Source organism: Dermacentor silvarum, chromosome 2 (genome assembly GCF_013339745.2).
Source record: "Dermacentor silvarum isolate Dsil-2018 chromosome 2, BIME_Dsil_1.4, whole genome shotgun sequence".
NCBI classification, from domain to species: domain Eukaryota; kingdom Metazoa; phylum Arthropoda; class Arachnida; order Ixodida; family Ixodidae; genus Dermacentor; species Dermacentor silvarum.
Window position 1 is genome coordinate 161,475,542 of NC_051155.1, and position 103,197 is coordinate 161,578,738.

The following is a 103,197-nucleotide window of genomic DNA, read 5'->3' on the forward strand; positions in this document are numbered from 1 at the left end:
TCTTTTGCTGTTGTCGTTCGCTCGGTTACTCCAACGCTCGCCGCAAGAACTGGCGCTCTAAAAAGGTGGCGGGACCGAGGATGGGGCTTGCGACGAACGACCCTTGCAGCAACCGCCAGTGTACAATTAGTAGACTGAAATATGTGACGTAAAGTAAGAAAAATGAGAATTTGTGTAAATATGTTAGTTATTCAATTATTATTAAGCATTCTGATTTCTCGTAGAAGTAATGGCTGCCTCATCGAGTAACTTAGATCAGGGGTTAGAATTGTGCTGTCTGCCATAGGCATTCTTACAGTGAACCTGGGGCTCACTCTTCGATGGTCGCGTCTGGATATAGAAAAAAAAGTCGCATTGGCCGTATGCTGTATGTGCGAGTGAAAGCGCGTGAGGGACGAGGGACGCGCGCTTTCACAGTGAGCGAACGCACGGCGGAGAGCAAACGCGACTTCCCAGTGGAAGGGGAGCGGTGGGCGAGGAGGGCATCGATGCACCCTATTGACCCTTTTCGCGGCGATCCCGTGGGCGCTACCATGTTTGATCACGTGGTGACGCGTCCATTGCTTGCCTCAACTGCCTCCGTTGCCTCCTTGTTTATAATGGAAGTGTATGACGCCGGCGCGGCTTAGAAAACCTCTATTTTCGGAGATATCGTAGACGGTGACTAGGTGGACGACACGAAGCTTTGATCACAGCTTCAGAGAACATGCAAAAGCGCTTTCGGGGCTGATTAAGCTATGTCCAAACGGCGCAAACAGCGTATATGGTGCTTGTTCTAAAAGCGGGGCTAAATATGTATTCCAAGCTATCCAAGCTTTCTGATTATGAATTCAGTCAGGATTAGTGTGTTTTGCTCTTTGTTCTTTATTCGGCAAATATTTTGAAGCAGTGGCTTGTCAGTTTCTGAATCAGTGAAGTTCCTCGGTGCGGCCACTATCTGATTATTTTCTGCCTAATCGCTCGCGGATGTGCTCTGTTCCGATAGATTTGTTCTTGCTGCGCACAAGGTTTGAAACGTAGCTGTTTTGTACATTGGGTACCTTGTAGAAAATATATATTACAGCTAGTAACTCGCTTACTCTTGTGGACCATCACGAAATATTTAGCTTCGACCATTCGTGCGCCATAGGTGTAGTCCGTCATTTATTGTGCGTATACAGTGCGCATATATTCAAGTGTGCGCCCATTCATGTATTCTTGATACGTTGGCGATAGAGTGGGCGTAAGTTTTCCTGCCATTTGGGACAGATGTGTATAGATAACGTGCGAGAAACTTACTATGACAGGAAGCGGCGCTACTCCCTTTGTCGTTGTTTAACGAGTGATACTCACTCTTGCCGACGCTCTGGGGATGAAGCCCTTTCTTTGAAGGTTAACGATACAAGGCTGGTGGATGAGCAAATTTCTGTATCCTCGAGGAAAGCCGTACATCACGAAGTGCCGGTAACACGTTCGGACAGTTGCAGCAGCGGTCCGCTAACTTGGCCACACAGATTCGCTCTATTCCTTAACATGCCAGTCACTATTTTTGCACCCAACTACTGCACACGTCTTCAATCCACATGATTCAATCTAGCATGATTGGAGCACATTGTGTTAGCGAAAACTCAGTTGCATTTCCGACAGCTGATCGCACAGAAGCAAGGTAGAAGCGGTAATGGTTTCGTATTCGTGCGCGGTCGCTAAGGAGAGGTATGGCGCGCCGCCGTGAGCGCCATCTCGTTTCTATAAAACAAACTGCTCCGCGAAAAGGGTCAATAGACTGTGCGTGTTCGTGCCCGCTCTCCCACTGCGGCGCATGCGCGCAGCCCTGCCGGCCTCTGCCGCTGAATCTCTCTGCGCTCTCGCCCGCCTCTCCCCGAACAGGGTCGACAACGGCGTTTAGTCGTTCCGTCACGTAGCCAGCGTTTTGACAGCGGTTGTGGGCGGTCACACAAACAACGCGCACAACTGTCGTCGACGGCGGTGGCGTTTTGCCCGCGTTCGCACCGAACGCGCGCGGCGTTGATGACGTGTTTATGAAGCACGTGTCAACCTTTGCCGTACACCCTATGGCGGTGTACCATAGCGACCGTAAGGCCATGGTCCCTGTGGTCACTAAATAAATGAAAACCGCCGGATCATATATCTTTCTGATTCTTTAATAGTTCAAATAACCAATTACATCATCACATCTTAATAGTCATAATTGGAAATACATAATTCCCATCATAGTACAGCTTCCCTGGTCTTCCATCTCCACCCCAGTGGAAGGGCTGACAGTTTTTTTTTTTTAATTTGGTGCAACAGAAGATAGAAAAAAACTATGTATCGCTACGCAGTATGGCTAAAAACATGTTCACACTTCGTCGTCGTCAACCACCCCTCTTTCCGTAAGTGTGACGTGTGACGTGGTCTTCCGGCTAACGTCGGCACCGGTATAGGAGAAGGCAAGGAAGAAATATCGCTTGCGGTCGCTAGTCGAGGCAGTGTGTGTCAACGTTTGCAGTGAAGCTCGCTTCCTGGTAGCATGACAATGCGACACTTCGATTTCTCCTATCGTCTCTTAAATAAACTAATTTGGAAAATTCTTGAGGTAGGACATACGCTCCCTTTACGGCTCCCTACAACTTCGAGTGTCTAACTAAAATTTGAAATTGTGTCAGGTGAGGGGACATGGCGCAGCTGGGAACGGTGCTTTGATCTTCATTGCAAACTGCTTAGAAGTCATTGCTCATGATTCTTTGTAGGACGGCTATACTACCGCACATCTGCGTCCGGCTAATAGTTAAGACTAACTGAATGTGAAATATGTGAATCGCACTTAAAAAAGTTCGCTAGTTTATGTTCTGATTTGGAGGTAATTTGGGAGAGCCTAGAGGGTATATGCGACCCGAACGCATTTTCTTTGATATTGCAGGCTTGGACAAGAGAAAACTGTCGGCGAAGATGCTCGTGTCGCTTTACCCCAGGGTAAGGAACTTGATTTTCAGCGGTGCTTTTAGCTTTTTCACACTTCACTCGTGCATCTCATGTCGTCATTCGATACAATGACAGGATGAGTCCACGCAGTGCATCCTACTGCATGCTACTACTGCAGTTTACACGCTTCGCTTATGATACGGCTAGTGGGGTCCTATTGTGTAATCTTGAAATTGTACTCGTTTCATGGTGTGCCCGCTGTGGTCGAAGGTGGTGGGCGCGAATCGGCATCCCTCTGTGTTGCTGCTCGAGTATCTTCACGCCATTTCTAGACCCTACTTGTCGAACGTTGGGGCTCTGTAGCGGAGCGACCGTCAAATTTATGCAACATATTTCACGCATGTAAGCCTTGTAACTCCCGAGTTTGATTATTTGTACCTGCTTCGGCCGAGATAGCTCTCTTAAACGCGACCACTCCCGCTCGGATCGACAAACGTACTGCCGAGATATGGCTCTCTGATCGAACGCCGAGTGAGGCTAGATTGCGCTCCGATTGCGTCATGCGTGGAGCGACATGGGCGCTATCTGTGCGCGAGTCTCGTGCATGATCGAGTAATGACCTCTTTCCTCTACTCAATGATACGAACGGAAGGCGCCTATAGGAAGTATGTTTGCATGCAAATACATAGCCTATGATAGCATAACGCGTTTTCGTAGCATGCGGTTTTAGTTACCGATCCACTAAGCTGACCGAACTGAAAGACGTTTCAAGTCAGAAAAGCAGTTTTCAACAGAGTGTCATGTGCGTCTCCTCGTTTTCAGATTCCAAAGACTGCCGCCGTGCTGCTGGACTTCTTCATCAAGCGCGAAAGCAAGGTGTCTCTGATGCGCGAGCCGCTGTCGCACTTCTGCCAGGAACAGGTGGTTCTCCACGCGCAAGAGTGCCTGCTCAAACTCAACAAGCAAGTCATCACGTACCAGGACATCCGCGATATGGTCGAGAATTTGGTCGGCCTCCACAACATGGTAACGATATGTACCGCATCTCCATCGATATATGCCGCGCCTAAATCTTTTACCTATAGCGATGAACGACAACCATAAAGTCGTGCTTTTTGTATCACCTGAGAAGTGCGTTCAAAGTTACCTCCAAAGTTTTCAAGCGAAGCTTGTAATAAGGCACAGATTTCGGTGGCGTCCGTGTACGCAAAAACTATCATCATCAGCATTGGGTCGAGCGTTGTCTTCTTCCGCAGCCGGCTCGTTGGCGCCCCTCGGGTAGCGCTCGTGCCACTGCATGCTCCCGCGTTCGTCGTCGTCGTCTTCCACAGCTGGCTGTGTTGCCGCTCATCATTCCAGCTTAGAATTTCACTTCTATTCTGTCGTCGTAATGGGGAGGCCACGTTTACGAGGGTATTGAGCCAATTTTCATTGTCTTACGCAACGGACATATTTAATTTTGAAACAATTTCGAAGAATCGCAAGCGGCAATGGCGGGCGAATACTGCTAATTAAGCCACCTAGCAAATTAGAGACATCGAACGCAAGCGACAACGTCGGACTGCGGGCATACCGTCAGTGACGTCGTTCTCTCCGTCGCAGCCGTCACATCTTGGTTAATTTAGGTGCACCCAGGGCTAGCTTCGCTTACCTCCAGTTTCCGGTAGGGGAAGGGTTGGTAAGGTTTTCCGAAGAAACCTGCCGCAGATAGGCAAAACAAGATTATGTAGGCTGTCTTGTTTGGCAAGGCGGGCGCAGTTGACGTATACATTTCATCAAGGTGTAAGTTGTGCAAATTTAATACAATTCAATGACCAATAGTTAATATGTTAATTGACGTTTTTGTTATGGTATTTTTATATGTATAATGAAGTTAAACGCGCTTTTGGGGCGTCGAAGATAATGTGAATGTAATGTGATTCCATTTAGCCAACTACGCTGCCTTCATTATGCAAGACGGGGTTCCATACTTTCTGAGGTGTTTTTTTATTATATACGTGAAGAAACAGGGCAAGGAACCTTTTGCTGACGAAAACTCTCAATTATCTTCAACACCGTTCCTTGCGCAGTGTATAAAGAAAAATACGGAAATTGCGAAAGAACTCGGGGCCACCGTACGCAAGCTGACTATCATCGTGGGCGAGGTTGCGACATCCTTGGAGAAGATCGCCGAAGTGCCCATCACGGATTGGATGGCCATCGGTGACGCTATTGTCAACAAGCTTGAACTGGTAGGCATCCTACATGTTTTACTGGAAACCATGAGCGCGTTGTTTGGCGTGGTCTGAAAAACGTTCTTGCATAGAAACATTCGCAAGTGCTCCTTAGAAAAATCGCTGAAAGTGTATAAGGAAGATTAGTTCTCGCCCTGTACCTGATTAAGCAATCGATCGTCTCATGCGCTGAGTACGCCGGTTTACGTCAGGTTACCGAAACTAACGGTGCTTGTTCGGTACCTAGAAAGGAAGACTTCAGGGAACTTCGAGTTCCGAGTGCAGCCTAGTGGCTGCAGGTTGGTTCAGGTGTTCCTCTTTAGCGAGAAAGCTGTGGCGTTTGCTAATATATATATATATATATATATATATATATATATATATATATATATAGAGAGAGAGAGAGAGAGAGAGAGAGAGAGAGAGTGAGAGAGAGAGAGAGATAGATATAGACAGGAGGGGTACTCTCCTCCCATAATGGCCACTATAATGTTTTTTGCCGAACGAACGGAAACAAAGTTTGTGCGGAATTTATTTTCATGTTGACATACCGTACAATACCGTGCATGCGTAGAGGTCAATTGGAGCCGATTGGAGGCCTATTGAAGCCATGCCCACACGATGGAATGGATGGCCGATTCAATCCACAGACTACCATGACTTGGCCGTGCTGCAAGAAATCGTGCAGCTAGCAGCTTGTCTGTGGTGGGATTAGGCCCCATCTGAGCTACGTAATTATTACCCGCCGGTTGAATGGGGAATCCGTTCCATAGTGTAAATCGCGCTGAAGCAGATGTAAATAAGTTTTTAATTATAATTTTAGTTTTCGATCGCAGAACATAGCAGCCGCGAGCTGGGAGCAGTCGGTAGAATGCCTTTTCTCACAAATATTTTAAGATTAATGGAATGAACAGCTCTGACATTAAGTCTAGTGGGTTAGATCACTGGCAGAAGTATAAGGCGACGCTGACCACATAAACGAAAGGAAAAAAAAATTAACACATTTTACCTCCAGGAGGCTTGTACATGATGAAGCGACGACACAAGCGCGAGGGGTTGAGCTTTCATGCATAACTAAGCCGTTGCACATTAAACGGAAATAAAGATTTTCTGTAGTCCCGTTCAACGTGGAAGCAGTTGTCTGGATTAGCAAACATTCTAGGTGAAGGCGCGGGGCGTTTGATTTCGTTCATTGTTTACAACACGGGCCCACAACTCCCAGTCGGTGCCATGGTCTGTCGATGCAGGGCACATTTACGATAAAAAAAGAAAAAAAAAAACTACCTTCTAGCGGTACCAACGGACATTCTGCATCGACAGTGCGTGACATCTACTTTAGTGGTGCACAACGCAAGGATTCCTTTCCTTCGACTGTATACATTTTAGTCACCCGTCGCAGGGAGGTGCGGCAGTGAGGCTTGCAGTTATGCTAGCCAATGATGGATATACAAATAATGGAAAATAAGAATTCTTTTTCAATACGGCCCCTAGCTGGGCCTGTATAATGTAAGGATTCCATAAATGTACCGTATTTGCACAAATACCGTACATAAACAAAACCGCACAGAAACAACAACCGCGTTCTATTCGTGTCACGTACGAACCCCCGAATATGACGTGCTTGTTGTTACTTTATTGTTTTTCTGGGGCTTCAAACTGCAGTGAGTGATACCACTAGGCGCCACCGCGATCGCTACCGCGTACGTAGCCGTGTTTTTAAACACACAATCGAACACCACCGTGCACTGTTCGACTGTGTCTCGGTCACATCTGGAGTGCAGCCTGTCCAATAACCTTGGTTTCATGGAGGACTACCCCGCCCACGCCGACAATCACAATGACGTCATCAGGGACAATGAGTGAATTGTCCGTGCGCTTGTCCTTTCACTGAATTAACGCGATAGCGTTTAGGGCCCCGTGCCGCAGAAAATCCGGCCTCGGCAATCGCCGTGTGATCGCGGGTGGCGGAGAAAATCATCCAACCACATCGACCGCGCAGGCCCTCCATGTGGTGCAAAGTTTTGGTGCACAAAAATTGAATTTCTCACAATGAAATCCGTCAGAAAAATGATAAAGTACGACTTTACCATTCGACGTTGGATTCGCCGTCGGATTGTAGTTTGAATGTACGATAAAACCTAATTCTGCTACGAGGAAACTCAAACACAAACCCCTTCTCCAGCATTTCTACCAGACCTGCGCGCGTCGGGGCGATAGCAAACAATTTATAAAATAATAAAAAAAGGTGCTAGGGCCGTCACATTTTAATATAAGACCGCTTATATTGCCCCTGGAAAAACGCCTTTCCAGCAATGCATTTCAGTTTAAAAGTGCAGCCGACTTTAAGGGGATTGGTGTAAGCTTGGTGTTTGTAAGCTCGCTTTCCCGTGTTCAGTGTTGCAGTGAATGAAGCCTACTTGCCGTATGCGAACGATGCGATGCGAACGGGTCCCGATAACGCTATCGCGTTCTGCTCTTAAAGGCGAAGCTTAAGCGTCCTCCAAATTTTTTTCGACGACAGTTCACAGTTTTCTTATTTCTCTTTTTACGTGCCAAGCTACGATTTGATTATGAGGCATGCCGTAGTGGGAGACTTCGGTTTAATATTGACCACCTGGGATACTTAACGTGTCCCGAATGCACGGAACACAGACACTTTTGCATTTTGCCCCCATCAAAAGGAAGTTCGCAGTAACGATGAATAAAGCACCTTGCGGACCTTTGCATTTTTCATTTCATTTATTTTAATTTCTTTCTTTTATTGAGCATTCTTTTTCACGTTATAATTCGCGTTATAATCGTAATACATACTAGCCTTTCTTTTTCTGAGAGACCGAAAGTCCCCCCTCGTGTTGTTGGGTTATTTACGTGCAAATACGGTAGTATTTGTCCATAATTTTACGGTGTGTGCCTTTGTAAACAGTAGAGTAATGTTAGTTTAAAATGTGATTTAAAGTATTCGTAATGATAACCTCGGCTCTTGTAGGAGTGCGAATATTCAAAGCTTTCGAATAACGAAGCGAATAGTGTCCGTCTTTGAATCAAATACTCACTATTCATAAATGCAAATATATTTCGAATACCTTTCGGATATTTCTAAACATCAACTGCGCCCAATTAAACAAAATTCGAGCAAAATTTGGCAAAATTTTCACCCAATCACTCCACCAATGATCCACGTGTTTCCATCACGCGGGTTGTGGAAATTGACAGCACACCTTCTGAGTGAGCTTCTGACTTGAGAATATCCAAAATGCTAAACATAGACTACTTGTTCTGATGCTGCTTATCTTTTGTACCTCATAACCTAATAAATTACGATTTAAAAAACAATGGCATAAACATGAACTATAAAGCAGAGACAATGGAGGAGCAGTTATTACACCGTCATTATCTTTTAACGCCTTGCTTCTGTTAATTGCAATCTACTAGAAGCACGTACGAACGTCACGAAGCCATGCAGAAGATTAAGGCTATCGCTCTGTCCCGTTTAGTATCATCTTAGCATCCTTGTCAGAATATTGACACGCGTACTTTTTTATCAGGTGGCCGCATTCCACCGGCTAACAAATACTGAAAGCTATCGTTCAGCGCAAGACGCGCCTTGCCGTATCGCAACTTTCTCGAATGTTATTGCTGGTTCTACCTGTTATCTACGTTTTCGCCGAACTCTCTGTAACCCTACGTAAATTTAAGAACGCGCTCTTAAACGTTCCCTCGACAGAACGCGTTCGTAAATTTGTTATTATTTTGGTTATTAAATGTACGTGCAAGCCGCCCCAGATTGCATGCGCGATGCGAGCAATGTTGTACTTTCTAGAAGGCATGCAGGTGCGGGGTAGTACTATTTCGTCACTACAACGGGGACCATATTCTGCCTGTTGTTTCCTTCGCAGCTGAATCCACCTAAACCACTTCCATTCGCTACGTTTATTCCGCGGATGCGCGACTTCAAGAACCTGAAGATGCTCGGAGCTGGCGGCTTTGGGTACGTTTGCACATGACACTGTTGCGTTTTTATTCTCGGCTTATACACTCCGTGCACAGCCCGTGTGTCAGAGATGTGACTTTGCCACCAAGACACGTGCACGCAAACCCCGACGCCGGTCTGCAGAATGTAAAAGTGTTCGTGTCCAAATAACATGTATAACGTTTGTGACAGCAGACTCTGTTGTCATAAACGAGAAGAATCGGAGGATGAGAAGAAGGGCTAGAACTATTTACTTGTTATCTGTAACTATATCAGACAATGAAGCCAAGAAAAATGCCATCATCATCATCAGCCTATTTCTTTTTTTTTATGCCCACTGCACGACGAAGGCCTCTCCCAGCGATCTCCAATAATCCCTGTCTTATACTAGCTGCCAACTTGCGCCTGCAAATTTCCTAATTTCATCACCCCACCCAATTTTATACCGTGTTCGACTGCGCTTCTCTTACATTGGCACCCATTCTGTAACTCTAATGACCCACAGGTTATCTGCCCTACGCATTACATGTCCTGCCCAGCTCCTATTTTTTTCTCTTAATGTGAACTAGAATATCAGCTATCCCCGTTTGCTATCTCATCCGCACCGCTCTCTTCCTGTTTGTTAATGTCACACCTAACATGTTTAGTTCTGTCGCTCTTTGCGCGATCCTTAACTTGTCCTCGAGCTTCATTGCTAACTTCCAAGCTTCTTACCCATATGTTAAAATTAAGGGGTTTTACGTGCCAAAACCACGATCTGATTATGAGGCACGCCGTTGTGGGGGACTCCGGAAATTTGGACCACCCGGGGTTCTTTAACGTGCACCTAAATCTAATTACACGGGTGTTTTCGCATTTCGCCCCCATCGAAATGCGGCCGCCGTGGCCGGGATTCGATCCCGCGACCTTGTGCTCAGCAGCCCAACCCCATAGCCATTGAGTAACCACGGCGGGTCCCCATATGTTAATGCCGGTAGAATGCAATTATAATGCTTTTCTTTTCAACGACAGTGGTAAGCTTCCAGTAAGGATTTGATAATGCCCGACGTATGCACTCCAACCCATTTTTCTTCTTCTGTAAGTTTCCTTCTCATCAGGGTCCCCTGTGAGTAATTGACCAAGATAAAGGTACTCCTTTACAGACTCTAGAGGCTGACTGGCGATCCTGAATTTTTGTTCCCTTGCCATGCTATTGAACATTATCTTTGTCTTCTGAATATTAATCTTCAACCCTACTCTTACACTTTCTCAGTTAAAGTCCTCAACCATTAGCTGTAATTCGTCCCCATTGTTGCTGAATAAGACACGGTCATCTGCAAACCGAAGGTTGTTGAGATATTCGCCGTTGATCCTCACTTCCAAGCCTACCCAATCTAAGAGCTTGAATACTTCTTCTAAGCATGCAGTGAATAGGATTGGAGAGATTGTCTCTAATTGCCTGACCACTTTTTTGATAGGTAACTTTCTACTTTTCTTGTGGAGAACCAAGGGAGCTGTGGAATCCTTGTAGATGTTCGCCAAGATATTCACGTATGCCTCCTTTGCTTCTTGATTACGCAATGCCTCCATGGCTGTTGGTATCTCTACTGAATGTTTTTGAACGTATCTCTACTAAGATTATGAAATGCCTATTCATAATCTATGAAAGCCTTATAAAGAGGTTGATTGTACTCCGCAGGTTTCTCAATTTCCTGATTGATGACGTGAGCGTGATCTATTGTAGAATATTCCTTCCTGAAGCCAACCTGCTTTCTTGGTTGATTGAAGTCAGGTGTTGCTCTGATTCTATTGAAATTTATCTTCACGAATATTTTATACAATACTGAAATCGAGCTAGTGGGTCTTTAGTTCAATTTTTTAACGTATCCCTTCTTATGGAAGAAAAATGTAGGCAACTTTATTAGAAATGTAACTTGACGTTCTTTTACCGATCAATTATTCACATTTTAGTGATTCAATTGCCATGTAGGTTTTATTTGTAAAATTTACCAGGTATTTTTAGAAACGAATGCAATTGTTTGCCCGAAGCTCCCTTTACATAGTTCTCTTTACATTGCCCGACTTGATTGATTTATTGGATTTAATGTTCCGAAGCAACAGTGCAGGTATGTGACACACCTTAGTGGTGAACTCCAGGTAAATTCTAATAAGCAGCCTGCAGTCGTATAACGTGCACGTAAATATTAGCAAACAAGAGCTTTTGCATTTCGCCCGAGTCAAAGTCTGACTACCATATCGAACCTATACAGCTCCATGCTCATTCCTGTCTTTCAATGGTTGCTGGTATTTGAAAGTACAAAATAAAATAGAGCAAAAACAAAATTGAAAAAAAAAAGAAGTTGAGAACTTCGCCTTTGCTCGCCTGTCCTCGACATTAAGCGTAAACCACACTGCTACGTCAGCGATTTTGTTCTGAGGATTAACAGCTGTCGTTGCACCTGCTGTAATATGGGCCAGCTCCAATAATCGATTAAAACATTCACGTTCTAGTTCTTGGTGCCCAATATGTGTACAATGTTAGTTGAATACACCATTAAGAGGTCTGCACTCTAGGAGCTCACCACTCACACAAACGAGGAGCGCCGTCATTTTTGTGACATCAGTCAAATATGTCGCATTATATGCCTTAGCTCAAACTTCATGTCACATGCAATTGTTCCCACGCAGTGGCACACTTTGAAGTTGTGCTCGCAATCACTCAAACTGGTCCTGCGCGTAGATAATTGGCTTTTATGTTATGCTCCTACCAGTCTTGTACACATTACAGGAAAAACCGATTACAATTACAATTACTTCTTTCGAAAATGTATTTGAATATGTTAACCAATTACTGCCCCACGCAAGTAACTGAGCAATTACTAGAGAGTAATCGATTACTTCACCGATACTTTCCACCCTATAATTTTATTAACATTGCACAAATGCCGTAACTAGAACGAGCTGTCTTGTTGTGTCAGTGCGTCCTTTGCAGATCTTCACACTTTCTCTTCATCAAGAACTGCTTTTCAAAAGTTCCTTCGGTAATCTTCCCTCGTTTTCTTATGAAGATATCTGCAACGACACTGTAAATTCGCTCTATGTGTGCGCTGGAGAGAACAGTTGAAGTTTATTTACCACATAAGTACACTGATGTACATAAGCGGTGGAGATGGCGGGCTATGTTGGCTGTGTTGTAATATACGAAAACCTTTTTCACACGACTGGCTACTCAAAATGCCGCAGTGCTCGGGTCTGTGTCCACTGTAAAGCGTAGCGCTTCATTATTGCTGGGGCTAGATGAAGGTACTCCCGATAGGGCCAGTGAAAACGCAAAACTTGTCCGTAGGTAATTCTCTGGTATCAACGGTCGAAGTGGCCATCGCGCTGTCAAGCCACAGGAACGCCGTTAAAATTTGGCGGCCAACATCTCGTGGATGTACACACTGTGCCCTAAACTGGTTATTTATTTAGACTTAATCGACTAATTGTAACAGGTGCCAGCAAACGTTTGCGTTCCCTGAAAAGGTGGCCAAATGTGTAATTGTAATGTAATTTAATCTAAAGCTGTATATTATTCAGGCCCTAAGTTACTGTTCGTGGGCTACAATCAAAAATAGGTGTACTATATGAGTCACGTAAATATCAAAGAAACAGAAACATATGCACTTTATTACCAACGACTTGTATCTATGTCAGATAAGTCATACACTGCACTAAGCGAAAAATTGAGCAGCAGCTCTTACCGCCGATAAAGGCCTCCTAAAGGCGCTTCCACGAGAGATATAAATTCATTATTGGAAAAACGCTCAGAGGTCGGACTTCCAAGAGAGGTCCGCAAACCTGAAAGCCTGCCATGTTGAGGTAACGAGGCGTGGCTGCAGGACGGTGATCGTGGGAAGGAGGTAACCCATGTACAAGTTTTCATCCATTTAGACACTGTAGTTTCCACCATATTGAAGTGCTTAAAGCTGCGTCGCCTGTTATCGATTGTTTTGTCAAAAATGTAAGTGGTCACAGGTAATTGGTTACTGAAAAAAAAGTAATTGAACTCCAGTGAGCGTTACCGAGCCGACAATGTAACCCTTAAATTACAAAATTACCAAAAATGTAATTGATTACAAGTAATTATTTACATGTAATTCGTTGCGTACAAGTCTCGCTCCTACGCATCCACCGCACAATCGATATTCGGATGTTCGAAAGCGGATGTCGACAGAAAAGCTGTCAGATCCCACGCCCTGTGGGAATCGATGTTATGCTAAGCAGTGCGTGGGGAGCCAACCAAGTTAACGAAACGACTATGAGAGCACCAAGATGTAGGCGGCTCTTTGATTACCTACATGACATGCATGTCATGACATTCATGTCATGAATCCTCAGGAGTCCCTTTAGCTACACCTAAAAGAGCTACACCTAAAAGATGATGATGATGATGATGAAAAGAGCTTAAGTTGAAAGCCTTAGTCATGCTCATGACTATGACTTCTACCATCATCCTTTAGTGTTTCCTTCATTTAGTACCCACGTCCGAACCAATTTCAGTGTTTTAGGGGCGAAGCTCCTTATGGCGGCACCCGTTCCGTCCCCGTCGTAGTAGTAGTAGTAGTAGTGTGTAACCAGTCTGAGAAAAATGAGAAAAAAATTCCGAAGTTGTGTCCGTAGCGCGGAATCGAACCAGGGACCCCTCGCTTCCGAGCGCGCGGCGTTAGCCCACTACGCCACGAAGCGGACATGGACAAACGCACCACGATGGCTATAAATACCCAACATTAACGAAAGGCCGCGTTTCTAGCGCGTTTCTAACGCGTTTGGGCTAGCGCGTTACGGCCCGTGTAAGAAGCTGGTGTAAGACGCTGTGGCCTCTCCACCTTACCTTCAACGCGTTTCGAACGCGCTGCCCAAAGCGGTGGCAAGTCAAGTTCAAGTCGAGGAGCGTTTATGAATACGGGGGGGGGGGGGGGGGGGGTATACTCTCTCAGCAGTCATGTGATGGCGTCGGCAAACGCGGTGCACGTTCCGGCATGTGTAAATGGCTGCGTAAGACGCTGTGGCCGCTCCCCCTTACTAGAGAGTACTGCACGTTTCTAACGCGTTTGTGCTAGCGTCCCCTTAAGCGGGAGATCCGATGATTCCCTCCGGAGCTTCGCCCACTCATCATCATTCACCTCGTGGATCTGCTGTCATTTTTTTAGTGTTAGTTTTTTCGTTGAGCCATTGTCATGTTTGCTCAGTCATGGTCATGCCTATGACTTCTAACATCATCATTTAGTGTTTCCTTCACTTTGCACATACGTCAGAACCCATTCCAGTGGCTTTTGAGTGTTAATCTTTTTTCACTGAGTCACTGACGTTTTTTTCTGATGACTATGATTTCTACCATCATCCTTTAGTGTTTCCGTCACTTAGTGCCCACGTCCGAACCAATGCCAGTGGTTTTTGAGTGTTAATCTTTTTTTCGCTGAGTCATTGTCATTTTTGCCGAGTCATGCTCATGACTATGCCTTCTACAAGTAGGCTGTAGTGTTTCCTTCACTTTGTACCCCCGTCCGAACCTATTTCAGTGGTTTTTAAGTGTTCATCTTTTTTGCTGAGTCATTGTCATTTTTGTTGAGTCATCCTCATGACCATGACTTCTACCATCATCCCTTAGTGTTTTCTTCCCTCAGTACCCACGTCAGAACCCATTTGAGTGGTTCTTGAGTGTGATACGTCTTTGTCGTTTTGGCTGAGTCATGCTCATAACTATGACTTCTACCATCATCCTTTAGTGTTTCCTTCACTTAGTGCCCACTTCCGAACCCATTTCAGTGGCTTTTGAGTGTTAATATTTTTTCCCTGAGTCATTGTCTTTTTGCTGAGTCATGCTCATAACTATGATTTCTACCATCATAATTGAGTGTTTCCTTCCTTTAGTGCCCACGTCCGAACTAATTCCAGTGGTTTTTGAGTGTTAATCTTTTTTCACTGAGTCGTAATTTTTGCTGAGTCATGCTCATGACTGATTTATTCCAGCATCCTTTAGTGTTTCCTTCACTTGGTACCCACGTCGGAACCCATTTCAGTGTTTTTTGAGTGTTAAGGTTTTTCGCTGGGTCATTGTCATGACCTACATGACACACATGTCATGACATTTGTCATGACAGATCACTTATGTTCGTCATACACTCCTGTCATACTATGCCACTTTTAGTACCTACCAAATTAAGGAGACGACCATGAGAGCACCAAGACATAGGCGGCTGTTTCATGACCTACATGACACGACATTTAGGTCATGACATTTAATTTATGTTCATCATACTCTGGTCAATTTATGTTCGTCATATACTCTGGGCATGCCAATTTTGGCACATACCAAGGTAACGAAACGACCATGAGAGCACAAAGTCGTAGGCGGCTAGATAGATAGATACTGTCAAAGTAGCAAATGTTCGCCAAGAAATGCTTCGCATTAAAAAAAAAAAAACATGTGGTTGATCCCTCTTATATAGGAATCGGTATAGAACACGAAAGTGAAACGTGTCTTCACAGAAGTAGTGTAATGTTTATTGCACATTGATATATAATGTCTATTGGTGTTTTGTGGCTAAAGCGCCCTTAGGCGTTGATGCACCCACGCTGACGCCTGGTGGCACGTCTCCTCCATCACGACTACCAACGTCGATGACCATGAGCAACCGTCGTGCATATGGAAGCTGCACTACGCTGCACACGCTAGCACAACGCGAAAGACGAAGCACGTAACTGACACACTAATACAACGCGCAAGACAAAGCACGTAACTGAATCGTCACCGAGTCAAATCAGCGCATACAGCGCGTCGTAATTGCAGCTTCCGCGATCAACTTCAGAAACATTTTCAGAGCTAATTGCGGAGGCCACGCTCCGCTGTGCTGAGTACGGTGAACGCCACCTAGGTGGCGTTGGTAGTGCTTCTTGATGCCAGCGTCCCTTCGAATGCTGGCATCGAGGCGTCGTAGTGCTGAGACCACCGAAGCGTTCACTGTCGGCGCGCGTTAGTGTCATAATGCAGTACTTCTCTTTTCTGCTCGTAGGCGGCGGCACCGCCCCGAGCAAGAGCGCGGGTACACGGAGGAGTGTTAGATATATAAGGCGCGTCTGTGTAGCTCTCTGCAAATGCGTTTGTGGCGCAATGGGTTAAACGCTCGGCGATCTATCGTCGCGGACCGAGAGGTCGTGGGTTCGATTTCCAAATTTTGCATGTTTGTGGAACTTTTTCTTCTGGTTTCTTTCTTTGTAATATGTTCTATGACGTATTTCCGTGACGGAAATACGTCAGTGAAGTCTTGGTGGACCCCGGCATAAAACACTTTCGTGTTAAAATTTAGCATTGATGGCAGCATACGTTTCCTCTACAGTGAGTTTTTTTGTATATTGCAAACTTACTAAGGATCTTTCAGAATGTAGAGCCAGCAATGTCTCCAAGCCGGATTCGCACTCCGCAGGGCCGTGTACCTGGTCACCTACCGTCCTGCCAACTTGGTAGTGACGGTGAAGCTTGTGAACACGGACCGGTTCAGCAGACACAAGCAGGCCGCCATGGACAAGGTTGTCGCGTCCGTCATCAGGAACCCGTTCCTTGTCAAGTACTACTGCTGTTTCTGCGTCAAGGTGAATCCAGACGACCGCATCACTCGTCGGTAGATCGCTGGGAACGCAATATAAGTCATAATAAAAAAACTCTGTCCTCCTCAAGCTACTTTGCGAACGATCAATGATGACATTTCTCTACACATGCGCCACATGATTCACAGGTAATAAAAAAACCACAGCCATTCCACTCTGTGAATGCGGGCTACCAGCGGAGCTGTTCTTCGGCAGTACGCACTACACGCGGCCTCCCCATACCAGCGCACGCAACATACTAACTGCCTATTCAGTCCTCTGCACAGGCGCAGAAATGTGGCACGTGGCTTGTTAGGAACCACCTGTCACACCAAATTATTGATGCGCACATGCGCGCTACGGCCATTAGCGCTCCCTCGGCACAGCCAAACCGAGCAGCTGGCTAAGTCAGGAGCTGGGGTAGCCGTCCAAACCGCATCACGTTCACGCTTCGCGACATCTCGAACGTTACCAGTCACCATCAACTATTTCTCGAACCCCACTCTCTGTCGCACACCGCACAAGTGAATCTGAAATGTCTGTCCAGAAAGTCCCTCTGGAATTTCGCGTACGCACCCTAGTGCTCGTGCATGCAATTTACTGACGTGGTACCTGCGTCGCTTCGCCGCATTCTCCACTTCGCAGCACCCGTATTCCTGTCGAGTCCGCCACTGCTACTCGCCGCCTGTTTCCTAGCTTTACCCTTGTTACGCCAGGTGTCAGTACGTGCCTTATTGGTTTGCTCTGCCTCCTCATAGAGGGCAGCGTTATGTAGTATTAGGTGGTTTCTTAGCATTCCTCTTCCTACGCCAGGTGTCAGCACACTTCTTACTGATTTACTTTGCCTCCTCATAGAGGGCGTGGGAGTTTTGAGGCACGGACATTGAAAAATCTATAGGAGGGTAGACATATACAGCTTCGCTGTAATAATGCTGTTGTATCGCTGGTCGTATACAAGCCCTTTAGCTAGGACTTGCACGTATCTAATACATGCACACGCCCGCTAAATCAAGACTGTGGCGCTCTCAGATCTTCAAATAATCCTCAACAGCTTGTCTCAACAGCTTGACTGGTGTACTATGTGCCGCATCGCGTGCATATACAGGTCTGTAGTCGACCCCAAACGCTCCTTCCATCGCGTATGCTTTTCAACGTACCTCTTCGGCTCACTGGTCATCCTTAGTTCCCACTCTTTCCACTCGTCCTATGTGATCCGCTTGTTCAATGCTGCTTCACGTTGTGTGGCCGTCGCACTAGTTGAGCATCTGGCAGCTTTTGTCTACTCCACATCACACGTTGTCGAAGACATATGCTGTAAAACCTCGTTAATACGTAGTCGACGGGGAGCGTGCATCAGGTGCGCTCCAAGCGATGTACTAATTAACCGACAATGGCAGATTGAGCGGCTATAGACTTACCAGCCAGAAAACAAAAACTACGTCTTAATTCTCACTCAAACATACATGCAGACAAGTTTTATTTGCTAGCAGGCGGCGAAAAAAAATCTGATTTTCACTTGCCGCCATGGCTGCCTTGCAGCAACGACGACATCCTCAAACTCAGCAAGGCCGTGAGCCAATTTCTCCATCAGGCCCCACTTCACCGCAATAACGATGGCGGTAACGCACACACGCGTGGCGTCGGCTACGGAAGGGTCATCATCCACTTAGTTTTAAACCGCAGCTTCGTAGCTTTAGTACCTTCCCGCAAAAATGGGCAAAAGTAGAACCAGAATTCTAAATATTTCTTAATTTAGGTCGCATTATTAGGAAAACTAATAAAGGTACATGAATGAAATTTTGCGTCCTAAATGGAAATGCCTTGAACTAAGCTTTCTCCAAAATTTAGCTTCCTTGACCATGTAGTTGTCGGGCTGTATACAACAGAAGATTGCGATATTTGGCAATTTTCAAAAGCAAATTATCCAAAAAATAAAAACTCAACATTATTTTGCTGCGTCTAAGAAATAGATAAATATGTCCTAAAGCTACAGAGCAAGCCGCAATGCAGTACATGCGGTAGTTGCTTCTAAATATGGTCACAACTGAGACACAGTTCGCAAAAACCATGTATCTCATGCTTGTTCTTGAACATTTATTTCCAAACCACATTAATCAATTTATTTATATTATATATAGTTGGAATCTACAAGAATTAAGCTTTTTTATGGTATATACGACAATTTTATATCCTAAGTAGAAGCGCCGCCACGATTGCTCAAAAAGTACTGAAAACGGGGGGCTCGTGCCGCCGGAGTGGGACCGCCACCTTAAGCACGGACACTTAAGCACTTATGAGTAGTGAATGCGAAAGCATTAATGTCTAATTGGATGCCGTTGTGCGGTCCTTCGAGTTATGATCTCCTCGCGGACAAGCGAGCGCGTTGAGATGCTTGGCCAACGCCTCCTAGATAGCACAGGGCCGGTGAATTTCGATCCGTGACGTCATGCCACCTTGCCCGACTGCCATATTGAATGTAATGGGGACGCTCTCGAGTAAGCCGCGACGATTTTGACGTCACCGCTTTCGTCACGCAAGGCTTGGCAATGGGAATTTCGGTCCAAGTAATATGATGTCATCAAGCATACTGCACAGGCCTATCTAGAAGGCGCTGTTTAGCCCAGTGGGTAAGACACTCGGCCTCTAGGCGTGGGGTCGTAGGTTCGAAATTTCGCTACCGCCAACGTTCTTCCTTTTGAAGTTATTGTTTTTTTTATATTTTAATTTATGTGTAGCGATTACCGAGGCGAAGTTCGAACGCAAGTGAGAGCTTGCGCGGACAAAGAACGCGCGGATAACACAGGCTTGCGAGGGTGACGTAGCGTGGCGGCGATTCCCTCTCTCCTCGCGTAACACCTGGCTCGCCAGCGCGTGCGCCCTTTCGCCCGCTATACGCCGTCGAGGCGCGCATGTGACGTGTCGTCGCAGCCAATCGGAATTTAGGTGCCGTTTCACTGCAAAGACGCCGGATTTTTCGCTTCATGTTCCGTTTGATGCTTTCGCATCAATAATATTGCGCAAATATTTCTTTATTTAACAATTTTGATATACATTGTACTGTATTACACCTTGTCCGAACTTCGTTCGCAGACGTACGCATGACATATATTACATATTTGCGCACAGATAACATTACATCAGAGTGCAATGGCGCACATTCAGCATGCTCTTTTTGTCTACAATGAGGTATATCAATCTGCATCTGAGGTAGGTTACATTTTAATTTTTTTCTGTAGATGTTGCTCCCCAAACCCGTTCGACTTTCCACCTAGCTCTAGAAAACAATGTTAATTATTTTCTTGCCTAAACATATTTTCTTTTTTGCTCGAAAGTAGATTGTGGACTGGTTTTGAAGGCACCCATCAAAAAAACAGCAGTGACCTGACGGTTATTCTGGCTAAAGCTCGAGCTTGCATCACGGCAGGAGGCGTACGTGACCATCATGGAGTACATCGCTGGCTTGGACCTGATGCGCGTTGTGACCAAGGAGGATTTCTTGGAGATCGAGGCGGTGCGCATCATCATGGCGCAACTGATCCTCGCGCTTGAGCACATGCACTTGCGCGGTTTCCTCCACCGGGATGTCAAGGTGTCCAAGTGAGTGGCTGCTCGTGCTTTCGGGCCAGTGTGTCCAACCGCCGACGGTGGGGCGAACTTATGAGTTGCCTAGCACAGCATGAGATCGTCTCTACCTGGCCGTAGAGATTTTGTAATATCTGCACGGATGTGCCGCGCTTTCAACGGGGCACTTGCTTGGAAAAGCCTACCAATAAACCAATATGGCGGTCGTGAACCCACGCTGCAGTGGAAATTTGATTCAGTGCTTGGAAACATTCCTACTGTTGGGATGGCGCAGCAATTTTCAGGCTGCTTAGCTCGCAATTTCTTAGGCTGTGAGTGAAAGTGCTGCCTTAAAATGAGGCATACTGAAAACGTGATCATGCAGGTTAATGTTAAAATGTTCTCTTGGCCGTTGTGGTTCTCGAAACACACTTTATTTCTCGCGACTGCATATAGGGACTTGGTGAACGCATGCGTTAAACTGTCTTTTCCAGCATGCTCATTTTGCCGGGCGGGCGAGTGAAAGTCATCGACTTCGACACAACTAAAGTGTGCAATGGTCACTGTGAGTGTCGCCTCTTTTCCTTTTACTTACCTAAATGCTTTAATAAATGTTGGTGGTTTCGCATTACCTGGTATTTTATGTCACAACAACAAAAGAAAACTGCCCATGTTTGCTTTCAGGTCACCAAATATTTACGTCAATCTCTTAGTAGGCCATGTATTATGCCGTTCTCTTAGTAGGTCATGCATTATGCCGTTCTCTTAGTAGGTCATGTATTATGCCGTTCTCTTAGTAGGCCATGTATTATGCCGTTCTCTGAGTAGGTCATGTATTATGCCGTTCTCTTAGTAGACCATGTATTATGCCGGAACGAGTATCCCTGACCATTATATATTGCAAATCTCACATGCCCTGATGCTATACTTAGTGAGTGTAATGTTATAGTGTCATGGGGTCCTGCCGTTCGATAATTATCCATTGATATCTTTGTGAACTTTCTCTCTCTTTGTCATGATTGTACTATAACGACATCATGGTCCGATACCGCTATCAACCCCTTACGCCATTGATCGACTGACGCCGAGTTTTTGTTTTTATTTAACGAACAAAAGGTGACACTGGCGCTAGACGCTATGAAATGTGCCACTTTCTCTGTTATGTATTAGTAGCTATCTCTAAATCATAGGAGGAATTTCTAGTATTCTTACATGTCCTAATGCAGCGAATGGAGTGGTGTGTGATTTCCACCTTTGATATGTTTCTGAACTTGAACAGTGGTCTCATGACAAGTTCTGCGGATTTACGTTTACGTGGTCTGTTTTTATGAATTATGGTATTCACTTTACTTGCACAATCCCAAGGTGTGCATGACTGATTCATCTGCAATGATCAATGCATGCACAATCGCGCAGTCACCAAGCGTTTCCTGAGGGGCTACTTTCGGAGAACTCCTTTCGAATTCCACGACGGCGAGTCGGCCGGCACCATACCGTACATGGCTCCGGAAATTCTCAAAAGGAGACCGTATGGTACGTCCTACGTTCTGCAGCGAATAGCGAATTGAATTGTTTTGAAATAAATAGTTATTGTGCTTGCCACTTGTCTACCGCAAAACACGTTACTCTGCATTGTTTCGTTCTCATTTCTTTCGCGAGGTTAGCGATACATGATATTCGCCCTCCGACTGCATACGAGCCAAAGGCACACACAAGCCTTACGCGTTCGGTGGGGAGGTGTTCTTTTCTGGGTTCTATTTGCACAAAATGTGCAGTCAGTGGTCCTTCACTGTGCGCAGGTCGCGCTGCCGACTGGTGGTCAGCGGGCGTCGTCATGTACAAGTTGATGACCGGCCGGGTGCCATTCCGCGGAAAGTCCAAGCAGCTTCTTCGCGAACGCATCATCACGTCGCCGCTAAAGTGGCCTCGCGCCGATGAGCATCCACACTCGGCGACGACGCCGGCCAAAGACATGACGTACCGAATGCTCAAGAAGAACCCCGTGGAACGTCTCGGCTCGCGCAACTACAGCGACTTGAAGACGCACCCGTTCTTCGACAAGTTCGACTGGCAGGTGCTTTACAACAAGACGGACTTGTGCCACATACCGAGCATCGCCGAAATTATGAACACCGACGCCGAAAAAGACCGCAAGAGTGCGGACCCCGAGGACAAGCGCAAGCACCAGCAGATCGAGGAAATGACCGACGTCAACGCCGAAAGCCAGAAACCGTTGCTTTGCTACGCTTCGCCTAGCTTCAAGAAACTCATGCTCAAGGTACGTAGATACCCATTGTCAATCGCGAGTAAGCCATGTTGAAGCTAATTTTGCCTTGAGCATAATGTCACCGTTGTATATATGCTCAGCTATAAATTTCGAAAACTTGCCTTCGTGTATGCGCAAATACTCATGCAAGCGTTGCTCACGCGAAGCTGGCTGTTCTTAGTTTGGAAGCTATAGCGCCTTGGGACACTCGGGCACAACTCGAAGAATATCTTTTTTTTTGTAAGTTTTATAAAATGCAGGAGGTTGTAGAAGGAAGTTGTAGTCGCTCTCAGGGGTTGGGCATCTCCGGTGGTCTTTCGCGCTCTAGTAATCGGCAACAATAACCAGAGCGGGAAAGCACCAACAAAATTAAGCACTGTCCTGCGAGCCGAGAAGTGACATGGAATTCGTGTTTTCACCCAGGTAAAGTCGAGCAAGAGCGCTATCAAGGTGTCCGAATCCTTCATGGAGACCAGCGGCCAGAGCTCCGAAGCCATCGACTATCAGGCGAACTCTCCCACGTCCATGAGCAGAACTGTAGCTCTGAGCAGTAAGTGCGCTCACGAAACGCCCTTTCGTGTAGTCGCACTGGTACTGTTAATTTTTCGCTCATACAGGAGCACACCTTCCGATCGACAATTTTACGATTGACAGCTTAGAATATGTTCCGGGATTGCCTCAGACTTCAACGAATGAACCATATACCGTAAAAACCGGACTATAGGTCGAACCTGAATATAGGTCGACCCCCCCACTAACCAATTCTAAAAATGAAAAAAATCGTTTTCAATGGCAAAAGTACCGAAAGACGCCCTTACCTTTAAACAAATGCGACTCAGCCGGTTGCAAAATGGTGACAGTATTTATTTAAATGCTGCTTCGTGCCGTGATGACAAGGTGCTGACAAATACGCAGGTTGGAAGTTGCACGATACGAAGCCCACGGCAACCTGGCGGGTTGCCGTGGGCTTCCGCGTACTCAATCGCCTTTTTCTTGAAGGCGACGGTGAATAGCCGTCGGCTTCCGCTCATTTCCAAACAAAATGTGAAAAAGCAGCCTGAATGCGATGGCGAAGGCGGCTGTTTACTTCATCTGCCCATTTGCAAGACTTCCCTAGTTTTTCCGCCAATGTCCGGTATATAAGACGAGGGTCGACTATTCGCAATGGCTTTTTGAAAAAAAGTTCGACCTATATTCCGGTTTTTACGGAACCACTTTTATTGATGCGCATCACCAAAATGATGCGCATCACTTTTGGTGATGCGCACCGTATTTTATGTAGATCGTTGGTTTGGTACGGTTAGATAAGTACTTCTGGACATGACTACGTGGCCGACCATTTCTGCAGGACTAATATGCCATGCGACAGATCACTGGACATCACGACGATCTTGAACGAGCGCTCGTTTGTTGCAGGCGTGGAAGGCAAAGACGGCGGGTCCACCGAGAAGGTGGATCTCATGCTTTACCGGAAGAAGAAGTACATGAAGTTCTGGGGCTTCGGTTTCTCGCTGCGGCGGGTCCAAGGAGAGGAAGCGAGCTTCACCTACGTGGACGTGAGTCGCAGTGTGCCTATTAGTCTGCCTTTCAATCTGGCGCGGTAGTTGGTATAGACGGCCACGAGAGCACGGCACAGGCGTCTTGCACCTGAACGCGTGCCCTGACGGTTCTTAAACGACGACGAGTATGTCATGTGCTGTATATATCAAAAATAAAAGGAAGCTAATCACGTGATGGCAAAGTTGCAAGACCATTCTGTTGTGTCGTCGTTGTTCCAAAGCTCTAGTCAGTAGAGAGACCTGTCCTGTATTTTGTACCTGTGCGCTCCGACATGTTGATCGATCATGCAGAGTGACTTCCCTGCCCCGGGTGCTAAAGCATAAAACATCGCTTTATTTTTTGTGTGTATACGTGTTTGTGTTTCCTCTTTAGGAAAGTGTAGCGAAGAGAGACGCTAGTGGGTCCAGCTCTAGTCTGCCCAGACGCTAGTGGGTCCAGCGCTTTGGCTCGCAACGGCGCTCGTGCTTGAAAGCCGTGTCTCGTTTGGCTGTCGACGCTGCGCTGCTCCGATCTCTAATAAACATGAAATGTAAGACTATCTTAGCCAGAACGTAAGAGTCAATTTACAGTTGTTTTGGAATGAATAACTGTAAACAATCATCAGCCATTACAGTCTGTAAAGGTGGATGACCAGCGAAGCTGTTTAGCACACGACGCAGAGGTGACACAGAATTTTGATCAAATGTATGAAAACACTTTGTCTTGAGCGCCTGGCGACGGTCATCGCGACGAAAGGCGCACACACACATTTAGTAGTTAGTGATCGGTGGTCATTATTTGTCTTGGTCGGCGGCTCATATCTTCACCGGTGATTGCCACCGGCTGCCGCCGGTTGCATTCTCGCATCTGTTCTCGCCGTCGCTATTTGTAGGCGTGCTGCTCCTCGTAAGTGCGCGCTATACGTGGCCTCCCCATTACCACGAGACAAGAGAAATGAAATTCAAAATGGAGAACGGCAGCTCGTCTTGCCGACAACGCACGATGGTGCCGCCGCCTCGGGAGAGCGGAAGGAAACTAGACACGCACGAGCTAGGAACGACGAAAAGAGAGGGTGCATGGTGTGAACGTAGACATGGCCGACGCGGACCGCACAGCCGTATATCTTCGAGAAATATTTCTTGTTTACCAGAAAAGTCTACTGATCTTGAAAATAGTGACCAATTGATAGCTAATTTGCTCAGAATATATATCCAAGTGATGAGACGTATAAGGTTTTGCTTAGAATGAAGCGATTTTACACCAAATGTTGCACCCAAGTTTTTGCTAACGGAGTTACACAGCTTTGCTGTAAAAAGTCCTTGCTCTTTGATGGCTGTTATCGTCAACCCTTTAGTTTGTGCTGTGGCCGCTTTTCCGGCGATACAGAAACAATTCTCGTCGCATTTATGCAGGCAGTTTTGTCACAAGAATAAAGTTTTTTTTTTCGCCCTCTCAGTTAGAGATGTGTATTTTTCGTATGTCATGATATAAGCAGGACACCTCGTGAGTCTAGCTCATTCGTTAGACAGCGTATTTCGGGGAATGTACTAAAGAATATCAAAGAATAAGGAACATATGAGATGATTTAATTCAACAATGTCCTCGAGATTGCTTTTATCACTGCGATATACATTGCAATAGGATTCGAAGTATTTATTAGACAAGATATACTAAAAATTACTAACAAACCGGAATTTATTCCCCCAGAGAACATAAAAACGTCAGCTTTTTCATCATTTAGGGTTACGAGCTTTTCAAATGACGGGACATTAATTTCTCGCATTAGGATCGGTGGTCTTGCTCTTTCGGTTAAACTTCTATTAGTCTACTTTTTATAATTACTTTTTATAATTACATATAGTACTGCAGTAAACCATTTTAATGCGACTGCTGCTTCATTAAATTAATCTTAGAAAATCGCTTATGTATATCACCGTTCTCTCTCTCTCACACACACACACACACACACACACACACACACACACACACACACACACACACACACACACACACACACACACACACACACACACACACACACACACACACACACACACACACACACACACACACACACACACACACACACACACACACACACACACACACACACACACACACACACACACACACACACACACACGCACACACGCACGCACGCACGCACGCGCACACACACACACACACACACACACACACACACACACACACACACACACACACACACACACACACACACACACACACACACACGCACACGCACGCACGCACGCACGCACGCACGCACGCACACGCACGCACGCACGCACGCACGCACGCACGCACGCACGCACGCACATATTAGCTGCAAGCGTTGAAGAGAATCGCCTCCAAGAAAGGTGAAGGGAAATCAAAATCCTCTTACGCTAGCATTGTTCGTAAGATAAAAAAGTCTCGCCAATCCTGATGCTGGACATACCGAAGAAGGCGAGCGACCACAGGCAGAGAGCTCTCACGAAAGGAAATCATAGTGAATACGGGCGCAGTACCCGTATTCACAAAAGGTCTTAGCGTAGAATTGTTCGTTATAACAACTTTTTAGCGAAAACCGCGGGCCAATACCGAACAGCTCTTGCGAATGAAAACCTTTGTGAATTCGGCACCAGGTGTAGATGTTCTGGGCGTTATATACTAACAGAAAAAACTGAGCACGCACCGAGGGCCTGTGCAAGATCTTCCGTGTGTACTGTTGCACTTTCGTGCGTGTAATTCTTGATTACGCGCTATGCCCATGCCTTGTCTGATTTTGCAACGTCTTGAAAAAAAAAAAGATCATTCCGATGCATTATTCCGGAGAAAAATACTGAACTGCGCAGATTTTTGTCAATAGGTAATCATCACAGCTGGGAAACTTTTGCCAGGCCCGTACGCACGCGCTGCAGGTTTAGCACATGAACGCTCTAACTGCAGGGGAAATAAGTGTGCCTTAAATGGCGGGCTCACCTGTCTCGAGGCAATTCAGAGTTGTGTGATTTTCATTGGTGAGGCGTTGAGTCCCCTGAGATGTGCAATACAAGCGACAGCAAGGAGTATACTAACGAGAATGGCTGAAAGTAATATTGAAAGAACTTCTTCCTGTACCACTGAATACAGACCGGCACTCGGCCAAAATTAAAAGAAAAAGCGGCCTTCAGTCGTGCTACAATATTTTTGCAGGTGCCGATAAGTGCACGTGCAGGTGTAAAACGCTGCAGATTTGCGCGAAAGTGCTCTAAGTATTTTACTTACGTACGAACGCACGTACGAGCGTTCACACGGAAAGCTTGTGCTTTTGAAATCCGTAGCGGTGACGACATGTCTTTTGTGAGCCGACTCAAATTTCTGAAAACAAAGGAAAGCACTCGATATGATACGGGATTCTTTAACGCTATTCCGCTGTTTATACTTAGCCGCTGCGCCTATATCTTCGGAATGTGGGCACCGATTTTACCATAGCAGCTTTCTCGGCTATGCGGATGTAGTTTCCCATTCGAACTACCGACGCGCTAATTGGATCCTGTAGAAAAGGCCTTCTGGCTGGCATATCGCTGCTCCACGCTTTTGGTCGCGCGAAAGCTGACGTGTGCCACTCTTTCTGTGCCGGTGGCTAGACGGTGACCAAGGGCTCGCCTGCCGACATGTCCAAGGTGCTGCCGCTGGACTTTATACTGCACGTGAACGGTGTCCCGGTTACGGATGCACCGCTAGCCCGGATCAAGAAGATCATCAGCGATGCCGGCGACCAGATGGTGCTGTCGGTGTTGTCTTCGAGTCCCTACCGGCTGCTCACCAGCCGTCGAGACATGCTGGGCTTCATGCGCAGTATACCCCGGGAATCCGCCGTCGTTAAGGCCGCCAGGCTCGGCTGCTTCGGTGGGAAGCCATACGGCATCGATATCCTCGACGTCGACGTCGCAGACGACAAGCTGAAGCAGTTGGCCAAGTGCTTCATGCTACTGGTGAGGTTCGAAGGATGCGTCCCGCATAGAATAGTTTTGAAGCATTGGATGGCGGCGTTGAAGCAATGTTGCGTTGAAGTATATGTTGCAGTTGCAAGTGTGTGATTACAGCTTTACTTCGTCGGTATTTACGGCATGTTTTTGTAGCATGGCTGAGTCACTCTGACGTCAACGACCATTTTGTTAAAATCACGTGACCTGTTACGTCACAATTCTTTCCTATATGTACTTCGTTCCAACCGCAATAAACGTTGTTCGTCACCCGACTGCCGGCCCGCTTACAGTTTTTCATTAAGTATATGGAACGCAGTCTGATCTTGTTAGCGAAAACCCGGAGAAGAAATAATTTAACGGTCTGTTACGCTTGACGCCAGACTTGCCATGTTGAGTTCACTGCATGGCTGACGTCATGCAGCTGAGCACAAGATTGTAGGTTCGATTCCCATCTGCGACCACAGCTTTTTGATGGCAGCAGAATGTAATAACGATTGTGCGCGAAGGAATGCGTGTAGGTTGAAGAAATCCCAGTAGACAAATTATCTGGAGCATTCCATTGCGGTGCCACTTACGGCCCTTGCGTTTGATTTGGGACTTTCATTATACCTCACTACTTAATCAACCCTTAGGTTTTAGGCGTGGCTTAAGATAACCGCCCAAATAGGCTATTTTATATATAGTGGCGTTTTGCAGGTGTCTCTTTAGCGCTTTTACACTTTTTTTACACACATATATGCGCGTCATTCGTCTTCTAGTACGCAGACGTGGTCAGTTCCAACAACAAGGCGGTCTTCCCGGGTGACGTGCTGTTCGAAATCGACGGCGCATCGGTGGATGGCATGTCGCGGCCACAGGTTGATCACCTCCTGAGCGCCGGCAAACCCGAAGTCACGCTCTCGGTGGTTCCTCTGTCGCCAATGCGCAAGAAGCGGTGCCTGATTATCTCCAAGATAAACGAGACAGGCATGTCCGACACCAACGTTGCGTCCAGGTCTACGGCTGCCGATATAGACTGATTGCTCCACTTCTGCCCCATGCGATCCGGCTATTGCGTTCCCGTATCGCTATGAGGCCTACAACATTGTGCTTGGCAGAAATCGCATATATAGGTTCTGAAAACTCGTGTTAATTACGCCGTTGAAAGAGATAGGACACGAGCTTCCATCGATAACGCGTTTGTTATTTTGTCAACGTCTAGCCATCGCACTTTTGTGTTATGTTAAGGTATGTTTAGAATAGCTTCCCTGATTATGTTGCATTTAAGCGGAACGTCACTTTCAATGGACTTTACTAGGATGGTTGGCGACATCGCGAATTTAGCGTGTATTTAAATATTGGGCTTCAATGCTGCCGCCCGGAACCTCGTTTGTGTTTAACGTTATTGAGAACAACTATGTATGTGTGCGAAGTCTGAACTGGCTGTCACGCAGGAGTGCAACACTATGTGCTCAAATGCTTGATGGAGTTGACTGTGGTAAGGACGCTCTTCAGTGATTATTGCGAAGGTGCATCATTGGCAGAATTTCATAGCCTGGCAGTAACACTGGGAATCCTGCAGAACGGATTTCTGTCTTTGCCAATTGTTGATATGTTGTCGAGTGAAATTACAGCAAATTCTCCCATTACCGCACACGCCAGACACGTTGGCGTCATGTTTAAGGGGAGGTTGTACCAAATGCGTTTCTATATACGGTTTTCTCACTGATACAAGCGTTCTTGTTTAGAGGATGAATGAATCTTGTATACGCATCTACCAATAGTGCACACTGCTATATTGGCCTATTGCTTCCTTATTGCCTTGCAGACCCATTTTCTTAGTTTCAAACGAAGTTTCCGCGTGAGGCAGCTTGTCGAGTCAATGGCGGCATAGTCAGTCTTACAATGAACGTTGTTGGGAAGTCCGAAGGTCCGAGCGGCCACGAAGGTTCCATGGACGGTGACGTGCCAAGTACCGGGAGAAAGAGAGGTCCAGTGCGGTCAGAAAACGGTTTTGTATACAAATTTACATGTGTTATTTTACAAGAAGGGCTCCGTGATATTGGAGTCATCTACATGCCAACATCTTTGCATGTTCTAGTGTTTACATCTCCGAGCGTCAACAGCACTCAAGTCCTGCTTTTTATCCGTTTCGTTTCCCTCTTTCACTCGACGAGGGAATGCACTTTTAGTTCTTCTTAGCCAATGACCATCTTCGACCAGTTCGCCATATCCCGCCCATGATGTGTCCCCGTTCCACCGGGCTCCGCCTCCAATGGTGCCTGATCGCCCCCGCACACCAGGCAACGGGTGACACGTTGACGTGGTTCCCACGGTAATACTCGACACCATGGCCCCTTGCAAGAATTAGTCGCCTCTCCGTGAGGAAGCCACCGTTTAGGGAGGGCGGTCTTGTCTCGGAAGGGGGCTCCTGGTTGGCGCGTCACAGTCGGCGCCGGGCCTCGTTGTAGTTCGGGCGGGCGCTGGTGCTTCCTGGAAACACACTAAGGGCGACGTTGATATTTTAGCGACGCACGAGGCCGATGACCCATTTCAGCCTGGGGACTAATTGCTTATCCATAAGTCCCAGGTGACGGTGACGCTCCCCGGCCGAGAGAAACAATCGTGAAGAGCACTCCACAGCTTCTCGTCTGTCGGTGAGGCCTCCTTTGTCCCGAAGGACCGCCAGACACAACAACGTGTACGCTTGCGCGTATGTGTGTGTCCAAGGGGGGGGGGGGGTACGTCTGTGTGTTTGTTCCACGAGATAGAAAGCGTAAACGTGCCTTCGTGATGCAGCACTAGCAAGCGCCTACAGGCACATTTCGTACTTCGTTTTTATGTGAACAATGATGGTTGCTGCCATTAGTTTGGGACATTGTTCTGTGCAGAGAAGCGCACTTGCCACACAGAAAAAAGAAAGTGACGAGGTTCCACGCACAAAAACAATTTCTTGACAATAAATTTTAGAACCACATACGTATGGCTTGTCCTTATGTGTTTCCACGAGGTGTAAGCACATAGGTTTAAGCTGGTCTGTGATGATCATGTCCGTAGAAGAAAAACTGAAATCTAAGAAACTTCGTGTAATTTCGTGACTGTGGTACGGGTGGTGCAATTCCACTCTTCTATGTGAAAATTTTTGTCCCACTGTGACAGGTATACGCCCGTCCCTGGAAAAGCAGACGGTACAGTGACAAGGATACAAGAAATAAAGCATTTAGGAAAGCCAATCCTTACGCTGAATGAAAAGCAAAGGAGGGGGGGGGGGCAGCGTTGTAATATAATGGCCGAGAGATTACTTCGTGCGACATAGGGGAAAATGTATTCATAGATGTGGGTTGGGGCCTTGCAACTCCCGTCACCTGGGCCTTACCCTGAAGTCCAACACCTGCAGACCCCGTAAACTGTCGAAAGCGTGCTTATTCAGCATCTACAGTCGACATTCACCACCTGTCGTGGTCTTGCTTAGAAACGAAGGCTAGTCGAGAGAGTGGATTATAAGAGCTGCCTAACTATAGGAACGGAAGAGAGACTTATATGGGGAAGTCCGATAAGCCACTATTGTGGGCCTCCGCGCTCTTATTTAAATACACGTGCATGCAGCACGCAAGGTGCTCTAAAAAACTGTCAGCACTTCCAATATAGGGTGGAGATGAAAGACCAGCGAAGCTGTACTATGGTGGGAATTATGTATTTCCAATTATGACTATTATGATGTGATAGTGTAATTGGTTATTGGAACTATTAAAGAATGAGAAATATATATGATCCAGTGGTTTTCATTTATTTAGTGACCACAGGCACCATGGCCTTATGGTCGCTACGGTATACCGCCATAGGGTGTATGGCAAAGGTTGGCACGTTCTTCATAAACACGTCACCAACGCCGCGCGCGTTCGGTGCAAACGCGGGCAAAACGCCGCCGCCGTCGACAACAGTTGTGCGCGTTGGTTGTGTGACCGTACACAACCGCTGTCAAAACGCTGGCTACGTGACGGAACGGCTGAACGCTGTTGTTGACCCTGTTAGGGCAGAGGCGGGCGAGAGCCCAGAGAGAGTCCGCGGCACAGGCGGCAGAGGCCGGCAGGGCGGCCGCATGCGCCGCAGTGGGAGAGCGGGATGATAATAAGTGGTTCTTGAGGGAAAGGGAAAGGTTGGCGCTATCTTCTGCAGCCCTTGAGGGAGCACGGCTCAGCGCCGCAGTGGGAGAGCGGGCGCGCACACGCACAGTCTAGGGTGCCTCCATGCCCTCCTCACCCACCGCTCCCCTTCCACTGGGAAGTCGCGTTTGCTCTCCGCCGCGCGTCTGCTCCCCGTGAAAGCGCGCGTCCCTCGCCCTCGCGCGCTTTTACTCGCACATCAGCATACGGTCAATGAGAGTTTCATTGCGATAGCAATTATATGGACACTCCAAAGCAGATTTCTGCCGTCGCCGTCGCCGTCGCCGTGAGGTTCCGTATGACGTCAATGGAGATGAAATCGTCGCCGCGCGCCGCCGAACGCTGTATGTGCGAGTGAAAGGGCGCGAGGGACGCGCGCTTTCACAGGGAGTGAACGCACGGCGGAGAACAAACGCGCGTTCTGTGCCGTGCTCCTTAAGGGCTGCAGAAGTAGGCGTCTCTTTCCTCCTTTACAATCACCATATATGTAGAGCAAACGCGCCTTCTTCTGACGCACGAAAGGCCGTGGGGGGGGGGAGGGGGAGGGAAGGGAGGGGACGTTTAGCTGCGGCACTATTTATATCAGAGGCTCCGGCAACAGTCACCAACGCTGCACGCATTTTGTGCGAACGTGGGCAAAACGCCGACGGCGTCGACAACAGTTCTGCGTGTTGCCGGTGCTGCTGCATGTCCAAGTTTATACAGCTGATAAACCTACTATCATTACTCCGTATAGCTCTCTACAAATTTGCTATCGCAATTGATGCTTCGCCTTTCAGGTGAAACTGCGACAACTTTTTTTAGATGCGAAGCATCTTATGGTCGGGGCTATGTCACTCCCTCCCTGCCTCCCTCCGTCCATCCATCCGCCGTGCGGCGTCCACACCCCTACTGCACATGCGGATCCTCCTCCCCCTCCTCTCCTCTCCTTGTCTCATCTCCTCTCCTCTCGGCATTCCTCCTCTCCTCTCCGACGCTCATCTCCTCTCCGGATTGCGCAACGAATGGCAACACCTGCGGCTCCGCGCGCGATAATGCGAAGCAGCTTAGGTTAGAGGCGCGACGGTAGGCGCTGCATACTCCGCTGGGGGGCGCCACTGTAGCTCGCGGTATAATGACGCGCGCGCGCCCTCCGCTCCTCTCATTCTCCTCCCGCAACGCATGGCTAATATAACGGTAGCTACGTACCTCAACCTAACGGAAACGACGAACTGAAAACTAATGAGAACTTGAGTCGGACACCATGGCTGCTTCGCATACTACTCAGGGTTCCCCTACGGGCAGATGGTGTAAATTTTTTTTTCTATTGCCGGACGCAACCATCGAAGAGTGAGCCCTTAACAGCTTCGCTGTAAATAAGTTACAAGAGCAACCCTAGCTCCGGGCGGCCGGAGCTATTCAAGCTGCTTTTCAACTTTTTCAACCAGCCTCCCTCATCTTCATGATGAAAAAGTAAAATAACTATTTTACACGGTACACGCTGATTCAAGAGGTGGTCTTCAGCGTGACATATAATTATCGCAACTATTGATGTGTGTGCCTGCATAAATACGATTAAGCTATTTTAAGAACGACGGCAGGATTACATTTTTTTACATTAAAGAAGCATTGAACCCCCATCTAGCGCGTTTTATCCCGTGACCACCAATTTGGGAATTCGGGAGAACGGTGCGCATTAAGCCACCATCCTCCTCGGCTCACTCTCGCATGCTTTCCTTCGCACCCACAGCAAACGGTGCTCGAGGCGCGACCTCGTCGCACATGGACGTTATACGGAACCTCACGGTGGACGCCGACGACAAAAACTCGCTCCGAATGTCCATATAATCGCTATTGCAATAAAAAATACGTATTACGTTCACAACTCTGTCATCTTACAAACAGACTTCACACAAACATGTTGCATGGGCTATCTGGTAACGATTCCAAGAACCCCAAGCTATGCTGGTAGCCACACCTGCACAATAGTACATTTTTATCGTTCGTTTTAGGAAGTATACTGGAGTAAAATGGGGAGGTATTAATGCGAAAGCATTACATGCCCCATTACGCGACAATCCATCGGTGGCGACGTGACCGAGCGATAGTACCAAAAATGGCCGACAACACAGAGTAAAAACACGTCAGGAATGGTTTTGAAAAGAAAATTTGGCACATTTCTGTCTGGGTGGGAATGGAACCCGGGCCTCCGGGGTGCGAGACGAGCGCCATGGCACCATGGCGGCTTCATAGCTTTGGCTGAATAAAGGTGTCCCTAGTGCGTGCGTCTATGCACACGTCACACTGCAGCCATCTGGCTGACTAAAGGTTTCACCAAAGCGACTATTGCTTTCGCATTCCCACACGTAAGAAGTATTAAGTGTCTCTGCCGAAGTTTTTTTACTGGTGGTGGTGGTGTTGCAGCAGGCGGGGTTAGCCTGGCATACATAGCCGGCAAAGTTCTAACAGCGGAGCTGTTTAAGGCCGAGGTTGAACCGTGCCGAGCGTTGATCAATATTGCGAGGTGCGCGCCAGCCCAACATGTTGGCCAGCCACAGGTGGTCGGGGAGTAGCGAGGATGAGAGAGGGAGAGCGCGCTCCGAGCGACAGATGGGCGGAGCCAAGGAGAGCGACGGCGGCGTAGTGGCGGCGCTACGCTTTCCGGGGAGAGATAGCGGGGGGGGGGGGGGGGGGGGGAGGTCTACCGAGTAGTATTGACCCTTTTCGCGGAGCAGTTTGTTTTAGAGAAACGAGATGGCGCTTACGGCGGCGCGCCATACGTCTCCTCAGCGACCGCGCACGAATACGAAACCATTGCCACTCATACCTTGCTTCTGTGCGATCAGCTGTCGGAAATGCAACTGAGTTTTTGCTATCGCACTGTGCTCCAATCATGCTAGATTGAATCACCTGGATTGAAGACGTGTGCAGTAGTTGGCTACAAAAATAGTAACTGACATGTTAAGGAATGGAATGAATTTGTGTGGCCAAGTTCGCGAACCGCTGATGCAACTGTCCGAACGGCTTTCCTCGAGGATGTACGGCTTTCCTCGAGGATACAGACATTTTCTCACCCGCCAGCCTTGTATCGCTAACCTTCCAAGAAAGGGCTCCATCCCCAGAACGTCGGCAAGAGTGAGTACCACTCGTTAAACAATGACAAAGGGAGTAGCGCCGCTTCATGTTCGAGCACATTTGTCTAAAATGGCAGGAAAACTTACGTCCACTCTATCGCCGACGTATCAAGAATAAGTGAATGGGCGCACACTTGAATATATGCGCACTATATACGCACAATAAGTGACGGTACTACATCGATAGCGCACGAATGGTCGAAGCTAAATCTTTCGTGACGGTCCACAAGAGTAAGCGAGTTACTCGCGATAATACGCATTTGCTACAAGGTATTAAAATGTGCAGAACAGCTACGTTTCAAGCCTTGTGCGCAGCAAGAACAAATCGGAACTGAGCACACCCGCGAGCGATTAGGCAGACAATAATCAGATAGTGGCCGCACCGAGGCACCGAGCCAGAAACTGACAAGCCACTGCTTCAAAATATTTGCCAAATAAAGTACAAAGAGCAAAACACACTAATCCTGATTAAATTCATGAGCGGAATGTTTGGATAGCTTGGAATACATATTTAGCCCCGCTTTTAGAACAAGCACAATATACGCTGCTTGCACCATTTGGACATAGGTTGATCAACTCTGAAAGCGCTTTTGCATGTCCTCTAAAGCTGTGATCAAAGCTTCGTGTCGTTCACCCAGTCACCGTCTACGATATCTCCCAAAACAGATGTTTTCTAAGCCGCGCCGGCGTCATACACTTCCATTGTAAACAAGGAGGCAACGGAAGCAGTTGAGGCAAGCAATGGACGCGTCACCATGTGATCAAACATGGCAGCGCCCACGGGATCGCCGCGAAAAGGGTCAATAATGTCGTGCACTGTCGGCGCAGGGGATTCCGACGTTCGGCGACGAGCATGGCGAGGAAAAATAAGCAACTGTCTCCGGAAGTAGAAGCAGCGCGGCAGGAGAAATGCTAGGCGAGACGAAAAGGGAAGCAACAGCTATGCAATGTGTGGCGAGGGTGAGTGGATCGTACCAACACCACCTCCGAAACTTCGCCGAGCTGGGGGAGAGAGAGCTGAGATAGAGTGAAAGCAGTGTAAAAATAGCATCGCGCAGCATAGCGGATGCGAGGTGGAGAGGAGGAGTGAGGCACATGGTAGTGGGATGCAGCTCCTGCGGGGAGCCGGAGACGATCGAACATCTCCTGCTGGCCTGCCCGGCGTACCTCCAGCAGCGGGGCCCACTCCTGCAGGAGTTCCGCCGCCTGGGCCTCCCCTGTGACAAGGAGGAAGATCTCCTCTTCCCCGGCCGACACCACCTTTCTGCACTTCGAGGCGTCGTGGAGTTCCTTGACTCATCAGGGCTCTCCGCACGCCTCTAAGGACATTTCTACAAGCGGGAAGGCCTCACGGCCTCCCACTCCACCCCGGGCCTGACCGGCCTGGCACAACACCCCTGCAGACTCTGCAGCACACCAAGGCCTTCCATCTCGGCCTGATACGTGCCGCCTATGCCTGCCGGTTTTGCTTCGCCCAGCCATGGCGTCTCCACTCTATCCCTTCTTTCGCTCCCACTTACCCCTCCCCGTTGGCGCTGAGCCGTGCTCCCTCAAGGGCTGCAGAAGATAGCGCCAACCTTTCCCTTTCCCTCAAGAACCACTTACCGCGTAGAGCTGCTTCCGACGCCGACCGCGTTTCCCTGCGTTCGCGCCGAACGCGCCCGGTGTCCTCTTTCTTTCTGGAGTTTTACGTGCCAAAACCAGTTCTGATTATGAGGCACGCCGTAGTGGAGGGCTCCGGATTAATTTTGACCACCTGGGGTACTTTAACGTGCACTACAACGCAAGCACACGGGCGTTTTTGCATTTCGCCTCCATCGAAATGCGGCCGCCGGGGCCGGGATTCGATCCCGCGATCTCGTGCTCAAGCCTGGCGTCCTTAACTGCAGCCGATGCCTCTGGCAGCGGCTCAGCAGGTTTCGACCACAGAACACTCGTCGCTTCCGAAAGACTGAAGCGAGAGCTAGGGAAGCTGAAACCAAGAGTCGCAGAAGAGAGCATTTTAGCATTCTCAATCAGTCTAGGTGGTGTTAATCGTCCGCAACTTCGCCGAGCTGGGGGAGAGAGAGCAGAGAGAGAGAGTGAAAACAGAGTGCATCGCGCAGCATAGTGGATGCGAGGTGGAGAGGAGGAGTGAGGCAGGTGGTAGTGGGACGCGCAGAGCTGCTGCCAACTCCGACCGCGTTTCCCCGCGTTCGCACCGAACGCGCCTGGTGTCTAACTGCAGCCGATGCCTCTGGCGGCGACTCGGCAGGTTTCGACTAAAATCCCATAAAGTCCCTAGATTTTCTGAGCAAAAATATATCTAGGGATACTCAGATCAGAGTGTCCCTAGATATATCAGAATATATCAGAGAACTGGACACTCGTCGCTTCCGAAAGACTGAAGCGAGAGCTAGGGAAGATGAAACCAAGTGTCGCAGAAGAGAATATCTTAGCATTATCAATCTGCACTGGCATGTAAAAAAATTATGTATGACCCTGCTATCGCAAACACGAGAGACCAGCGGAGACGGGTGGAGCACAACAAAAGTTAGATAGTGTGTGGTTTGCCACTACTTTACTAGGCTTTCCCCAGCTCCGCTGGTCTTTGGTGTTTGCGATAGCAGAGCCACGCATAATTTTTCAAGTAAGGTTTTTACTGACTCATTACTGCTCGTTGGCATTTTCCTGCTCATGTACTGATCCAATATAAGCGTTCTCAACAATAAATAAATAAATAAATAAATAAATAAATAAATAAATAAATAAATAAATAAATAAATAGGATTGGTATGACTTTGTAAAACTAATTTTTGAACTTAAATTTATTTTGTTTTCTTTTGTGCAAGGCTGACTACACAGTAATACGCACTACGTTATTTGATTTATTTAGCACAAACACACTGGGCGCTAACCCTACGCTTATTACAAACAGACACGTACCCAAACCCCGCCGAACTCCACGTTCTCTACCCTGACGCATACCCCAGTGACATGTGCCCCTCGTGCGGATACACGGCGACACTCACACACATGCTCTGGGAGTGTAGAAACGCTCATCCCGACTCTACCTCGGACAAGTGGGAGAAGTCCCTCAGAAGCTCGCTTCTCGCCGACCAGCAATGGGCCGTCCAGCAGGCCCACGAAGCGGCCGCCAGGTTTTCCCTGTCGGTCCCTACGTGGGAGACGCCCGCTGCGCCCTAAGCGCGTCCTGCAGGACCTAAATAACGTTTGTCGTCGCCGTCGTCGTCGCCGTCGCCGTGAGGTTCTGTATGACGTCAATGGAGATGAAATCGTCGCCGCGCGCCGCCGAACGCTGTATGTGCGAGTGAAAGGGCGCGAGGGACGCGCGCTTTCACGGGGAGTGAACCCACGGCGGAGAACAAACGCGCGTTTTTCGCCGTGCTCCCTTAAGGGCTGCAGAAGTAGGCGTCTCTTTCCTCCTTTACAATCACCATATATGTAGAGCAAATGCGCCTTCTTCCGACGCACGAAAGGCCGTGGGGGGGAGGGGGAGGGAAGATAAGCGACGTTTAGCTGCGGCATTAAGTGCCTATTTATATCAGAGACTCCGGCAACAGTCACCAACGCCGCACGCATTTTGTGCGAACGCGGGCAAAACGCCGACGGCGTCGACAACCGTTCTGCGTGTTGCCGGTGCTCTTCTTCTTCTTCTTTTTGGGGTTTTACGTGCCAAAACCAGTTCTGATTATGAGGCACGCCGTAGTGGAGGGCGTTTTTCCAGTCCAGTCCACTATGTGATCCTACACAGTGTGTTTGTGCCATTTTCGAAGAAAATCATCATCAAGGACAGGGTGCCTCCACGTGTCGGCTTGCCGGTTCCCTCTAAGAAGCAGAAGAAGATCGGGGTTGTCTCGTGCCATCCAGCGTGGCAGCACCTCGTCGTACTTTCTAAACGACGGCGACTTCCCTGCAATCTGGCCGGAGGGCGTGCCTCGCCCTGAATCGTGGACGCCAGCCTCGCACACGCTGCCACCACTTATTCAAGAGCCGAGCGCACCCAGAACAAACGACATGGCCACTGGTGCTGGTTCGCCGACCGAGAAGCCCGGTACGTTCAATGACATGATGAGGGATGCAGGCCACAGGTATACAGCGGTACTGACTCCATGCTAAATGGCAAACGTCATGTTTTGTCAAATGCAAAGTAATCTTTTAATAGACGAAATAAAGGCGATATTGAGGAGCGCCGTGTACTCTTTAGGGCCCCTCGCCATATTTGGGCATTGCAAACAGGCAAACGTGACGCGTATAGATCACGTGGTGCCAATCGTATCTACAATGTATCAAGCGGCTGCACTGCGCGAACGGCTGAAATTGCTTAAAGAAGCCCACGCGCCCTTGCTCTTGAGGAAACCCCGCTTCCAGCCAGACAGTGTAAGGTTACAATAGGGTTATAAATCATCCCAAATTTTGCGGGACAGTACCGGCTTTTGGGTAAATGTCCTGAGTCCCGACTTGACCCTTACGGAACGGCCCAATGCCCTAACCTCTTTTCTACTCGATAACAATGAATAGGCGAGATTTCCTTTTTATACTGTCTGACAGATCGTTTAAACGTTCTTCTCATTTGTCTTCTGTTGTATTTCCATAAACATAAAGGCGGGTTCGTTTTGGCCGTGGTTCTCGTTCCGTTGTAGGCTCCTAGCTGTTCACAGTACCGCAATCTGTATTGGAAGTCGTCTTTTCCAGGCAACTAAACTGCTAATTTCTTGTTGTAATCGTGACACGGTGACAGTAAAAAAAAATGCTCAAATTTATCACGCTTGCAAAATGGCGGCTCCTGGCACTGACAGGGTCGGTCGTGGCCAGCCGCACCCGCTCCCCCTCCATCGACTCGAGAGCTGACAGCCCTAGGTTGCAGGCACAAATGCCTCTAGCTACGTGAGACGCACTACCTGCAACGTAAGTGGTTCCGGTTAAGGCACGTAAGCTCTGTAAATCGCCGGTAAATCGATATAAAGTCGAAAGCCTTATATGTGTCGTTTTGAGGTGACCTTGAAAAAGTGGAGCCAAAATTCGGACTAAAGAAAGGGTAAAACTAAGTACAAAACATCGATAACTCATTAAGATCATTACGACATTACGAACCCCATAACATTATATATCAATCAATTACGTGGGGAATATAACTAACAATAAATGATCATGATAATCATTAAAGAATGATGAGCTTGACAAAGCGGACAAATGGATCAGAGAGCCCCCATAGTAGAAAAGAATCGAGAAATAATTATGGTAATGGGTGGAAGTATAGTTATGGATATTGTTACGCGAAGAACGGTCATCTGCTCGTCGACGTCCAGGCAAATCGCGAGCACTTCCTGTATGTAGGAGACATGCGATTCGGTTGATGACTGGACACGGGTGGGGAGCTCTTTTCCCGCAGCCTGTTGGGGACCTGACGGGTTGCTAAATAGGTCGCGAAGCCTCTCTTTCAGAATGTCCTAGCTGGAGAGCTCGGCCTCATAGGTGTGAAACCAGACACGAGGTCTCCCGTCCAGATAAAAGATCACATTGGCAAGCATGATGGTAGGGTCCCAGCAGTGGCGCTGACTAACACGCTCATACAAGCTGACCCAGTCGTCGACGTCAATGCCATTTTGGGCGGAGAATGTTCCAGGGTCGCGGAGACTGGGAACCGTTACGTACGTTGTGGTTGGCGCCGCAGGTGTAGGTGGGATGGGGTGTTTCCATCGGAAGCCATGGCTGAGAAGACGACGGTGCGGCCGCTTCGGAGCTCCGTGGCGAGGACGAGAATGTTCCACCTCCACCACAATGTTACGCGAAGGACGAGTCAATTGCGGACGCGCGTAAGCTCGCGTCTACGCGCCTTGCGCCTACCGCGCCTAGCGAGGAATCGCGGTTTGTATCCACAAATACGCGCGACAGCGCGCGCTCACTGGCCTCACTCGTTGACGCCTTGGCAGAAACCACTTCGTATTTCGTTGTTGACAGTGCTTCAAAATGCTTCGACATCTATAAACGTAAGTGTTATATTTTTGGATCTGTTAGATCAGCACAAAACGTGAAGAAGCACTTTCTTGCATGCTACAAATCTGCTTTACTGAGAGTTGAATGTACCGCGCCGTCGCTGCGTAACCAGGCGCGCCGACGCGAGGCAGCCCAGGCGCGCGATAACTGAGAGGAGCTGATCACCGAGAGAGAGAGAGAGAACTTTATTTTCATGTTGGGTGGTGTGGTGAAAAGGCCCTCAGTCCAGAGCCTCGCTTGCGGCATTCTTCAGTGGAGCACCGATAAACGCCGCAAGGTACCGTTGGTCGTCGGTGCTGGTGGCTTCTGTCAGCCACCCGGCATGGGGTTTAACGGAAAGATGTGTAGGGGCAGGCAAGGGAGGTGGGGGTGGTCCACAGGACCAGAGGATATGGAATGTGTTTGGGTGTTCGACACAATGTCGGCACGGTGGGGGATCCTCAGGTAATAGCCCGCGGAGGAGGTGCATTCGCGCTGGCGTAGGGAGTGTTTCACTCTGGGCCTGATCGCGCCGTGTTTCGACGCGTACGAGCCGTGCCGCACCGTCTGCGCATGCGTGGGAGCGCGGACGCGAGCTTGCGCGCGTTTGCAAGCGTATGTGTGGTCTGGGTGCCTAAATGTAGCTAAATGGACTTCTGAGTGTTTTTGTACTGCCACTGGAAGTGTACCGCTCAAAAACAAAAATAGAAAAAAGAAGGTGGGCGTTGCAACTTAAAGGTAACACGGTCCATCGGCTACCTTCGGCCAAGGTGTGGGAGCAGGCAAGGCAGAAATATCGCTTTCGAGCGCTAGTCGAGTAAGAAAGAGTTGGCAGCGAAGTTCGTCTCCTGGAAGCAGTGGCAGCGCGACGTTTCAATTTTATCCCGTCTCGTCAAATAATGAACCAATTAAAAAAAGGAAGTTCAGGTAACATGCTCCCTAGATGGTTTCCTACAACTTCCACTGTATAAACAAAATTTGAAGTGCCTGGTGAGGGGTACATGGCGCAAAGAACATTTTCATCTTCATAGCAAAGCTGCACAGAAATCATTGCTCCTGATTTTGTCGCGATAGCAATTATATGGACACTCCAAGCGGATTTATGTCGTCGGCATTCGCCGTCGCCGTGAGGTTCCGTGTAAAGTCCAAGGGCGATAAAATAGTCGCCGCGCGCCGTATGCTGTGTGTGCGAGCAAAAGCGCGCGAGGGACGCGCGCTTTCACTGAGAGCAAACGCACAGAGAGCAAACGCGACGTCTTCCGTCGTGCGAAGGGCCGTGGGGGGATGGGAGGGAGGGGAGGCGACGTTTAGCTGCAGCACCGGGCGCAAGGGAAACTGGCGACTCAATCTCCCACGCGAAAGGAGGAAAGCGGGAAGGCAGCGCGGGAGGGAGGGGGTGCGGCTTCTACTCTGCCAGCAACTGCGTACTTGTACTTTGCGCGGATGCGGGCTGTCGCGCGCAACGTATCTTGAAAGCGATCTCCACACGGCTCGTACCTTTGTATGCACTGTGCTTTCAACGCGCAGTTTCCGTTGAAGCGATAGACCGCACGAACCTCCGCTCGCTGCTGCTGTCGCTCTTGCTCACGCCAGCGTTTTGGCAGTGGTTGTCTGCGGTCACCGAGTAGGACCTATTCATGTTTGCTTGTGAGCGCTGACATCACGCTTGTTAATTCAGTTAGTAAGCGAATGTGTCCTAGTCTATGCAGCCGATAAAACGACTATCCCTGCTCCGTATAGCTCTCTACTAATTCGCTATCGCAATTGATGCTTCGCCTTTCGGGCGAAACTGCGACTTTTTTTTTGTCGGATGGTTGTACTGCCTCGCTTCTGCGTCCTGCTAATATTTTAGACCAACTTAATATGAAATGCTTGAAGTGGCATACATAGAAAGGCATACAGATTATGTTTTAATATCGAGATAACTTCCGAAGTAATGCGAGCCGCCCATGTGCATTTTCTTTTATATTGCAGTCTTGGACAATCGGAAAGTGTCGGCGAAGATGCTCGTGTCGCTTTACCCCAGGGTAAGGAACTGGATTTTCGGCCCTACTTTTACCTTTCTCACACTTCACTCGTGTAGGTACCTCAAGTCTTCATACAACGATGGCAGATTGCGTCCATGGATGGGCGTAGTGATTTATTGCGCGAGTATTCTGCCGCAAAACTAATTTGCCGTGAACTCGATCGTATCGGTTGCCAATAATACGTTGATAACATAGTTCTAACTTATTTTATGAAACATAACTTCACAAGCGTGTCAGCAGTAATAACTGCAATTTTATTCATGCCCCGCGCCTCGACCCTCAACTCTTCCCCCAGCCCTCCTGGAACAATACTGCAGAACCTTTATTAACAAGTTAAACCTTTATATAAGCGTGTGAAGATAAGGAACTGGATGCGCTGCATTTGGCAGCCGTGGAATGCGTCAACGGATCCACACAAGAAGTTCGATGTTGCGTCTGATTTTGTGCTGGCACATACAAGAAGAGTATTGTTGATTTGCAACGAATCTGTAGATGGTAGGTCGTTACTAGTATGCCGTCTAGTAAACTAGGTTTTACGTTATACATTACTGGACGGAATAGAGAGATAATTCGTCTATCGATTGTCTTTTGGCGGGCAAAAATCGGTACTACGGGCGCTTGCTACACAAATGGGTCTATAATGCCGCAGGCAACGTTGTTCATCATGTTGTCATAGTGACAATAGGTGTAGGCTGTAAACAAAGATAATTAAGGGCTGCGAGAAAATAATGCAATTCAGCCTGCGTGGTGGCACAGCGGCTATGATGTTGCGCTGATAAGCACGAGATCGCGGGATCAAATCCCTGCCGCGGCGGCCGCATTTCGATGGGTGCGAAATGCAAAAACGCCCGTGTCCCGTGCATTGGGGGCACGTTAAAGATCCCTAGGTGATGAAAATAATCCGGCGTCCCCCACCACGGCGTGCTTCATAATGAAATCCTCGTTTTGGCACGTAAATCCCCAGAATTAAATTCAAAGCCAATTGCTATCGTGCGGTTCATCGCTTCGAGAAGCGACGCTATACAGGATGGAGGCAAAAGGCGTAGCGCATCATAAACAGGACACAAGAGGAAGAACACAGACAACACGCACGTTTGGCGCTAACTTTCAACAAGTCTTTATTGCGGGATCACAGCGCACGCACACGCACACACACACACACACATACACACACACACACGCACGCACCACACACACACACACACACACACACACACACACGCATATATATATATATATATATATATATATATATATATATATATATATATACCACTCTCTCGCCTGCAACAGAACACGTGCTCCGAGCAACCTGGTGTATGCTGTGATCTGTGATCCCGCATAAGAACTTGTTGATGAAAGTTAGCGCCAAACATATGTGTTGTCTGTGTTCTTCCTCTTATGCCCTGTTTCTGGTGCGCTACGCCTTTTGCCTCCATCATGTTATACCAACAAGCCCAACGTGCAAAGTTAGTCAGCTATACAGGACCTCGACGAGCTGTGATCGCTAAGAGATTCACATATAGCCTCGAGATGGAGTCATTGCGGGGCATGCTTCGGTGCGCTAGACCGACGTAACGAGTATGTAGAGCAAATAAGCAAGCGAAACCAGTGGCGTGAATTTAAATACGGAAACAGAAAAGGGGGAACAAGATCGCAATCATTCGGCACACTGAGTTGCTAATGTGGGGCTACAGAGAACCAGCACAAAAAGCGCAAGCGGAATAGTGGTTGAAGGTGGCATTAGTTCACAACTGTTGGCTTGTAGCGTCTATGAGGCTGCATAGGCATGCACGCAGCCTGTTAGTTCAGTATTCGACTGAGTGTGTACTCTAGATTGGTTAGCGCCCTGGGAGCGGCACTATAGGGATGCATCCTGTGGCCGGGTCCGGTGGCCGGGTCCTGTGGCCGGGTCCTCTCAGTTAAAAAAACAAAAAACACAGTAACAGTATTTAGCGCTATGCGCGTCTCCTCGTTTTCAGATTCCAAAGACTGCCGCTGTGCTGCTGGACTTCTTCATCAAGCGCGAAAGCAAGGTGTCTCTGATGCGCGAGCCGCTGTCGCACTTCTGCCAGGAACAGGTGGTTCTCCACGCGCAAGAGTGCCTCCTCAAGCTCAACAAGCAAGTCATCACGTACCAGGACATCCGCGATATGGTCGAGAATTTGGTCGGCCTCCACAACATGGTAACGATAAGTACCGCATCTCCATCGATATATGCCGCGCCTAAATCTTTTACCTATAGCGATGAACGAGAACCATGACGTTCAGCCTTTGTACAATGCGCTGTGCGCTCAAAGTTAAATCGAACGTTTTACCGAGGCAACCTGCAGCAGATACACATAACGAGATTATGCAGTCTGTCTTGCTTGGCAGGGCGGGTGCAGTTTACGTATACATTTCATGAAGGTGTTATTTGTGCAAATTTCGTACAATTGGATAACCTAAAATTCTGTTAACGCTTTTGTTACGGAATTTTTATATGTATAACGAAGTTTAACGCAATTTTGGGTCGTCGAAGATAAACACACATATTAGTCTATTACGCTGCCTTCATTATGCAATGCGGGGGTACATTTTCACATGAGTTCTTCATTATTATGCGAATTAATAGACAGGGTAGATTTTGTGTACGAATGCTCCCTACTATCTTCAACATCGTTCCTTACGCAGTGTATAAAGAAAAATACGGAAGTTGCGAAAGAACTCGGTCTCACTGTACGCAAGCTGACAATCATCGTGGGCGAGGTTGCGACATCCTTGGAGAAGATTGCCGAAGTACCCGTTACGGACTGGATTGCCATCGGTGACGCTATTGTCAACAAGCTTGAACGGGTGGGCATTCTAGACGTTTTACTCGGAAAGATGAGCGTTTTGTTTTACGGGTGGTTTCAAAAAGGTTTTGCATCGAAACATTCCCAAGTGCTGCTTAGAAGAATCCGGAGAGAAGCGTATACGGAAGATTAGACCTCACACAAACGCCAAATCAAGCCATTGATCGTCTCAGCCTGAGTTCGCCGGCTTTCGTCAGATTACCGAAACTAATTGTGCTTGGCCAGTACGCGAAAGAATAACTTCAGGGAACTTCGAACACTGATGGTTGTACAGGTGGCGTGGAATGGTTCAGGTGTTCGCCTTGCCGCCTTGAGCGAAAGAGCTTCGGCGTCGGCTGCAGCATCCTCCTGAGACACGTACACAACTATGAGACATACTGGCCCTTCAATGTAGTTTTTGCTGTCTGCTGTTATGTTTTGAACACGAAAAACAATTTATATACCGAGGTTCTATGCCAAAAGCTGCGTCTCCATGTACGTGAAAAAATATCTCCATCATCTTATGTTTATTTATTGTAAAAACTGCATTTCATTGCTTAAACGCAGATGAAGATGGAACTACGTGTAGTACATTGCCATGTGGCTGGCGGGTTCGTTATTTTCGCACAATCTCAGTGATTTCGAAACACACCTCAAGGTTGCTTTCGGCCGTCTGGGTCGACACAGAGGTCTAGATCAATTGAGTGTCAAATTTCTCGAAAGCGGACGACAAGATTATGAGTAATCACTTTACAGTTACACATGCACTGTACTTCATGCCTAGAATGAATATTTTGCGCTATCACTTGCGAGTGAATTTCGAAAAAAATGTTGAAAGCATTGTGCAATTTATTGTACAAGGGGTCTTAGGAGGGTATCGGAGTACCCCTTCCTTAACCACCACTATATAATGTTTCATTATCGACGAAACGCGAACAATATTTGTGCGAAATGTACATTCATGCTGACATACCCATATCTGCATATAGGCCTACTAGGTTCACATGGTTCACATGACGGTACAGATCAGAGATTCAATCCCTTGAGTACCATGACGTGTGGCTCAGTTGCAACGTATTGTGCCACAGCAGCTCTTCTTCCGCGTTCTTGTGTGTGGCATGATTTGGCGCCACTGATCTAAGTCATCATCATCTGCTGGCTGAGTCGGCAAGGAGATGAGAATAATTTTCGGATATAAACGATCGCAGAACATAGCAGCCGTGAGCTGGAAACAGTCGGTAAAACTGTTTTTCACAAACACTTAACCATGGAGCTACTGGGGCGTAAATTCTCACGCCTGTGAATGAAAAGATTGACATTTTAGTGTGGTGGGTCGACATCTTTGGAAAAACGTTATAAGGTGACGCTGACCATATAAAAGATGATGACAAACATTCCGCCTCTCTTTACGGGAGCCTTGTTCATATAAGGAGTGAAGAAACATGGGTGAGGGAAGTGAGCATTCACTGGTAACTAAGGCATCGCACATAAGCGGAAGATTTTTCGCGTTCCTGTGCAACGTGGGAGCAGCTGCATGTATTAGTAAACATTCAGGATGAGGACGCGAGCGGTTATTTTTCGTTCAGTTTTTATACCACGGGCACACAGCCACAGTCGATATCGTGGTCTGTCAATGGAGAATGTTCGGCTATAACGCTAGCAGAACACTGTTATGCTGAAAAAGAAAAATGAATGCAGGAACTGCACTGGAGTTCTCGAAGTGTGCGTAAGCGCACCCACAACTTTCAGTTGGCCTACGCCCAAAATTAAGCTGGCCCACCCCCAAATTTAAGTTTGCCTGCCCCAAATGTCGTTTGCCCACCCCAAAATTTCAAGTGGCCCACCCAAATTTCAAGTTGGCCCACCCCCAGATTTCAAGTTGCCCACCCTCAAATGGAAGCTGGCCATCCACAGAGTTATGTCGGCCCACCCGCAAACTTCGAGTTAGCTCACCCCAAATTTCAGCTTCTCCGCCTCCAATTTTCCCGTTGGCCTACACCCAAATTTAGGTTGACCTACCACTACATTCAAGTTGACCCATCCCCGCATTTCAAGTTGGTCCACTTGCAAACTTCAAGTTGGCACACCCCCAAATTTCAGTTGGCATACCCCATATACTGTAAGCTTCCCCATGCATTTTCTATGGAACCCTATGTATCCCTATCGGTATTCTGTGACAACTTTTTTTTTGTTTAAATTAATTCCTTATCGCTTAGAAAGTTACCAATCACCAACATTTACACTATTATAACGATTAAATGCCCTAACTTTGCAAATTATGCATTTTTTGCAGAAACAAGGCATTACACTTTTCGCGTGACGGGGCTGGGCTACTCGCCAAATAATGCTTGTCCCGCATGTTATGTTAAATTACCATTGAAAACAACGGCTATTGCATGAACAAAAGAGCCGATTCGACACGGGAGCAGTTACGATGCCGTCATATTTTAAAGTTAGTCCTACTTTAAATGCAATTCGCAAGAAGCACATATAAGAAAGTCACAGAGCCAGGTAGCAGATGATGTCTATCGCTCTATTCTTCTTAGCTTTTTTGTCATAACCTTGTGCTTGTTGTTTCCATTGCAGTTGAATCCACCAAAACCACTTCCATTCGCTATGTTTATTCCACGGATGCGTGACTTCAAGAACTTGAAGATGCTCGGGGCTGGCGGCTTTGGGTACGTTTGCATATGGCACTGTTGCATTTTAATTCTTGGCTCAGTTCCCGTAAACCCTTTGGGGGCATGTCTGAGAAGTGATTTTGTCAACAAGAGGTGCACGCACGCACGCACACATGCACGCACCCACGCACGCACACACGCACGCACGCACGCACGCACGCACGCACACACACACACACACACACACACACACACACACACACACACACACACACACACACACACACACACACACACACACACACACACACACACACACACACACACACACACGCACGCGCACACGCACACAGACACACACACACACACACACACACACATACACACTCACACACTCACACACGCACGTGCGTAGTGGTGGCGGTGGTCTGTGAAATGCAAAAATACTCGTGCGTTAATAATATGTCGCTAATAATACGTGTTTTATTGCGATAGCAATTATATGGACACTTCAACCGGATTTCTGCCGTCGGCGTCGCCGTCGCCGTGAGGTTCCGTATAGATAAAATCGTCACCGCGCGCCGTATGCCCCAGCGAAAGCGTGCGGGGACGCGCGCTACCACGGAGAGCGAACGCACTTAATCTCTCACGCGCAAGCAAGGAAGCGGAAAGCCAGCGCCGGAGGGAGCAGGGGGGGGGGGGGGGGACTTCTCTGCCAACAACCGCGCTCGTCGCGCGTCCGCACAGTCTCTTATCTCTCCCACGCGCAAGCAAGGAAGCGGGAAGCAAGCGCCGGAGGGAGCTGGGGGGGGGGGGGGGGCGCACTTCTACACTGCCAACAACCGCGCTCGTCTCACCCGCACCGTCTCTTATCTCCCCACGGCTCTGACCTTTATGCGCCGTACATTCGCCGCTCAGTTTCCGTTGAAGCGATAGACCGCACGTACCTTCGCCGCTGCGGCGTATATATGCGCTTGCTGCCAGCGTTTTGACAGTCGTTGTCTGCAGTCATTCAGTGTGGTCTATTCATGTTTGTTTGTGCGCGCTCACACCATGCTTGTTCATTCAGTTAGTAATAGTCGGGCCACATTTTCCAACGCACGCTACACATGCAATGCTGCCCGGATCGGCAGTGCAGCGCTACAGGTGTGTCCCTTCGCACGCGTTGCCCACGGGAAGCGCTTCTCATCAACATCACCGTTTCACACGCGCCTTCTCGTGGTCATCGAGTCTCTCTTCATGTCGGTCTACTTACGCCGCAGCACACCTGCTTACTTAATCAGCTCATGATTACTACAATTTATATTGCTACCAGAGCCGCTCACCTTACATCGTATGACATTGCTGTGTTGCTATCGCATTCATTGCTTCGCCCTTAGGGCGAAACTGTGACATTTTTGTAACCGTTTACCACAGCTGCATCTGTTATAAGTGCGAAGAATCACTGGGGCAGGCGAGGCGCTCAATGTTTTCTTAGAAGCTTAACAGACAATAGAGTCAGGCAAATGTATGGGTAAGGTAACTTTGTTTTATCAATCAATTATCTATATTTTAGTGGTTCTGTTTAGGACATAGGTTCTATTTGTAAATGTTGCTAGGCGTTTTTAGAATGGCCGGATGCTGTTGTTTCTGTGAAGTTTTCTTTCCATAGTTCTCCTCAAAATTGGGGTGTGCGAATATTCGAAACTTTCGAATAAGGACTCGAATAGTCACTATTCGTAAATGACTATATTTTTCGAATACTTTTCAAATATTTCAGAACGTCAACTGTGCCCAAATAAACATAAAACAAAAAATGGGGCTAAAGTATGCTAAATTGGCACCCCCGCGGGTATAGTAGAGACATAAAACATACGAACTTGCGTAGTGGAGCAGGCTACATCACTTAGGTAGCCATACTGTACAGCGATAATTCGCACTGTCTGAAGAGCCCTTTGCCTGCGAAGAAACTACTTCTTTGCTTCTAGTGCTCCATTTGTGCCTTTAGTAAACAGCTCTTCATAACGTGCTATGCAATGGCAGAAACTTTCTAACTTTAATTATACTAGGATGTCAACATTGTTTTATAATAATTGTGAATACGGCAATTCATTATTCGATAGCTATTTGAATAGAATTCGATATTCAATTCGTTTCGCTTCTGTCACTATTCAATTCGTATTGAATTCGAACTCAAAAATCACTATTCGCACACGCCTATGTAACTTTAACATGTACGGATTTATTCATTTTTTGGGGAATTTTATGTCTGAAAGCAACACTGCAGGTATATGTGAGAAACCTTAGTGGAGTGCTCTGGAGTAATTTTCACAACCAGGAGTCGTCTAGCATGCACATAAAAATAAGTACACGAGCGCTTTCGTTTCGCCCCGTAAAAATTGGCTACTCCGACGGGGAATGAAACCATCGGCCACGCGTGCCCAATCTGGATTTTCAATAGTGCGCGGCATTTGAAATTGCGAAAAAGTAACAACACACTAAAAAACACGTTAAATCATTTCGCCTTTGCTAGCCCAGTCTCTGGCATTCTGCATAAACCACACATCTGCGTCAGCTATATCGTTCTGAAAATTAACGGTCGCAACTGATATGTTCAAGTTTGTTGTGATTTATTACATGTACTTAAACGGGCATACATATTTACGCACACATAATTTATGTGAAGGATCAGCGCCTACGGTCAAATAGAACACTCATGCTCTCTTGCTTGGAGGGCAAAGTTTGTTACACACTTTGAAATTCGGCAATGTCTGTGCACACCAAACACAAAAACGAGTAGCGCCGTCATTTTTCGTGACACCAGTTAATTATGTTGCCCTATGTGCCTTAGATCAAACTGCATATGGCATGCAATTATTTACACACAGTGTCACACTATAAAGTTATGCCGTCAACCACTGAAACTAATCCTGAACGTATAGATGTGCTACACAATGTCGTCAGAAATCAGTATAACTTATAGCATTGATGGCACTTTTCCTCTAAGTTCTTTTTGTTTTTGTATATTGCAAACTTAGTAGCTTTCAGAATGTGAAGCCAGCAATGTCTCCAAGCCAGATTCGCACTCCGCAGGGCCGTGTACCTGGTCACCTACCGTCCGGCCAACTTGGTAGTGACGGTGAAGCTTGTAAACATGGACCGCTTCAGCAGACACAAGCAGGCCGCCATGGACAAGGTTGTCGCGTCCGTCATCAGGAACCCGTTCCTTGTCAAGTACTACTGCTGTTACTGCGTAAAGGTGAATCCAGACGACCGCATCACTCGTCGGTAGATCGCTGGGAACGCAATATAAGATATAATAAAAAAAATTCTGCCTCCTCAAGCTACTTTGCGAACGATCAATGATGACATTTCTGTACACACGCGCCACATGATTCACAGGAAACAATAACCTCGGGGTATCGCTGGTCATATACAAGTCCTTGCACTAGTACATGCACGTGACGAATACACGCACACGCCCACTAAATCAAGATTGTGGTGCGCTCAAATATACCTACATGAGAAGTAATCTTCAACAGCTTGTCTCATGGAACTGGCCCCCGTGACGCATCCCGTGCATATGCAGGTCTGGAGCCGTCCACAATGGCTCCTTCCATGGCGTATTCTTTTCCAATGTACCTCTTCGGCTCACTGGTCACCCTTAGTCCACACTCTTTCGACTCGTCCTGTGGAATCCGCTTATTCATATGCTGCTCCACGTTGTGTGAACGACGCAATAGTGGAGCAGCTGGCAACTTTTGTCTTGTACACTTCACACGTTGCCGTAGCTCTGCTAATCTCAGCGTACTACCGTTTACCACTTACTTGTCAATGGGAACGGTAATCCAGGCTTCCGCATCTTACGTATAACAAGAACTGCTTTATCAGAACGAGACCCTTTGCCGAAGAAACGTCAGCTAAGACGTGAAGCGTTCACTGGTTTCGTCGTCATCATCCTGATCAACCCCGTAATCATGCGTCCGCCGTCAACATAATTAGTAGACCCTTGTGTAGCTTATGCTGGTGAATAGCGCCCATTCACGCCATTTTTGAGATGTTTTGCTCCTTACCGGTGCAGCGTGCACAGCCACTGTGAGCTGAGTAACTCAACATCAACAAATATGGCTTTTAAAAAAAGTTCTGAGCATGTTAACAGCCTAACTTCGTTGTAGTGCTCTCTGTACGGAATTGCGGCAACTCAGTGTTTCTTTTATTTGCGTTAGCTACAAGGTGTCGTGCCGATGCCACACACGTTTCCTATACTGCTGGTTACCGGACTACTCGCATATTCGCTCAAATCGGAGTGCTAATGTACAATGTACGATGTACAGAGGGGTCCACTGCTAAAGGAAGCACCGGAGTGCGTGGCTAAAGCCCCTTGATGTTAGAAAGTAGCGACACGCTTTGATCTACGCCGCCACACCCTCGCCGGCGCGGTCAACCTCCTCCTTTTCTCCCCCTCTTTCGCGGAGGCAGCGCATCCGCCACGCTGAATGGCTGCGGCGCGCGAGACTACCCGGTCAGGTGACCCTGACGTCACGAAAACTGCGCGGAACTTGCTTTCGCGCGCCTTTGGTTTCTCCCGCTCGCCATGAGCAGTCCAAGTAGTGGTCGCCCTGCCGCTCCGAACGTGTGTTTCCCAAGTTTTTCCATCCTTTCGTAGGAATCTGAGCTTCGTTTTCAGTGAAAATGCCTTGCTGCTGCGCGTTTCAATGCAGCAGCAGGTCAGAGAAAGGGCAAGCCTTATTTTATATCCCCCGAGGTGAACGGAATGTCGTGCGTCGGAAGCAGTGGCTCCATAACATCTGGAGAAGAGATTTCGCCCCTTCTAAGCACGCCGTTCTTTGCGAGGCGAATGTTCCAGCTTTCCTCATATTTGCGGATGAAGTTGCATGAAGATTTTAATGCTCTTCGCATAGCCGGACTCTTCGTTCAGTTCAATACAGAGCACCGATAACTGTGCATATAGTTTTTTTCTTAAAGTGAGTCGGCTCAAATTTTTGTTGACTCTTCGACCCGTGACAAAGCTTTTTGTGTTTTCGCGCGTGCGTTAGTTTTCAAATGTATGTAATTTGTGAGTTAATGCCTGTAACTCATATTTTGTAGTTGTGTGCGTGTGTATGTGCGTGCGTGTGTGCGTGTATGTGTGTGTGCGCGCGCGTGTGTGTGTGTGTGCGTGTGATCCTTGCGCCTGATACTTGTGAAGCCAAGGAACTATTTTACTCTTATTGCGTGCTTATTGTATCTTTGCAAAGTTTCAATACTGCGAGCATTTCTTTTTCTTTACGTACTTTATGTTGCGAAGGCATGAACCGCAATATATATGTAGATAAGTGGTATTATGTATTATTCGCGCATGCTCATTAAGTACAAGCCACGCGCTTCTGATAATCTCCCTCAATTCTGATTAACTTGCCATCTTGAAGTCTGTAAGTTAATTATCAAGTGCCAGTCTTAGCAGTTTCCGTGTAAGCAATCAGCCTTTTGTTGTTGTTGTTGTTTTTTTGAGAGAGAGACTTAGGTTACTCCCAGAGGTGATGGAATGTAATTTCTCGTCGTTTCATAGTGACGGAATACAGGCGCGTGTGTAAAGTTCTATGTTGGCTGTTTCGCAAACACAGCACGTATTTTGCACAGTGGCATTGGTACAAAGGCTTTTGGCCCACTGATTTTGGCGAATTCACTTTAAGTAAACTATCACATTTCTTCTTGGTTATCTTCTCTGAGCATTTTAAGAGCGAATATTTTGAAACAAATTCTAGTTTATACTCTACGCTGCTTATATTGTATGCACCCAATACACCTCCGCGTTACGGACAACCCAAGTGGCGACGTAGAGGGAAACAGCTCAGCCACTGCTTGGTACTCATTTTTTCGGAGCGCTTCCGCTTGTATTTATCGAAGCGTCCTCAAAAAAAAAATGTCACGACGTTCTATCGGAAACGTACTTTCGTCATGACAGTTTCACAAGGGATAAATTCCCATACAACGCTTGAAAGGGCCGAATAAACAAGCGCGCGCATTGATTCTAATGCGGCTGCAGCGAGCCACTGGAGGGTTCAGCGCCGCGCCGGCCCGGTGAGGGGGAGAAATCCGAGGAGAATTGAGGAGGAAAGCGCGCGCGGGGGGGAGAGTGTCGCTACTTTCTAACATCAAGGGGCTTTATGCGTGGCGTCTGCTCGGCGCCACCACCGGCCGGTGGCTGCAACAAGTTGCGCGCAGGCGCAGTGATCGCTGTGGGCGGTGCTCTTTTGTCGTCTGCTACCGTCTGCTGCCGCGCTTTGGATAATAGAGAAGCAAGCCGATCACGCCTTTTTAATGTTGGCCGGTGAGTGCATGGTCACATACAGATAGCCAGCCATTGCAAAGCTGAAGGAAAATTAGACGAGGCAAAATATTAACAAGCAGGTGTTTTTGCCGTGTCAGCTTACAAGACAAACAGTATAATTTTTTTTACGGATCTTTGTGACACAGCTATATTAGAGAATACTTCTCCGTGTGTAGTGCCCATCTCATTTCTACTACTGCATATTCGAGTAGCTGAAGTGCGTAGGCTGCACAAAGAATCCACAAGCGCCTTTAACGAGCATATTCATTTATAAAGAACTATCACACGAGTTATCGGTGAATCATGGGAATCGACCTGCACAGTAAACATTTTTTGAAACATCACGAAACGGGAAGACGGCACGGTCATTGCTGCTGATGTTAAGGAAATTTATCTCATTATACATCAATCCAGTCACTTTCCTTCCAGCTGGACGGAAAGTGGCTGCGTTCAAACACGACTTACGCGAGCTGCTTGTTTCGCGACGATCCGAAGCACGGCTGCTGACCGTAGCAGATGACGAAAGAGCACCGCCCACAGCGCTCACTGCGCCTGCGCGACACTCGTCGCGGCCGCCGACCGGCAGTGGCGTCGAGCAGACGCCACGTGCTCCGGTGTTCCCTTTAACAGTGGGCCCCTCTGTACATTTGCCCTGAGGCGTCTGATATTAAAGCTATGAGAAATAATAAGTAAACACATTATTTATTTACCACAAATTTATGTATATATATATATATATATATATATATATATATATAACAGGGTACTGTAATATTTTCTACGAACTTCTTTCAGAGTGAGACGCAAGAAGGACATTTCATATTGACACGTTAACATTGCATGAAATGCAACGGTTTAGATTCAGCATGCTCTCGTTGTCTAAGCCAAGATCAATGTCTGATGTAGGTTACACTTTTAAGAGAAACTATCTTCTATAGTTGCTGTTCTACAAACTCGTTTTTTTTCCTCCAGCTAGCTCTAAATTGAAATATTTTAAAGTGAAGCTTTGTATGTCTGTCTGATTTGTCCGTGAGCACCGAAAACGCACTGGAGAAAAGCCAACTTGCACAATGGAACTATCTGCGCATCTGCGCACACAATAGAACAACGGTGCACGACATACCTATCGTAGTACACTACAGTTTACATTCGCAGTTGTACCGATAAGAACAATGGAAACTGCAACGCCACGCTACCCAGACTAACTGTATATATCTGCATCGCATTGCGCGCGTCACGCAATGCCTTCCTGGCCGTCGCCATGGGTAGGCCGCGGGTGCAGCGCACGGTAGAAGAGGCTGCCGTACGCGAAGGTAAGCGCGAGCGTGATCATGCCCATAAGGCCGATCCCGTGTATCGGCAACGGCAGAGCCTTTGACCGTCTACCGCAGCGATCACAAGGCAATACTGTGCAAGTGAAGAATCGTCCGTGAAAGTGTGAGTGTGTGCGTGTAATAAACGGTTACATGATCTAAAATAAAGGCTATGCAACTTAAAGCACTGTCTTCATTCAACTTCAACGTTCAAAAAACTGCAATCCTACACAAGCAATCAAATCACATATGCATCGCATCGGGTAGCTCAGCATTTCTTGAGTTCGTTGCGTGGTCGTTGGCTTTGAAGTTCGACTTTGATTCAGTTTGCATGGGAGAAAGCTTTGCGTTCAACCATATCTCTTTAAGAAAGGTGCTCTGATTTTTTTGCCAAACACGTTTATATATTTCTTCATTTCTTTTTTTTAAATGTTGCTGGCAAGAAAATTTTGAAATAATTTGAAGCTAGCCATCAAAAAAAAAAAAAAAAATGCGCAGTGACTTGCTTGACCGTGACGGAGTGTCGTCATTCTAACGCCCGAGCTTGCATCATGGCAGGAGGCGTACGTGACCATCATGGAGTACATCGCTGGCTTGGACCTGATGCGCGTTGTGACCAAGGAGGATTTCTTGGAGATCGAGGCGGTGCGCATCATCATGGCGCAACTGATCCTCGCGCTTGAGCACATGCACTTGCGCGGTTTCCTCCACCGGGATGTCAAGGTGTCCAAGTGAGTGGCTGCTCGTGCTTTCGGGCCAGTGTGTCCAACCGCCGACGGTGGGGCGAACATATGAGTTGCCTAGCACAGTATGAGATCGTCTCTACCTGGCCGTAGAGATTTTGGATGTTTAATATCTGCACGGATGTGCTGTGCTATCAACGGGGCACTTGCTTGCAAAGCCTACCAATAAACCAATATGGAGGTCGTGAACCTACGCTGCAGTGGAAATTTGATTCAGTGCTTGGAAACAGCTCTTCTGCTGTGATGGCGAAGCACTTTTTAGGTCGCTTCGATGGCAGTTTTTCAGGCTGTGAGTGACAGTGCTGCCTTAAAATGAGGCATACTGAAAACGTGATCATGCAGGTTAATGTTAAAATGTTTTCTTAGCCGTTGTGCGTTTCGAAACACACTTCTTGTTTTTGCGACTGTATATAAGGACTTGGTGAACGTTTACATTAAACTGTCTTTTCCAGCATGCTCATTTTGCCGGGCGGGCGAGTGAAAGTCATCGACTTCGACACAACTAAAGTGTGCAACGGTCACTGTGAGTGCAGCCTGTTTTCTTTTGCCTTAAGTAAACGATTTAAGAAAACACCAGTGTTCTCACATTTTCTGGCCTTTTTTTACAATTTGAATAAAAACACTACCAAAGTGTGCTTTGAGGTTGCCAGATAATTGCGTCTAGCACTTAGTAGGCCATGTAATATGTCATAGCGAGTGCACCCGACCATTATCTCTCGTTTAATATCGCACGCATTCATGCTATTCTTTACCGTCTGTAATTTTGTATGGTAAAGACGTACCATACAAAGCCTTAGCTGACTGAGCCACCCGCCGGGGTGGCTCAGTCAGCTAAGGCGTTGCGCTGCTGAGCACGAGGTCGCGGGATCGAATCCCGGGATCGAATCCCGGCCCCGGCGGCCAGCATTTCGATGGAGGCGAAATGCAAAAACGCCCGTATGCTTGCGTTTTAGTGCACGTTAAAGAACGGTGGTCAAAATTAGTCCGGAGCCCTCCAATACGGCGTGCCTCATAATCAGAACTGGTTTTGGCACGTAAACACCCAGAAAGAAGAAGAAGAAAGATAGGACCTTTTCGAAGGTCCTATCGTTCAATGATTATCCGTCAATATCCACATGAACGTTCTCCCTCTCTCGTAGTTAATACTATACTAATAGGGACCTTATTATCCGATACTGCTGTCAATCCTTTATGACATTGATCTGCTGAAGTCGACTATTTTTTTAACGAGAAAAGGATGGTACTGGCGTCAGACCCCACGAAATCTATTCGTTATTCCTGTTATCTGTTAGTAACTATCTCTCTAAAACACAATAAAATTATAGTATTCTTACCTGTTCTTATTGTAACCAATGTAACGGTGTGTAAGTTTCACCTTTGATAAAGTTTTGCACCCCAGCAACACTCACATGAGCGATTCTGCGGGATTACAGTTCGGTGGTTCTGCGGATCTGCGTTTACGGTGTCAGGTTTTGTGAATTCTGGTATCCACTTTACATGCACGATCCCAAAGTGTGCATGACCGATTCCTCTGCAGTGATCAATGCATACGCAATCACGCAGTCACCAAGCGTTTACTGAGGGGCTACTTTCGGAGAACTCCTTTCGAATTCCACGACGGCGAGTCGGCCGGCACCATACCGTACATGGCTCCGGAAATTCTCAAAAGGAGACCGTATGGTACGTCATACGCTCTGCAGCGAACAGCGAATTGTATTGCTTTGAAGTAAATAGTTATCGTGCTCACCACTTGTCTACCGCAAAACACGTTACTCTGCTTTGTTTCGTTCTCCTTTATTTCGCGAGGTTAGCGATGCATGACTTCGGGTGTTGGTCCTCCGACTGCATACGAGCCAGTCACACACAAGCCTTACGCGTATGGTGGGGAGGTTTTGGCCGGGGCTGTTCGCACAATACGCGCAGTCCGCGGTCATTCATTGCGCGCAGGTCGTGCTGCCGACTGGTGGTCGGCGGGCGTCGTCATGTACAAGTTGATGACCGGCCGGGTGCCATTCCGAGGAAAGACCAAGCAGCTGCTTCGCGAACGCATCATCACGTCGCCGCTGAAGTGGCCTCGCGTCGATGAGCATGCACACTCGGCGACGACACCGGCCAAAGACATGACGTACCGAATGCTCAAGAAGAACCCCGTGGAACGTCTCGGCTCGCGCAACTACAGCGACTTGAAGACGCACCCATTCTTCGACAAGTTCGACTGGCAGGTGCTTTACAACAAGACGGACTTGTGTCACATACCGAGCATCGCCGAAATTATGAACACCGACGCTGAAAACGACCGCAAAAGTGGGGACCCCGAGGACAAGCGCAAGCACCAGCAGATCGAGGAAATGACCGACGTGAGCGCCGAAAGCCAGAAACCGTTGCTTTGCTACGCTTCGCCTAGCTTCAAGAAACTCATGCTGAAGGTACGCAGACATCCATTTTCAGTTGCAATTAATCCATGTTAAACCTAATTTCCTCTTAAGTATAATGTCACCGTCGTAGATATGCTCGAAAACTTGCCTTCGTGTATGCGCATATGCTTACGAAAGCGTGGCTCTCGTGAAGTTGTTTCTTCTTAATTTGGAAGCTATAGTGCTTTGGGACACTGGGTCACAACTCGACGAATAGCTTTTTATTAGATGTTTTCTAAAGTGCAGGCGGTTGTAGAAGAAAGCTGTAGTTGCTTTCAGGGGTTGTTACGTCACTTATAACATCAGGAACGGTGACCAGAATGGGAAAACTCTAGAAAATAAACACTCTCCTGTGAACCCAGAAGTGCCATGAAATCGCGAACCCAGAAGTGACATGGAATTCGTGTTTTCGCCCAGGTAAAGTCGAGCAAGAGCTCTATCAAGGTGTCCGAATCCTTCATGGAGACCAGCGGGCAGAGCTCCGAAGCCATCGACTATCAGGCGAACTCTCCCACGTCCATGAGCAGAACTATAGCTCTGAGCAGTAAGTGCACTCACGAAACATGTCGTGTAGTCGCTCTGGTACTGTTGTTGCTTTTCGCTCATACAGGAGCGCACTTTACGATCGACAATTTTACAATTGACAACTTGGGATATGTTCCGAGATTTCCCCAGGGTTATCGATGAAAACAATGTCTAACGGCTAGACTTCAACGAATAAACCATATACCACTTTTATTGTACGCGCGTGTCGGTGATGTGCACCGTACTGTTAGTATAAGGTCGGTGAGTAAGGTTGGAAAAGTACTTCTGGGCATGTCGAATTTGGCGACCATTTCTGCGGGACTAATGGCACGCGGCAAATCACTGGACATGGCGACGATCTTGAACGAGCGCCCGCTTGTTGCAGGCGTGGATGGCAAAGACGGCGGGTCCACCGAGAAGGTGGATCTCATGCTTTACCGGAAGAAGAAGTACATGAAGTTCTGGGGCTTCGGTTTCTCACTGCGGCGGGTCCAAGGAGAGGGAGGGAGCTTCACCTACGTGGACGTGAGTCTCCGTGTGCCTGACTGACAACTTATAAAATAGTGCATGGCCTCTTTGTTGCTGCGGTGCTGTACGGCAAAATCCGGTTGGGGAAAGCAAGGCATACACCTGCTATTTCTACTGGCGATATTTCATTGCTTCTCGGCAAGCTGAGTTGGACTCCTCAGCACATAATAAGTGCTTTTGCTCTGTCAGTAAATTCTAGGGTAATTACGAAACAAAGTGTTGTTCCTAACGAAAGTGTTACCTTCGGCTGAGTACATGATCTGCAAGAAAATTTTGCTAAGACGTTCAGATTTCATCTTAAAACCAGTAACACAGACACACATTGAGCATTTATTCGTACGGCAAACTTTCCCTTCCTAAAACACATTTGGTTTGAAAATACCTTTCTTGCGCATGCCCAGAACATTTTTGCAAATGGCCAGTAGCCTGCATTTCAGTCAGGCACGGTAGCTCGTATAGACGGCCGCGAGCGGACGCGCTCACCCGTTTCTCATCTGAACTCGTGTGCCTTCCTCAACAACGGCAGGTATCGTCTATGGAACAGAAAATATGAAGGACCCACGCACACTGGGACTCGGTGTTTTTTCGAGAGCGAGCAAGACAAAATTCACACTACGATAAGGGACGCGCTGTAGATTTCGGTAACTTTCGCGTCCCTCAGCCACCATGGTGGACTTTGTAGAGAAAATAGAAGTCTTTTTTCGGCATTACAACACTTTGCATCACAAAGCACTACGTGCATGACCTTATAACATACACCATATGTGACTGCCCCTCAGCTCAACGGTCCCGTGCCAGCACACCCAACACCCTGCACTATCGAATGACTGGCTTACTCGCCGAACCCATACCTCTCTTCTCCTCCGGGCCCTTGTTGTGCACGTGCGTAACATGCTGGATGAGACATGGCAGGCAGGCAATAACAATCTCGTAGCAAAATCTTCGGAGTAGGGGCTGTATTATAATAAAATTTATTCCCTCTCTCTTTAACTTGTAGAAACACGCTACAGTGACAGAGTACAATGAGAGTAACAACAGGACGAATGTGTCTTCATTGTCAGCCTAAAGTTCTTGTCATGTGAGGCGCCTAACGCACCATGTGTCTCGAAGCGCTAGGGAAATTTGCCAAAATGTGTGCGCAAAAAGGGAAAATAAGCTATCTTTAAATTTGAAAAGAAACTCATTGCGTAATGTCCAAGTTGCATGACCCTTTTATAGAGTCGTTGTTGTTCCAAAGCTCTGGACAGTAAGAAGCCCTTTCCTAAATTACTCTGCCGTGTGCTTTGTCATGTTGATGGACTAGAATGACTTCTCTGCCCCGTGTACTAAAGCAATAAACTTCGGCCTTAACTTTTTTTCTGCCCTGTTATCATATTACCTCAGCCAGAACATTACTGGTGTTTTGGAATGAATAAGTAACAAGGTCCTTGCTATTTGACGGTCGTTATCACGCAGTTCATATACCCTTTCTTCTGCGTTGTGGCGACACTTTCTGTGGCCCAATAAAGATTCCGGTCGCATTTATGGCAGCCAGAGTTACTGCAAGAAAAAGATTTTCTTCCCACTCAGTTACGGGCTCAACTTTTTCGTGTGTCATGATATTCACAATGCTCCTCATGCGATTAGGTGATTCATTAGAAAGAGTATTAAAAAAATGTATTCGAAAACCTTTTAGAATAGGGTAGAGGAGGCACTTTAGTTCGTTTTTCTCGAGGTTGCTTTAATCGCTGCAATATGCATTCTAAAATGACTCGAAGTAGTAATCAGGCAAGCAATAATAAAAATTATAATAACATGAAATTATTCCCCTTCCTATTCCACATAATAGGCCTTCGAGCCATCCTCCAATAAATACATTTTCATCATCATCATTACTCCAGAACAATGAACGCTAGCTTGTGAATAGCTTGCAGTCATGAGCTATTCGATTGACGGGAGATTCACGTCTCGCCTTAGGAGTGATCGTCTGACCCTTTCTGGGTGAAATTCATTTGACAAATTTTTATAATGTTCTTCGAAACTACACTGAGTCATTCTATTAAGACTGCTGTGGCAGTAAAGCAATACTGAGGATCTCTTGAGTAGCTCACCTTCACTACACAGTGTTTTTAAATGCAGAGCATTTCTTTAACTCACATGTAGCGTGCGCCGTCCGTCCGCAACAGCTCGAGCACAGGTGCGCCCTCTCCCCCACTCCTCCTCTCCCGCATCACGCTTGCAGCACATGTGCAGCGCGCGAAGCGTCGAAGTTGAGTCGCGCTCCAGCGCTGCAAGCACCGTAGTAACAGCAGGTGCTGGCAGTGATAGCGCGCCCTCTCTCCACCCCCTCTCCCTCTAACGCGCGCGCTAGGAATATAATGCGGGTTGGCGCGGGCTCCACTCGTCAACTCCTGCGCTCTCTTCTCTTGCGTTCGTCGGCGGTCGCAGTTGATAAGCGATGGAAGCAAGACCTTCAACTAGTACCTCGACGCAATCCAACATCAGCGCCGAAGCACCAGTTCAAGACATCGTACCATCGTCTTCGTCGACGGCGGCAGAAGACAAGGCGGCGAGGCGGCGCGCTGCCGACGCCGAACGCAAGCGTCGTAAGCGTGCTGCCGACGCCGAACTTCGTGAACGAGAAACCGCGGCCAGGCGTCAACGTCGACAAGCGGATCCCGAGCAGCGTGCACGAGAAGCCGCGGGCAGATGTCAGCGTCGGGCCGCGGACCCTTCGAGTCGAGAACGACACGCGGATGCGACACGTCAGCGTCGGGCCGCGGACCCCGGCGTACGGGAACGAGAGGCGGCGGCGAGCAAGCGTCGTCGTCTGGAGGCCGCCGCCGCCGCCGCGGAGCCCGTCGCCCCGGAGGGCGCTGGCGCGGAAGCCGTCGGGCAACGTCAACGGGACTTTGGGGGTGCCGACGCGCGCTTCAAACGCGAGTTCCTGGACCGGAGCTTCGGGCACAGCCTGCGACGTGTGCGACCGGCTGTGGTTCGACAACAACTTAACCATGGTCGGGAACATGCGTAACGCGGCGCATCGCACGAACGCCTTGCCGGTTCTTTGGAGCGCGTTCGTCGTCGACGCCGCCAACAACAAGCCCGACAACACCGGCGATAACGTCAGCGACGGCGTCAACGATAACGACGGGTTCAGCGGCTTCGTCGTCAACGGCGGCGGCGACAACGGCACCGGCAATAACGGTCTGTCAATATAACAACTTTGTCAATAAAAACAACTTTACGTTACCTACTTACGATTCTCTCTTCTCTCTCAACCCAGACCACCACCACCACACAATCACCACCACCACCACACCAACAACACAACACCACGGAACCCCACTATGCTCTGCATTTACACGTGTCCCTCGCGCGGGGGCATGCGACGGAGCTTTTTTTCTTTTTTTACTTCCAGCACATAAATAAAGAACCTCAAAAATTGGCTGTGGCTTAACTCAGTTATGCCTGGGTGTGCGTAGCGAGAGGTACGGTTCATCTTATTGTTTAGCTTGGTTCTCTCTATGGTTACATCTTTATCGTTTAGCTTAGTACGTTTGAGTGTGCAGGTTTGGTTGTTACCTCTCGTTAAGTTATGGTTACATTAAAGACGACATTTTATCAGCGAATCTGTTTAGGCCAGCCGTAATTTGTGGTGCGTAGCAAGACACTACCAAGAAAGAAAATAAAATAAACCTTCTTGCCGAGGCGGGATTTGAACCCGCGTACCCCCGGTCCCAAAGTGAGCGTCGTAACCACTAGCAATAATGAAAAAAAATTGTCGCAGTTTCACCCGAAAGGCGAAGCATCAATTGCGATAGCAAATTAGTAGAGAGCTATTGACCCTTTTCGCGGAGCAGTTTGTTTTAGAGAAACTAGATGGCGCTCACGGCGGCGCGCCATACCTCTCCTCAGCGACCGCGCACGAATACGAAACCATTACCGCTTCTACCTTGCTTCTGTGCGATCAGCTGTCGGAAATGCAACTGAGTTTTCGCTAACACACTGTGCTCCAATCATGCTAGATTGAATCATGTGGATTGAAGACGTGTGCAGTAGTTGGCTGTAAAAATAGTGACTGGCATGTTAAGGAATAGAATGAATCTGTGTGGCCAAGTTCGCGGACCGCTGCTGCAACTGTCCGAATGTGTTACCGGAACTTCGTGATCTACGGTTTTCCTCGAGGATACAGAAATTTGCTCATCCGCCAGCCTTGTATCGCTAACCTTCAAAGAAAGGGCTTCATCCCAGGAACGTCGGCAACAGTGAGTACCGCTCGTTAAACAATGACGAAGGGAGTAGCGCCGCTTCCTGTCATAGTAGGTTTCGTGCACCGTTTCTGCACACATCTACCCCAACTTGCACGGAAACTTACGCCCGCTCTTTCACCAACGTGTTAAGAATAAATGAATAGGTGCACACTTGAATATATGCGCACTATATACGCACAATAAATGACGGACTACACCGATGGCGCATGAATGGTCGAGGCTGAATGTTTCGTGATGGTCCACAAGAGTAAGCGAGTTACTAGCTGTAATATATATTTGCTACAAGGCATTATAGTGTACAAGACAGCTACGTTTCAAGCCTTGTGTGCAACAAAAACAAATCTATCGGAACTGAGCACACCCGCGAGCGATTAGGCAAAAATTAATCAGATAGTGGCCGCACCGAGGAACTTCACTGAGTCAGAAACTGACAAGCCACTGCTTCAAAATATTTGCCGAATAAAGAACAAAGAGCAAAACAAACTAATCCTGACTGAATTCATGAGCGGAACGTTTGGATAGCTTGGAATACATATATTTAGCCCCGCTTTTAGAACAAGCACCATATACGCTGCTTGCACCGTTTGGATATAGCTTAATCAGCTCCTAAAGCGTTTTTTCATGTTCTCTGAAGCTGTGATCAAAGCTTCGTGTCGTCCACCTAGTCACCGTCTACGATATCTCCGAAAACCAGAGGTTTTCTAAGCCGCGCCGGCGTCATACACTTCCATTGGAAACAAGGAGGCAACGGAGGCAGTTGAGGCAAGCAATGGACGCGTCACCACGTGATCAAGCATGGTAGCGCCCACGGGATCGCCGCGAAAAGGGTCAATACGGAGTAAGGATAGTAGTTTCATCCGACATGCAGCAGCACCAGCAACGCGCAGAACTGTTGTCGACGCCGTCGGCGTTTTGCCCGCGTTCGCACTGAACGCGCGCGGCGTTTTTATATAAATACGCATTTGGTGCCGCAGCTAAACGTCGCCTCCCCCCTCTCTCTCTCCCTCCCGTCTCCCCACAGCCTTTTGCGCGACGGAAAAAGTCGCGTTTGCTCTCTATATATGTAAAGGAGGAAAGAGACGCTTAATTCTGCAGCCCTCCAGGGAGCACTGACGCTGCGCCGTGCTCCCTATTGGGCAGCAGAAATAAGCGTCATTTTTCTTCTTCAATAAAATCAGTACTACTACTACTACGGCGCAGAACGCGCGTTTTCTCTTCGAGGTGCGTTCGCTCCCTGTGAAAGCGCGCGTCCCTCGCGCCCTTCCACTCGCACATACAGCGTCCGGAGCGCGGCGACGATTTCATCGCCGTTGATGTCGTACGGAACCTCACGGCGACGGCGACGGTGACGACGACGGCGACGCCGACGGCAGAAATCCGCTTTGGAGTGTCCATATAATTGCTATCGCAATAAAAAAAGTTGTCGCAGTTTCACCTGAAAAGCGAAGCATCAATTGCGATAGGAAATTTGTAGATAGCTATACGGAGTAATGATAGTAGCTTTATCAGCTGTATTAACTTGGACATGCAGCAGCTTTGGCCATAGCAGAACTTGTCGACGCCGTCGGCGTTTTGCCCGCGTTTGCACAAAATGCGTGCGGCGTTGGTGACTGTTGCCGGAGCCTCTGATATAAATAGGCACTTGGTGCCGCAGCTAAACATCGCCTCCCTTCCCTCCCCCTCTCCCCCACGGCCTTTCGCGCGTCGGAAGAAGGAGTGTTTGCTCTACATATATGGTGATTGTAAAGGAGGAAAGAGACGCCTACTTCTGCAGCCCTTGAGCACGGCGCAGAACGCGCGTTTGTTCTCCGCCGTGGGTTCACTCCCCGTGAAAGCGCGAGTCCCTCGCGCCCTTTCACTCGCACATACAGCGTTCGGCGGCGCGCGGCGACGATTTCATCTCCATTGACGTCATACGGAACCTCACGGCGACGGCGACGGCGACGCCGACGGCAGAAATCGGCTTTGGAGTGTCCATATAATTGCTATCGCAATAAAAAGGCTATGCAACCACGCTTGCAGAACGTGCATTTATGCGAACCATATGATTGTGTTCGAGCGTCGTCGTCTTCGTCAACAGCTGACGCGTTCGTACGCTCGTGCTCTGCGAGTTGAAGAGGTTTTGCGCGCTATGAGAGCAAGAAAAAGAGCGGGTCTCCTGAAACGCGGTGTCGGCATTCGAACGCGGTGTCGGTGTTGCAAGCTGCGCTATGCAACGCGCAGTGACGGCCGTAAGTCCGAGACGCGCGAAAAGAAATTTTCATCATCACGAATAATAAGATGAAAAATTCGCGCGCACTTCCGGAGAATGCTGGGCTATGATCGCCCAGCTTCGCTGTTTCAAGCGTTGCGCGGCTGAATGCAAGTTTTTTTTTTTAAAGTGTAACGCATTTATTTTGAAAGTCTTCATCTTGTTGTTTCTCAATTGCCACAAAGACGGCCCGATGGTCGGTGAGGTGGGAGGATAAGGGGTTGTCGTCCAGTGACTTGAACACGTTTCGGGTGCTATCCTCATCTGAATCCACTCGCCTGGCCACTTCGTACTTACGACGCTTCTCGAGGCGTGCGGCTCGTTCTTCATCCGTCTCCTCGGCTGGCTGCCTCTCATTGGTTTCGTTCCGACGACGAAGCCTGGCTTCCTTTAGTCTCTCCAACTCACTTTCCATATCTGCCGACGAATCCCACCGAGCCGCCCCTTCTATATATACGATGCAACGCCGGCTCCTCCTCTGTTGTTGCAACGTACTGGCTCCTTCTCTGACGTCGTGGCAGATGGCGCGGCGAGCGGCACTGCCAGCTGCGGCAGTTGCTAGACAACGGCTCAGCTCGCGGTGTGGCCACCGGCCACAGTGAGATGGCGAGAATACGGCCAATGTAGCTCTCGCTACAAAAACATTACTCGAATTTATTCGCAAGCATTCTTTGGCGAGTATGCCAGCTCCGTCACCCGAAAAGTGTAATGCCTTGTATCTGCACAAAAATGCTGAATTTAAATCAAAAATAAAAATGAGAACAGAATACCCATAGGGATACATAGGGCTCCATAGAAAATGCATGGGGAAGCTTATAATAGGGGTGAGCCAACTGAGATTTGGGGGTGGGACAACTGAAATTTGGGGTCGGGTAACTTGAAATTTATGGGTGGGTCAACTTGAAATTCGCAGGCGGACGAACCTAAATTGGGGTCGACCAACTTAAATTTTGAGGTGGGCCAACCTAAATTTTTGGTGAGCCAACTGGAATTTGGGACGGGTCAACTTAATGTTACGGGTATGCCAACTTGAATTTGGGGGTGGGCCTACTTGTGGGCCAACTTCAAGCTTGCAGGAGGGCCAACTTGAAATTTACAAGTGGTCAACTTCAATTTAGGGGTAGGCCAACTAAATTTAGGGTTGGACCAACTTGAAATTTGAGGGTGGATCAAGTTAAAATTGGGGTGGACCAACTTAAAATTTATGGGTGAGCAAACTTAAATTTGGGCATGGGCCAACTTTAATTTGAGTGTGGAGCAAATTGAAATTTGGAGGTGGACTAACTTAAATTTGAGCATGGACCAACTTGAATTTGGTGGGTGAGTCCAGTAAAATTTGGGGGTGGCCAACTTCAAATTTTTTAGGCCAACCTCAATTTTGTGGGTGGGTGAACTTCAAGTTTGCAAGGGGCCTACATCAAATTTGCAAGTGAGCCAACTTAAATGTAGGGGTGGGCCAACTTCAAATTTGCAGTACGCCAACTTGATATTTGCAGGTGGGTCAATTGGAATTTTAGGGTGGACCACTCCCAAATTTTAAGTTGGCCGACCAACTTGAAGTTTGGGGTTGTAGTAACGTGAAATTTTGGGGTGTTCCAACGTGGCATTTGCAGCTGGCTCAACTTAAATTTTGGGGTTGCCTAGCTTAAATCAGCTTAAATTCGGGGGTGGGCTGACCTGAAATCTGGGGGTGGCCTAACTTAAATTTACCTAGCCATCTTTGTGAACTGAATTTGTAGATGGGCCGGCTGAAATTTGGGTGTGGGCCAACTTAAGTTTGGGGGTGGGTCAACTTGAAATTTAGGTATGGGCAAACCTAAATTTGGGGGTGTGCCAACTTAAATTTGGGGGTATGCTTACGTACACTTATACAACTCCAGTGGAGTTTCTGCATTCTTTTTATGTCACAATGGATGAATTATGTGCGCATGCAGACATCATTTCCAAAGAAAACCAAAGCAATTCATTAACCAAATAAACTAATTATATTATCTTAGCTACAAAATATTACGGCTCACGTGTATATTGGAAAGTAGAAAGAATCGTTATAAAAGTCTAGTTACAAGCCTCCTACATTTCAAAATGGCCATTAGGCCACATAGCTGGCATCAAATTATTAGTTCAATTTACTTCATTACAGAAGCGGCACCGCTGAGCGCGACTCTCCATCTCTTTCTTTTTTATTTATTGCTTCAAGACCAGAAAGATTGTTTTTGAGTCATCCAGAATATTTCTGGTGCCCAAGTACCCAGTGTAACCATATGTTCACCGGTCATTTCTCAAGATCAAAAAGCACAATAAGTATTAATGTTATCGTGCGCCTCATTTTGGAGACATAACGTTAAAATATAGTATGTGTTACCTAAAAATTGGAAACGTGAGAAAGATGTTCTAAAGGGTTGAACAGATGAGAGGCAAGAAACAAATAGGTACAATTGAGCTGTACAGCATAAAACAGATGTAATACCAAATAAAACATGTACTTTGATATCAAAATAAGCAATGCGGCAAAGAAGCAACTCATCATGGAGTTATTTCATGCAGCATATTCAACATGTCCCTGTCACAAAGACTGTAGACAGATGAGGAAAGGCAATTGCAAATGTTTCAGGTAGCGGGCCATGAAAGGGCTAAATGTGATCTCTCCACTTAGAAAAACGAATGTGGGTTACTCTGATGACAAAATATATTTTTTATGAGAGAAATTTGGCTGGTGCCAAGGGGACCGGGGAGGAGGAGAGGGGCATAGCTTTGCGAACTGAAAGCAGTAATTTAAAGCAGCTCTCATAGGTGCGTTAACAAAGCATGCTTTGCGGCCTTGCTTTTGTCTATTTGCTTGCGGTCACCGCGACCGGTTTTTAATCCTGCGCCCCGGGCTTAGCAGCACAACCCCAAAGCTACTGTAGCACCACGGTAGGTACAAGATGCTCTTATGCTGAAATTGTTCGCAACAGCAAATTGCAGAAAAATTTTTATGCTGGACATAAGTTAGCATAGAAAAGCACACTTGCAACCGACAAGGTTTGTGAATACGGTCCCATGTGTACATGTTCCGGAATTATATATACGAAAAGAAAGCGCCAGCACGCATCGCGGGCCTGTGCAAGATTGTTCGTGCACGTGTTGTACTTTTGCGCCGTCTAGGTTCGTATTTACAAAAAAGCACTTACGCTAGAACCGTTCTTAAGAGCATATGCCAGCGACTTCCTGATAGCAGACATGCTATTAGAGAAGGCGGCAGCCAATTCAAAACAACAGTTACGAAGAAAAAGCTTTGTGAATGCGGCCAGTAATTCTTCATTACGCGCTATAAACATGCCTTGTCTTCTTGTGCAGTCTTTTGAACAAAAAAGAGCTTCCTTTGGTGCAATATTCAGAGGCAAAATATTGCATTTCGCTGCGTTTTGTCATTTGTTGATTATCACAGGCGCGTAAACTTCTGTCAATCGCGTATGCGTGCTGTAACTGCACAAAAGAAGAGCGCATTGACTGGCTGGCTGACCTGTCTCTATTAAGTACCAGGCAATAGAGAGCTGGGCGATTTTCATTGGTGGCGCGTTTGCTCCTGTGACGCTTGTGATCAACGCTAGAGCAACTGAAAAATATATACGACAATGGGTGAAATATTTTGCTATTGATGGCTTTTTGTTCCTATGCCAATGAGTACAGATCGTTTTTGGACAAATTTAATAGGTAATGTATAGTCGTGCTACACTAATTTCGCTGGTCCCGATAATTGCGCTTGCAGTTGTAAAATACCACAGACCTCTGCGGGAAGCGCTCTATACAATTCAGTCACGTACGAATACTCGTACTAGCTTTCACACGTCAAGCTTTCTAGTTTTAAAATCTGTGGTGTTGAAGGCACGTTTTGTCTTCCGACTAAAATGCTTGAAAAAGCTTGGAAAACACTCGACACGATACGGAATATTCGAACGCTCTTTCCTCTGTCTATGCTTAGCCGTAGCGCCTATATCTTCGGAATGTGCGTACCTGAAGACATCCGACCACAGCAGCAGCTCTCTGGGCACTGCAGACCTAATGAGCCATTTTAACTGCCGAGGTGATAAAGAGATTCGGTAGACACGGCATTCTAGCTGGCATATTTGCTGCTCCACGCTTTGGGTCGCGCGAAAACTGACGCATGCCGCTCTCTCCCTCTATCTGGGCCGGTGGCTAGACGGTGACCAAGGGCTCGCCTGCCGACATGTCCAAGGTGCTGCCGCTGGACTTTATTCTGCACGTGAACGGTATCGCGGTTACGGATGCGCCGCTAGCCCGGATCAAGAAGATCATCAGCGATGCCGGCGACCAGATGGTGCTGTCGGTGATGTCTTCGAGTCCCTACCGGCTGCTCACCAGCCGTCGAGACATGCTGGGCATCATGCGCAGTATACCCCTGGAATCCGCCGTCGTTAAGGCCGCCACGCTCGGCTGCTTCGGTAGGAAGTCGTATGGCATCGACGTCCTCGACGTCGACGTCGCTGACGACAAGCAGAAGCACTTAGCCAAGTGCTTCGTGCTACTGGTGAGGTTCGAAGGATATGCGCCCCGCATCGAATAGCTTTGGAACATTGCACGGAGCGCTTAGTGCGTAGGTGATGAAGCAACGTTACGTTGTTGTCGTTGCAGTAATGTCTATACCGTATTTATTCGAATATAAGTCGACTTTTTTTTCCGGAAATGTTACCCAATTTTAGCTATCGACCTATATTCGTGACCAAAGAATCTCGACTCATATTCGTGATCAAAGCTAGCAAAAATACCGAGCTAATAGAGTTCCACTGTGGAACAATTCTGTCGCCGGAGCCGCAAGGACCAAGGCTGCAAACCAAGACGCCCTGGTATGCATGCAAAACACAAGTAATGAAAATAGGAAATCTGCGGCAGGTAAAAATCCACCAAAAGCGGTAGCGCAATTAATAAGTCAGAACAATGTTTTTTCTGGTGAAAGAAACACACTTCTCTATTGGTTGTTTCGTTGTTTTTCCCTCTGCGTCGCCATTTTGCGATCATTTGTACGTGACGGTTCGCAATTGCTGCTGCGCGGCTGCTGGATGATGTCACGTCGGCAAAGCTACACCGCTGCCGTAAAGTGTCAAGTGGTACTTTTTGCTGAGAACTCCACAACTGCGCCACTCAGCGCGAGTTCGTCGAGAATTAAAAGCTGACTAGGGGTTGGAGGAAGCAGCGGAACAAGCGTTTTGCGTGCAACGGGCGACGTCGTGCTTTTCGCGGCCCAGCAACCGGGAGACATGACGCTCCCGAGAAAGAACAGAGGCTTCATGTGCATGTGAAAGACAACTTTCCTGACAGTTCTGACAAGGATGTGGGTTGTGGCAGCGACTACGAGTGGCCGAGCATAGCTTATTGTAAATAAAGGTGTGTCATGTTCGATTTTTGCTGTTTCTCAAGTTATGGGTCGACTTATATTCGAATATATATATTTTTATTTCTCGGAAAGCCCAATATTAGGGGTCGACCTCTACTCACGCTCGACCTATTTTCGAGTAAATACGGTACCTGTAACTCTTTGAGATACCACAGCGTTGGCAAGTATCGATGACACAGTGCGGCGCAAGTTGTCGAGAAGTTAACGCTTCCTGATTTACGAAGCTCCTCATTCAGAGCTTCTCCGAAAACACAAATCGTTACCGTAAGTTGCTTGCTCAATTCGTAGTACACGCCCGAATGACAGTATGCATATACATAGTCTCGTTCATTTACATTTTTCTTTTTCAAGTTTTCTTCTTTCGTTGCGTGACCTACGCGAACTGCATCGTTTGTACACGTTCCGCACGTTGTTCATTACGCTGCCTTCTCGATTTCGGAAAAAAAAATGTCCGACTATAAAGCAGATGCTTATTTTATGGTTTTTAAAGCCATTCCATCTCCGCTTTTCGGTTAGGCATGTTTTTTTTTTTTTGCCCTCGTCCTAAGATGCAGCCTATAACCAAACTTCCAAACAAAAGGAAGGTAGCCCCAGCACAAGGTGTAAATACTGAGGTCAGATGTCACGTACTACAACACCCGCGCCTGTCTTCATCGTCGATACACAGGGCGCACCAAGTGGAGCGTTATGCAACTATGCGCGCAATCCCAAGACCATGCAGAGTGTCTGCGCGGGCGGTTATTATATAATTTCTTTTTTTTTTCAACCTTTCCCGAAATTGGATCAAACGCGATTTTCGCGGAAGTGTTCGTCGAAACGTCATGCCGTCGTGACTCGTTCCTGCTTGAATCCATGTGCCCCCATGTGACTGCATATTTACTTCGTCAGTATATACGGCATGTTTAAAGCGTCAGAACAGGTCGCACATTTTGAGCTTGTATACATAGGTGAAAACCCGAAGAAGAAACAGCTTGCCTATTTTTGTTACGTCACGCCAAGCTTGCCAAGTGGGGTTCACTGCTTGGCTATGACGTCATGCAGCTGAGCACGAGGTTGCGGGTTCGAGTACTGACCGCAGGGACACAAATTCTCGTGACCACGCAATGCAAAAAAAAAAAAAAAAAAAAGACATGGGTGCCAAGCAATCTTTGCACGGCAAAAATCCTCCGGTAGTCAGAAATTTTGTGGAGCATTCTATTACGTTGCCACTTATGGCCCTTACATTTGGGTTAACACTATAATTAAACCTCACCGTGCACTCAATCAACTTCGCGTCCGTGGCCTAAAAGAACCCGTGAAACACGGCATTTTAGTTGCGTGCTGCAGATATTTTGATAACGCTTTTACTTTTTAAACTGAAATATGCGCGTTATTCGTCTTCCAGTACGCAGACGTGGTCACTTCCAACAAGAAGTCGGTCTTCCCGGGTGATGTGCTGTTCGAAATCGACGGCGCATCAGTGGACGGCATGTCGCGGCCACAGGTTGATCACCTCCTGAGCGCCGGTAAACCCGAAGTCACGCTCTCGGTGGTTCCTCTGTCGCCGATGCGCAAGAGGCGTTGCATGATCTTCAAGATGAACGAGACAGGCATGTCCGACTTCAACGTTGCGTCCAAGTCTACGGCTGCTGACATAGACTGATTGCTCCACTACTGCCCCTGCGATTCGGCAATAGCGTTCCCGTATCGCTATGACGCCTACAATATTGCGATTGTCTGAAAGTGCATATATAGGTTCTGAGAACTTGTTTTATACCCTTAAGAGATAGGACACAAGCGCCCAAATAACGCGTTTGTTATTTTGGCAACATCTAGCCATCGTACTTTTGTGTTAAGGTACGTTTAGAATACCTTCCGTAATTAAGTTACATTTGAGCGGAACGTCACTTCAATGGACTTTACTAGGACGGTTGTCGATATCGCGAATTTAGCGTGTATTTATGTATTGTGCAGCAATCTTGCAGGCCCGAACGTCGTTTCTTGTGTTTAACGTTACTGAAAAAAGCTAAGTATGTGTGCCAACTCCGAACTGGCGGTGATCAAATGATGATGCAGATGACTCTGGTAGCGACGCTCTTCAATGATTATTGCGAAGGTGAGACATATCAGCAGAATTGCATAACCTGACAGCACCAGTGGGAATCCTGCAGTGCGGTTACTGATCTCTGGGATTTTGTTCCTTTTTTAATGTCCAGTGAAATTAATGCAAATGCTTCCATTAGCGCGCACCTCAGAGACGTTGGCGTCACGTTTAGGGGGACAGTATACCTATCCGCTTTCATTAGTCGGTTTTCTAGCCGATACGAGTGTTATTTTGGGGGGATGAATGGATCTAGCGTATACACATCTTGCGATTCTGTATATACGCTGCTGTAATGGCCTGATGCTTCCTATTGCTTAGCACGTGATTTTTCTTAGTTGAAAAGGCCGTCATTGCGTATGGTAACTTGCCAAGCTAACGGCGGTGTAGTCAGTTTTGCAATGAACCGGCACGTGGAGCGACTTCATTAGGTTTAAGAGATGTAAAACTAGACGTGCTCTTGTGATTGTGTGACCAATTGACGCATCTTCATTTTCATTTGGACGATGATTGGTTCCGCTATTAGGCGGGAAATTGTACAGGGCAGAGAAGCGAACTTGCGGAACAGTATAAGAAAGTGAAAGTGAGGAGGTTTTAAACAAGACAATTCTGATAAACGCATACCATTTATTTTCCAATAAATCTTTACCGTTTTACGTATTACTTGTCCTTGTGTGTTAGGACGAGGTGCAAACATAAGTTTATGCTCAAGTCGGTGGAATAACAATTAAAGCGACGCTGTGTAATTTGGGTACAGTAGTACGGGTGGTGTAATTTCATCCTTTTATTGACCCTTTTCGCGGAGCAGCTTGTTGTAGAGAAACGAGATGGCGCTCACGGCGGCGCGCCATACGTCTCCTCAGCGACCGCGCACGAATATACGAAACCATTACCGCTTCTAACTTCTGTGCAATCAGCTGTCAGAAATGCAACTGCGTTTTCGCTAACGCACTGTCCTCTATTCATGCTGGTTTGAATCATGTGCATTGAAGACGTGTGCAGTAGTTGGCTGCAGAAATAGTGACTGGCATACTAAGGAATGTAAGGAATATGTGGGGCCAAGTTCGCGGACCGCTGCTGCAATTGTCCGTACATGTTTTCAGCACTTCGAGATGTACGGCTTTCCTCAAGGATACACAAATTTGGTCATCCACCAGCGTTGTATTGCTAACCTTCAAAGAAAGGGCTTGAGCCCTGCTACGTCGGCAAGAGTGAGTACCGCTCGTTAAACAATGATAACGGGAGAGGCGCCGCTTTCTGTCATTAGTAGGTTTCGCGCGCAGTATCTACACACATCTACCCCAACCAGTACGAACACTTACACCCACTCTTTCGCCAACGTGCCAAGAATAAGTGAATGGGCTAACACTTGAATATATTCGCACACCGATAGCGCACGAATGGCCGAAGCTGAATGTTTCGTGACGGTCCACGAGAGAAAATACGCATTTTCTACAAGATAGTACAATGTGCAGAACAGCTACGTTTCAAGCCTTGTGTGCAGCAAGAACAAATCCAACGAAACTGAGCACACCCACGAGCGATTAGGCAGAAAATGATCAGATAGTGACCGCACCGAGGAACCTTACTGAGTCAGAAACTTGACAAGCCGCTGCTTCAAAATATTTGCCAAATAAAGAACGAAGAACAAAACACGCTAATCCTGATTCAATTCATGAGCGGAAAGTTTGTATAGCTTAAAATACATCTTTAGTCCCGCTTTTCGGAGTCAAGGACATCTCGACGAGGGACATCTCGACGCCATCCGCTGTCGAGGATGTGCGAAGGCAAGCGCAAACGCCACTCAGCGGCTCACGGCGCGTGTGATCCACTGTAGTTTGCTGGCCTATTCGGCCGCGGTCAGAAAACCCGATGAGGTTCGCGAAGAAAAGCTACGCTTTTAAAAAGTTGAAATGGAAGCTTACATTTAACGGTAAACATTACGGACATGTTTTTGTGGAGTTTAATAAAACGCTTAAAACTACCCTGCGACGTTATATTGACTCCAAATTTTATTCAAAGGATTGGTTGGCCAAGAGCTCAAGTCAAAAATAATTATGAAAATTGGTGCGTGCTAGCGAAGTTTACTTCGAAATTCAAAATAGGGATAGGGAAAAAAAAGTGTTCACTTCGCATTTCACTCGCCGAGGGATTCCATCATCATCATCAGCCTACATTTATGTCCACTGCAGGACGAAGGCCTCTTCCCGTGATCTCCAATTACCCCTGTCTTGCGCTAGCTGATTCCAACTTGCGCCTGCAAATTTCCCATCTTCATCACCCCACCTAGTTTTCTGCCGTCCTCGACTGCGCTTCCCTTCTCTTGGTATCCATTCTGTAACTCTAATGGTCCACCGGTTATCCATCCTACGCATTACATGGCCGGCCCAGCTCCATATTTTCTCGCCTAATGTCAAGTAGAATATCGGCTATGCCCGTTTGTTCAATGATCCACACCGCTCTCTTCCTGTCTCTTAACGTTAGGCCTAACATTTTTCGTTCCATCGCTCTTTGTGGGTTCCTTAACTTGTTCTCGAGCTTCTTTGTTAGCCTCCAAGTTTCTGCCCCATATGTTAGCACCCGTAGAGGGATTCCATAGGCGGCTACCAATTAGAGTAGAGCTTTCATAAGCGCGTAGCACAAGCTTTCATTTCAAAGTGGCCTTGTCTCCATACCGGATCCTGAGCGTTATGAAGGCATCATTTTGAGTGTGCTGCCCAAGACGCCGCGGGTTAGGTGAGGAGTGAGAAATACTAATTATCTTACTCCCTTAATTATGAAGAAATAAAGCAGCTGGTGTGTTTGCGTCGCTTTTAGTATGCGGCGGTAGCAGAGAAGTCGCAATTTCGCCCGAAAGGCGAACCATTGATTGCGATAGCAAATTATTAGATAGCTATACGAAGTAAGATGCGTAAACTGCTGTAAACATTCGCTTACTAACTAAATAACATGCACGCTGTCACACGCCGTCATCCTTAGTAAGCAAGGCACAATTTTATATTCTCCGTGCATTACTTACTGCTTTGCGTCTTCTATTTCTATTGTTATATTGTCTTTCTCCTTCGCAGGTTCTTTCGAGATACTTCTATATAGGAAAGAACGACTGTTGCGTCGAAGGAAGCATCGCTGCCGGAATTCTCGAATTGTGGGCAGCGAATTTGTATTGTAAAATAAACAGAAACGAAAGTTGAAAATGATGCGCCTCCTTGCAGTATATACTTTTCTTGGCACATGATAAGATGCCTAATAAATGCGGAATGCCATTGAGTGCTATAACGTTCGAGATAACTTCCTGTTTTTGGCTGTGCAGTCGTATCTCGTGTCATTGCCAGTGTGGAGCTGTCTAACGATGATTACGTTAACTCAAGGCAAAATAGCGGCCGTATTTTGCTGTTCGCCTATACCATCTCACTACAGCTCTACTTCTGTTCAAAACACAACAGCATCCCTTAATGTATTTTTTTTACTAAATTTATTGTGTATTTTAGAGATGTTTATTATCTTGGCTGATGCCTAGTTCTATTCTCTTTTCTTTCGCAGATAACATTCTAAATACACTGTGGTGATCAACTAATAAAAGTAAGCTCGAATGAGAATGCCGAATTAATAAATGAGACTACTTTAAGATGTTTATTATAGTTTAGATAACATACGTGTGCTACGGTTACCTACACGTTGCAGACGTGCGTTATCCATACATATATGTTGCACGATGCGCAAATTTCAGAGCGCACTCATGTTTACGTACAGATCGAGCACGGGTGTACATTGAACTTCTCAGGGTGTATCTTATAGGATGCACCTAATTAGCGTTGAATAACTCATTGCAGGTTTAGCTGGTCGTGAAGGCGTGCGCAACAGTCTTTAAATAATAGACGGTTGGTCAACGAGTCATATCGTCCAATTCTTTCCAAGACAGTAGAAGTAATGTTTGATGTATATCAGATAACAGCAAAATAAAAAAATAATATTTAACTTAACATGTGTTCGGTATGTGGGGAGGACACTTTACATATACACGACATATTGTAAATAAATAAATAAATAAATGTTCAGTTAAGTATACATAGCCAAGAGGCACAATGCAGAGCGACACATGACTGCAGGAACACATGCACGTATGCTAATAGCGGAAGTTTTGAGTCATTTGAGTTTTGAGTCAGAAGGCTACAGAAGGCTACGAAGGACTACAAAAACACTACAGCACTTTTCAGCGCTACCTGTGCTAAATAAAAAAAAATTATACTACGGGCTTTTTTTCTGTGTACAATATACAGTGGATTCTTATCTACGGCGCCTAATTTGTAATACAATTACTTTTTTAAATTTAAGGGATGAAGCTGGCGCGTCCTCACGATGTTTGCGAAATGTGGTTGAGGGGCGCAAAAAGCGTGGTCGATGGTTAGCTTTGCGGCCTCTATCTGACTACAAGGCACGGGTCTGCGATTTGCGTAGGCTAACCAAAAAGGAGCACACTTGCTTTATTTAGCTCGTTGCCCTTGGAAGGTTCTTTTTTTTTGGTAATCCGTAAAAAGTGGAGAAAATATCTTAGAAAGTGTGTAAAATGTATACGGCTCATAAAAGGTCACTACAGAAATAGCCTTAGAGCTGATACATGTAAGAAGCCTTAAAGCCGTCCTCTTTCGATCAGGTGTTGTTTACATGTGTGTTGCTTACCCGTAAACAAAGGGGGGGGGGGGGGGGGAGTACATGAAATGCTCATATGAAGCCTGCAAACTGTTTTCCCATATCAGGGCAGTCTATATTTCTGCTTTCAGTCTTATCCAATAGGTCCAAAATTGCATCCGAGTTTGTAGGTGTAGAGAAACTTTGCGAACTTTGGCATCGACCATCCTATAAAACTAGGTCATTGTTTTACATTGAAAACACAGCCAACAATATCGAATTCTGTAACTTCCTTTCGTCGACGCGGAATTTTAGCAACGCAGTTGTTGGTTTTGTGGCCTTTTGAAGTTGCGTTAGAACCTACGGTTTGAACAAATACTAGCGCATGGAGCAATTTCAGTGAACACAGGTTGAAGGTCACTCGATCATACGTTTGTCTCCTGTTTAGTCCAGGCTATATTGGAAGCATGTCCGAACGGTAAGCAGAACAGTCTCCGCGGAAGCGGCGATATTGATAAAGTAAATATTTCAACCGGCAAAGCAGATTTTTGCTCGTTGGCTCCTACTCTCACCTACTTCAAGTAGACCCGATATACACAGCAGCTGCATTGCTGTCAGAATTTTGTGCCCTTCTCTGCGTTAGAAAACTGCCAAATTTGTTCTTCAGAAAAATAAAGTGGGGAGGATACCTCGCAGGTGTGGCGGACAGGGAGGAGCTTGTTGTTTGAGATTGATAACGGCTCTATCACGGCGTGTTCACTGGTGGAAAACTGTTTGCGAATTTGAGAAGACAGGTAAAGGGGAAGTAAGAGGTGGTTCTTACAACCACGGCGCACTCAAAGTTATCAGAGCTTGTACAATTAAATCACCCACATGACAGAGGGACTACAAAAGGTAACGGGTGCTAAAGAATAGCAGCCGAAGCCGTCTAGCATTTTGAACTATTTCAAACCAATCCAGTATTGCCCAGAAGCTGATGGTATTACTTGGCATTCGTTGCGCGTTCCATCTGCCTTTATTTCATGAATAGCGTTTCCCATTTACAAGTCTCGTGCCTCTACTGCTTAATTAATTACTTGCAATACTGATTTAGCGATTGCATCTAGCAATCTTACTGTTCCAGCGTTATCCATTGCTTGTTTAAGGCAGGTATCGTCACTGCAACGAGGACATTTATAACAAAATATTAAATCGCATTAAACATTGACCATACTTTCCGCATCAAAGCTACACCTTGCGCGTGAAAGAGCTCTTACGGTTGCACTCCGGTCTGATTGTGAGTCAGATGTGTCCAAGCGTCAGCCATAGGGTTCTCGCAATCCTCACCCAATCACTGAATACAGATGGTAGTTTGAGATGTCAGTAGAAAACCAGTAAGTCGTCGAACTGAAAACGGTAAGTGCCATGAAAGGCTCCCCGCGCTGATGCGACATTGCTGTGCCACGTCTGTCTCAGCGGTGGCATTCGCAAATGCTTACCCGTTCCTGATTGAAACGGATGACTCGCCTATGTGTGACCCTTGCGGAAGCGAAGAAGCTGCTGAACTTTGTGGCCGGTATGGCGTCGAGCGTGAACCTCTTCCGACAGAAATAAGCCTGTTGGTCTCAAAAACCGTATTCGGAAACAAAAATCCTTGTACTATGGCGACGCGCATCGCTGGCGCAGAAAGCAACGAGAGCATTACTGCAGTACCTCAAGTCGACAGGTCTCTGCAACCGTTTGGAGACTTGCTGCGCATCTTGACGACTGCGCGCAACTAGTTTTCATTCTGTTTCCTCGTTTCACTCTGTTTATACATTTATCCCCTTCTCCAACTGCAGGATAGCAGACTGTACGTGCATCTGGTTGCACCTGCCTTCCTGTTTTTCTTCTCTTCGCTATCTCTGACACGAATTCAAATGCGTAAGTATTGGTGGGGAATCGAACCCGTTACCTCAAGCGCTGCAGAAGGATGCCAGCGTAGCCGCTCAAGCATAGGGGTTGAAGAAGCCAGCGAAGGTAAACACATACATTATTTGTCCTTTTTTTCGCCACAGGCCACAGTCGAGAGACTCGTACTTACCGCAGTCGTTTCTAGGTGAGGTAGGGTTCTTTCCAGTGCTTGTTGGGGAAACGCCAGCAGATCCTGCACGTATTGTTGCGATAATAGCGGAAGGAAGGCTTTTGCGAGTCACGAAATGGCGTACCTCGGTGCTATCTACCCGCCGTTTTATCTTCGTTCTTCGGAAGAGAAACAATGCGTGTGGAAGGAATTGGGGAACGATAAAGTAGCGTGTCTTCAAAATAAGTCATTAAGGAACCTCCCGTGTTTAGTGCAGGGTTGCTGCAGAGCACGATGCTATTGGCAATGGAGAGCACCCGAATGCTGCAGCGATTTATTACCCGATCTTGCTGTGGTTTCCTACTATCAGCAGAAGGGATGAAAACAAACACGCACCCGTTGGCAGTGGTGACACAAACATGCTTCGGTGGAGCGGAGAACTTGACAATCTGTCGTAGGAACGTGCGACCTCACATACCGCCAGTATCTTTAAGTAGAAGAAGGCATAGCTTATCGTAAGCACGTAGTATGCCTACATCTGCTACATGCGCGTGTGCTAGCAGCCACTCAAGTTGTTTTGTTGCAACAACAAAACACAGCCTATATCGGCAGTCACGCACTGAACCGCCGGTCTGCGCAAGTCGACAAGAGGGTCACTTTGTTTTCTTAAGGCACCACCCAAGATTTGACGAAAGGTACGAGTGGAATGAAAGCCCTGCTCGTATTGTGTTAGCGGTTTTACAACTGTCATTGCCGGTTCGCGTTGCTCTCTCATCGCGCGAGGCCAGTAGTAGTTGTAGTATTGCAGGCGTATACAGACATTGTGTCTAACTACACAATGTCTAACTACACGCGGTGTTTCGTGCCGCTAAATATACAGGCGTAGGCAGCATCTCACAAGCTCACTGGTTTTGCCCTCCACCTTCCCAACTCCCTTACCTTGAAGGCGTCCGTTGGTGCAGCAGGTGCCTCAACTGTTGCCGAAGCAGTTAGTGCTATGTGTTAATCTCGGCAGCATGCACCCTATACAGCCACCTTTTCCATATAGTGACTTGGGGCACAACCATATAATACTGAAGCGCGCACACCTCCCAAAGCGAGCTCGATGATGCACATTGATCGAAGTACAGAGATCACTGCCAAGAAAGAAGATGCACCATATCTACAGTAAAGCTCGCAGAGTGACTAAGAGGGGAATTAAATATGGAATCGTGCTGTTTCGCGAGCGGATACAGTGCGCGAATCTGTCAGAAGAGCAAAATCGGCAGTGGTTTGCTGTGCGATGCCGACGCCGTAGAACGTGAGAACGAGCAGAACACGAGGGAACTCCTGTATTCCAAACTTCGGCGATAAGCGTACAAACCGGATTGCACCTGTTATGACGGCAATTATTTTTTCGTCGCCTTGGAAAGGACCACTACTACGAATATGGGGCACCAGTACGGTGAAAATAACTGGTCTCGTACTTGAATAGGATTGGATCTGACGTTTTGTTGTCTAACATGGGGCAGGGGCAAATAAATAAAAAGATGTCCGCCCTATTTTTTGATAGAAGCGATGCGTCAGTGGGGTCGTTGGTGCTATGCTGTCATTTTTTCCGCTGCGCTGAATATGCGCGCCGCTTCCATCTGAACTTAGTGCAGACCAGTCACTTAGAGCAGAATCCGGTATTGTGCCGCCTCTGCCTGGAGAAGATGGAATAACAGTAGATTTAATCAAAGATGGAGGAGATATCATGCTTGAAAAGCTTGCGGCCCTTTATACGCAATGCCTCACAACTTCAAGTGTACCAGAGAGCTGGAAGAACGCCAACATTATACTTATATGAAGGGAGACGTTAAAGAATTGAAGAATTACAGACCCATTAGCTTGCTTTCAGTATTGTATAAAATATTCACCAAGATAATTTCCAATAGAATCAGGACAACACTTGACTTCAGTCAACCAAGAGAACAGGCTGGCTTCAGGAAGGGATATTCTACGATGGACCATATCCATGCCATCAATCAGGTAATCGAGAAATCTGCGGAGTACAATCAACCTCTCTATATGGCTTTCATAGATTTTGAAAAGGCATTTGATTCAGTAGAGATACCAGCAGTCATAGAGGCATTGCGTAATCAAGGAGTACAGTAGAGATATGTGAATATCTTGGCAAATATCTATAAGGATTCCACAGCTGCCTTGGTTCTCCACAAGAAATGTAGAAAGTTACCTATCAAGAAAGGGGTCAGGCAAGGAGACACAATCTCTCCAATGCTATTCACTGCATGCTTAGAAGAAGTATTCAAGCTCTTAGACTGGGAAGGATTAGGAGTGAGGATCGACGGCGAATATCTCAGCAACCTTCGGTTTGCAGATGACATTGTCCTATTGAGCAACAATAGAGTGGAATTACAACAAATGATTGAGGACCTTCATCGAGAAAGTGAAAGAATTGGGTTGGAGATGAATATGCAGAAGACAAAGATAATGTTCAATAGCCTGGCAAGGGAACAAGAATTCAGGATCGCCAGGCAGCCTCTAGAGTCTGTAAAGGAATATGTTTATCTAGGTCAATTATTCACAGGGGACCCTGATCATGAGAAAGAAATTTACAGAAGAATAAAATTGGGTTGGAGTGCATACGGCAGGCATTGTCAAATCCTGACTGGGAGCTTACCACTGTCGTTGAAAAGAAAAGTGTACAATCATTGCATTCTACCGGTGCTAACATATGGGGCAGAAACTTGGAGGTTAACAAAGAAGCTCGAGAACAAGTTAAGGACCGCACAAAGAGCGGTGGAACGAAAAATCTTAGGAGTAACGTTAAGAGACAGGAAGAGAGCGGTGTGGATCAGAGAACAAACGGGGGTAGACGATATTCTAGTTGACATTAAGCGGAAGAAATGGAGCTGGGCAGGCCATGTAATGCGTAGGATGGATAACCGGTGGACCATTAGGGTTACAGAATGGATACCAAGAGAAGGGAAGCGCAGTCGAGGACGGCAGAAAGTCAGGTGAGATGATGAGGTTAGGAAATTCGCAGGCGCAAGTTGGAATACGCTAGCGCAAGGCAGGGGTAATTGGAGATCGCAGGGAGAGGCCTTCGTCCTGCAGTGGACATAAATATAGGTTGATGATGATGATGATGATGATGATGATGATGATGATGATGATGCTGATGATGACTCGTTCTGCATTGGAATGGAGGATACACCCATGTGCGACTCTTGTGGAACTAGAGAAACAATTAAACACGTATTATGTCTCTGTCCCCAGTTCGAAGTCGAGCGTGAAGCTCTCTGGACAGCATCGAACCGGCTGGACTCTAGACAATTTTCGAAAATGAAGTTCCTTGGATCATGGCCGCATGCGTCGATGGCACCGAAAGCCATGAAAGCCTTGTTGCACTATCTCAAATCGACAGGTCTTGGCGACCGTCTGCAGACTTCGTGCGAAGTTTCGAATGTGCGCGAAACTGTGCTCTCTCTATTTCCTTTCTCTCTCTTTTCATCCTTATACCCCCTTCCCCTCTTGCAGGGTAGCAAATTGGACGTGCGTCTGGTTAATCTCCCTGCCTTCCCTCTTTTCCATTTCTCTCTCTCTCTCTGCATTAGTATTTCCTACTACTTCCTACAGCGCACATTCTGCAGGTACAATCGGGAAACTGAATACAGTCAGTTTTTCCCGCTTGGCAACAGGCTTTAGAGGTACGGAACAATGACGACTAGGCCATTTCACTTTCGTAAATTAAAATTTTATTCATCTGTTTACTCTCTGATATATTTATAGGTGAATTGTTGCAAATAGAAACAGTGACTGTAAACTTGAACAGCGGCATCCTACGTTGTGCATACCATATAGGCAACTCTACAAGTGCCCTACGGTGCGCGAGCAAACAGTTGAAGCGCCCTGCAGTCGCAGCCTTTATTTCGTCCTTCATTGCCTCTCGTCTGTTTTCTTTCTCTATAAGCATTAAGAAGTCGTTCGGAGAACGAGATTGTCACTTTAACAGGGTTTTAACGACCCGGAGCTCACGTGTCCGAGCTGTGTGACTAAAGATAAGTGCATCGAGGTTGTATAGTGCGCTATGAGCACAAGGAGACTCGGAACGTAAATGATAACGGTGATAACTGTTCTGTTCATCCTCGCGTATAAGAAGTCGGATGCAGGGCACAACATCTCCCACTGGTTGCCGCCGACAGAATCTCAGGTAAGCAAGCTAACGCGCTGCTTGCCTCGTTAACACTTTGAAATGTAAAGCTGGGTTTACTGTAATAAATTTCTGACAGAGAATGATATTAAACGCCAGAGCTGAACAGTCAAAATCTCCAGAACCCTGAGAATGTTAGCATATCTCCTTCAGCAGACGTGTATAAAGCGCCAATCTGAAATCGGAAGATAGCGATTAGCATTAAGAAACTCCCAACCAGGGTATCCACACGAGACAGAAGTTCAAAGTGAGACGTGGCTTTGAAGCGATGAACAGTGGTCGAACAAGGAATGTCGCTAAATCCAACGTTTCCACAAGAGGGCTTCTCTTCATCAGGGCAGCCGGTTGCTGCCCTGACGAAAACAAGCCCTGTTGTCGAAACGCTGGCTCCAGCGACATTTCTTTGTTAGATCGCTGTTGATGATTGCTTAGAACATGTTACTCGTATGTTAGAAAATTAAATTTTAGATTTCCGAGCGAGACACAGGTCTCGCAGGACGACGAAGAGTGGAAGTTATTAACAGCAAGCAAATGTGAGAAGCCTCAGCCTGACGTCAACGTAAAACTTCTCTGCGCTGAGGCCCTCACGAAGACAAGCCTCTAGTCGAAAAGCTGGCGCCAAGATAAAGCTTAGCACTCTCGTCCACTGGTGATCACTGAACTATTAAAATTGTACGGCCAAAGCGGTTCGTCTGCGCTAGAAAGTAATCGTACGACTAAATCGCGAACAAAAGGATGAACAGCTTGGGATGCATCGGCGCCGACCGCGCGTTGACTGTTCTGCCGATGAACCCTTCGGCCCACTCGAAAATACGTTTTCCGATCACAAGTTTTCACTACCAATAATTGCTGGAACACAACACGCATAAAAAAGTATCTCTCTGGTTACAGAATATGTGGAAGCATGTGCTCGCGTGCGCACTGCTTGGGGCGGTCGTTCACGGCCGCCGTTTCCACCCAATCTACCTGAGGCCTGTGTCCGACGGTATGGTGTCCTTCATCAACAAGCTCAACACCACGTGGAAGGTGAGCACTGCTTCTTACTGTTGTTGCACCGTCGGACATAAGGATAGAATGAAGGAGGAAAATAGAAAAAAGAATGAACAGAAAAATTGGAGAATGATTGTCAAAATCAAGGGAGAGCTTCCTGGTAGACGTGCGGAGATACGCTGCTGGGGAGGCTTATTTGTTATCTCTATAGGTTAATGCCATGAGGCGTGTGGCTGCTGGGCGGTTTTATAGGCCCCAGGATAAGCCGCCTCAGAAGTCACATTAAAACCATTGCGGGGACACTTATCCTGTACTGGTGTCAGGGTCAGCTCAGCTTTGATAACACTGACCCCGTGATCGGCCAAGTTTACGTAACAAATTAAGACATCTGTCCATGCAAAACGGGGATAACAGCCAAAGAAAGCTTCTCTTTATTTCATTTTATTTATTTTATGCTTCCTTTAGAGCTGTTATTTCGAAGGTCACCTTAAACTTTATTGATACAATTCCCGCACAACCTCCATCTACTTCCCCGATTTCTCTGGCTTCTCAAGCTACAATAGTTGGACGATGGAATACAGGTGACCGTGTATCCTCGATGTATTTGACCATTTTCATAGCGCACTGAGCAGCGCTTTGCCATTAATGAAAAACTTGCTGCTTCTGACGCACAAGTCACAAGGGATCGTGACAAGGAAATCTACTGAAGATTATAAATGCACTGGACCGCATGCGGCATGCGCGTTACCAAATCATGACCGACAGCTTACCGTTATCATTAAAAAGAAAATTGTTGAATCAATGCATTCTATCGGCACTAACATATGCATGTGGGGCAGAAACTTGGAAGGTAAACAAAGACGCTTGAGAAGACGCTAAGGACTGCGCAACGAGTGGTGGAACGAAGTATTACAGGCTTAACGTTAAGAGACAGGAAGACAGCGGAGTTTAGTAGAGAAGAAATGGGGGTAGCCGATATTCCAGTTAGGATTCGAAAAAAGAAATGGAGTGGTGCAGGCCATATATTAAGTACAACAGATAACAGTTGGCGCACTATAGTTACAGAGTTGGTACCGATCGAAGAGGAATGCAGCAGAGGATGGCAGCGAACTATAGATGGTGTGATAAAAGTAGCTAATTTGGTGACCCAAGATGGGATCAGCTGTCATTCGTCTTGAAGAGGACACAAAATAGGCTGATCCTGAAATACTCATTCGAAACTTCAATACATCAGAATAGTATTTAACTGAGCGAGTTGGTTCATAGCTAAGACGAGTTTTCAAGAGCTGAACTGAAAAAAAAAGGGCTAAGGAATACAGACATGGACGTCGTTGTCCGACAGCGACGTAATTTGTCTGTTTTCCTTAGTCCTTTCTTTGTCATTTCATTTCAGCTGTTCAAAACACGTCTTTTCAATCATCACTTGTTACTTTTATCTTGTGCACTCAACAGGCCGGGCGAAACTTCAATAGGAACGTCTCACCCATGTTCCTGCGAGGCCTGCTGGGTGTCCACCCGGACAACCGGCTTCACAGGCTACCTGCTTTCCGCCACACTGAGATTCCCGAGGATCTGCCGGAATCCTTCGACGCTCGCGAGAAATGGCCAGAATGCAGAAGCATCGGGCTTATTCGTGACCAGTCGAGTTGCGGGTCTTGCTGGGTGAGTTTTGCTTGCTTGTTTATATGCAATGGTTATTAAGGCTTATTTAGCTGCTTTTTTGTCCTCCGTGCGCGTTTCACAAATATCACCACCTTTGGGAGCGGATCAGCGTGCTGCCGGGGTGGTGGAAAGGTGTTCGATTACAGACACGTGCTTGCCATATTTTTTTTACGCTTTAAGCAGCTTATATAACTGCTGAAAAAATTGTTTTACAGAGACAAGCACACATGCAGAGTAGCAGCGGAGGTTTTTATATTATCGCATACTGAGAGGAAATTGTGCCCTTAGTGCACAACAAAATTATAGCGCAAAGCTGGGTAAGTTTCGTAGAAACGGGACGTGGGGTAAAACGGCTATTTTCTGTGCATACTTCTTTGTAAGAAATGGCGCGTAGACAAATCTCGGAGTTGGTTTTTATTTCACTGTTGTCAAACATTGCTATTAAGCAGCGACCGTTCGCGGCAAATCACCACTGCCAAGCGTTCAGTTAGAAATGCGTCCGTATAATCTGTGTGTCGAAATGGTTTTGTATGTCTTATTTCAACCTAGTCCTTGCCTCCAATGATGTTTTAGTTGCCTACAAGCTTACTTATTTTGTCGGTAATTTTTTTCTTGAAACTTATTGCAACGGAAAGGGCACGTGCGAGTGTGTCGTACTTTTCATGCCGCGCAATTTTAGTGCTTATGTCGCTCGCCGGATTAGTGAAGTGGACCCACAAGTGTGGCTTCAGCGCCTACTTTATAGCCACGTTTTTATGAAACCATCGATTCAGCGATTTCGATTAAGTCGTAGAAACAGGCAAATGACATGCTGGCGTACTATCGACTGCAATGAATCTTTGAAGGACTAAATCCAAATGAGAAAGTCTGACGAGCCTACTACAGCAAGAAAGAAATAGTTTCAGCATAAGCGACGTAATCATTTGCATAAAAAAAAGAAATGGGACACGAAGAGAGGCAACGTATTGAAAATTTTCTTTGATGTGACAAAGAGAAAGAAACAAGTCACCAAGAACATCACCATCACTCAAGGCCGGCAAGCCGAAAACGGCCGGCTCGCCTACGTAGACGTAGGCTAGATATAAAGAATAGATGGAATCCTACAGAAAGAGCAAAACAAACGATGTACAAACGTGTCTGCTCCTTACTCTGTGGGTCTCGTCATCATATGCTGTATATATATTTTTTTCAGAGTAAGAATATCAGGCCACAAAGAAAAATCACGCGGTATAAATACTTTGGTATAGTATCACTATCACTTAAGAACGCTGTTCGCACTATTGCCATAACCATGTCACTATATAAAGCCACCACAGGTGCTCAGCAGCAAGACATTGGCTGATGACCAAAGTGCTCTTGCGTGAGATGATCATTGTGAATCTCGGCTGTAGCTTTTCAAACGAGGGAAAAGAGAGTACGCTTGTTTGAGAAGGAACTTGCCTTACACAGGCCTTTGGAGCCGTCGAAGCCATATCTGACCGCATCTGTATCCACAGCCAGGGCAAGGTACAAGTGAACATCTCTGCCCAAGACATCCTGACGTGTTGCAGCAGCTGCGGTCGTGGGTACGTTGAGTCAGGCGAGCGAAAATTAACCCAGTGACTCGTTTGCGATGATGTGTGGTGTTTTATGGCGCAGACTCGTTTGCAAAATTCCTGTCAACGGTGCATCGTAGTTGCGTAGCGGGACATGGGCGCGCGCTAGAAGGATGTGGGGGGAGGTGGGCAGGTTGGGGCGCTTCTCTTCTACTCCGGTTACGGCAGCGCATGGCGTGGTTGAGCGCGGCCGCGCGCCCTATCTAGGAGGTAATGTGCGATGTGTGCAAAGGGTGGCAGGCAATCCAAGATCGCGGATTGCTTCATACGCGCGGTGTTCTCGCTCACCCAGTTCGCGTTGTAGCGAGAGTTCGCTTCACCCAGCTGGCGTTGCCCCCCCCCCCCCCCCCCCCCCCCCCTTTTCTACCACCACCTTTGAGCGTGCGAGAAGACGGCGCGCCCGCTTTCCACCAATTCCTCCCTCGCGCGCTCGAGAAAACGCCGCCGCATCAGGACATCATCTTTTCCGGCTAACCCTCGCAAGCTTTTCCTGGCACGTACTGCATACGGCGCGTGGCCGCGATCTTACCGCAATAGGACTTTATACGGAACCTCACGGTGACGGCGACGCGACGACTACGACGACGGCGGAAAGTCGTTTGGAGTGTCCATACGTGTATAATTGGTATTTCAATAAAAATAAGCATCAAGTTTATAAACCTGTAACGCCATCAATAGAAAACGATATCACAATTCGGTACACAGCACATATTGAGATATCTAAAGTGGGCAAAATCAATTTATTTTACACCCTTCTGAAATACATACCACTAACATGTGAGTAACGCTTGGAAAGGCCAAGGAAATTTTGTAAAGATTTTACCAAAGCTGGAAACTTAATGTCAAATATGTCCACTTCAGATGCCCTAACAGATGCCGGTCGATGAACTGCGATATCTGTTTTTGGTAGGTTCGTAAGCTCCTTGCCTCATATACCTTCTTATTCTTGATAGGCTTGCCAATTTCCGACAATTTTTACAGAATCAATAAAGTTCTGAATCAAAATACTGCTTGCTACAGTTGTTATTAAAATGTTGTTATTTTTATTATAGAGTTGTTATTAAACAGTTGTTATTAAAATAACATTTGTTATTAAAATTTTAATAACAAATGTTATTAAAATTGATTCAGCGATTGTCTAACGAGATATTTTTTCCGTTTCACGAGTGTTCGAGTAGGAAAATCGCAGTTGGCCCCGACCTGGCCTTCTCTTATGACGTGGAAGCGTTGGCTGGTGTTGTCATGTTAACCGACTACACGTTCCCGCGCTGTTTCGCAGCTGCCTAGGCGGTTTCCCCTCAGCCGCGTGGCAGTTCTACAGGGACCGCGGTATCGTATCAGGAGGCCTGCATGATACCGACGACGGCTGCCAGCCGTACCAGTTCCCGCCTTGCGAGCACCACACCGTGGGGCCGCTGCCCAACTGCAGCGAACACATCTCACCGACGCCCCGCTGCGTGCACGTCTGCCGCAAGGGCTACGAGACGGAATACAGCAAGGACAAGTATAAGGGTAATGAACGGCGTACTGTGCTGCTGACAGCGTCTGTATTGAAAAGCAGCAGTTCGAAGCACAAAAAATTTAATTATGGCGTTTTACGTGCCAAAACCACCATCTGATTATGAGTCACGCTGTAGTTGGAGACTCCGCAATCATTTGAACTACCTGGGGCTCTTTAACGTGTACCTAAATCGAACTACACGGGTGTTCTTGCAGTTCGCCCCCATCGAAATGCGGCCACCGTGGCCGGGATTCGATCCCGCGACCTCGTGCTTAGTAGCCCGACACCACAGCCACTAAGCAACCACGGTGGGTTCGAAAACATAATGGCTCACCAATTAGTTCTCACTTGTCAAACCGCAATGTTTTTGAACTTGCCGTTAAACTAGCACTGAAGGTCAAGGAAGCTACTGAGAAAACGACACAAATCAGACAAGTGTGACCTCTTCCGGGTTCGTGTTCATTTTGTTTTTATTTTTTCTTTGTGTTTTTGTATATTTTCACAGCGGCAGTTCTGAAGAATTGTCGCTCTGTGGTTACGTAGTATTGGGAGGCCAGAGAGAGGTGGCAGACTGCCATTGCAATCAATGACGAAGCTCTGTACCTTTAATCACGTCGTCCAATGTCAAGCGTGGCGCCAAGGAAATATGTGTGTGTGAGAGAGAGAGATGACGAGACATAGATGCGAAAATCAAAAAGCATGTAATTTTGGCGCATCACTGCCCTTACGAACCCACTGATTCCTTCTTGGTACTGTACACGACCGGTAAGTTTATTGGGGAAGTAAGGTGCTACAAAGACGAAACAGAGTAACAACGACAAAAAAAGCAAGTATTTGTGATTGCTCTGCGCCAACACCCGACAGAATCGACTGGCGATGATCACATGACCTTCGGAATTTCACAAGCGGCCCAGTAGTATATTCCGAGGAAATGCCCTAGCGATAATGCTCTTTTCGCCTCAGACTGCTATTGACGGTCCGTTGACAATCTTTAGGATAATTTTAAGGATCTAAAGATTCTATACTTAACCTACGTTCTTCAGGCTTTATTTTTTCGGCCTTCCACGTGTTCAATACGTCCAATTTTTCCAATCACTAATCTGCTACGGGCCTCATCTACTGCAGCTTGGCTAACAAAAAAGAAAAAGAAAAAAGAAGAACCTATATGCATTTTTAATGGCTGTGAGAACTATTTAGTAATTTTTAAAGGAAATCAATGCTGCGAAGTAATTGCAGCAAAGGATAAAAATGTGACTAAACGAATATTGTCACAACGGTTCCGCGCACCGCGCATGAAACGCCTCCAGCATCCGTCGTGCGCCATGACATACCCAATGTCTTAATGGCACAACGTTCATTAGGTACCCGTATCGTGCAATCAGTTGAGTGCCAGTTTCAGAATTAGGATGGCCTGTGTGCGATGCCGACCAATGCGGATTTATCATCAGACTATTTTAGCATAGCGCAACCTCTTTACCGTTAGCGCACCGGCCATGTGCCACCTGCGTGTGCTGGCTTATGCATCACAGCCAATGCGCGGATCGCATATAACGGTAGCGATATAACGGTAATGCTAGGCTAATATGTTCTACTGTTTCGCTTCACAACGACGATCGTTGTTCCCATGGTTGCGTATACTCCTCTACGGGTACATACAAGTGCATGCTGTAAAAAGGCTATCGTCGATAAAACGACGGTAATTACAGATGTTGGCTTCTCCGCAGTGCTTGTTATTGTGGATGAGCCGGCTCTAAAATACATTCGATTCGAAAATGTTGAGGCTCGCATGTACCACGCTACGTTCACATGCAAAAAGGGGATGACGGTATATAGCAGATACAAAAAAAAACAAAAACAAAGAGTTTATACAGTTTTATTGGCCAAAAGAACGTATTGCAAATGTTTTTCAGGAATGCCAGTTTTGCCGAAGAAATGGTAACAAAGGATAATAATTCTGCGAAATGCAACTTATGGCATAAACTAATATGTTTTTCAAGTTCACTGCCGCGACATTGACGTATACCCTAAATTTGCATCACGCATTTATGCATCACGTCCGGACCCTACGTTGAAGCGTCCTAGACCACGGAGGAACTCGACGCATATTGGTGCGAAACAGTTTCCATTAAAGTGATTAGCATCGCCGAGTACTTAAACTTCACAGCGAACCTATTCGGACGTTGCTTCAACGGTAGCTAGTGTTTTAGAGGATAACAGAATCTCTGGCTTTGTCGCTTTTAAAAGCAACTCGTTGCTACACGAACTAACGCACGTGAAGGACCTTGGTTAAGTTGACAATTACCAATGCTATCCGTTGGTGCGTCTGCAGCTTAACGGGGAATTGGTGTGCGCGTACGTGCTTTCGCCATTCTAAGCAACTTGTTGGTATGTACCGTCACGCACGCTCCGATTGTTTCAAAGTACTACTTGGCCCGAGAGAAATGTGCATGCGTTTGTAGTCTTATGAATAGAGTAGGGGTCATTGCTCCAGGGGGCCCTGGTACGTGTCTCACCACCAAACACATAGCTTTATTTTATAAGAGAGGCCCGAAACAAGGCGAGACAGGAACCCACCTACCATAATGTGCCTGATGTAGAGCAAAACATTATTTGCATAAAAAAAAGATTACATTCTGCCGGCTTAACTATAAAAGCAAAACTTTGAGGCTAACAGAGTTGGTTGAAATGAAGCGAAGGAGCGAGAAATGAGGAAAAGGCAGTAAAATGATAGGGGTAATATTAGCACGAGGAGAACAAAGGTGGTATGGATTAGAGATCAAAGACTAAAAAGTGGTTGACTGACTCATTCGTTTGATTTAGCGCTCGGAAAGGATAATGAGGCTATGACAGACGCCGTAGTGGAGGCCTATAGAGTGGAGCTCAAAGCTGAAGTGCTGATCATGCGCGTACACGTCAGAAGTTCCTCAACGGCCATCTTAGAGTGCACAGCAGAAAGGTATTAGTGCATGCGTCGATGTTCATATTTCCTTCTCCCTGAGAGCGAACAGCAAAGTGTGTGACCACTGTATAGACAAACGGTACAGCAACTGCGACTGCTTCTTGCAGAAGCTGTGGCTTACGCTCTCTCAACGTCCGCTCTCCTTGCAGGGGACAAAGTTTACTCCATTGCGGCTGATGAGACGCAAATCAAGACCGAGATATTCAAGAATGGCCCCGTCGAAGCGGACTTCGACGTCTACGCTGACTTTTTCTCTTACAAAAGCGGTAAGGACCATCTGGAGGGCGTGAAAGAAAAAAACTGAGGAGGTTAACGCCTTGTCTTTTTTGTTGTCGCTACTACCCAATTTTAAGTTCAGCTTTTCCCATTATTCATATTGTACGGTAAGTAAGATCTCTGTTATATGTAAGCCTTATTTTAATTTTGATGGCGATGTTCTTCTTGACGCTGTGTGATACGAGTACGAGCTGAGCTGAGTGGTACGTACAGTACGCATAGCGGACTATGAATACTCATATCCACTATGTGTACTAATAATAATTCGGGTGTGTAATCTAAACACAAAAGGATGAGTTAGGGTACAGCGATAAAAAAGAAACGATATACGCCTAAATAAAAGTAAGAATCCTGGTATAAAGTTTAATGTTGTTAGAAAGAAATCGATGATAAGAAAATGAAAAAAAAAATTGTAAGCATCACTGGAAAAAACATTCGGCAGAGGCACTTAAGACTGCTTATGTGTGGGAATGCGAAAGAATTATACCGATTGTAGACATCGGTACGTCACGAACGCGCTCATTTTATACACTCATGACGTGCCGCCACCTCCTCCCCATGGGCTGCGCCGTCACGTGCCAAATGACGCACGCACTAGGCCAAACCTTTAGTCAGCAAAATGGCTGTGACGTGACGTGTGCAATCACGCATGCACTAGGCACATCGTAAGCCATAACCGTGGAGCCGCCGTGGCATTGGGGAAGCGTGCTCGTCTCCCAGACCAAAATGTATGTCACCCAGACTGAAATGTACCAAATTTTCTTTTCAAAGCCACTAATTTACTTTGTGTACAGGAACTTTCCTGACAAATGTGACGTCAATTCTAGCATTTTTGGACGTGTTTTTACTCTTTGCAGCGTCGGCCATATTGGTACCATCTTTCGGTCACGCCGACGCCGACGGATTTTCGCGTGAGGGGGCATATAATGCTTTCGCATTAAAGATAAGAAATTGCAGCAATTCATCCGTTTGTGAACATATTTGCTGCAACAGCACCAGACTTTCACGGCGGAGACCGCCACATTCCGAGGAACAACATCTGTGCGCTGCGCACAACGTCATACTCGTCTGCTACAGTAGTGCCTGTTGTGGCCTCAGAGAGAGAGAGAGAGAGAAAAATTTTATTGAAAGTCCTTCCTGGGGTTGAGGAAGGCGGGGGGAAGGGAGACTAGCCTCACCGTAGCCCCCCTTCCTCAGGTGGCGGCCAGACCTTGAATCTTGGCGGCATCATCGGCCAGCGAGACTACCCAGAGTTGGTCCTCCGGGCATTCGCTGAGCAGCATGGCATCCCACTGCTTGGGCGTGGTGATTCTGAATGTAGGATTGGTGCTGTGTTTGATGGTGTGTGATGCTGCGGGGCATGCCCAGATAATGCGGTCAAGATCTGCGCGTGGCACCTGGCATGTTTTGCAGTGCGGTGTGAAGTCATCTGGGTAGATGTGACGGTAAAGGGACGGTGTAGGAAAGGTGCGCGTCCGTAAGAGCCGCCACGTGGTCGACTGATGCTTGTTGAGAGACTTGTCGGGACGGGGGTATTTGAGGCTGTGTGTGGCTTCAGAAACACATGCACAAACACCACTACTCTGAGAGTCTTTGGGGGCGGTAAGTCACGCACAAATTGACATGCCCCAATTCTGCTGGATAACACAGTGGTTAGTGCGTCCGGCTTCAAGCTGCACATGGTCGCGGGAGCATGAGTTCTCTTCCAGTTGCGGGGGAGGGCAGAGTTTAGTTTTGCTTCGCCTTGTGGCGAGGGTGAAGTTGATGATGTGGTAACTTGAGGAAGATTCAATGACAACGATGGCTGTCGTCGTTGGCTTAACGGGAATTGCTAATGAATATATGTATACAGCAAACCCGGTTTCGAGCTTCTGATATCGCAATGATGGTTTGTTGAAGATGATGATACTAAGGGAAGAGTTGGTATCTGTAAAGGCTCTTTCATGGTGGGCCACAAGTCGGTGCTCTCGGAGGGTATACGGTGCGTAATTAACAATATTTGTTAGTATACACGTTCGCCTCATTCATCGCAAAAATCCGAGAACACCTAAGCACGTCTTATGAGTTGTGAATGCGAAAGCATTAATGTCCAATTGAATGACGTTGAGCGGACCGTCGAGTTTTGCGCTGCGAGTAATGTACCATAGTGGTACGTGCTGCCCGAGCCAACAAGAAGCAGCAGACTACGATGCCAATGCCGCATCCCACCGACCAACACTCTGCTCGACGAGAGACCGCGGGGAAGCATCAGCGGCCACAAAGGAGGGCAGGTGATAGAGGTACGTGCTGCCCGAGCCAGCAAGCAGCCGCAGCGGCTGGCGCTGCTGTCTCGGGTACCACGCGCCGGCTTCCGAGAGCGAGAGAGAGGGTGACGTGGCGTCGCGGTGATGCCCTTTCCCCTCACGCAACACCTGGCATGCTATAGCAGCAGGAGGTGTCTTTTTCGCCCGCTTTGCTCCGTCGAAGCGCGCTCGTGACGTGGCGTCGCAGCCCATTAGACTTTAGGTGTCGTTTCGTTGTTACAGACTACAGACGCCGGCTTTTTCGCTCAATAGGCCATTTGACGCTTTCGAATCCAACTTGTTCATTGAGCGTGACGTGACCGACGACAGCGTGTTACTTGCGGGACGCGAAAGGCAACATGTTTCCGTGCGATATGGCGCGTTAAGAAATTCCGGAATGATGAAAGTCACGTTCCCGCTGTTCAGATAAAGGCTTCAAACGAAATGCGAGACAGAATTGTGAACTCAATCGAAAGGTTCACAGAGAGCAATCTTGGACTTTATTTTTTGATAGCATTGATGCAGCCGCAGGAGAGTGCTGGCATGCGGTGGACCTAAAAACTCAAATTTTGTCAAATTATTCTAGTAGGTGCCGTGGTGTTAGTAAAGATAGGGGCAACAATGACGATAGGAGGTGGGAGAGCATGCAACCAACAAAGAAGCCAAAACAAATACGACAACATATAAAAAACACCGCCGCGGTGGCTCAGTTAGATTAGGCTAATGAGGCTGCTGAGCATGAGGTCGCGGGATCAAATCCCGGCCGCGACGGCCGCATTTCGATGGAGGCGAAATGCAAAAACGCCCGTGTGCTTGCCTTGTAGTGCACGTTAAAGAACCCCAGGTGGTCAAAATTAATCCGGAGCCCTCCACTACGGCGTGCCTCATAATCAGAACTGGTTTTGGCACGTAAAGCCCCAGAAAGAAGAACACATAGAAATGGTCACTTTGTAGCTAAATTCATCCAGCTAAATGAAGTTTTCTGCTGGAAAGTTGGACGATCTCTTGCGAAGTGGAGAGCTGGAAGCACAAGATCCCATGCAAAATAGTAAATGCCGCAAAATTCAGCTCCTGCATAATAGATAGGCAGCAATTATTTGTGTGTTCATACGAGGCAGTCATACGATGGGTATACGATACGAGCTGGAATCATACGATGGACATACGGGCCTACGAGCCGGAGCAAACAGGGGTAATTAGACATTGTTGGGAAAGAACTTCGTCCTGCAGTTGACATGATGATGATGATGATGATGATGATGATGATGATGATGATGATGAATTGTGTGAGGAGCACTTTACCCAGCGTCGACAACGCGCATAGATTAGCGGCGCTCAAAGGAAGAACTGATACATGACCAAACTCGCGAAACGTATGAATGTGATTGGGTATGACAATAAATTTAACGATCCTTACTAATCCAACGTGCAGGCGTCTACCAGAGGCTTAGCAGCGACTATCAGAGCGGACACGCAGTCAAAATCCTGGGATGGGGCACTGAAAATGGCGTGCCCTACTGGCTTGTAGCCAACTCATGGAATCCCAACTGGGGCGACAAAGGTAAGCACAAAAGAAATTAGTTCACTGAATAATTTATGGATGGGTCGATTGGTTAAGCAAACGGCGCTGTCTACGCATGTTGTCTGCTTTAGTATCGCAGTTTTAAAGCGATAGTTTCTTTTTTTCTTTCGTTCTCTATTTTTTATTTCTTTTTAACTACTTCACCAACTCTATATCGTTGGTGTTTATCGGTCTATAGACCTAGAGGGTAACAATATATATGAAGAAGAAGAGCTAGAAGACTATGCGCTGGTGCGGAGGCGGAGAGTACGGAGCGTGAGATGGAAGCCACCTAGATAAAGTAGCAGCGATGAAAGGAAAGCGTGCGCCCAACACAGATGAGTGCGGTGACGTCATCGCGCAGAGCGAGCACATGGCGTGCGCCGGATCGCGTTTCAGTTATATCACCACTCCAGCGTGTTGTAGTGAACAGATATCGCTTTGCAATTAGTGTGTTGGCCCATGTTTCCTTAAGGCTTGCCGTGGATCACGGAATGACACGGTGATAGGCAGCAGAGTTATTGTAGGAAACTCTATAGGCAGCAGGTTCATGCAAAAAAAAAAAAAGCAATTGCTAACTTTGACAATCATCTACGATGGTTTCTGCCACAATAATATTTTTTTTTTCTTTTGACAGGGTACTTCAAAATTCTTCGTGGAACGAACGAATGTGGTATAGAAAACGACATCAACGCTGGAATCCCCAAGCAAGACATTTCGATCGACTAATAAAGATAAAAGAAAACCTCAAAGATACCGTGCCGTTCTTCACGCTATCACCAAGCGTGAGATGAGCAACATTTGCTCTACGGAATCGGTCAGCACGACAAACAGGTTCTGGCATCACATACCTCACGCTATAAAGTTTGGCACAGGGCTACTTCGTCAATTTTTCATGCGAAGCTTGTACTGCCTCACAAGTGTCGGTGGTGGTGGTGCAACGCTAAAACCCTACCTGTCGAAAATTTGCGTCTTGTTCACTTGGTATATACCAAAATTGGCATGGAAGAGTACGAATGTACGACTAACATGTCTGATAGGTCATGACATAAATAATATCACATGCTCGTCAGTTACGCCACAATTAATAATAATAAAACACGTTGGAATTCAAGCATGCGGAGATTACACTGATACCAAAGCCAGGCAAAAACGCCCTGCCTGGAGAACCTAAGACCCATTTCGCTTACGTCTTGCCTCGGTAAATTGATGGAACGTGTTATCTTAGACAGGCTACAGACGCATCTCGAAGAACGTCAACTGATGCCGAACACGATGTTTGGTTTTCGGCCCAACTTGTCAACGCAAGACGTGATTCTGCAGCTCAAAGAGGAAGTACTGACTGCAGCAACGCCGTGCTGCCCAAAAGCAATTCTCGCACTAGACCTAAAGGGAGCCTTTGACAACGTGGGGCACGAAGCCATTCTATCCAATCTCAGTGACACGAATTGCGGCCGACGAACGTACAGCTACGTGAGGGCTTTTCTCACTGATCGCACAGCCACAATAGGGCTGGGAAATGTGAGGTCACAGCGAATAGACACACCTAACAGAGGAACGCCACAAGGAGCAGTGCTGTCACCGACACTTTTCAATGTGGCCATGATGAAACTCCCAGCCCAACTCGAGAAAATACCGGGGACCATACATGCCTTGTATGCAGACGACATCACGATATGGACGGTCGGAGGGTCCATAGGAGAACAACATGAGGCATTACAGGAGGCAGTAGACGTCGTAGCAAGCTAAGCGGAGACATGCAGACTGCAATGCGCGCCGGAGAAGTCGGAGCTCCTCATAATCGAGAAGCGCTCACGAGGACGATCAACAGCCCCGGCACCAACCATCCACCTGCGAATAGGTCCTAGAGAGATTACCAAGGTAGACAGACTTCGGATCCTCGGCTTACACTTACAAAAGGACGGGGGCGGAGGATACGCCATACAGAAGCTACAACACGCAGATCTACGACCACGCAGATCTTGCGCATGATTCAGCGAATTACCAGCAGGAAGAGGGGACTCAAGGAACAGGACCTTATCCGATTAGTGCAGGCTCTGATTGTGAGCCGCATTGCGTACTCGGCATCGTATTTAAATTTAAGGAACGCGGAAGTGGAGGTACTCGACCGGTTGATACGCAAGGCGTATAAGCAAGCGCTCGCAATCCCACCCGGAACGGCTACTTTTCGCCTCGAGGACACAGGGGTGTACAACAACGCACGGGAAATCATAGAGGCCCACCTGGTAAGCCAGGTGGGCCTCTATGAACACTACTACGCACAAGGGAAACACTACTACGCACAATAGCGGGACGCTGCGTCTTGGAGCGTCTTGGATATTCTGCACGGAAGAGCAGCGCACTGACCAAAATCCCAACACGAATACGAGAAACTATGCACGTCTCACCGAGTCCCAGGAACATGCACCCAAACTTCCACATCGGACGGAGACAAGCCCGAGCGCAGACGCTCGCGAGAAAGTATGGAAACCACCCCAATGTCTTGCACGTAGACGCGGCCAGCACCGCAAGAAGCACCACATTCGTCACCAGCGTAGTCGACAATCACGGGACCGAAATAAATGCATCGTCGGTTTCCAGAGTGAGCGCTGCGGAGGCAGAGGAACTAGCGATAGCGTTAGCCATCACGATGAGACCGCACTGGGATTGCGTCATAGTTCTCACGGACTCTCAGACGGTATGCAGAAATTACTCCAGGGCCAAAATTTCCAGGGCTGCACATCGCATTCTGAATGGAGCGCACCAGCTGCCACCAAACATACAAATCGTGTGGACTCCGGGGCATGAGTCCTTACGCGGCAATCAGCAGGCACACGCCTATGCCCGAGCGCATGCACACCGGGAGCCGCGAGATGACCGCGCCGAGCAGTTCCAACCAGAGCCCATACCATTATCCTACACTCACATCCTACAACACTATATATATCGCCTTTCACGAAGAACACTACCCCCACCTCATAATGCTCTGAAGCGAGAGGGAGCCGTAATATGGCGAAAACTCCAAACATACACATATCCACATTTGAGTATTTACCACGCCATACACCCTGCGCTGTATTCCTATAAATGTCCACACTGTGATCAATGTGCAACACTTTATCACATGGTATGGGCTTGCGCAAACGCACCACAGCTCACATCCATAAAACACCCCACCACACGGCAATGGGAGGCAGCGCTGTCCAGCTCCGACTCAACGGACCAGCTCAACCTGGTCAATCGAGCGAGAAGGACAGCTAAGGCCGCTGGACTCCTGGACTGAGGGGACCACACACTGCAGAGCGGAGGAGCTACCTACGCTCGCGTGCTCTTTGGATTAAAGTTTATTCTCTCTCACTTGTGCATGCATACCCACATTGGATAGGCGGGTATGAGCCAGGGACAAGAAAGAAGGAAAGAAAGAAAGAACAGGTACGTGGAAAGCTGCGCCGGCTCCGGATCACGTGACAGGCGCGACTAATCAGGGTAATTTGGTGTGTCGTGAGGAGGGAAATGAAAGGAAAGGGGGATGGCGCGCGCTTCGCCGGGCTTCCGTCGCCTCAGATCAGTTACTGCGCCCGGATGGGAAGGCTGGGTGTGGCGCGTTCCGCCGAGGAGCAGGCTGCGTTTGAGCAACGGCGCCGCGAACGCGCTCGGGAAAGGGCTCGTCGTCTACGTGACGATTCTCGCATGAGGGCTTCCGAAGCCCAGGCGAAACTTCAGCGTAGAGCCGCCGACCCTGAGTTTAAAGCAAACGAAGCAGAACGCCTGCGACAGCGTCGTCTTGCCACAATCTTCGCTTATCCCCATTTTCTCGACAGGGGAAGAGCTCTGTTTTTTATCAGACGTGCGCTCATATCTCCGCTTGGTCGTGATCTCCTGGGTGGCCTCACCTGCCAATCACTTCGACGAGTTCGTGCCAGCGTCACACCGTCCATGCGCGCACAGCGGGGACACCTCTTCTAGCTATAGTGCGGGAAGCAGACCTGTACCATCCGCGCCGCCCATAGAGGCGCCGCTGGTGGCCACCTGGCGGGCGCTTTCAAAAGCACGCTCGGGAGCAGTAGACGACGACAACCATTTACAGCAAATTTACTTTCAGATATAGCGCAAGTAAGTACACATACACACGAAGAAGACACGACAGACGCGGACGAGCGTTACTCCGACTTTAGAATCTTGCAAAACCTCTTAGCATGACCCAAGGAAGGCCTCACCGCTGCGAAAAGCACACTAATCTCTCTTGGAATGATGCCCTTTCGAACACAAAAGGTGTAGGTCCTCGCACGCGAAACAGCGTCAACGATATGGTCGATGAAAACCTCGGGGAGTGAAGACTGAGAAAACACACAGAAAGAAGGGCCCAATGTACTTCAGAAGGACCGACTGTTGGGCTTATTTGCGCTATACGCGTATCTGAAAATAACTATGTTAGAGCAACTCGCCCAACAGGTGGTCCTTCTGATTTACAGCAAGGACGGCTGAAGTTCGCGGCTGCGATTTCTCCTTCGTTCGGTTGTCATACTGCTTGTTCTGCGGCGACAGCTGCAGGAAAAGCGCATGGCCTCCATGAGAGCAGATATATGTACGTGAGTTTGGGACAACCCAGCCCGCACACGTGCCAGGTGCGTCCCGCATACAAGCGTAAGGAAGCCCAAATGCAAAATGGAAATCGCATTCTGTAGCCGTTTCGTTTTGGTGACAATCCATCGATCGTTTTTACTTTTGATTATGCCATTGCCGCATTACTGTATTTGTACCGAAGTATTTGTACTGAAGAATTATCAGGTATTGCCTGGGATATTATTGACCTTAGTGAGGTTAGAAGAACTGGTGAGGCTTATACAGTACTGACTAACGGCCACGTCCTCTGCTACAGAGGTCTTTCAGATAAGAGAGAATTCGGGGTAGGATTTCTAGTCCGTAAGGACATAGCGGGCAACATTGATGAATTCTACAGCTATGATGAGAGGGTAGCAGTC

The 103,197-nt window shown here is 47.3% G+C and overlaps 2 protein-coding genes across 2 annotated transcripts; both read left to right on the top strand.

The window, feature by feature from the left end:
• Positions 1-2,923: 2,923 nt before the first annotated feature.
• LOC119441978 (microtubule-associated serine/threonine-protein kinase 3) lies at positions 2,924-74,187 on the top strand. Its single transcript, XM_037706661.2, has 13 exons — positions 2,924-2,952; positions 3,724-3,927; positions 4,971-5,132; positions 9,011-9,102; positions 16,530-16,695; positions 20,114-20,286; positions 20,745-20,815; positions 21,667-21,783; positions 22,050-22,528; positions 22,940-23,066; positions 23,933-24,072; positions 71,236-71,583; positions 73,832-74,187. The coding sequence occupies exons 1-13, from the start codon at positions 2,929-2,931 to the stop codon at positions 74,087-74,089; spliced, it is 2,361 nt and encodes a 786-aa protein (XP_037562589.2). The 5' UTR covers positions 2,924-2,928; the 3' UTR covers positions 74,090-74,187.
• Positions 74,188-85,223: 11,036 nt separating this feature from the next.
• On the top strand, positions 85,224-98,967 carry LOC119441980 (cathepsin B). Its single transcript, XM_037706663.2, has 8 exons — positions 85,224-85,389; positions 86,281-86,415; positions 87,832-88,041; positions 89,491-89,606; positions 90,916-91,148; positions 94,246-94,362; positions 98,087-98,215; positions 98,853-98,967. Exons 1-8 carry the CDS (start codon positions 85,294-85,296, stop codon positions 98,942-98,944), a joined length of 1,128 nt encoding a protein of 375 aa, XP_037562591.1. The 5' UTR covers positions 85,224-85,293; the 3' UTR covers positions 98,945-98,967.
• Positions 98,968-103,197: the final 4,230 nt, after the last annotated feature.

Excerpts from the sequence above, each read along its gene's own strand:
- LOC119441978 (XM_037706661.2), top strand. The coding sequence starts at position 2,929 with ATGCTCGTGTCGCTTTACCCCAGG. Across the intron at positions 16,696-20,113 it reads ACTGCTGTTTCTGCGTCAAG|GAGGCGTACGTGACCATCAT; the intron begins GTGAATCCAGAC and ends GCATCACGGCAG. Across the intron at positions 24,073-71,235 it reads CGAGCTTCACCTACGTGGAC|ACGGTGACCAAGGGCTCGCC; the intron begins GTGAGTCGCAGT and ends GCCGGTGGCTAG.
- LOC119441980 (XM_037706663.2), top strand. The coding sequence starts at position 85,294 with ATGATAACGGTGATAACTGTTCTGTTCATCCTCGCGTATAAGAAGTCG. Across the intron at positions 86,416-87,831 it reads AGCTCAACACCACGTGGAAG|GCCGGGCGAAACTTCAATAG; the intron begins GTGAGCACTGCT and ends TGCACTCAACAG. Across the intron at positions 91,149-94,245 it reads CAGCAAGGACAAGTATAAGG|GGGACAAAGTTTACTCCATT; the intron begins GTAATGAACGGC and ends CTCTCCTTGCAG.